This window comes from Tachypleus tridentatus, chromosome 9, assembly GCF_004210375.1.
Source record: "Tachypleus tridentatus isolate NWPU-2018 chromosome 9, ASM421037v1, whole genome shotgun sequence".
NCBI classification, from domain to species: Eukaryota; Metazoa; Arthropoda; class Merostomata; order Xiphosura; family Limulidae; genus Tachypleus; species Tachypleus tridentatus.
In genome coordinates, this window is record NC_134833.1 from 65001914 (window position 1) to 65123809 (window position 121896).

General features: G+C 31.3%; 1 protein-coding gene across 4 annotated transcripts; it reads right to left on the reverse strand.

The window, feature by feature from the left end:
• Window positions 1-19690: 19690 nt before the first annotated feature.
• LOC143225331 (muscle calcium channel subunit alpha-1-like) lies at window positions 19691-119933 on the reverse strand. 4 transcript variants are annotated; one of them, XM_076454533.1, is made up of 44 exons: window positions 119818-119933; window positions 111686-111825; window positions 111239-111345; window positions 109890-110042; window positions 108563-108762; window positions 104749-104852; window positions 103876-103991; window positions 102251-102298; window positions 94311-94401; window positions 92180-92340; window positions 88771-88996; window positions 86599-86809; window positions 84253-84373; window positions 82865-82941; window positions 80559-80725; window positions 78167-78191; window positions 77058-77130; window positions 76050-76230; window positions 73680-73809; window positions 68672-68731; window positions 67418-67524; window positions 64228-64315; window positions 59703-59810; window positions 52327-52379; window positions 51903-52049; window positions 50340-50541; window positions 47570-47728; window positions 41232-41342; window positions 40310-40393; window positions 39502-39624; window positions 39294-39359; window positions 37595-37686; window positions 36549-36705; window positions 35604-35731; window positions 34607-34703; window positions 33634-33736; window positions 32184-32285; window positions 31878-32011; window positions 26133-26243; window positions 25690-25907; window positions 24269-24571; window positions 23270-23616; window positions 22807-22901; window positions 19691-20571 (listed from the first exon to the last, which is right to left on the reverse strand). In XM_076454533.1, the coding sequence occupies exons 2-44, from the start codon at window positions 111775-111777 to the stop codon at window positions 20209-20211; spliced, it is 5841 nt and encodes a 1946-aa protein (XP_076310648.1). In that variant the 5' UTR covers window positions 111778-111825; window positions 119818-119933; the 3' UTR covers window positions 19691-20208. The 4 variants fall into 4 exon arrangements, with proteins under 4 accessions (XP_076310648.1, XP_076310647.1, XP_076310649.1 ...); XM_076454532.1 differs by having other exon boundaries at window positions 76050-76233; XM_076454534.1 differs by lacking the exon at window positions 59703-59810 and having other exon boundaries at window positions 76050-76233.
• Window positions 119934-121896: the final 1963 nt, after the last annotated feature.

Genomic DNA, 121896 nt, shown 5'->3' on the forward strand with positions numbered 1-121896 from the left:
TAGACTAATAGCTATAATTACACATTACTGTCCAACAACTCAGTTTGGCCCTGCATGACCAGATGGTTATGGCGCTCGATTCGCAATCTGAGGGTCGCGGATTCAAATCCTCGTCACATCAAACATGCTCGCCATTTCAGCCGTGGGGATGTGATAATGTGACGGTCAATCTCACCATTCTTTGGTAAAATAATAGCCCAAGAGTTGGCGTTGGGTGGTGATGACTAGCTGCCTTCCCTCTAGTTTTACACTACTAAAATAAGTGCGGCTAGTGCATATAGCCATCGTGTAGCTTTGCATGAAATTCAAACCAAAACAAACCAACTCAGTTCCCTTTGTTACAAACTTCTGTGGAGAATGTCGAGGCCAGTCTTGATTACCAATGCTCTGTATAGCTTGGAGAACTAAATCCTGGATTTTAGCACTTTAAGCTGGGAAACCTACAGCAGAACCACTGGATGACACAGTAAGTCTTACCCAAATGCTTTTTATTTGATTTAGGAAAAAACATGAGCACATAAGATGAACATAAAACTGGAAAAATAAATGTTATAAAAAGTAACAATCTCGTCATACATCTCATTATGAGGATAAGAAACTCACAGCATAACCTATCAAAATATTTGGTAGGTGCCCAGAGACATTTGTGTCAAGTCTTGCGTTTTGAAAATCAGGACCTTAACAACCAAGTTTCTCTGTGATAAAAATCGTGTTAACTGTGTATGTTTGTTCCTCCATATTTTTTTATTTTGTTCATTGAAGACACAAAATCAAAGGCATGTAAAGACAGTATCTTAGGTTTGTTTCCTCCTGCAAGTTTAAACTGTAACTTTAGAGTAAGTTTCTTCTTATGCTTTCCTAATCTACTAAATTTAGTAATATAGGATGGACCCTCACAACCTCTACAAATAAATATAGAAATTCCATCATGCCTTCAGTGGAGCTGAGCAATTAGTGGTAGTTGCCAATCAATTAATTGATGGGCTTATTAATCAGTTACTTTCAACTAACTAATTACTACCCAACACTCCCTATAATACATACAGTCACAAAAAAGAAAAATATTTTTCAACCATTATGCTCTTCTTATATTGTATTAATTTTCCTATTTTCTTTCACACTGATTTTTTTAAAAGAAATTTTTAGCATTATCTGTGATTTTATGTGTTTGACCTCTTCTGTGGGTCATCATTTTTAAATTTTCAAGAAACAATTTTTCTGCCAAAAAAAGCGCTCAGTTGCATATCGTGTTTAATTTTGGGTTCTTCATTTCAACAGACTTTGAGTTGTTGGAAAGGGTTCAAAGGAGGGTTACTATAATAATTCCCATTTAAACATGTCATATTAGGTCATATTGAGATCTGTAGATCTTTTTTTTTATAGGAAAGAAGGATTAGAGAAGGTCTGAGTGAAACATTCCAAATTATATTTGGAACACATGTGGCAATGATGCATGAACTCTTTTAATAGTTAATGGTAAATTTAGTAAGACTAGGAAACACAAATTTAACATTTGACAAAGTAAAAGTTGTCTGCAAGTTAAGAAATGTTATCTTTCCAACAGAGTTGTCAGTGTTTGGAATAACTTGTTTTCAAAGACATTACATGCAGTAGAACTGAAAGAGATTAGGAGAAGGTTTGATGAACACCTGAAGAGTAATTACTGAATATAGGATGGTGAATAATGAAATAAATAGAACAGTCACAAATGATCACTTCAAATGTTATTTTACAAATTTCTTAATTGAAGCATAGCCTATCTTTTTGAAAGTTGAAAGTTGTGTAAGTCATCATTTTATCTTTAAAATATAACATAAAGAAGTCAAATGCTTTTAGCCTATCAATACATAGGTAATCCTGTAAAATGAAGGAAGAAACCTTTTTCAGTAAGTTACTATTCCTTCTAAGGTAAGGATATAAGAGTGTTCAAAGTAATGCTTAAAATTAAATTAAATAGTGATCTATATTATTTACTTTTCATTTGTAATTAGTGTGGAAAATTCGATTAGCTCTGTTATTCTAATATTAACAACGAATTTTCTTTATGACTTGAGTGATTTAATTTTATAAAAATTTCAACTATTCATGAATTTATACCACAAGCATATTTAAAATAAATGACATGGGATTTCATTCTACAAATGATATTATTTTTCAGCAATGTTTACAATTAATTTCTTCCTTATTTTGTCATACTATGTATTTGAACACAGATTAACCAGTCACTGAGTGTGTTTTAAGCATGTGCATGATGGACTAACCTGTGCTAAATAAAACATTTAACTTCATTGTAATATTATGTGTGGTGCCATCTATAAACAAGAATGTATCAGACAATTTAAATTGTATATTGGCAGCTACATCTCAAAAAGCAAATATTTTTAAATGACAGAGAATCTTAAGGCTTCAGATTTTATGGAAAAAAAAGAACCTATCAATTAAAGTTGAGAAATGTCCAGTTTTCCATGCGTATCCATTATTTTCGTTTTTGATACTCTAGGATTCATTCAATTGTAAAGTGTTAAGTTTTTCACATTCGGTTTGATCTTTATAGGAATAACAAAATGTTGCTCACTTTCCAATCCTGGACGTACATGTAAATCGAGATGGGAATTAATTAAATACAGTAATACCAATCCACCATTGTTCTATACATTTTGGCAACTTTTTCCTTATATTAATTTCAATTTAATTATAGCTTTAACCACAGTAGAAAGCTAGGCTCTAAGTCTAACTTGGTAACTAACTTAGCGCTTACGTCACGATACGCTTATTCTTATCATCCCAATACATTTTTTTTTTTTTTTAATTTCGCACAAAGCTACTCCAGGGCTATCTGTGCTAGCCGTCCCTAATTTAGCAGTGTAAGACTAGAGGGAAGGCAGCTAGTCATCACCACCCACCGCCAACTCTTGGGCTACTCTTTTACCAACGAATAGTTGGATTGACCGTCACATTATAATGCTCTCATGGCTGAAAGGGCAAGCATATTTGGTGTCACCCTAAACTCCTGGCCATGCCGGACCTACTTAAATGTATAAATGCAAGAAAATCTGCATTTTCGTAATGAAAATCGTAATCTGAGGGTCGCGGGTTCGAATTCCCGTCGTACCAAACATGTTCGCCCTTTCAGCCATGGGGCCGTTATAATGTGACAGTCAATCCCACTATTCGTTGGTAAAAGAGTAGCCCAAGAGTTGGCAATGGGTGGTGATGACGAGCTGTCTTCCCTCTAGTCTTACACTGCTAAATTAGGGACGGTAGCGTAGATAGTTCTTGAGTAGCTTTGCGCGAAATTAAAAAAAAAAGAACTGTCAGATAATTCCATAAACGGCCGTAGGCGCAATAGCCTTCAGCATGAACAAGTAATTATACTCATCCGGAGGGCGGGTATTTCTGCTAGTATAATATAACTCGGTTTTTGAACATCTGTTTTTGTTTTCTAATGTGTATAACTGACTGTTAGACTATTTTCGTTCATAAATATTGCCGGTACGTTTATCCAGGTTTTGGTATAATTAATTATTGATGTCGCGTATAGATGTGTATAAAAAGGCCCGGCATGGCCAGGTGGCAAGGGTGCTCGACCAATCATGCTCACTCTTTCAGCCTTGGAGATATTATAAAGTGAGGGTCAATCCCACTATTCATCGGTAAACGAATAGCCAACTTCCCTCTAGTCTTACAATGCTAAATTAGGGGCGTCTAGTGCAGATTGTTCTCGTGTAACTTTCTCATAAAATTCAAAACCAAATCAAATCTATGCACAAACGTTTATTTTATTATTTAGTGTTGCTTATTTGTAGTTAAGTACAAAACTACGTAATGGGCTGTGTTCTGTCCACCACGGGTATCGAAATACGGTTTCTAGTGTTGTATGTCCGCACATATACCGCTGTGCCACTGATGGGCATGTATAAAAGAGAGAGAGAGAAAAAGATAATTTATAAAAATTTGTGAATGTAAATCATTGTAAAGAAAATAATAAAATAATACTTCAGCTACATTTAAAGTTTTTTACTCAGAACCTGGGTTCGTCAAGCCGGCTGGTATGTGATACACACAGTGGTGTTGGAAATATTATCTATGCCATCAGGTGCAGAAACAACAGTTGTTTCGGTTGAATTAGATTTGAGTTCTTGTAGTGAAAAACTTTCTCAATTTTAATAATATAAAAACACAATATTAATACTATACTCATTAATTTGTGTTGACATACATTTTGTTTGTAAGTAAATTTTTTTTTCTGCACTCACTGGCATGATTCTGTACCAGTCATTCAACGTCTACGAGAACAACTAAAGGAGAGAGAACACTTACTTTATCAAAATTACAGTGCCGTTTTGACGACTTAGTGTGAAAAATAAAAAAAATATTAAGAATTATTTGTGATGGGTGCAAACTCTCTTAAATGGTGAAAACAGTTGTAACTAACTATGTTATAATCAGTGATGTCGAGAAAACCCACTTGTAGAGAAATATATATGCAAAAACTGCTCGTTTGGGTTGAGAAAATATTTTACATAGAAGAGTGAACAATTTCGACCTTCTTCGGTCATCGTCAGGTTCACAAAGAAAGATGTAACTGACAGGAAGCTGACCACATGTTTGGAAGGGGTTGTGTAACTGAGTGTAGGAATGTAGAGGGCGGTATTAGATGTTTGAATATATAATTTTATTTATTTTATTATATTAATATAGGTATAAAGGCATTCCTTTATATTGGTTTATTTTGGGATGAAGAACATCCTGTCAGACACGAACAGATTTAAACCAATACACACACATCCAACAAAGACACACGAGACACAACTGAACAAATTACTACTAAAAATGAAAAAAGTCAACACAATTTCACAAACACTTTATTCCTACCTACGTAAAACCGACTCACGCACACCACAAATAGACGGCATCCCCAAACCTTATAAACCAGATTGTCCATTACGACCAATAATGTCCACATATGAATCGTTTAATTACAATCTTGGTAAATACATAGCATGGGCATTTTCCAAACATGTAACATCAGCCAGCTCATTCATCAAAGACTCTTTTAATTTCAAGTCTGATCTCAATCAACTTAATCATAAAGCCTTAATGGCCAGTTTCGATGTTATGTACCTCTTTACAGAAGTTCCAACCACTGAAGCCTGCAATATAGCCTTAGAACTCTATATCCGAGACCCTAACCCAACTAAAAACATTCCCAGCAACCAATTAGCAACCCTCATAGAATTCACCACGATGAAGACAAACTTCATGTTCAACAACCAAAACTATATACAAACAAATGGCCTAAACATGGGCAACCCAGTATCAACAGTTCTAGCCAATATTTTTATAACACAAGTTGAAACACAAGCAATTAACACAGCATTACATCCACCACTATACTGGTACAGATATGTAGATGACACGGTTGCGGGATTCAAATCTACAGAACACATACTTAATTTTTTCAATCACATTAACTCTATACATCCCAACATTAACTTCACATGTGAACAGGAAGAAAGCAATCAAATATCATTTCTTAACCTCAAAATTACAAGAACCGACACACAATTCAAAACAGAAATCCACCGAAAAACCACCCACACTGGATTATACATTCCTTGGGACTCAGCACATGAAACAAAAACTCAACATACTAAAAAACCAAATAAACACAGCCATAAAACTGTTCTCACCAGATAAAATTAACGATGAATTAGACAAAATAAAACAACACTTCATCAACATCAATAAGTTTCCTCCACAAACCGTAGAAAACATTATACGCACACACCTGGACGGAAAGCAAAATCAACCAACAAAAGTAAATATATCTCACGAATCAAAAAATCACGAAACCATATACTGCTGTATACCATATATTCCCGACATCAGCAGACAAATAACCAACATTTGGGAAAAACTAGTAACAAAATATGACATTCCAGTTAATACTGGAATTTATTAAAAAACCAGGCACAAAACTGAGGTCTATACTATGTAAAAACTACACTGACAAACACCACACCAACATTATTTATAAAATACAATGTGATAACTACCACGACTTCTATATTGGAGAAACAAGTAAAAAAATGGAAACCCGATTCAAAGAACATAAAAAGTCACCTTCACACGTTTTCGAACACTGCAAGTCAAATAAACACAACATAACCATAGAAAACACTCAAATACTAAATAAAGAAACAAACATAAACAAACGCAAAATTAAAGAAGCCTTACTTATATAACAACTTAAGCCCAAAATAAACCAATATAAAGGAACGCCTTTATACCTATATTAATATAATAAAATAAATAAAATTATATATTCAAACATCTAACACCGCCCTCTACATTCCGACACTCAGTTACACAACCCCTTCCAAACATGTGGCCAGCTTCCGGTCAGTTATCTTTTTCTTTGCGAACCTGACGATGACCGAAGAAGGTCGAAACGTTGTTCGCTCTTCTATGTAAAATATTTTCTCAACCCAAACGAGCCGTTTTGCATATATAAATGTGTTATATATGATATATCGTGGGTTTGGATCTGTTTATGGTAATACAATATTTATTTTGAAGATATTCTATGTTTTGAATATGTACAAATTTCAAATGACTCGTGGTGAAGAAAACAGTCAAGTTGATCTTGTTCCTTTGTTGTTAAAAAAGTTCAAATCTACAGATTCTGGATGCCATGTGAGACTTTAAAACATTTTTGTTATACTGAAGACAAAACATACTACAAGGGCATCCACTAAAGGTGGATGTCTTAATTAACACTTTTGGGATTCTGAGACGAACAACTGAAAGGGTAGGTCTACTGTGGGTGCAACGTTAAACTTGTCCAGTTGTTGTGTTTGAAGAATGTACACAGGCACACATTACCTATGCCCATTGAATGATCAGTTATGAGTGCAGGAGCTGTACTATACCTTTGTTACCATCAATCAAGTAGTAGTTTGCAAGCTGTGTTACAGCTAGCTGTTCTCAGAGATCTGGAGCAGAAGATTCAGGCTGTATCACAGCTACATGTCCCCAGGGATCTGGAGCACGATATTCAGGCTGTATCACAGCTACATGTTCCCATAGATCTGGAGCAAAAGATTCAGGCCGTGTTGCAGCTACATGTTCCCAGAGATCTGTAGCACGAGATTTAGGCTGTGCTACAACTAATTGTACCCAGAGATCTGGAGCACGAGAATAAGGCTGCGTTACAGATACATGCCCCCAGAAATCTGGAGCACGAGATTCAGGTTGTATTACAGCTATTTGTTCCCAAAGATCTCGAGAAGGAGGTTATCCAGAGTTTACATAACAAAAAGTGAGGGGCACCAAGATGTTACAGGACTTATATTAACATTCAGTAGATGTTCTTCTGGCCGCCTTTGATTAGAGACACTCAATGCTGGTGTGAACATTGTAGGTAATATCCACTGGTTAAACCCCCACCTATACTGTAATAATGACCAGTCACGTGGTTGCGAATTTCACTATAGAAAAAGGCAAATTTTTTAGAAACTAAGAAATCTAATATTTAAGCATTCTGGTATAAAACTTCAACTAATATAACCTGGGACTTGGTCTTAGCCAAAATAGCTGAGAAGAGCCACCTATAGCGGTCATCTGACACAAGAACTGTAAGTATATCAGTGTTTACTTATTTAATAAATGTCATGAATTTTGTGTTAGATTTGTGTCTATTGTCATTTTTCCATTTAATATCGACTCACTTAAGTAAGTTTTTGAAACACTTGATAATCGATAAATGAATTTTCAGTTGTGGTACATTAAATGAATATTAAGTTCACATGAATATACCATACATGTATTCACCAACACTTTGGAGAATAAAAACTAAAAACAGGTGAGGCTGCATAAATATATCAAATGTTTGGGCTAAAGATTCTTTAGCAACACTTGTTTTTAAACTAAATATATAAATAAAATAAAATACAAACATTTTCTAAACAGTTAATTTTAGTATCTTGGTTCAATACTTTCAAGTTTTGTTTGAAATATACCAAAATTTTTTTTAACATTTTCAAAAGAAAATAATAAGTTACTGAATATGATTTTATTTTTACAATTATATATATATATTATGTGACATTGTGGTTATTAAACTAGTACAGCAGTATGTCTCCGGATTTACAACGCTAAAATCAGGGGTTCGATTCCCCTCGGTGGGCTGAGCAGATAGCCTTTGTGGCTTTGCTAAAAGAAAACACACATTAAACTAGGGCTTGCATTTAATAGGAACATGGGACTAAATAATTTATAAGTAGACACTTTTGAGAAAATGAAAAAGGATATGTTTTCCTCAGTCACATGTATTAATGAACTATATGGAAAATAATATAAAATTATAATTTAAAATAATTATCTTTACTCGAAGTTACTTTGCTGAGGACAAGTGATAAATCAGATGACTACTTGTGTCTTAGTAGTCATGGCATGCAGACATACCCTGTGATTTTCACTTTCCTATTTTAATGTAGAATATTTGAGTTTTTATTATTTTTGTGGATCTGTGCAGTTTTCATGTAACCACTGACTTTGTTCCTTTATCGTCGTGGCTAAGAGCAGAAATTTCTAAACCTCGCAGAGGAACATGAAAGTAAGTTCCTGTTTAGCAAAAGTATCATTATCGGAGACCATTTATATGGCCAGATGAATATATCTCTGTCACTAGAATCTATTACCATAATATATCAGTGCATTTGTCAATAGATAAAGACGACTAGACACCCTTGTAAAGATCAGATTTCCAGCAAAAAGATGTGTCTCAAACTGAACTAAGTTGAATACTTTATAAAACTACAGTAAGCAGTTGACAACTAGTTCAACAAAAATTGTTTACAGGAATTTACAATTTAAGTGATACGTAGATTATAAACAACTGACTGTTAATTACTGATAGAAAGTGATGGCTCCAATTTCACCCCTGTACAGAAAATAGATTAAAAAATTAGAGAACAAAACCATATCAGATACTTGATGCTGCATGTGTTATTCCAAACATTTGCACTGAAAATTTTGAATACTTTGCAAAATATCCACTTTTAACGCTTCAGTGGACCATAAACAAATGAAACATTTGCAGAAATCTTGTGGCCTGACTTCCAATATTCAGGTCATAGTTTGAATTCTATGACTAAACATGCTCACCCTTTCAGCTGTGGGGGAATTATAAAGTTATGGTCAACACCACTTTTCATTAGTAAAGATTAACACAATAATTAGCGGTCGTTAGTGTTAACTAGCTGCCTTGTCTCTAATCTATCGCTTCTAAACTAGGAATTGCTAGCGCAGAGAGGGGCATATATAACGAAAACTTGTTTGCCTACGCTGACAGAATAACTAGTTCAAACTTTGGAAACGTACATAGAAGACGTTTTAATAAACCAGTAATAAAAAACAACAACACGCGTATAACATTTAAAACACGAACACTGTGAGTTGTGTTCAAGTTCTGATACCCCATCTCCCCTATAAAAATCGCGTAACAAGGATGCGTTGATACCTGGCACATCAGAAAGTACAACTGTGATATAATCAAGCCAATATGGATATTTTGTCGTCAGTAACTCAATTGTCAGATATTTTTCCTCTATTTTAGTGGGTTTACTGTCACAGTTTATTTCATTTTTTTTGCCACAGAGCTATTCTAAAACTGGTTTAACGTAAGGGTAAAGGTTTATAACGGTAAAACCCACGTTTCGATACCCGTGATATGCACACCACATATAGTTCTTTTTTTAGTTTTGCATTCAACAGCAAACGGAGTTACAATGTATCTTTATCGTGAAATTATATTCTTCAATGATTTGTCTCAGCTTAAGCTTTTCTTTTTTTCAATGTACGAAATAAAGTTCGTGTAAAAAATATATATGTAAAAAAGGCTCGTTTGGGTTGAGAAAATATTTTACGTAGAGGAATGAACAACATTTCGACTTTCTTCGGTCGTCGTCAGGTTTTTTTTCTCTACAAATGGATTTTCTCGCCATTACTGATTAAAGTTCATGTAAGTATATGAAGAAATAGTGTTATCGAGTCTACTCCTTTCCTTTTATCTTAATGAAGGACAAACAACTTCTGTGAGTAGTATAAAGCCAGAGTTCTTTTCAGAGTGCTGTGCAGTTGAATAAAGAAAACCATTGTTCAGATAAGGTTTGTTAATGGTTTATTCCAAGCATAGGTTATTTGCTGGTCAGTATACATAGAAAATAATATTAAAAGCTATAGAAATGTTTATGAAGGTCAAATAAAATGGTAAAAGTAACAAGATATTAGAAGTAATACTAAAGCAGTGAATGATGAATTTGTTTGACAGTAATACAAGTATTGTGTGATGAAATAATATATGCTTATACAAATTTTGTATTAGAACACTGTGTCATAAATAATTGTACTGTATGAGGTATACAATATACTTTTATTCTCCATAATCAGTAACTTTAAGACACCACAGTAGTTTGAGCTGAGTTTTGTTTTTACATTTTCACTGCACAAGATTTTTACTAGTAATATCATTTTCATCTTCATGTAAAAATGATCGTTTCTTCTGAACGAAAATAATATACTATTTCTCAAAAATTGTTTTCATAAGCTCCAACTGTTCTTAGATGTTCTCATTTGAAAATTAAGCTACGATAACTAACCTGTTTAATGTTCTTCAGGATGGTTGTAATAATTACAGTTACCACTTATCAGTACGTTAAGTATATTTAATAATATTAATACTGGTTTATTTTAATTACTTCATAATCGTTATATGTCCAGGCCTCATTATGAAAAATACTCTCACGTGAACTTACAGCAAATATTCTTAAACTAAATTCCACAGTCTCTCATATCAACTAGGATACGTGTAATACCACTGAGTACTGAAATTCACAGAGTTGGATTAAAACAAAAACTAATTACACTGCTAGGAAAAATTGTTTTTAGCAACAGTATTGTGGTTCATAGAATGGCTCTGGTTTTCTTTTTTAATTAAGTACAAAGTTTCAGTTTTCAAATCTAATTACAGTTCTAGACTCAGCTGGTGAAACACTTTCGATTGACATACTTGACCATGTCAAAGGCTTCGTAAATTATTTTTACCCCAATCTTGCTTAAAATAATTTCATTTCTAGGGTAGCCTGATAGAGGGTCTGATGAGTAATAAAATCAAATTGTGTATACGCACGGGGCTAATAATTCGTTTATAACAGATGATGTTTTAGGTTTAACGTTAGATTCTTGTAACACACACTTTTGTTTTGATAAGTGTGTTGTTCGTGGCAGAATAATTTTTAAGTAAAACAAAACATGTCACTTTAAACACAATATATTGAAATTAATTTATCAATATAACAACTGTCTCAAAATTATTTTCTTTTCGTTACCCCTAGTGGTTGAGTGATAAGTTTGTGGGCAATCTTATAACACAAAATTTGGGTTTAATTTCTGTAGTAGGTACTGAGAAGAAAGAGGTCAAAGAGAACCAGACCCTTCATGGTACGAACATACCCAAACAACGAGATATAGAGTAGGTACTGAACAGATAACTCATTCTTTAAATTTAAAAACAACAGAAATGTATACATATTTTCTGTTATAATAATATATAAGTAAGAATTTTAGTACCTATAAGCAACGGTTAACACAAAATTGCTGACTTGAAAATTCCCAAGTTGCTTCAGAGCTGAATTGTTTATTATCAATAATTATATTTATCCTGCAGTTTTATCACATATCATTTTTCGAAAAAGAATACTTTTACACGAGAATGTGATCGACAACCAATACTTAAAAATACAGACACTTCAACAAATAGAAAAACTAATACAGTTCCGGAAATCTGTAATCATATTAGAAAATTAAATTTAGTTAAACTCAGCATTAAGCTCTGAACAATAAGAAACACGTATTTATTAAAACAAACCATTCAAAAATTACGCCATGTTTAATGAATATTAATTTATACATGAAAACAGCAATAAACAACTAGCACATTAAGAAATTTTGTTATCCATAGTATAGGTTTAAAAGAAGACAGGCTTGTTTAAGTATATAGAGAGGTGAAATTACTTTATACTCAGTATAAATACAAAAAGTATGATCGAGCGTCAGAAAAAGGAAAAAATCTCTACATTTTAAATTTATATTCTGATGAAACATTTTATTGCATCAGAAGCTTTGTTATTAAAGTCTAAAATGCTTGTTTCAAGAGTTAAGTAATCTATTTAATGAAATAAATTTTAAAAAAAACTACCTCATTCGAATGTTGTTTAGCTTTAGATAGAAAGAATGGATCTATAATTGTTTTTGTTTTGTTTTTTATTCACAGTAGTACTTAACTAAAGAGAATCATAAAGCATGTAAGTTTCTCTCTAACTATATTTCTCATATAACAATTTCTTAATGTCACAAAATATTAGTCATTGCTGTGGTAACCTTATCAAAACATCAACGTTATTACTGAACTCATTACGATATATTCTCGTTCATAGTGTCTTGGTGCTACTTGCGTATATTCAACTTGTGGGAGCTCTGGTTAGAGCTGCGACGTCTTCACTCACTACATATAACTGAGGTTAATCTGTAACCAAAAACATCATTCTTGGGTGAAAAAAATCCTACTCCTCTGGATAAGTTCCCTCGATACATCAACCACTAGCTTGACACATTTTATATATCTATTTCACTACGTACATATGACAGCTTAATATATAATAATAGTTACAGCCAACCATTTTGTTTTTTGATGAAATGCTTCCAAAGCGTGTCTTAAGGTTGAAAAATAAGTCAGAATTAAATTAAACTGCACGTAAGGCGTAGAAACAAAAATTTCTTAAAGACCTAAAACAGCATTTCTGCCTTTTTCACAAAGAAGTGAATGAGCTACTGCGGTTAAAGGATTTGTTTTATAATTCTATTACAGCTTCTATTTTTACTTAACTTTTTAGCGGCATAATTTCATAATATTTACAAGTAAATTAGAATTTTAAGAGTACGTAATTAGTTTGAAAAAGAAACAATAAAAGTGTCTACAGACGGAGATGTTCAGCACATCGTATTTTAATAAAATAACGGTGATTATAAAAGTTAGCCCTCTGTGAGCTAACGTCCAAGAGCTATGAACAATCAAGTTTAATTGAGGTTATTATCTGGTAAACCTGTATTCAACAATTTCTGCCAGTCATTTCAAATATAAAAATAATTATAGGATTTCTTTATCCCATTAATGTTAGTTTTAAATCTTAATATAGATAATTTTTTTTATTAAAAATGAAACAGTGATGGTTAAAAATTCATCATATTGTAAGTGAACTTTAGATACGAGTTTTAAATGTAATTAGTCAAGCAATACATATTAAGTCGTGTAACAAAAATCGCGAGTGTGTAATTATCTTCTTCTTGGCTTTATTTCATTCTTGTTTCAATAATTTGAATATATTATAAATTCTGATCCTATTTCATTTTATTCCAAAATACCGAATGTTTAAGTAACATTACCAACGAAACATGGTAACATCAAAGTGAAAGGATGTAATATATATTCAAACCACAACCATGTTTTAAATATCATATCTTTTTATTTATATCTTTGAGTGGAGTTTGGGAAGTTGGTAACACTTTAGCAGCTTTAACATTGCTCCCATTATATTGTTAAATGTACAGGAGGCAATAGTGTCTCACTTTTTAATGTTATCTAGTAACCCAGGGTTATACTTTATTATACTTCCAAGTGATTATATTTCTAATATATTCATATATACATTTTTTATTAGTTTACTGGTTATAAAACACGTTTTAGTAAAAAAACAAAAGAAAATTAAATAAAGGTAAGTATGCAGCACTTTTTAAAATATATTTGTAAAATATTGTAATTAATAAATATGCCTGGGAAATAAAGACTGGCTCTTCTAACAAATACTGTTGCTTGAACACCTAGTAACCTTTTACTGCACCTACTTACAACAATCTAGTATGGTATTCATATTTAAATAGTTAAACAATCTGGTACAGTAACCCTGTTTAAATAATTAAACAATCTAGTATGGTAACCTTGTTTAAATAGCTAATCTAGTACAGTAACCTTGTTTAAACAGTTAATTTAGTACAGTAACTTTGTTTAAATAGTTAAACAAGCTATTAATGCTAATAAATTCACTTTTTACAATAACAAAAGTTCCTAAACTGTCCTGACTAACAAAACACAACAGTGTTCTGAAACATAAAGTTTTATTATAATTTTGGTAAATTTGAAATTGGTTGGAAAAGAATTGCTGGTGTACGTATATGAAGCTTATAAACTTGAGACTTGATAATGTGTAATATGTTTCTTTGTTTTTGTTTATATATACATATACACACAGACATACACATAGACAAATTTAACATTTTGAAAATTGAAATTGTTGGTCAATGTTGCAAAGCCTGTAAAATTACTCTAAAGGTTTTGGTTTTTTTTAGTTTCATTCATTGTGAAGAACTTTATTGTCAATGTGCAATATATAATAATATATTCTGAATATTTGTAAAGATTCATTTTATGTGCATAATATACCCAGTGATCAAGGGTTTAACTGTACGACACTAAATAAAACTTAGTGTTTAATCCTAGTTGAAAGGTAACATTTTTTTTTTCTAGATTTACTGATAAATTGGGATATATTTCTATTCTTTAAAAAGTGTTTGAATCGTATATATTTCAGTTAGCCTCAACAAAGTATTCAAGACTTTTTATTGTGAAAAGCTTTTAATTAGATGGTCCCTGCTCTCCACTCAAATTCAATTTAGATACAGGAAGCTTAAAATACCCCCCACCCTCATATTAATCGTGTAAAAACTTAAAGTTATCATAAAATGTACAAATTTTATCATGTGTGTGTGCAAATTGATGTGCAAAATTATCATGTACAATATCAGAGTCGTACCACAAATATACTCAAAATATGAAATCTATTAGTTTTAGGAGACTGGTAAAGTGTCATTATACAAGTAAGACAGTTTCATGAAACAAATGTGCTTCAGAGTGCAAGTACTGGATGAATTTAGTTGAATTTCTTCAAACATTTTTAGTGAGAGAATGAAGTTTACAAATGTGTAGAAAATTAATGTGTATATATGTAAAAACTGCTGCATGGCGACTGTTAAAAAATTCTAAATAAGTAAATCTAGCTACAAAAAATATGCCATTTTGAATAAAAGTGTTTTCCATGTGCGTAACAAGAGGAAAACAAACAGCTATCTTAAAATGCGTATTTCTAGGGAAAACAAATTTCTAATGACTACAATGTACTATAATAATACATTCTTTTGTAAATAAATCAGAACATGTGTTGATAAGGGAAACTAAGATAAAAGTATGATGGAAATGAATGAAATTAAGTACTTTTCGTATAATTATTTCAATACAATTTAACACTACATACACTAGCTCATTTGAGTAAGCCTGCAACCTCTCTCTACTCATATCAGTTACCAAAACCAATCCAAAGTAAAGAGTTCCCCAATGTTTTTCCGATCTGATTTTTAAGAAAATCGGGCTGGTAAGTTTATCTATAAAAATATGCAATAATTCATGTGCTTTTGTGAGAAAGAGAGCACAATGCATTCCAAACTGAGAATGTGTTAAAAGAAAAATAAACATAAGATGAGGAATTATTTGTTCTACATTCTGATGGAAATGTATCCTTTATGTAGTCCAATATGTAGATGGTTTAATTGAATAATAGTTTCAAAGCTTTGTGGATGCTACTAGAATATATACATTAGGGACTTTTGGAACACACAAATGTAGATTGTCAAAATCCAATCCTAATATCAGCAGATTTTGGAGACCTCAGGCACTGGCTCGATATTTTACTCAGGTTGCAGGCTTATGTCTGTGTAGTATCTGTCATGATATTTAACAGCTGTTACAACAAGAAAAAAAAATAGTTATATTTATGACTGTATAAACCTTTTGGCTAAAATAAATTTTTAAAAATGATGAGCTGATATATCGTATTTATAAATTAATAAGCAATAACTTAAAAAATATATGCATACTATATGTGTACATTTGTTTGCTATATTATGTACAAATTAAAATCAAAGCTTTTAAAACAATAGTAGTATAACATGTAATAGTTAAAAAAATAACAGAAAGCCCATTATTATGTGAACACTATCAAATAAACAAACTGTATATTTTATAGTTTGTTAAAACTAATCTTCTAAAGAACTTCTAGCTAAATCTTTTCAAGTATAATTATCTTTTCTCCAGATTTCCAAAGGCAACTATTTAAATATAGATATACATTTTAGATCTTGAAATCGATTTTAAGTAAACTTTGTGATGACAATAAATATTATATTTTGTAATTTATCTAATTTTGAGTTAATTATTAAATCAGTATTAAAATTTTCACACACAAGGTTTAAAATGTATACAAGTCCTCAATGAAAAACTGACAGAATACTAATCAAGTTCCTTTTCTCATGATTTTGATATTTGTTGAAGTTTCCACTAACACCTTAGTATTTTTAATTCATAAGAAATTGTGCTCATAACTTTTGAAACAAATATATCATCTTTGTAATAGAGATAACTAGCAGGATCTTTGTAACAAATCTGTACAACACAGGGAGGACTAAAGTCACATTTATCTGACCCTGAGCAGGCACTATGACCTGTTTTTATTCTCATATATGTTGAAAATCCTCCAAGTCCATGATTTCTACAACAAAATAACGTGGTACAAAACATTCTTCATGTGCAGGATTTAAAAAAGCCTTGCTTACACTGAAGATATCCCTAGCACTTGAATATATCTAGAAAGTACAAAATGCTTTTTAAGTTTCATTATGAACACATAAATGAATAAATTAAACAAAATTAACACATATACATACACTTTTCTCATAGAGAAACTTTTAAAAATTTCACAATGCTGGAACCTAATACTCTCTAAAGTTATTTAGATCAGTGATATCAAGTTTCTCAGTTGTACTCTGAGTCCTGATGAAACTGTAAGCAGAAATTTTGCCTGAAATAAAGTTTTGACATTTACCTATGTTATGGTTGTTTAGATACTGCTTTGAATCTGCAAAGCTTTGTACATCAATTAAAACTGCACATATTTTTTTGTCCCTAATACACTTTGTGATATTAGGTGATCTTGTTGCGTCGGAACACGTCACGATATTTCATGTTAAGTATTTTCACACAGGTAGCTGTAATTCTCATTTAATTAACAAAAAATAAAGATAATCCCAGAACAAACAGTGTGACCTTTACTCTTCAACTACAATAACAGTTGTGTTCTCTTGGACATAGAACGTGACTTTAATCATTGGAAATTACTTATGATTAAATTTTGAGTTAGATTGTGGCATACACAGGTAAAAATCTGTTCTTTAAAATATGAAGAAACTTAATTCTATGTGTTTAAAAAATGTGTGAGTCATAACAGGATTGATGTGCACATCAAATCTTTTTGCGTACAAATAAAAATAGTTTATACAATGTAGTGTATTTTTACATGGAAAATAGTTATTTATAGTGACATACGATACTGCACACAGTAATAAGTGACAAACAGAATAGCCACAAAGATTTACCTTATGCTGTGTTATATGTATAACAATACCTAATTGTATATATGCATGCAACAATACATTACTGTATTTGTATATATAAAGACAAAATGTGGATTTATTTGAACCATAACTTCTCTGAGCCTATTTGGACAATCTCAATCAAAATTTATGTAAACACTATGAACTATGGGAAATGTCCTAAGGAGTCAAAGTTAAACTTTACTCTATTTCTATTTTGTAAAGTCTGTTGGTTTATCACTCCTACCAAGTCAATCTCAGACAATCTTGTCAGGTTAATACTTTTTATAGTGTTGAATATTCTAAAGGGATTCAATGTCAAAGTATGAAAGTTATGGGATTGTTTTTCAAACAACCATGCTTTTATCATGGTCAGTCAGATGTAGGGTGGGATCACCTTAAAATCTTTACTTGTTGGTAGGTGGAAAGCAAACTGTAAATGTTGTTTATGAAGAAGCTTTGTTATAATTTTAAAATGTTAAGATAAAGTTTATATTCAAGTGATTACTTTGAAATACTTTCTGTTAAACTTGCATTGCTTTAATTGAGCTTAGACATTCCCCATCAATTGATGGGTGTTTCAACTTGTGTGTGTATATTTATATATTAGTACTTAAACAGCTAAGCAAACATTAACATCAAAAGGAAAGACTATGTTATAAAATGCCAAATCCAAATATGATGAATGATATTTTATTGAACAAAACAAGCCCTAACAAAAAGTTAAAAACACTGCATAAATTAAAAAGATCTCCAGGGTAAAGGTTTTGTAGATGACTGCAGAAGTGAGACTGGCAAATGGAGGTTAAGGCTGTTACACAGTGTATCCCCACCTCAATATGGGTTCTATTTTTACTTTCACTTCTGCACTTCAGGACTAATTTTATCTTATGTCCTGTATTATGGGGATCTTTTTACTTTTTGCAGTGTTTTTAATTTCGTTATTTATTTGGGCCTGTTTTATTCATTAACTAAAATAAAATACATATATATACACACATACAAAATGCAAATACACACACAACAAAAATACAGCTACAAAGAAAGTTATGATACTTAAGTATCATGAAGAACTTTATGTACATGCTATGTAGTTTAAAATTATATAATAAATACTTGTATACAAAACCTTTGCTATCAAAAGTGAAAGAAGAAATTTTTATTACACAGATAAATAACTTGGAAATGACACATGATAGAAACAAAATGCATTGCAAACTGCATGAACAGAAATGAAACCTGCACTTCGTAAAATGGAATATAAATCCGTGAATCCTAAAACTTTTAATAATTATTGCCAGATGTGACAACAAAAACTAGTCAATAAAAGCCCTGTGTTAGAAGGGTTTTTAATTCATTAATATTCAAAGGTAATCAATAAATGTCTGAAATGTGATGTATCAACTTCAAACATAAATTCTGTCTTACTACCAAAATCCAAACATTTATTAAATGCTAAAAAAAAAAAATATCCCCACTTGCTCTGGGGATTGCTATCCCTGGTAGACATTAGCATCTTTAGATAGTATCCTTTAATGATGCATGAAACATAAAACTCATGACGTTTGACATCTATTACAACAAGAAAAATAGTTATATTCATGCCAATATAAGCCTTTTGAACACCAAATCAAACCAAGAAGTAGCTAGAAGTTGGATAATTTTACAGAATTAATAAAGTTAAAAACTTCTCCCTTTCTCTTAGTATAAATAATAATTGACTTTAACTGACCAATAACATGAAAAGTATAATATGTAATAGGAGGTTTCATGTGTATTTTATCTAGCTACTACCATACTAATGACCATGTGAAAAGTAAAAATAAAGGACCATAACATGTGAAACAATAAATTCTTACTAAATGAAGTTTTTCCAACATTTTGACAAATGTTTATTGATCTACATACCTCAGGTCTGTAAAGGGGATCATACAAACAGTTTTCAGACTTGGGATTTGCTGCCTTCTGGATTATGACATGATATTTTTTCAGGACATATTACTGTCATCAGTAGTTGAACAGAAACTGACAATTATGTGGAGAAGAAATACAGGATGAAATATACTTGTACCTTTTTTTTCTGAGAGGACACTTTATTTCATCAGAGTTAGAAAAGACGCTTTGTACTGGTCACGTGGGATGACAAAATAGTGCACTCTACTTAAACTGGAGGAAGACCTGGGGATGATAGAAACTGAACTCTTCTAGAAGGTTCAAAATAATGACCTGCACTGCTGTACACCATGACAGAACAGGAAGATGATCACATCTTATAACAAAAGTTTATTCGAGTGGATGAAATATAGGAAAGACAGTTTGTACCAGTCACTGTTTGACAAAAAAGCAAAGACAATTTGAAACATTTTCAGAATTATCTCCAATGACACAGACAGCATGTGACTATGTAAACCAAACATGGGATATAGAAGGCACTCGAAACTTATCACACCACCAGCATTCTGTTGTTGGTCTTTTAAGGCCTTTTCATTGAAGCTTCTATCTTCCTAACTAGGATGTCTAATGTAATAACAACAACACTTTCTTCTCTAGGAAGCATTATTTTATGCAGTGACCTAAAAGTATTCTTTTATTATCCTGTAGCTTTCAACACTATAACTTGGTGTCTTCATCACATTCAATAAAATGGTTACTGGTTGATGTGCTATTACAAGTGTTTCTAGTTCTATAGAGGGAGTTCGTATCAACTATAACTTCATGGTTCCCCAACTCGGTATACGCTGATCTAACCTCACCATAGTCATCAATCTGTACCTTTAAATCACAGTCGTCGGACATGAAACTATCTGAGAATGGTACAAAAGGAACGCTCCTTCTTCTTTCAGCCTGCAAGATCTCATGAGCAGCATTATCCATTTCTTCATCAGTCATGTTTATAGCCTCGGCAAGTTCTTTTTGTGTGGTTCGAACAAACTCTGGGTCACAAAACTTTCCTAAACCTTGTTCATGAAGGACCTTAAATAATAAATAAAAATAGACTATCATATGGAAAATATACCACTGCTCAGTGCACTAATAACCAGCTAAAACACATTATAAAATAAATGAAACAATATCACTGTTAAATATATACAAATACCATTACATAAGAAACATCCATTTTTTGAAAGACTATAATTAATAAGCACTAACTTTAAAAACCTGTTCTGAACAGACTTAAGAGTTAATTAAAACTAAACATAAAATAATAGCATGTTTAGTTGACAGAATTTTGAAAAAGTTCCGTAACAAGAAGAAAAAAATAATTTTATAAAAATGCATTTTGAGTTGTGAACAAAGGATGTCACCACAAACAAATACAAAGAACAATACTCTTTTTTTTTTTTTTTCCATATAAACAATTCAAAACTGATTCAACTGTTATTAAGTATTAATGCCCTGGAATCACCAATGTTCCTATCAAATACAACATTTTATGTATAACTTTTTCACATTATGAATATTTGAGAACCACGTTCTCATAAAAGTATTATTTCACTGATAAACATACTACAACATTTTACTAATCTTCAGTGAGCACGTATTTCAACAACAAATTATTTCAGAAATACTTATGACCATTGTTAACTAGTAGTATTAAACATTCTAACATTGTGGTATTATGTTGCTCCTAAGTATTAAACATTTTAACATTTGTAGTATTATTAAAGTATTATGTCGCTGCTAAGTATTAAATATTCTAACATTTATTGTATTATTAAAGCATTATGATGCTGCTAAGTATTAAACATTCTAGCATTGTGGTATTATTAAAGTATTATGTTGCTGCTATAGTATCAAACATTCTAGCATTTGTAGCATTATTAAAGCATTATGATGCTGCTAAGTATTAAACATTCTAACATTGTGGTATTATTAAAGTATTATGTTGCTGCTATAGTATCAAACATTCTAGCATTTGTAGTATTATTAAAGCATTATGATGCTGCTAAGTATTAAACACTCTAACATTGTGGTATTATTAAAGTATTATGTTGCTGCTATAGTATCAAACATTCTAGCATTTGTAGTATTATTAAAGTATTATGTTACTGCTAAGTATTAAACATTCTGACATTTGTAGAATTATTAAAGCATTATGTTGCTGCTAAGTATTAAACATTCTAACATTTGTAGTATTATTAAGGTATTATGTTGCTGTTAAGTATTTCAATATCTTCAATACTACTAATAATATATTTATTGCAGCATACACTGCTGATAATGTAAGTGTAATTTTTAATAGTGACTTTGCTGGTTGTATTTCTGTTAGGCACAACTAACTATTCCTGAGAACACACTTATTAATATTTCTTTCTTTTTTTTGCTCCTTTTTAATCAGTAAAAGTTGCAGTTAGTGTCAAGGTTTTCTTCATTTTTTTTAATTCATTTTCAATAAAGATTGTTTTGATCACAATCATAGGAAGCAGCTAGTTGTCTATACAGTTATACAAGTTTTTATTTGTCATACTTAACTGAAAGAGCAGCAAAAGTAGTGTACTGACACATTTGTAAGAGTCGTGCATGAGCAGATCTAAGGTGCTGTTGAGCCGTTTATGTAATGTTCATAATTTAGTGTAGTTGTTGCCTAGTGCACTGTTTAGCATTATTCTTACAAAAAGTACTATTCATGCTGAATAATTGTATCAATTCTCTCTCACATTTACCATCTGTATTTATAATATTATTATTTCTAATACATTAAAGTTTGTTTATATTTCCATATTTCATGTAAAGCTACCTGAGAGCCATAATTAATTTAGAAGTTATATACTAAAGGGAAGACAACTAATCAACACCACTTACAGCCAATTCCTGAACTGCTCCTTTAATAATGAACTGTGGGACTGACCATCACTTATAATGTCCCTGTGGCTGAAAGGGTGAGCATGTTTGTTGATAAAAATTTGAACCCATGACCCATCGTAATAACTTACTACGTGCAAGAAAAATAAATTGCTGATATTAGACTGTTTCCCTCATGTTTGGAGTGCCTCAGTAGCCATAACTACATGAAATATTCTAAAGGTATCACTACTAGCTGTTCCTCTTAATCAGTACCTGGTTGTTCTGTCATTAATTTCATATATATAGAACTAGATTGATAGTGATGTTAAAACACTAATGATGCTACAGACATAAAACTTCAAAATTCATACTCTATATGTTTCATCACTCCTGTATTTTTACATCTAAATAGTGACAACTTACCCGACCAACAAGACTTTCTGCACTGCCAATTATTTCACCGTATAACCTCTCTGTTTCCAGAGTTTGTCTTATTGGTGATTGATGGACCTGACGGCCTGAAAAATAAAACATTTCCTTTGATGATATTTTGAAATGTGCATGAGAAAACATCCAATTATGATGCTTGCAATGAAAATCATTGAGGTTTTTAAGCACAGAGTGTTGAATGTATCAAAGATACTCACAGGGTGATGGTAATAGCATAGCTTAAAAACTTCAAGTTGTACCAGAAGAATAGGACATATTACTTAAGTACATGTAATCAGACAAAATATTTCTCTCAAGAATTTTTTCTGAATACTCCACATTATTTATAGAAAAAGTTAAGAAGATTTTCTACTTCATATAAATGCTCATTTGATAAAAAGTAACAAAGAACAGATTCATAAGAATGTTTATGTACGTTGTTGATGGAGCTGCTTACCATGGTAAGAGGCTCGATGAGTTGGTATAAAATTTGAAACTTCCCTAAGAAAACCCTTACTTCTTTTAAGGACTGATTTATGACTAATGTCTCCATCTGGTGCTATCCCAGCTACAGCTATTGCTGGAAGCTGAGCCAGTCTCAGTGAAGCAGCAATGTGACTGAGTGACCTCTGATTAATTTGGTTATTACGACCATGTTGTTGACCACAAGGTCCGTCACCATCGTGGCTGTCCTGCTTCTTTAGGCAAGGCAGACGAAAACTCCCTCCTCTAGTGATAAAGTTTCGAGGGGGAGGGGTTGGAGGTCGGGGTCCCTCCTGGTCTTCAGAATCAGCTAATGAAAGACTGAACAACCCATTAACGTTAATGTGCTGGTTTCATTTTATTATAGAAACTAAAAACACGTTATTTAACTGGGAACTGTGTATCTACAGACTGTATTTCTTTCCTGTAAATGAAAAATTATCATAGAAAAAAAACCCAAACAAACCTGGATATATTATTATAAAAATTGAAAGTATTTCCAAGTCTCAAAACCTTAAATATTAGTAACTTTCCTAAAATATAAGTAGGCTAGATGAATAAGGTACAAACACATTCACTACATGTACATATAAGTCTGAACATTTATACTGCCTATTTTTTTGCAACGTTTCTGTAAATGGGAGATTTATTTAAATTCCATGATGACATGCATTTTTATATAAAAAAACGAGAGTATGGAAGCTTAAAACACTGTCAAACAAAAAACCAAAATGCATATCTTTAGGAATCTCTGCCTGAAAAGTACTTTTGTTCATAAATTTGCATTAAGTAGATATATGCATGTATTTAGTGGAGAATTTTTAATTGTACTGTTTAAATTAGCTGCAATAATATATATACATTGGATCTGAAGAATTGATTATGTAAGTTAATCAGAAAAACACAAAACTGACCTACATACTGGATGTTAAGTTAATTTTTGACAATATGATACGAGTAACAAACAAACTACCTGTATCTATCATGCATTGTGTATAACACTGGACCTTTCTTGTAACTAAGTGTTTCTTGGTTAGAAAAGTTAGAAGATGGAGCTACACTCTCAGAACTGGAACTGATGTTAGTGACAGCATGCTGTAGGTGTACAGTCTTTAATGGTATGCTTTCAATATCTTCGCCTGCTGAGCATGTGTCGTAGGTAATTAACCCTTCAATTGGCATGACAAGCTGATGTGGTAAAGGAGACCCAGATGCACTTGGTAATGAAGAAACTACGCCATAATAACACAGTTCTACGTCATCTACAGAGAGGGAACTGGAAAGAATGATGTTAGTGTTTAAGCTAAAAGCAGTCTACGTCAATTGAAAAATACTTTTACCAGAAATCAGGTTGTTAAATATGCAACATTTACTACAAGGAATAAATATGACTGGAGAGAAATTAAAAAGCTGCTTATAAAGAAAATAGAGAAATACCCTTTACCTACTGACAAAAACATTTAAAATATTAACATCTAAGTAATGTTAAATAACACATTCTTATAAAGGTTATGTGGTACATCTGCCTCAATGAGAGATGGGTTTTAATATAAACTTTAATATACAGACATATGCTTCCTTAAAACAACTACATATGGTTGGTCAAAGAAGGTTTTTCTTACTTTAAAAGCTAATTCTTCTTCTGCATACTGTAATGTTAGATTTTATTAATGAATCATACATGTTGTTTAACAAACACACAGCTGTCATTTTACTACCCAAGTATAAAAGTGTGTTATGTAACAAACAAACAGTTGTCTCTATTACTATACAAATGTAAATATGAGTATTTAGTTAAGACACCACTTCATTTTATTAATTGGCTTTTACCAAATATAATAAAGAAAAATTATTTTAAGTATGGTGAAATATGTTTATACAGAAATTAGAGAACAAATTACTGTATATACGTACATACATACTGTCATTTGTTTAGGAGAGGCTGAATTTGCACTTTTAGAAACCTCACCAATTCTGTACAAAGACCACACTGAATACTTTACCTTAAAAAGTACAGTAAAATGACCTGTTATACATTATGTATTAGAACAGTGCATGCTGAAATAAGATTTACCCATATATGGATTTGTCTGACGTTTCTGAATATTTAATGTACTTGTAAGAAGGATTATCTCTAATTTTATGACACAGTCATAATGACAAAGATGACAAAAACAGTGTATCAAAGTTAGCATAAGATTAAATTATCAAATAATTACCAACATAAATACTGAAGCTGTTGTATCTGGAGAATTACCAAAAAGTTACTATCATAAAAATAAATAATATTATTACTTTAAAATACAGCAACTGAGACAGAAAAGGTAATGACTGTTTAGTCTAACAAGTGAAAATTAAAATGTGTAACTACCGAGAAAATAAGCTTTCACCAACCTTGACAAATCTTGTCCATAAACAGAGCTAAGGTACCTTTCTTGTGGAAGTTTAATATGGTTAATACTGTAAGGGTTAGCTACAGCATAACGGGAAAGTGCTGAATCAGTGGGAGATATTTTAGCTTGAGATCGACAAGGACCAAGATGCAGAGATCGCATTCTTTCTGGATATCTGGCACGTATGGTGGTCCACATTCCAAAAAATGGATGATTTCTCTAAAACAATTAGACAAGTATGTAGAATGAGAAAAAAAGTAATCAAAGATGAATGAAAACAACACTAATATATGATGAAACGAAATTGAACAAAAATTGTTCTTAACTATAGGTGAATAAAACAGATTATTACATCTTCTGGTAATCTGGGACGAGGTAATTATCTTAAACAATAAAATTACTGTATTCATCATGAAAAGGAAATAAATGAATTATAACACTCACCCTATGCATTGGTTCTATATCCACTCCATCATGAAATTCATCAACATCTAAGCTACCAGAAATTGCTCTCCGTATTTCAGGCCCAAGTTCATGGAGTGTTCGCAACCCAGCCTATAGGAAAATATTTAACTGTTCAATAACAAACGAGCTTGTTGCTAGAAATTGAAAGATAGATGAAGGAGGAATCACAGGTAGTTTTTTCACCAGAATCTATTTTTGTGTTTCCATTACTTGTCATATTAAATGAATTATATTGATAATAAGATGGTTTGTTGGATATTCTAATTGGTTGAGAGCATAATGTTTAGGGATAACAGGAACCTTGCTGTCCCATCCTCTATGCTAAGCTAAAAATTATTAAAAAAAATAAAGCCAGCCCTTATCATTCATATATCTATTAAGCTTTCTTTTAAACTCATTTAAATTCACTGCCTCTACAACATCTGAAACTCAGTGGTTAAGGGACTCGACTTGTAACCTGAGGGTTGCAGGTTCGAATCCCCATCACACCAAAGATGCTCACCCTTTTAGCCATGGGGGTGTTACAATGTGACAGTCAATCCAACTGGTAAAAAAGTAGCCCAAGAGTTGGTAGTGGGTGGTGACGACTAGCTGCCTTCCCTCTAGTCCTGCGCTGCTAAATTAGGGGCGGCTAGTGCAAACAGCCCTCATGTAGCTTTGCATGAATTTCAAAAACAGTCTACAACATCTTAAAGTAACCCATTCCATAGACCAACCTCTCTGTTATAAAAATAACATTGCCTAAGCTAAAGATAACGTCTATTTTGCCTAAATCTGTATTTGTATCCCATAGTTCTATAATTCTTGCTGTTAAGTATATAAAAATGTTGATGCATCAACGTTATCAATTCCTTTTTATAACCTTAAACACTTCAGTCAAATCTTCTCTAGCTTTCTTCCAGATAAGACAATCTTAAGGATCTTAATATCTCTTTGTATTATCACCCTTCCATCCCAGGTACCATTTAAGTAACCCTCCTTTGAACCCTTTCCAACAATATGATGTCTTACCTAAGGTAAGGAGCTCAAGACTGAACACAATACTCAAAATGTGGCCTAACCAGTGATCTGTACAATGAAATTATAACCTCTTTAAATTTTTATTCCATATTCCTGTAGATACAACCTAAATTCCTATTTACCCTACCACTAGCAATAGTACACTGCTTATATGGTTTTAGAGATAGATCAACCATTACACAAAGATCCTTTTTTTCTAACATTGTTAAGGTTATTCCCATCCAAATTATACTTAAAATTTAAATTATGATAACCAACACGTATTATCTTGCATTTATTGTAGTTAAAACTCATCTGCCATTTTTTTTTGCCCAATTCACTATTTGATCTAAATCCTTTTGTAAATCAGCAGCATCCTATTCATAGTTAGAAACACCCAATACCTTAATTAAACCTATGTTAATTTTTAAAATTAAGTTATTTCTGACTACTCCTCCATCTACATTTAAATGAAAAAGAGCATTTGTCTTAAGACTGAGCCCTGAGGTACCCCATTTGTGACATTAATCCAGCTTAACTGAACTCATTTTATAACAACTTTCCACTTTCTTCCATCACACCACTCTTCCATCCAATTAATTAACTTATCTCCCACATCTACAGAGATAAATTTCTTTACAAGCCTTTTATGTGGTTTTTTGTCAAACAATTTTTGAAAATCTGAGCACACCAAATCCACTCTTGCCCTTGTCTAATATGCTGTAACATTTATAAGCAAAGCATGCCAAAAGATTTTTAAGGCAAGATTTTTACTTAGTGGAACTATGTTAACTATTCAATAAAATTCTATACCTTGTTAAATAACTCTGTAAGGTGTCTTTTTCCACACTTTCCAGATCTTTCCTTACAATTAATGTAAGGCTAATAAGCCTACTGGGACAACTTCTATTAACTTTCTTAAAGACAGGAGTAACATTAGCTAATTTCTAATCTATTGATACTTGCCCACTATTCAAGGGCTTGCAACAAATTGTGGCAAGTGGCTCACATATCCAATTCTTAATCTCATTTTGAAATCCTCAACGAAATATTATCAGGCCCAAGGAGCCTTATCATTCTTTAAATTTACTAATTTTATTCGAACTAGCTCAGAATTTATACAATTTTCAACTTTGTTTCCATCTACCAACTGTTCAAGATGAGGAATATTGCTTAAGTTTTCATTAGTAAAAACTGAAGAAAAAACAGAAGTTAACCCAGCCATTACATAACCATCAGATACAAGTCTTCCTTTATCATCTCTCAAGGGTTCTATTCCTAATTAACATTTTGTTTACCCCTAACATACTTTAAAAAACCTTACTGTTAAATTTTATGTTTTCAGCCAAATTTTATAAAAATTTCCACATTTCATCACTGTCTCTAAATAACTCAGCTTTCCAATTCACAACAGATAATTCTTGTTGCATCCTTTACAAAAAATTTTTTTAGAAATTTGGAATCAAAATATCATTCCTTATGTCTTTATGCAGCAAAGCATCGAACCTAATAAAACCTTGATTACTTGTACCCAGATATTCCCCATTTTCCACTCTTTCAACCATTTAAAGATAATAGAAGTTAACAATAAATCTAGAATAGTTTTATTTCTGGTATGTTTCTTGACCAATCTGTGAAGAATTCCATCTTGAACAGTTTTCAGAAACTTTTCTCTCTCATGGTTTGACACTAGCATTTCCCAGTCAATATGTCTAATTAAAATCACCCATATTTATTACTTCATTAACAGCTGAAATCTTAATTTCACTGTAAAGTTTCTCACTAATTTTATCAGTTTCATCTGGTGGTTTGTAACAAATTTATACTAAGAGTTTTTCACTTGATATCCACTAACAGAAACCTAAATGGATTCAATCTCGTTGCTATTATCCTTAATATTTTCAACTTCAACAGGATGTAACTCACACTTTACATTTTGAGCCACTCTTCTCTCTCTCTTTACTACTCTGTTCCTATTAAATAATCTATAACTGTATTTCAAAGAAATTTCTGATGTCCAAATCACCTACAGTTAACCATGTTTCAGTTATTTTCATTATATCAAAACCCTCCATCCCTAACAGTGCCCTGAAATCATCTGTTTTATTTCTTATACTTCCAGCATTACAATACTAACAGTTAAGCCTTGGTGAAATAATAATCCGTGATGATGAGAAAACCCACTTGTAGAGAAAAGTATATATGTAAAAAAACGACTGGTACAGGTAGAAAGAGCACTACGTAGAGGAGTGAAGAAGGTCGAAATGTTGTTTGCTCCTCTACGTAGTGCTTTCTCTACTAATATCAGCCATTTTTACGTATATAATATAATTAACAGTTAAGCCTATTTTTTATAACTACTTTTATACTGATTTCCTGTGGTAAACTTTCCTCTACGTCTTAGTTTTATTTGGTTTAGTTTGTATTTACCCTCACCATTATCTAGTCCTAATTTAAAACTTCCCTTACAGTTATGTTAATAGTCCTTACAAACATGCCAGACCCTTTCCTACTTAAGTGTAAACTATCCATTCCACAAATCCAACTAGTTAACCTGCTCAACCTTACATACTAATTTCAACCTAGCATTTAGTCCTAGTGACCTACTCAAAATTTCATCTCAACAATTCCTGGCAGTATCTCTCACATAATTAATTTATGGTCTTTATCTTTAAAAATTTCTATTAACTCCTTGTACTTATTAATTAGCTCCTCTTACTTACTATTCTCTATATCATTAGCTTCTAAGTGCACAACAAAAACTGCATCATTGCCAGACCTTTCATTACATCTCTTGCTCTGTCAGCTACGTCTTCCACTTATGCCCCAGGGTAACATAATTTGATTATTTGCTTCCAGTTTATTCCACAGACTATTCTACTGACATACCTTGTCAAGAAATCATCTATAACTATAACATCTTTAAATTTATAGTCTATATCCTTCTCTATTCCTTTTAGTTTTCTTCCCTCCAATAGTTCCTCGGCTAGGTAAGTCAAGGGTTGTCTTTGCATATTTTTAAGACTAGTTGATATACTCAAGAAAGACAAATGGGGAGTGATATGGGATGTGGCAGGTCTAAATGCCAACTCCCTTATGCTAATTATGATTAGGCTCTAAGGTTGAAGTGAAGGACCCACAAGGAAATGACATGGAGGGAGAATGTTAAAATCATACATTAGTCCCCTAGGTAACCAATAATGATATGGATGTTCACTGAACCTCAGAAATATGAACATGAACAGGTATATTATAATTACAAAACCGGACAAGATAAATCAAATTCTCATATTGGATAAAACCTACAACAAGGAATTAGATAAACTTGTACAAGATCAAAATATCCATGATAAACTGAAATCAAAACCTATCTAAGAAAGTTTCTGATTTTTGAGGAATAATTCGTGAGCGTTTTTTCAAGTTAAAAAAATATATTCATAAATGAAATGCTTGCGCAAAATATTTCATGTCATTTGGTAGATAATATTTTGCTCTAATAGATGGTGTGTTTGATTTTCATATGTCTTTAATTGTTGCTTTCATTTTCAGCTCATTAAATGGAATGTCAAGTGGACAAAATCGAGCATTTTCGACACCATCTGCTGTTCGCATTTAATTTCTTGCAATTTCGTTTACAACAATGCATACTATATACCTAGGTATTACATGAAATAAAATATCATAATAAATGTTTTGGGTGTAATGTGTTCATGCATTGAAGTATTGTATAGTCATGCATGTAATGCTTGAATGAAATTATTTAAAAACGCTCACAAATTATTCCTCAACCTAATATATTATTCCTGCAAATTATCTGAATCTTTTAAAAACTTAAATGTGCGTTTTCTGATAGCAAAGTCACATCAGGCTATATGCTGTGTCCACCAAGAGGAATTAAACCTCAAATTTTAGCACTGTAAATCTGAAGATTTGCAACTGTCCCACTGAGAAACAACTTCAAATTTATTGACTCTCTAGTACTACGCATGTACTGTCCACCAAGAACACATAAGGGTAATTGCTCTCTTAGATCTATCTCTTTCAGTGTAGGATCTATATATCCACTATCCAAATGGTTACCAGAATGTCTAGCCCCTGTTCTAAGATACGTAAAATACAATGTGGAATATGCTAACTTGTCAGCAAAATACAAATTCATGATATAAATGAAGTTAAAAATGGCCAGTTTCAACACTGATGTATTATTTACTAACATATCAGTAGACAAAAGAATAGAATTTTTCAAATGAATGTTAACTGAACAGGCTTATCAGATAAAAGAAGGTCTAACTTTAGAATAAGTCAGGTTTCTCAAGATGGTTGAACAGTTTACGCAATTACTTTTTATCTTAAAGATGATAAATTACAAAAAAGGTAGCAGAAATCATCAGGTTCAAAGTTAAAAATATAAAGCTTAAGAATCCAAAGGGGCATATTCTCAAGTGTAATTCCTTAATAATTTTTAGTTGTTAAATAATTGGAAAAGTTTATTATCATGAATGAGAATGAACTTATTCAGAATTTTTAAACAAGTGGGTGATTACAGTAGTCTCCTAACTCTTACAGGTTCTTTTTTTTTTTTTCAAAACTTTCAATTATGTTAGACTTCAATTCTGCTATAAATTTTTTCTTGTACAAAAACAAAACTTAGTTAATGTTTCTACAGATTTCCTGTGATTGTAGATAAACCTTAATAATTTAGAATGCTTGTCACGTGATACCTACAGTCAAAGCTACAGCATTCATTGGATCATTTATATCTCCTGCAGCCTTTTCTTCTTTCCTCTTCTTAAACCGTCTAAAGTAGTCTTGAATCAGAAACGTCGCATAAAACTTGCCCACTGTTACATCATCATCAGCTGCATAGTAGAAAAAAAAAGGTATTTAAAAAACTAAATGCCCAGTTACTTGCTGGAAATTACAAAGCATATATTACAGATAATGAGAAATTACTTGAAACATAAAATCAAATCTCTGAAAACGCTATAATAGCTACAGGAAATTAAAAACTTATAGAAAAGATAAGCAAACCTCCAGCAGGTGGAACCACTTGATCTAGAAGTTTTGAGGATGTTCGTTTCCATATCTTCTTTATCACAGCTCGGAGCTCTTCATTGGCTTCGTCAATGTTACCTACTCGTTAAAATGTATGGGAAGTTTATATGCATAGACTTTTGAAACAGTACATTTTATAGTTTGTAATATAAGGTTAAATAACCATGGTCAAGCTGAAGTTAAAATGTATATCAAACACCCCACCCCTCACAAACAAACGTGGTATTCTCAGGAAAACTGAAGCTAACAGTATTAAGTTACAATCTGATATCAGAGATGTATCAAACACTTCACTCCTCACAAACAAACATGTGGTATTCTCAGGAAAACTGAAGCTAACAGTATTAAGTTACAGTCTGATATAAAAAATGTATCAAACACCCCACCCCTCACAAACAAACATGTGGTATTCTCAGGAAAACTGAAGCTAACAGTATTAAGTTACAGTCTGATATAAGATGTATCAAACACTCCACCCCTCACAAACAAACATGTGGTATTCTCAAGAAAACTGAAACTGACAAATATTACATTTAGAGAACTGGAACTTTTAAGCTGGTGTGTTTGAAAGTGAATATATTAAACATACACAACCAGCAAATTAAAGCCTCAAACACAGGAATAAAACAAGAAATAAAAGCTCTACTCGTTAAAAATGACTTTCTAGGTGTTTTACTGTTTAATCTATCTTGGTTATAACTTGTTGAAACTTCACTGTCTGCTAGAACAAAGTAAGAACCATCTTCAGGACAAGAGACTGTATAACCATCGATACTATACACTTTTTAATCCTTAGTTTGGTATATCTCACAATTATCTATAAAAGTGATCATTCTTATTACGTATATTCAGTTGAGATTAACTTCCAGCTCATACTAACTTGTACAAACTCCTGTACCACAGCTTCACTAAGGTACAACCTGCACTCTATAATAACATAGATATATGATCAATCAAACTTAAGTTCTATGAAATGGCTACTTTTATATGCAACCTTAGCTTAAAATGAGTATTAATACAACTTTACGACATCTTACATTATCATTACATGGATATCAAATAAATACAGAAAAAAAGTTATAAAAATATTCTACTACATACTATAAATAACATATTCTTTTCCAGGTTTGAAAAGGTAAAACCTGGTATGTTTCAACTGTAAGGTTTACATAAACACATACATTAACACTGGAAAAATACTTTCACCAAGCCAGTAGTTCTTTCTGTTTTGTTTTTTTACAATATCCCAGAACTGGCAACAAAATCAACATTTTTGTCTAAATAACAAATTAATCACAGTTTAGGTGACAAGAAGCAGAAACACGTAACAAAAGAGAATCAGGTACGCATTAATAATAAGTATTACAGCTATATGATGAAGTGTTCACTGTAACAGAAGTCAATAAGAGATCATCAAGTAACTAACCTTCTGTTTTTATATGTAATGAAGTTCTAACTAAAGCAAACAGAGTGGCATTGAACATCACAGTCCCATCAGTGTTCAATGGCATGTTCATTGATACAAGTCTCTGAAAAAAGAAACAAATCTTACTATTACAAAAGCATCCCATGACTCAGAGGTAAGTCTCAAGGTTCAAGGAGCAACTTGTAAATAGTTTTTAAAAATGTGTTTCAAAAGCCAATAAAGTTCAAGCAGGCCCCATCACTATTTGTAGGATTAAAAGAATCCACAACTTTTAGGCATTTTACAAGCTACTGAGTATGGAAGTGGGTATTTATATATTCATTCATGATATACTACAACATTTTAAAAAAAACCTTACGTAAATTCTACAAGCTTCTAAGTAAAGAAGTATGTATTTAAAGACTCATCCATGATGGACTGATATCATAACAAAATAATCTGTAAAACTTTATAAACATTTTATAAGCATATAAGTAAAAGAGTGGTTACTTAAGTATTCATCCTACACAACTTTATATGGACTTTGAAAGTTAATAAATAAAGAACTGGGCACTTAGATACTCATCCATGATAGATTTATGTGGTATTGAAATACCTCAATGACTTTATAAAGGTTTTACATGATATTAAGTATGGGAATGGATATTATTCCACAATGGACAAATGACATATTAAAACACTTTATACAACAACTTTATAAGCTACTGAATAAGGGAGTGTTAGGGTATAGAAAAACTGTACATAGCTTGGTGACATATAGAAACATTAACCTTAATACAAGGTACTTGACATGTTTTGTGGCTGTATAAAGATTCTTCAAACATCAGGCTGGGGTGATTATCTGAGTACAGATATTTGTAAATAATTTACACATTACTTTAAAAAAAATGGATATATAATAGCTGTTTCATGATATATATATAAACCTTTTCAAGACCATGAAAACATTAAATGGTATTATATAAAGACTTACCTTGCAGGCAACTCTATGAGGACAGAGCTTACCAAATCCTAAAGGAGGTGAGATTTTTCTCAACAATGTCACAACATCAAGATGCTTTATCCTTCCCCTGAAATATAATCCATAATAACATTACGTAACAATAGTGTTGCAGCATCTGGATGCTTTATCCTTCCCACAAAATATGATCTTTAATGACATCATGAAACAATAATATTACAGCATATAGATGGTTTATCCTTCCCTTGAAATATGCTCCATAATGACATTATGTAACAATAATGTTACAGCATCTAGATGGTTTATCCTTCCCTTAAAATATGATCTGTAATGATGTTACAAGTGCAGTTTACTTTCTCACAAACAAACTAAGAATACAATCCAGCTATACAAAAACAAAACAAGAAAAAAAAAAAGGTAAAATGCAGAAATAATTTCAAACATACTTTCCCACCAATAACAAAAACTCACACACTTACATACAGGTATTACTGAAGTTTAGTACAAAAAACAGGACTGGTATTAAGTGTTAAAAATAACACCATTGATTTTAATGGTGGGAGAACCTACCAAATTTAATAACTAATCCAAAACTTTATTAACAGCAACGTTTACAGTAGACAAATTCTGATTTTAATAATAACAACATTTTGACTTACAGAATCGAGTTATCACTTGATGCTATAGGTCAAAACGTTATAATTATTAAAATAACTTGTATACTGTAAAAAAAAGTTGGTGTATTGATATATCTTGAATTAATTATTCTTAACTTTATTAAGTTTGTGAAATGAAAATTAAAATATGCAGAAGGTTACTAACCAATAAACGTAATTTGAGTTTTTATTTAACAAAAAAACAGATATTAAACTGCTGTTGTTTTTTATTTCTTGAAACTGTATTCATTTTCAACTAAATTTTTTCTCAATACAGAAAAATATGAAATTCATTATAAGAGTCTCTAATTAAAACATAACAAGCTTTACTGTCAGCTATGACCTTCACTTACTTTGCATCTGGGTCATACTCAGACCATAATCGTACAAATTCATCAAGATGGTGTGGACCAAGAATTGACCAGTCTCGTGTTAAGTAGTCGAAATTGTCCATAATCACAGCTACAAACAGGTTTATAACCTAAAGCACCAAGATTAAAAAGCCTGACAATTAACAGTTAAGAAATGTTACAGGATTAAAAAATAATGATGCATTACTTTGGAAATCAAATAAGTAAATATAAACATGTAATACTTTCTATATGGTTAATACTAGCATTCTGTAAACATTAAAGCTCCAAGGGCTCATTATAAGAATATTTGTTTGCCCTTTTACTTTGTATCACGAAAATACTTTATATCAATTATTTAGCTCATAAAACACTTTGTGTTTGTTTAGCTCCTAAAATACTTCTAGCCCTTAAAGTAATTTGTTTCTATAGTCTCTAAAGTATTTCATGTTTTGTAGCTATTAAAATACTTTGTTTCTATAACTCCTAAAATATTTGTTTTATTAACCAGTAAAGCATTTCATGTTTCTCTAATTCTTAAAACACTTCATTTATTCATTTATTCATTTCACTTTACTTTCATAGCCTTAAAATACTTCATATTTCTCTGGTAATTAAAATATCTTTATATCAATTATTTAGCTCACAAAACACTTTGTGTTTGTTTAGCTACAAAATATGAACTACTTTAGAGACTAGAGAAACAAATTACTTAAAGGGCTAGGGAAAAAGGAAGTATTTTAGGAACATAATACTTTGTTCACCTAGTCCCTTAAAATATTTTATGTTTATCTAGTTCCTAAAATATTTCTATTTCTCAAACCCCTAAAATAAATTATATATTTCTGACATTAAAAAAGAAATTCAATTAAATGCAGATATACAAATTTTACTAATTAATGACTGAGATACATAACATAATTGAGATATTAAGATACATATACTAACTAAAAAAGAACATAAGGTATAGAAAGAGATGAAGTAAGGCAGTGCAAAGTCATTTCCACAGTTTTCAAAAGGAGTGTTGGATTCCTTATCACATTTTACATCTGGTTTGTTAGAGCAATCCATCATGATTTCCTGCCAAGACTCTCCTGTAGCAGATCTAAAAACATTTCACACAGGTATACTTATTAATTATTCAGGAAAAGATGCTCCTGTGAAAAACATAACAAAGAAAACCAGTACAATATCACACGATAACACTTTTTGTATGCTAGCTACGCCTTCGGAAAATGTGCATAAGCCTTTATCTTCCTAACAAACATTAAAAAGGTTTATGTTTAGTATTGATTTTCCATCAGTTTCACACATAAGAGCACCAGTGTCACTGATATTCTGTGAGTTTCAGTTAATTTACCTTGTTCAGTAATCTATGTATACACAAGTAAAACACTATTCACTAGGACTCTGATATTTTGATTAAAAAAACACATCTTTCACAATAAATAAAATATGTCATATTTAGCTAAATACATCATATACAAGTAAAATAACTCAGGCAAATATAATTTAAATGGCTGTTTTGCATCTGAATACAAAAAAATATGAAAAAACCTCAGAAGTTTTCCTTAATCAAGTTGAAAAACGATCTGAAAAGGGTGAAGTGATTAATTAAAAACTTGCTTTTAAATTACTTGAAAAATTACATTAAAAACTCTTACAGTTTGTTTTATATCACAGAAAAAGACTAAAAACAGAAGAAAATTTTAACAATTTTTAAAATTTCATGAAAAAAAAATGAAAAAAGCTTAAAATTTAAGTTACTTAAAAAACTATAAAAGAGAGAAGTAGCACAACAAACAGTTAATTTTAAGTATGAGAAAAGTATGAAATAAAAATGAAAAATTTAAATAGTTGGTTTTAAGCTAAAATGTACATGTAGGTAATATTAACTAAATTACCTGGTAAAAACCAAAAAATAGAAAATAATTAATAATGTCCTTTAATATTAATAAAAAATAAAAGAACTAAAAAACTTGTTCTTATGCTACCTGAAAAGAACTAGGACAGCCTGGGGAAATGTTTGAAAATTATTATTTCTGTGAATTGCAGTTGTTGGATCTAGAGAAATCTTTCCAAACACCTGATGATAAAAAGCAAAAAAATAGTTGAAATTGGATAAACACAATTTCATATCTTACTAAAAAATGTACAGGCTTATAGAACACATATTCCCGTTTAAACAAGATCTTAAAAAGAATAATTACACAAAATTCAGAGATCATCTGTACCTGTACATTTAAGTTACCATTACTGGAATTTGAAATAGCTAATTTTATGGTACAGGATTTAGTGAGATGTTTCAACTTGCAATTTCCATCACCAACCAAGGGAATCATACCCTGTTTTTTTATCATTGTTAGTATAAAATAACCACTGATCCATTGATAAACTAATACTATTCAAACTCTTTTTTTTTTAACTATTCAGAGCTGACAATACAAACCCTGGAGTTCTCACAACCAAGGCTCATTTTTAAGCCTAACAAAATTGTGGGTTTTATTTTAAGTTGGTATTCCAAAATACGTGATCAACACTTTCGGGATTTATTAGTATCCCTCTAACTTCTTTGTTAACACACTACTTTAACTAATATTTGTGTGCAAAAGTAAGTACTAAAAATGAAGCTCTGAGCCACTAATAACAGTTCACAACCTAAGCCTAACAGCTGTCAGATCATTTATAAAAAAACAACTTTGTAATAATTTGTAAAACTAGTAAAAAGTCTCTCATAAATGTTCCAGACCTTCCAAGAATTACCTACTGTTATACTAAAAATCAGATTGTAATGTTTTAATTTGCTCAAGAAAATGGATCAGCAAGATAAATAGTGTCTTCCACATTTAATATACAACCTTAAAGAACAAATTTAACACAGTGGAACAAAACTGTGGTGGGAGAACATACAGTAAAAGTTTTATTTCTAATACCAAACAAGATTAAGATTAATGCGTTACTGTGTTTTTGACTTCACTTTCATTAAATACCAATACACAATGATATATTTGCACCATTGCAGCTTAGTATTATAGCTGTGTTTCTATTATTACTTCATGTACAAAAGCAACTTAATTACGTCCAACTGAGTGAAGTACCATGATAAGTTCTACTAGTTTTTTTATAATTCTATCCATGTTGTCTGTGCTTGACAGTAGTACGTTTCCAGCTATGAACAAATACAACTTTTACCTAATTGTTTGCAATAGGTTAGGAGCCATGTATCTATTCATCTCATGCAGTAAAAATAGAGTTAAGAACATGCTACATATAAACTTGATGAATTTCGTCTTTCTTTGTGCAACAATACAACCTCGCTCTAAGCCTTGATGCCTTTCTTTCCTCCTTAACTAACACTTTTTCTGTTTTTCAGCAGTAGCTTCAAGTTGAATGACTAAACTGTTATGATTTTAATCTAACCAAGTACAATCTCATATTGCCTCCATTTTGATAACCTTAAGCAGATGATACAATTTATGCTTTGTTCTTTTTGCTCTCTGGCTGTACGTTGTCTAGGCGACACTTCATTACCAACTAGTAAAAAACTATACTTATGATCATCAATAGGAACTCACAGTAAACATTTTAAAAGAGCAAAATATACACTCAACTCTCTCTTAAGTTTAAAAGTCACAATATTTCATTTCCCATAGAAAAAACATTCACACAAGAACAGATAAACTGTATAGTTACCTGCATACCAATCACAGCATAAATGAAGAAAAGCATCACGATAAGGAGTGCAACGTAAGGCAGTGCCTACAAGTTTGAAACAAACAACATATTTTTAAAATTAGTAATGAGCAGTTCTACTATTAATATTTACCGATGAAATATACTGTGTTTAACAAAGATACAAAAAGCAAGGATACAAATAATAGAGATAAAAGAGCACAGATACCTGAAACGATTTTATAAAGGTCCATAAAAGAGTTCGGATACCTTCTCCTCTACTCAGTAATTTGATTAACCTCATCACTCGGAAGAGTCGGAAAAAATTAATGCTAATGATGTTGGAGCCAGGCTGTAAAAAAAAAGGTTGAGGGTCTTTTCTAATTAATAAATACTTCATACATCTAGTTAACTAAACGAATAAATTGACACATAAAATATTTAGACTTTCTGGTAACGTACAGAAAGAAGCATCAGTACTAGAGGTAATTATGCTTCCTCTGTGAAATAATTTTGGAATCATGTGAGCTGCACATGCACTTTAAAAGCAATTAGAATAAAAAATATGATTATAAAGCACACACATAATGATAGGATAAGCATTTCAATAAAATATTCTGCACAGTAGTCTCAAATATACTAGCTGTTTTATTTCAAGAACTACTATTTTTTTCTGGCACATTAAAAAACAACTGTTTATTTACATAGATCTGTCAGAAATGTTCACCAGCAAACTAAACCCCATATTCTTATCACCCTTGTCAAGCTGTCCTGATATACATGTACTAGTTTTTTTTTAATGTTTATTTACAGTATTATGTTAGCTAGAAGTGCCTAAGATAAGTTGTAACACAATGAGTGTTATGTTGTCTCATTTATTAACACGTTAATAAATGGAAAAGTTGCATAAAAACACAGGATCTTGTGTACTAGTCTCCCTCAACCTTCCATTAATTAATACTTTCAGTCAGTAATTTCCCTACAAACATCCAGTCATAAGTAACTAATCAGCAAAAGAAAAAAACAACAACACTTACATTGACTTCAGAGTAGACAATGTCTATAAAACTTCCTAAGACAATAATAAAATCAAAGACATTCCAGGCATCTCCAAAGTAATTCTGTGAAATAAGATACATGGACCTTCAGAATCACTAACTTGAAATTTAACAGCTGCAAGAACATTTACCATATTTAAAGTTGTCTTAGAGATACACTATCACTTTACTTTTCTTAAACCTAAACATAAATTTTATGTATTCAAAATCATGAATCAACTTTAATATTCTAGAATCATGATGTAATAGAACAGCAGTGAAATTATAGACTGAAATTTTGTAGTGTGTTTTGAATTTTGTACAAAGCTATATGAAGGATACCTGCACTAGTTGTTTCTAATTTAGCAGCAAAAGAGTTGAGGGAAGGCACCTACTCATCATCATCCACCATCAACTCTTGGATTACTCTTTTACTATCAGTTAATGGAATTTACCATCAAATTATAATGCCCCATGGCTGAATGGGGAAGCACGTTTGGTAGAATGGAGATTTTAACCTGCAACCCACAGATTGTGAGTCAAGAGTCCGATTTAGAATATAAATACAATTTATGTGGACTGTTGTTGACCAAACACTATTGTATCATCACCATAAAAGCACTCATATCATTTTAAATATGAAAGTTATAAGTTCAATTTAAACATTTTCATTAAAGATATTATTTTACATTCTGAAGGAAATAGATAATTTATGGTTTTGATGTGTGCAGCAATTTTGTCACAAGTGAAACAATATGTTAGTATTATTTCATACCTGAAGGTTACAAGGTAGGTTTTAACATTCACATACAATTGTCAACAGAAGAAAAAGAAACACTGAACTCATTTTGATCCTGAAGATTACAGATTTGATTTAAAATGTGATATCATTCTATAAACATAAATAAATCTCAAATCTTACTTTAAATCTGAAGGCTATAAGTTTGAGGAGGAACTCGAGGGCAAACACAGTGGTGAAAACCATATTCAGTATATCTAAGGCTGCAGTGTATGACCGAGGTTGGTTGTGGTACTGAAAATAGACATGTGATTATACAATCACAGCATGAGTAGTAATTACAAATATCATGAAATGTACATAAAAGAAAAATATTTCATTGATATAGAATAAATAATTCCAAAATTTTCTAAATGCAGAAAATAAAACTGCACTAGATTAAAGTGATAATTTTACTGTACAAGTATTATATATAAATGTATAGAGAAACATAGGTATTTATATTTCCTATTTATATAACCCTTCTATAAAAAATGACTCTGTTTGTTGTAAGTGAAAAAGTGCAAAAAATACATCTTTAAAGAATTATTTTATAAATTATTAATTTTTGTATAAACCCAGACCTTATGTAATGATAACTTGTACAAAATCAATTATAATTCAGACCTTCAACTGAGTTAAACCTACAGACCAAAACTATTTCCAGATATTTCTATCCCTAGCTATGCTAGAACTAAACTAAGAATATTATGAAAGATTCATACATTTTAGATTAATAAGGTGTTTAGATCTGTCTGTCTTGTTTTTTCTAATTTATGTGCAATAATTTCACAAAACTGAAAAGGAGTAATTTGATTAATATCACTTTCTGAAGACAGCAGAAACAATGAAAGAAGAAAAGAAAGAATGTAATCAGAAATCAAAATCAATTTATTGTAAAAGTTTTCATTTTTATCTTCAAAAACCTTCAGACCCGATCTTTTAAAACACTCTGGACAATTATTAGAGAAAACAGTCAATCAAAAATAAATCTTACAATTTAAGTTTAAAAATCATGAGACAATACATTTTGCTTAAAATATTAATCAAAAATCGATATTAAAATAAATCTGAAAAGCATAGACCAGTACAATATGTTTAAAAGTAATAACAAAATACCCAAACTAAACAAAAAGCACCATAGATCTTTCACTATAAAACTTAGTCACTGAAAGCCAGAGTTAACCATGCTTAATTTGGTGACAAAATATTTAATACATTTAGAAGAGTTGTAATCTAACAAACACTGTGAATATTATATATGTAAAGACAGCTCGTTTGGATTGAGAAAATTTTTTTCCGTAGAGAAGCGAACAACGTTTCGACCTTCTTTGGTCATCGTCAGAGATTTACCAGATTTACGGACTTATACAACAAAACATAAACCAAATGAACACTAGGAATGACAGAGACAAAAAGATCTGCCACAACAAAAACTAGAAAAACTAAGATGCAAACAACAGAAAAGACATCATGACAAACCATTGACTAACCTCATAATTAACAGATCCAACTGACAATTAAACACAGACGAGATACATCTACTTAACAAAGAACTCAACTTTGCAATAGCACCTAGGTACATTCCAACCTTAGAAATCAAAACATGTTTAGAAGATTTAGCCAGGAGACTTGTGATACTTTCCACAGAAAACAAAAACAAGGAAACAACCTACAGAAAGAAGACAACTTAAACAATTTTACTGACATCCAACAGCTAATCTTCCCAGGAAAAATTCAAAATTTATATTTTCCAGAAACACCTAAAAAAAAATCTCAAAAATTTTTTTCAAAGAATTTTCTCACAAAACCATCAACATAATTTCACAAAACAGAAAACTAAAAAACAATCTTGCAAAAAGAAACATTAATTCCATTAAAACCTAAAACAAGACAAAAACATAAAAATTCTGAAAGTAGATAAAGGAAACGTTATAGTCATAACAAACACAAGTGAATACATCCAAAAAATGAAGAACATCCTGTCAGACACGAACAGATTTAAAACAATACACACAACTCTAACAAAGACACACGAGACACAACTGAACAAATTACTACTAAAAATGAAAAAAGCCAACACAATTTCACAAACACTTTATTCCTACCTACGTAAAACTGACTCACGCACACCGCAAATATACGGCATCCCCAAACCTCATAAACCAGATTGTCCATTACGACCAATAATATCCACATATGAATCGTTTAATTACAATCTTGGTACATACATAACATGGGCATTCTCCAAATATGTAACATCAGCCAGCTCATTCATCAAAGACTCTTTTAATTTCAAGTCTGATCTCAATCAACTTAATCATAAAGCCTTAATGGCCAGTTTTGACGTTATATACCTCTTTACACAAGTTCCAACCATTGAAGCCTGCAAGATAGCCTTAGAACTCTATATCCGAGACCCTAACCCATTTATAAACATTCCCAGCAACCCTCATAGAATTCACCAAGATGAAGACAAACTTCATGTTCAACAACCACAACTATATACAAACAAATGGCCTAAGCATGGGCAACCCAGTATCACCAGTTCTAGCCAATATTTTTATGACACAAGTTGAAACACAAGCAATTAACACAGCATTACATTCACCACTATACTGGTACTGATATGTAGATGACACAGATGCGGAATTCACATCTACAAAACACACACTTATTTTTTGAATCACATCAACACTATACATCCCAACATCAACTCGACATGTGAACAAAAAGAAAGCAATCAAATATCATTTCTTGACCTCAAAATTACAAGAACCAATACACAATTTAAAACAGAAATCCACCGAAAAACCACCCACACTGGATTATACATTCCTTGGGACTCAGCACATGAAACAAAACAAAAACTCAACATACTAAGAAACCAAATAAACACAGCTATAAAACTATGCTCACCAGATAAAATTAACGATGAATTAGACAAAATAAAACAATACTTCATCAACATCAATAAGTTTCCTTCACAAACCATAGAAAACATTATATGCACACACTTAGATAAAAAGCAAAATCAACTAACAAAAGTAAATATATCCCACGAATTAAAAAATCACGAAACCATATTCTGCTGCATATCATATATTCCCAACATCAGCAGAAAAATAACCAACATTTGGCAAAAACTAGTAACAAAATATGACATTCCAGTTAATACCAAATTTATTCAAAAACCAGGCACAAAACTGAGGTTTATACTATGTAAAAACTACACTGACAAACACCACACCAACATTATTTATAAAATACAATGTGATAACTGCCACGACTTCTATATTGGAGAAACAAATAGAAAAATGGAAACCAGATTCAAAGAACATAAAAAGTCACCTTCGCACGTTTTCAAACACTGCAAGTCAAATAAACACAACATAACCATAGAAAACACTCAAATACTAAATAAACAAACAAATACAAAATTAAAGAAGCCTTACTTATACAATAACTCAAGCCCAAAATAAAACAATACAAAGGAACACCTTTATACCTATATTAAAAATAATAAAATAAATAATATAAAATTATATATTCAAATATCTAAGCACACCCTCTACATTCTGACACTTGGTTACACAACCCCTTTCAAACATGTGGTCAGCTTCCGGTCAGTTACCTCTTTCTTTCTTTGTGAACTAACGATGACCGAAGAAGGTTGAAACGTTGTTCGCCACTCTACGTAAAAATTTTTTCTCAACCCAAACAAGCCGTTTTTACATATATATTTTCTCTACAAGTGGGGTTTTCTCGACATCACTGTGAATAGTGATTTTAGAACTAAAACCTTCTTTTCTGTAAAGGGCCTTATGACCTTAATGGCTAATAAAAACAAAGAATGTAAATTATACAATGAAGATTTGGGCTTTTGTTAAAAACCAGTTACTAAACAAAATTACTTCTTTTTATTGCTCAGTCAGATTTTTTTTTGCTTTTCTCATACTTTCAATTGTACTTAATATTACCACTCTTCACTCCTAGCAGTGCTTCTCAGATAAATATATCTGTTATATTCAAGAAACTATTGTGAGTGTTCCCCCATCCCCCCAACTGGTCACTTCTTTTACATACACATCTTCTATGATCAGTGTAAACATATACTGCTCTTTAGCATGAGCTGAGAGCATTTTCACTTTGTTTTTTCTATCCATTTCGAACTGTTGAAATTAAGAAGTTATTTATATTTCTAGTTCTCCTTAGAAGACTGCTGTTTTAACTTCAATCCTTAAGTAAAAGATATATGAATTATTCAGAATATTTCCATTAGCTATATGTTTCAATATCTTATTTTTACATAATAACGACACAGAAAACTTACCACCTTTTCTTATGCAAGTGCTGCAGCAATACGTTTGGATCAATTTGAAACATCTTATATATTTTAAGATAAAATACATTCATTTGCTAATACACAAGTTTGTTACTCTAGTAATTTAATAGTTTTACTTCACAACTTGGAGTCCAATACTCTTATATTTAATAAGAGTATTATATCATTATTGTACATCATATATTTGACACAGCAATTATAACACTGATTTTATTAGAAATTAGTTCTTTAGTCTATCTACAGCCATTAAAGTTTAAACTATTAGGTAACTATTTACAAAGAGAGAATAAATATGCAAGAGCAGTTTAATATCAGTTACTATTTAAAACTTTAACATCCAAGTGTACTTTAGATTTGACAAAACCTTAAGTAACAAGCTTACCAAAATGAAAAACCTGTCAAGTACAGGCAAACATTATTTTTAATATTCAATGCTAATCATCAAAACCTGCATTAGAAAGAAACCAGCAAATAATACAATCCAACAAAGAGTAAATGAACATCAAAATTCCATCAACTTTTTACTTCAGAGTAATTGGCTCTAGCAAAATGCAGGATGTATTATTATTTAGAAACAATGACAAATTCTTCAACTCCTTGTAACATTGGAAAAACCAAGAAACTTAACGAAGTCTGTTACATCAAAATATATTATTAACCACCTCTGAATTGTGGTCAAGGCATTGGTTTCAATCTGGTATGAACTCCTTTTCTAAACCACATTGGCATGACATCTCTATCCAAAGACTTACAATTCCCTTGTTTTTTTCACCTTCTAACACATTCCAATGATTTTGGTTTTTAAGATTCCACTCACAAAACTCTCACTTATTTCAAAAACATTTTATGTGCACAACATCACCAGTGTTAGCAACCCAAAAACACTTTTAGAAGTTTCCACTTAAGTATAGTCTTAATTTTATAGCAGTGACTACAGATTCTCTTAAAAATTAACTACAAGGCCATGTTAAATATAGGAGAAAAGTTAATATCACAAACAGTGATACCAGAACCTAACCAAATGTTTAACTAAATACCAACAATCAATGCATTAATTTCTCAGTAATAATCTAAATACTAAATTATTTAGTGTATTCCCACATATATCAGATCATTCCTTAAGTAATGTCCAATTTTAGGTGCAGAAAAAGAGAAAAGATTTCAAATGCTTTTAATGTTTTTTAATCAATAACGTATGTTTGATTATTATTAACTACTTCCTGCCAACAATTCACAAGCTTCTGAATGTCACTGCTATAACATTCTTGGGGTTTGGGGGAAAAGAATGTAGAGATAGTAGTTTTGACATCTGCATGTGTTCCAAGCTCTTTCTCAACAAGATAGTTCTGCAAACTTTGGAATAGATGATAAACAGATGGGACAAGGTCTGAAAAACAAGGAGGATGTGGAAGTTTTTCCTAGTCTAACCCTTCAATCTTTGCAGATGCGATCCATTTTTCATCTCCAGTCACAAACCTGTCCAAAAAAAGTGAGTTACATTCACGAGTGTGCAGAAAAGTACAAATTTCCACTCTTGCTCTAAGGTTGGCTTCTGCCAAATCACAAGAGACCCATTTTCCAAGTCTTGACACCTTTCCAAGTTGTTGCAGATGACAGCAAATTGTTAAATGGGTTGAATTACGCTTCTGTGCTAGTTCTGAAACTGTTACAACACAATTTTCATCAAGTGCAACCAACTGCTAGTCATCATGAAACTCAACAGGACAACCTTAACGTGGCACATCACTTAAGCTGTAGTCACCTGATCTGATCTTCTGAAACCACCTTTGACATTTTCTTTCATTCAGAGACTCTGCACCATAAACACCTTGAATGTTTCTGCTGCAATAGTGCAGCAGAAACTCAAAGCATTATATGCCAAATTTGTGCTCCTCAGACACATCCATCTTTATAAGGATTTATTTGATTAATGTTCCAAAAAAGTGAAATTGGGTTAGTTTTTTTTATTTGTCTGGACATTTTTATACATGTTCTACTACATATTTTAGTCATTAAAGCCATCTAAAAATACAGCAATAATGCTACACTTTCTGTATTAAATTTTCGAACATTACTTATGGGATGACCTGATATATATATATACATGCAACTGTTCTCTTTAAAGGTTATTTCTTACCTTCATTGCTAAGACGATGGTGTTAACCATTATGCAAATAAAAATGGCATATTCAAAATACTGGGAAGTTACAAACCACCAAACCTTGTACTGGAAACGTTGTTTAGGAATGTAACGCCTGACTGGTTTAGCTTTTAGGGCAAACTCTATACAATTTCTCTGAAAAAAAAAATAGAAAAGTTGTATATGTGTTGAAAACAATACTAGTTGTATAAGCAGAAACATTAATAAATAGATGCTCTAATATTAATGAGAGGTTTATACAATACTGTTTTATAAATAAAGTGAAAGTGACATAAAACAATAAAGTACAGAAGAAGAGATGTATGAGGAAGACGAATTTGGAACCTCATGTATTAATTTCTCAGTTACTATCTAAATACTAAACTATTTAGTGCATTCCCACCTATATCTATACATATGTACAACCCTTCTCTATAAAAGTATGTTAAGAAGTTGAAGATGACCTAAGAAGGTCGAAACTTTGTTCTCTATTTTAATAACTGTTTTAATATCAATACCAGCCGTCCTGAAATACATGTAAACTTGAAACCCCATAAACTGCTACAAGAGGTATGGAACTATTGTACTAAAATATTTGAATATATGGAAACCGTTAATATTTCTGAATTAGCAATTTTGAAAATTTCCTACCAGAAAAAACACCTGCTAAATTAAAATTAGTATATACATACATACACCAGGTGATGATCAGATATCAACTGTTAACAATACATCAAGAAAAATTAACAACACTAAAAATTTACTAATTCTGAATGGTCAAGTTTTTTATTCTCAAGGACTATAACAGTTCTCAATGTTTTGGACATTAAGGTTCCTAAAGTTCACAGTCCTCTAATAGCAGTAGGTTTAAAAACTAACTTTCAGATATGGTTGTGTCTGAATACTATTTCATTACTGAATATATTTTGTGCTTTTGAGAACAGCATAAAATCAAAAGGGTATTAAGAACCTACAACATAAAGTGACCAAAGTAGCACACACCAAACCTTCTAAAGGTTCGTTGGAGAGAGAAATAAAAATTCTTACAATATTATTTGTAAATGTGGATTCCAATACATTATAAGAAAAAGAAAAGTTAGATTTCAGAAGCATAGCATACATACAAGACCATGGAAGAGCTCATAAAACTATAGAAGACAGTACATTAAATCAGAATAATAGAAAAGTAACGAACTACAAAAGATCAAAATAAAGATACATAAGATTTCTACACTGACCTAACTGACAGCTTGATCAACTGAGCACAGAAGTTGACAATATATCAGAAAGCCCCTCTTATAAGTATTCATACAGTTCATTCTAATACTAACGGGTGAGACCTCAGATAAGTGGTTAGCATACAAGCCTCATAATGAGAAGACCCAGGACTGAATTGTAATAACTACTACTACCATCACAATCCTCTTGAGGACTACTCTGATAATGACAATGGATTATCAAATATAAAACTAGTTAGTAATTAGCATCCAATAAAAAGGAAGCAACTATTTAACAGTCACACTTAGATGACCCTACAGGCCACTAATACGACAAAAGATACATTACTACACGAAGTTGTTGTTCCTTGTGAAAAGTTGTGACCAGAACTTAAAATAGAGTTTTTTCATCAACAATTACGTTTAAAAACTAATTAAGGAATTTGGTCACAGTGACCTCAGTATCTTAACATTTCTGACTAAAATATAGGTATCATTTACCTTTGTATTTATTTAATATATTCTACCATAATAGCTGCTAAAAATCCTTCAATAAAAATTACAAATGATAATTATTTAGCTTTAATTTTGAGTGACAAGCAAACTGCCAAAAGTCTCTTACCATTGTTCTGCATTACATCATCAGCTGATCATTAATCATCATTTCATTTAAAGTATCAAACAAAAACAAAGATCCAGTACAAATCTTATTTCTTTGATCACACTGATTAAACTGATCCCCAGAAATCTCATTTCCTTGATCAGAACCATGAAACAGATCCAATTCAAATCCCATTCCCTTGATCACACCCAATAAATTGATCCAGTACAAATCTCATTCCCTTGAACAGACCTGTTAAACTGATCCAGTGCAGATTCCACTCCCTTAATAAGACCCATTAAAATGATTCAGTACAAATCCCATTCCTTTGATCAGAATTATTAAACTGATCCCTAGAAATTCCATTCTTTTGATCATACCCATTAAATTGATCTAGTAGAAATTCCATTCCTTTGATCAGATGTATAAGTAAAAATATACTTTGTTAAATAATTTTAATTTTTAAAAACACATGATATCTTTGAATTATCTTACACCTTGATGACTTTAACACGTTTCAAACTAACATTGTACAGGTGGAAAACAAAGATGTTGGTATGAGAATAGAACAACACATTGTAACAAGTTATCATAACTAACCTGGTTTTTATCAAGTTCACAGTTAATAGAACAACACATTGTTACCACCACTCACCTGGTTTTTATCACAGTTAATAAAACAACACATTGTTACCATCACTTACCTGGTTTTTATCACAGTTAATAAAACAACACATTGTTACCACCACTCACCTGGTTTTTATCACAGTTAATAAAACAACACATTGTTACCATCACTTACCTGGTTTTTATCACAGTTAATAAAACAACACATTGTTACCATCACTTACCTGGTTTTTATCACAGTTAATAAAACATAACATTGTTACCATCACTTACCTGGTTTTTATCACAGTTAATAAAACATAACATTGTTACCATCACTTACCTGGTTTTTATCAAGTTCACAGTTTTTATATTCCTGCTCTCCTTCATTCTGGAAAGTAACAATGACAAAACCTACGAAGATGTTGACCATAAAAAAAGCAATGATAATGATGTAGACAATGAAAAAGACAGCAACTACTGGACGATTGTTATGAATAGGTCCCCTATCTTCAGCATTTGAGTTGATGGCTGTGTACAGTAAGCTGGAAAATATAATGGGAGTTAAACACTCAGTATGTGTGATTTAATTTTACACATGACTGTATAATATCTAGTAACAAATTTACATTTTTACCAGTTAACTTATGTTGTTTTACAGCAAGTGTGTATTTTGTGGTTAATTACAAAGCTGTCTGTGTTGTGCTCACCATAAGTACTGAAACCCGTACATCAAGTTACATTTGCTTCTCTTTGGTATAACTTTGAGGATTCAGTTGACACACAAAGAGTGACAAGACATAAAAATATAATGTTACAATTAAGTTTAAAACCAATGTTATAAAGTAAATGTTGATGTTATACAAATGGAAAATGTCCTTTATGCCCAATATGTATATACCTTTTTCCTTCAAGAATGTTGTTGATCATTAAGCACAAAGATACACAGTGGAGTATCTGTGCTGTGCCTTGCCTGTATCAAAACCTGACTTTGATGTTATAAGCTTACACGTTTACTGCTGATGCAGGAGGGAGGGAGGGAGGGTTTTCTCCAGAAAAACATTTTATATGAAATTAAGATGAAAACACTAAAAGTCAGGAAATAGCAGCTTTCTCCACAATTGTGGAGAATCTGTAAGGGACTTGGCCCTTGTATCTCACCAGGAGCAATATGATAAGGTTCTCCTTGCTTGTTTTTACCAACACCTTTGGTATGGGTAAGAGTCACAGAACATAGACTAATGTGAAGAAAAATCTCAGTTATAGTCTCAATCAAGACTCAAATTTTCCAGTTACAGACACAAAGAACTTAGAAACCGATGCATGAGTGAAAATGTCAAACTATAGCTTCGTAAAACTTACAAAAGAAATGTTACAGCTTTACAATGGGTTTTCTGCAGTGATCCCACTACTGGGATCAACCCTAAAATTTTGATATTATAAGCCCTATATCTACTGCTTAATCACCAGGGGTGGTTTATTTACTAAAGCAACTTCTGTTCTCTGTTTGTTAGTTTTAAAAGACTGTCTGTAATCTGTTCACCACAGGTAATCAAACCCTAGATTTAAACATTGTAACTCCATAAAATTATTTCTCACCTTCTGAAGGACAACTAATACTAAAATAAATTTTGAAATTATGATTCAAATACAACCCTATTCCATAGAATTAATAACTAGCCCAGGTTAAGATCTCAGAGATACAGTGGAACACTACATATCATCATATCTTAATTACAAGGGCTCAGAACTGGAACAAAACTTTATCAGGAAAAAGTTACATATGAAATTACCATTAAACTTATAAAAGATATATAACATTTGAATTATAACAAACATAGCCTTGGAAACTTACTTTCATGGTTGTTGGTACTGCTAAAAAACATAACTACATTTAAAGACTCACCCAGGCCAACCTTCGAAAGTTGACACTGTACATAAAGTGAGCATTCCTTTGGCAACGTCGTCAAAATTAAATGGATTATTTTCCCAACTTCTTTCTTGCACTATGGGTTTTGATACATCCCCATTCAAATATTCAATGAAAACTCCTCTGTAGATAAAATAAATTATGGTATATCTTTAAAAAAATTACAAAATGTCTACTATTGAACTTTAAATACTGCTTAATCAGAACTTCTAATTTTCTCCAAATCAAACTATAAAACTAGATGTTAAACAACATGTACACTGCATTACTTAGCTCAAGCCTTAGTTTCATTTATTTACCTAGGTAAAAAAATCACAATACATTTCGTGTACCTAAAAATGAAATGGGTTTAAGATATCTTATAAACTAAATGTATAATTTTTATCATCAAGACATTCACCTGCAGTCTTCCTCTGTCATCTTGGAAGGATCATTACATGAGAAAAATTTCCCCTGTAAGAATGAATACATACGCAGAGTACATTCACTGTTACTAACTCACTTAATACAACATATTCTACAAACAGAACATTTTAAAACACTACAATACAGCACAACAGGTTATCATCTAAAGCATGAGATAAATCTTTATCAGGATCTTGTAGGAAGGTCATAAGGTCATGAAAGGTTAAATTTTGAACCATAGATTTTGCAGTGACAGAAAGCTGAGGGGGTGCATCTCCAGAATCTGTAAAACTACAAGTTATATCTAAGAAACTTCACAAAGTACAAATTATTATTTATATGCAATTGTGGAATATTTATGTCAACAAAACAGAGTTAAAATAAATTTTTATTTTGTCTTTTAGTATGTTTTACAAGTGTGGTCCATAAGTGTTATGTTGCCAAAGTATTTTAATTTGCTGGAAAACTTATTAGCCAAAGACTTTTTCTGACACATGAGAATAACAATATCCTAATTAATAATTATGTATCAAATTTAAATTACACATACTTGTGTGTTGATGGCTAACCAAAATTAATAGGAACTATTGTAAATCGTGTACAATAACATGAAAATGAGATTAAAAGCCCATTAAAGTTCCTATTTTATTGCTGTTTAGACTTATTGTTCAAGTCAACAATTAGAGCTTTAGGTCATTCTCTTACTTAATTACAAAGCTTAGTTACATAGCCAGTGTAAAACTGAAACTAAATGCAATAAAAATCATGTTGATTTTGAAATAAATTATCCATTTCAAAAATGGAATTGAAGTTTCAATACACCTTTATAAACAACTGAATTTGTTACACAATTTTGTTATCTCCATTAAATCAACCATTACTCACTTGACAGGGTAGTTTGGGAAAGGAGTCTTTTGATTGCTCCAAAAGGTTGGTGTTGGGGAAAGGTTAAAATGTGAAATGTAGCTTAAGAGCTAAGGAGAGTATGATTCTAGAATTTGTAAAGTTGCAAGTTAAAACAGCTCAAGGAGAACCTGATGTCGTAGGTGTGCTTCTTGTTGTTAATATTAGAGGAGTAAAGATATCCATAGCATTAGCAAAATAAAGATACCCTTTGTGTAAGAGAAATAAGAAAATCCACAGTTTTGGGAGGTAAAGATATCCATAGTGTTAGGAGAATAAGGATAGCCATAGTGTTAGGGAAATAAAGAAGTCCATAGTGTTAGGGAAGTAAGGGTATCCACAATGTTAAGGGGTGATGTTTTTAATTTTAGTTTTAGTCTCTGTTGGTCATACAAATACAAAAAGTTCCATTTTATTTTGTTTTTTGGAAAAAACAGCAACAGGATCCAACTTAACCTAGCTACCAAACATGGATGACTCCATAAATGTGGTTTAGCTTCATTGTTAATTCTTGTCTGTAGGTACCAACCTGATTTACAAATGTACAATCCACAACCATGACAGTTGATTTTGTTTTTTTGTTTTCTGGGACATTTGGGTAAATAGACTGTTGTTGAGAGTTTCTGTTTGAGGATTTGAAAATATATTTAAGTTAAATTTGGAAGGAAACATGAATTCTTAGTTCACAAACACGCACAAAAACATCAGAATTTTTAATTTTCACATTCATTAGAAACTAGCTGCAGCAATAACATGATGTTTTCTAAATTCCTTTGGATTACCTAGACATTTTAATTGGTTTTCTGCCATGAGGCCCTTCTCATTGTCTCATGGGTAGTACAAAAATTTAAGGATATATGATGCCACATCCAGGTAAGAATTACCATGTAAAATAAAACTTAACCTATCTCTTGGATGTTGCAGTATTAAATCAAAGCATGATGTCGATAATATATCTTAATTTGGTTTGAACACTATGATAATTAAACATAATCTTCTATACAACTGACTTATGTTCCTCTTCAAGATGGGAATTCTTCTTCAAGTGGTGCATTGTCACTGACTTTGGTGCTCATGGATTCCTACCCATTATTAGATTCTACACTTTGCTTACCATGGCTCTGAGGTATGCCTTCTTGTAGTTCTTTTTTCATTAATGATCCTTGTATCCCTGCTTAATCCATATTTTTTTGTTTTCCAAGGCCATTATGTAAAAGGGAGATTCCTGTCTTAGAAATTCTAAATCTCTAATATAAATACATCTTCCTGATGAATATTTTGCATTAGAAAAGGTGTGGTTAAATACTTATCTCAGAAGTGGTCAGCTTTTGGTGTTGTTACATTACCTGCAAATGTCAATCATGTCAAAAAGTGATTCTGATATGTGCCATTCACTGGAGCTTTTTGTTGTATATCATTGTAAAATGACTTGATGCTTTGCATATTCAAAATCATTTTATTATGAGTACTCAAATGCATTGTCGGGTTGAAAGAGCATCACATAGGAAATTTTCGTCTGTGTTCTTGGAACATATAATAAAGCCACTTTCTCCATCTCAAATGTTAAAAATCTGTGCAGTTGCAAACCCCAGTAGGTGTTTTAACTCAAAAAACATTAAATAAATAACAAGTGAACGACAAATTGATTCACTAGTCTTCTACTTTCCCAGGTTCCTGAATGACTGTTGGCAATGTGTTTTCATACCTTTCAGTAATACATAATGCAAACCACTAAATTACATCTAGTAGCTAAAAATAAAAAATAGCACTTAATGGATATGTACGAAGTTCAAATTTATAAAATTTGAAAATACTTGAGAACTGGGATAGTTAAAAGTACAGAATCTAATGACATAGTCTTGAGCTCAAGTGAAAAGGCAGCTCATCTTTCTCAAGTCAATTTATTTTTAGGAAGATGGTACTTCAATACACAACAAATAAAAATGCAAAGCACACAATATGTTGTATATCTAATTACTTTGTACTTAGGTTTTATGTTTTAATGTGTGTTAGGCCATGCTAAAATTAAAGAAATGGTATTGGTAATTTCATAAACAATACATTACCTTTAATTAGCATTATAATTATGCCACTAATGCTGCTTATTTAGATAACTGCCAAAGTGGGGTTTACTTCATTAAACATAATTTTAATTTAAATAAACATAACTACACATCCAATGCCATCTAGGCTTTCATATTATTGATAAACACAATTGAATTTCCTAAAATGTTTTTACTTACAAAGGAATCAAACCTGTAATGAAATTACATTGTTGAAACTTGCACATGGAATTTGAGTCCTAGTAATAATAATAAAAAAATAAAAAATAAACTGTTTAAAACTTTAAAGATGTAAATGAATTTAATCCTGACATAATATCTTACCACCTCTTACAAAATAACTTTCCTTGACTAGTACTGCTCTCTAATGATGCAAATTTTCAATGCTTGCCAGTAGCCTTCTGCCTCTCATTTCTACATATCCATATGTAAATGATTACATTGCAGTTCTCTCCCAATATGAGCATGAAACAACCCCTGTAATTACCAGCACCCTCCACAAGTTTGCACACATATCCATATGTAAATGATTACATTGCAGTTCTCTCCCAATATGAGCATGAAACAACCCCTGTAATTACCAGCACCCTCCACAAGTTTGCACACATATCCATATGTAAATGATTACATTGCAGTTCTCTCCCAATATGAGCATGAAACAACCCCTGTAATTACCAGCACCCTCCACAAGTTTGCACTCATTAATCACTTCTTGATTGGCAGTAGTAATATACAGACATGCTTATTTTTTCTTGATGTTTTTCTTTTCTTCATACTTAAAACTTAGTTTCTTTTATTATGTTTTTCTAACTCCTTTCCTCACAGTGGTCTTCTTGCTAGTGTACTGTAGATCCCACTCTGTGGCAAGTGATCCCTGACTAAGTATACTTTTTCTTAAAAGTCCACACTGTCCATCCTATGACCATGTTCGATTTTAATTACACTGTGGCCTTTCCTACTGCAGCTCTGATGTAAAATTCCAGATGCTGCCAGGTGTTTATTGTGTGTCTCCATTCAATTGTCCAGTGGTTTTTGTTTCATAAATATGTTCATCCCAAACTGTACACTCACAGTAATAGATGAATAAAGCAGACAAAGATTGCATTTCTGATGCTCCATGACATACAAATACAGATGCTGCTGGCTGTTGGTTGATCAACTTTGTCAACATAGTATCTCTTCTCTTCAAAGTAGGATATTGCACTCATCCATCATACTATCTCTGGTAATAGAATCCTTCAGACTCTCCAATGTATTTTCTCCCTCCTTTTTTTCTTGTGGATTATGGGAGTCTTTGTCACTTACCAATTCTTAGCTGCTGGGATGATGAACCATGGTGGCCTGTCCTTCTGAGTGATGCATCATAACCCTCAGTTGAGAGCATGACAGTGGCATATAGCACTTCCCACTGCATACCTAATGTACAATTCCATACACTGCCAGGTGGTGCTTCAAGCACCATGCCATATTACTGTATATCTCATGGGTTACTTTTTCTCACCATGGCATTCCTCTCTCCTACTATCATTCAGATGCACATTCTTGGTGAACCTGGTGTTGGCTAGAGATGACCAAGTTATGATTACAATCATATGTCAACAATGTGATGTGCTTCCTACCATGTACCTTAAGCACAGCGCCAGATACCACCAGGTTTTGGTTGAAGCATTCTGGCATGTCATGGCTGTATACATACGTACATACACACACACATACATATATCTCAGGCTGCTCCGAAGCTGTGATGTTCCTATCTACAATCCTTCAGATGTGGTTCCCAGAAGGTCAGGTGTTGGTTGGAGATGATCCAGCCAAGTCCTGACATGTGTTCTGGCCAGTATTCCTCCTCCTATTGTGGACTGGAAGAGCTGCCAGGTTTTGGATCAGAGATTCATTCTACTAGGACTTTCCTTCTTCCTACCATCTGCTGGATGTCAGTTGTTGGTTGGGTTGAAAATGTGCACAAGTGGAGAAGGATTTTGGTACAGCAGCTCATCTTTCCTTCTTCTTACCACTTCAAGGTGAAGAAGCAGGTAATCCTCTGCCTATAGCAGAACTGATTTATAATTCCAGATTCTACTAGATGTTGGATGAGGTAAAAACTACCATTACAGTGTGTTACACCATTGTCACTCAACACCCAGAGGTTTCATTAACCAGTGATACATATTATGGGATTCCTTCATGTTTTTTTCTGCCTTTTATGTTTGTGAAAGTCATAAAAGAGCAAGGAATTTAACTGAATTAGATAAGGACGAGTCTCTACTGAGATGCGAGTTGTTTGGTACCACACCTCATGGTCTCTCTTGACACCTCTTAAAGAGGGATTACTTTTCATTAGCCTTCCAACAATTCTATGGGAGAGTTTAGCTTTCACAAGTTCATATGAATCATTTCGTGGAATGGTATAAAAATAATCTAAATTGAACTCTTTTTGGATACCAAGAGATAAGTGGGAAATTATTGAACAAGTTCATACAAAAACCCTTGTAGAAAGTTGAAAATATGAGGCTACTAAACTTCACACAGGGATTAACTGATAAACATAAAACTACTACTTCATATAAAAAAACCTTGTTGAACAGTTGAAAATATTTAATTAGATGAAATCATACAAGACTGAGAAATTAATGCAGAATTTCTGTAAATTATTGTACAGTTTTACATAAAACACCTCAGGAAACAGTTGAATCTGTAAAATAGCTAGAGTTCTCGTGGATAACACATTAAGTGTAGGAAAACTGGAAAGCTTCAGTCAAAATTTTTTGTAGAACTGTCAAAAATATGAAGTAACAGGTAAGCTACAATATCAGACATAATATTTTCTCTAAACTGAAAATGTATTTCTGATGAGAGACTTCTCCACTTCCAGTTATATAATGTGTAAATCTTCTGACAATTTCAAAGTGAAAAGGGCGCTGGTTACAATAAGGAATATTTTGCATTTCCTATTGGTGAATAGCTGCTGCATAAATATTAACATGTGGATATGAAGAAGTAGAAGGTTGGTGGTAAACACTGAAAAGTTAGACTGATAGAGGGCAGTATCAATTGATAAAAGCTATTTTGTTAGAGAAGGTAAGTATCTATTGGAAAATACATATTCAGTTCAGGAATATGTTAACTTTTAAAAACATAAGGGTAATTTTAGGAAATATGTACAAATTAATATTTTTTTCCCATTCTAATTTATTTGTTATTCAGCTTCATCAAGAAAGATTAAACCAAACCAATCAGTTTTCAATCTTCTTCCTTTTTTTTTTTCTTCCTAAGAACTAATAGTATTAAACTAAAAAAATATGTTCCATACATATAACCACATGGACAATAAAATGCTTTTATGGTGAATTTTTCAAAAGATCCTTATTTTCAACTGTCAAAATGTTAGTTTTGTTGTGCTCTTCACATGATGAAAATGTTAAATCATATTTTTTTATGCTCCTTAGAAAAACAACATACATGATATTACACAGAAATATGACAATAAAAAAATAGCTTACTAACAGAAACTCACCAGTACTGTATTTCTTCTCACAACAACTTATTTTAAGGTTGACATACCCAAAGATTATGGCTAATTTATATAAAATCTTCTGTACAGTAGACATGTTGAAAATCTTGTGTTACCCCAAAATACTGAGGAAAGTATTTTCAAGCGAGGATAGTTCTAAATGTACCTTACATATTTTAATGTAGTTATATAATTCCTTGTTTATAGTTGAGTGCAAGGCTATGTAATGTGCCCACCATGGATACTGAAATCTGGTTTTTAGCATTATCAGCTTTCATACTTTCTGCTGAACCACAAACAATAACTTAAGTTACCTATAAATGTAAGTCACATTTTTCTTGAAACAATGCTTATATTTCATTGTCAACCAAATGTCTGGTTAACTGCACAATAAATGTGCTTTTTTTTCATAATATTAACAGGTGTATGTGAGTATGATATTTCAAATAAAACTCATATTTTTCATACAGAACTTTAAAGACATAATTTTTTTTCTTAAACTGTGTTAAAATTATGTTTTCAAACAATGTTGTCAACCTTTGTATAAGCTGTTCTGAAGAAACACTAGAATTGTACACTCAGGTTTTAGAAGATGAGAAAAAAGGTGAAATAAAGATGTCAAATCTGTAATAGAAACACTACTGTGTCAATTTCAGTTTGAGAAGAAAAAATAAACCCACAACCTCACCATGAATGCAGAAAAAAGATCAAAACAAACAAAGGCATTAGAGAAAATAACTGTAGTCAGCAACTGAATGACAGAATAAGGAGAAAAGAAAAATATGGGTACATTTTACATGAATAAGGAGGAAAAGGCAAAACACTTAAGTGGTATTAAAGAAAGTAAGCATGCTGTAAGAGAAAGGGGGATATCACTACAGGTTAGTGGGTTACCTTGAAAAGCTGTACTCCAATCACAGCAAACATGAACTGAAGAAGATATGTCACCAACATGATGTTGCATATTGTTTTGACGGCAACAATGACGCACTTCACTACGTACTAAAGATGAAACAAGAAATATATTGTCAGAATATTTCAGCTGAAAAGAACATAGTGTGTTAAAAAAAGCCTGGCTGTTCTAGTGATCCTCAGAATACAGTACAGAAATGATGCTTCAAGATGTATATGGTCCTGGGAATACAGTAGAGAAACAATATTTTGAATTTGCACAAAAAGTACATTCTTTTATACCAAAAGTGCTAAATTGTTTTCAGCAGGCTTTCTTTAACTGTCCTGTTGACTCACTTACCCGCCAGAGTATGTGGCTTATCATATTCTGAAAACAGTGATAGCCTACCTGGAAAATTTGTACTCCAATGACTGCAAACATGAAGTTTAGAAGAAAGGTCACCAACATGAGGTTGCCTATAGTTTTTACTGCTACTATCACACACTGGACTACATGCTAAATAGTACAAACATAAAATACAACACACTATTTAATATCAGCAATCTACAAAATTAAAATAATCTACAGGAAAAATGATATCAAAACATAAGCCAAAACATAATATTCTATATATTTTGTACTTAATATACAGCCAACATTCACACCTTAATTAGGGAAATGCATTATTTAGGTATCTAAAAAAATAATGAAGTCAAAATTCTACACCAATCATTGCACCTAAACATTTTTCATTATAATCACGAGAAAACAACCGAATACAGCTACTAATTTAACTACACAAATGGATAAAGGGGCACTAGGTTTCTATGATTATAATGCAGTGCTCCATACAGACACATAGCAATCAACAATTATTAAATACCCTCCAGCACACTACCATATGAATACAGAAAGTATCTGTACTTACTCATTTATTTATTTCTTTTCCTAACTAAAATTCAAAAATTTAATTAAAGAAAAGATTATGTAGGTACTTAATATATTCTTTGACATGCTAATCCTGCTGCAGTAGACTAATTTCACTATATTCACAGCTCATCAGCACTGTTTGGAAGAGCTAAGCAAATAAGTAAAGTAGGCCTAATACAATGATAGAATGTAATAAAGACCTGTGTACTAGTAGCATATAAAGAAGATGTACAAATAAGTAAAGTAGGCCTACTACAGTGGTGTTATGTAATAAAGACCTGTATATTAGTAGCATGTAAAGAAGATACACAAATAAGTAAATTAAGCCTAATACAGTGGTGGAACGTAATAAAGACCTGTATACTAGTAACATGTAAAGAAGGTGTACAAATAAGAATATTAGGCCTAATACAGTGGTGGAATGTAATAAAGACCTGTATACTAGTAGCATGTAAAGAAGATACACAAATTTTGTAACACATTATGCCATTCCACAAAATTCTTAGCTCGAATCCTGAGGGAAGGAAAAGTGTTAACTTTTCAACAGAACATTGGTCTGTTTTCTTCAGTTATAATGTGTATATAACAAACTTGTAACAAGGACTTCTGTATAAAACTTCTAAATTATGTCACATAAAGTAAATGTGTATTAAATATGCAATATTTTAATATGTAGAATGCTATTTTTAATGTGAGGTGATGATACTGACATATTGTAAACCTACTACAAGGATTCCAAAAATATTCAACTGACCTCTACAGGACATTATAATCAGAAATATCACCTAGCTATCACTAAATAACTTTATGACTAAAAACTTTAGATGCCATTAGGGTGGAAACTGAGGTAAAAACAGCATTTGTTTAGAGTACATTTAATAAGATTCTTGGATTTAAGACATACTATGTTATTAAAACACTGGAATAACAAACCATGACAAAATTAATAAAGGGTCTGGATATGATTGTAAGATCCATAGTACACTCACTGTTCTGTAAGTTCAGATCCTGAACTTAATGTCTAGTTTGTGTGAAGGAAAGAACTCATGGACCTGTGTAGAGGAATAACCATGGGATAAAACAATGATGACATGAGTGATTAAAAAGTATAGTCTATTTACTCAGAGTTCATTTCAATGTAGATATATGTACAAAAAATAATGGTATACCACAGGTCATACCCAAATGGATTATTGGTTCAAGTCTTAAAAATAGTTATACCTTGGGACATGAAAACTAAAATATATTATACAACCACTATACACGTGTGTTTTTAAAACCATCACTGCAAGACATTTTTATTATCAAAAAATGTTTAGGACTATATGTCAGTATGCTTTTTACAATCAAGAATACAAATTATTAGCTATCCTTATGGGGGAGTCACTATTCTTTCTGTTAATTGCTTTTTGTTTTCATTTGGAAAGATGGGTCTGGGTTAAAAGCAAATTTGAAAAACTCTTCAGATATATCATCCCACCTGTGAAGAGTAGAGTGGTGAGGAGCTGGTCTTGACATGGTAATATCTGAAGAACTCATGAATGCCTTATTGAGTTATGCAAGATACGGTACTGCCTTGAGTGACAGAATTCTGGGGAGGAAGGGGATCATGCTCTTTCAGAATCATAATTCCCTATGCCATACCATAAACCATAGTCCTGCCAAAAAGTCCACATCTGAATTCAATTGTACATCACTTCCAGAAGTAGTCTGAAATGACTAATGGACAACCAAGAGCCCAGGTCTAAATTCAGTCATACATCATGTGCAGAAGTAATCTGAAATGACTGATAGTCAACCAAGAGCCCAGGTCTAAATTTAGTCATACATCATGTGCAGAAGTAATCTGAAATGACTGATAGTCAACCAAGAGCCCAGGTCTAAATTTAGTCATACATCATGTGCAGAAGTAATCTGAAATGACTGATAGTCAACCAAGAGCCCAGATCTAAATTCAGTGATACATCATGTCCAGAAGTAGTCTAAAGGTGCTGATGGTGAATCTAGACCTGAATACAAGTGAATTGCTCTGAAATGATCGTCTTTGGGCAGAAACAGAAAATACTGCAAAATCTTACTAAATCTGGAATTGGTTTAATAACACCAATGACAATGTATTGTTATTTATATGTAGCAGAAGTTAGTGGCCTGAGTCCAGCCTCTGATAAATGGTAGTTTAAAAACCAGCTCACTTAATAAAACAGTCTTCAGTCTGGGAAAGTGTGGTATATTCAATGCAATTATAGTATAAAGACAATAAGACTAAAATATTCACACAATTAAGAAATATTAATACTAATATTATAACTAATCAGTAAAACTGTACATTAATTGCATTTACAAAAAATGCTTGAAATTAAAAGCAAAATTATTAGCATATATAGCAAAAAATTTGCATATATGAAGCAAAACTACAATCAAAATATAGCATACATAATTGAAGTAGTTTGTTTGGTTATTGTTAAGTACAAAGCTACACAATGGATTATCTGTACTAATGCCATCATGGACATCAAAACCTCTTTTTTTTTAGCACTGTAAGACTGCACACTTACGGATGAGTCACCATAAGGGGTAACTGAAGTAGTCTGATATTAAGGAACATTAAAATTTTCATTTCAGAATCACTAAAGTTATCTCACAGTTACAGAAACTGATATCTGAGAGAAAAAGTCACTAAAACTAACTTAGACCACTGACACTAGAGTGCGCAAAACAAAAACAAAAAAAACATATCAGAAGAACGAGAGCCAAAACATTCTTAAGAAGTGAACTTTTTATAGACTTCAAAACCTGTATAAATCATGATATAATCATTATAATTCATAGAATGACTAGAAATAGCGAATCAAAGAATGGATTAGACCCCTACATCATTTCTGGAATTTTTCTTTTCTTCACTTAAATTATACATTTTTAGTGAAGAGAAAAAAAATCAGAATAATTACATAGAATACCTTAATTCTTGTTGCTGCTGTTCTTTTTTGTTTTGGTGCCAAGGTAAACATTGAGCTAGCTAAGCTCAGTCCACTGCAGAAAATCAAATCCTTGATCTTAGCACTGTAAGTCTGTAAGCTTACTGTTGACTCACCAGGAAATTATTTAAACTCAAGCTAACAGTTAATAAAGCAAATAAATTGAGCAGTAGATGGTAAAGTCCAATATATTCTGCAGCCAAATATCTTCTACTGTGATCTTGTCATAATTTTTAAAATGTAGAAACTAAGTATGCAAACTACAAACTTCAAGTGGTTCAATGTCAACAGAATGAAAATATGTTTTAGTTACACACATAATTAGTTAAACCAAGGTTTTTATTGGAAACTGAAATAAAAACTCCTTTTGTTTTAATTTCATCTCTCTGTCAATTTAAAAAATATATACTTAAATTTGTTTTAGAATATACAATATTTGTCAAGGGGAACCAAATAGAAAATTTAAAAGAATAGTTTTATCTGGAATGATAAAATCTTGTATAATATGGATATTTAACTAGTAATAATAATAATAATACAAACTAGGTATATGTATATGAAGTGCTAAAATAATGTTTGCTGTAAATGAAATAATTTGTGCATAACTACAAATAATACAAACCTTTAAACCTTTGGCACGATTGATAGCTCGGAGTGGCCTTAGAACTCTCAACACTCGCAGAATTTTAACCACAGAGATTGCTTCATTACTTGAAACAGAGAAATATGAAAATGAAAACGTAACTTAAACTAAAGTTAACAAAAACCAACATAAATTAGAGCACAGAAATACAATTCTTGTATCTTGGTACTTAGTGAATTGAATTAGATAAAAGAACACCCAGATACTAAATCTATCAGAAAAGATGAGGGGGTATCATCTAAGGATCACTACATGTGTGTAATTAATAAAGTCTCCTTTATCTACATGTTCTTTCATTCTTTGCTGATCAGAGAATGTCTCAGTCTTTATTGTAAAGTTCCCCGTTACACATGTTGTTGAAGGGAATACTGGAATAGCATCCTTCATTCATTTTGAGATGTTCTTTGATTTGAATAATTAAATGACATGCTCTAGAACTAATATAAACCTGTTTACAATGGGTACATGTAATGGGAATGTGTAAATGTGACAAGTGTTATGATTTAATCTTTTAACTAGAAAAACATTTTTATTGTGTAAAGTAGGTTTAAAGACAAGTTTGAGCAATATTTGTGGATATGAGGGTTTTAAAATGTTTAAAATATACATATCTTTATTTTAAAGAATCCATAAATGATAAGATGGCTTTAAGAGGTAACTTACATTAAACACTAGCACTCCAGTTTTCATAGATATTTTGGTTCTTCTTCAGATAATTCTTAATGTTATCAAGTTCTGTATGAAACTCTTTTGTAATTATTACTTTAATGGTTCTATGAACTACCATAAAAATTAAATATTTTTGAAAACAGGAGGTGTGTAATTTCTGTAGTTAAAATCTAAATCTGAAAAAAAAGTTGGTTTATGATAAGAAAGCAAGGATGTCTTTGTCTCATTGATTTCAGGTGAGGTCTAAAAATGGTGATACAGAATCACTTCCATCTTCAACAGTAAAGTAAATATTTCAGTGTCTTTCGTTTTGATACTAAAATATCTTCATAACATAACATTCATATTTCAAGAGTACAAACATATCATTCATATACTTTTTTAGATAGAATCAGTTCTAACCATTTAGACCTCATTGCTACCCAGTATATTTGGTCATAAAAACAGAAAATGTCATTCCATTGTTGAAAAATGAAGTAGTTTGAGAAAAGTACATTTAGTTAATCAATTTATCAAGTTCTCACACCAATCAACTATTTCTTTGAATAGGATGTTGGTGTATAATGATTCTTTGTCAAAACATGCACTGTAATAAAGTTCAAAGAAATTCTGATTTTTGATATACTCTAAAAATTCAATTCTAAACCTAACTGAGGATTCATCAGTGGTAAATGGTTTTATAAAATTAAGAAAACACCTACCCAGTTTATGATTATAAAAACTTAGGTTAGATACAACTGGTTGAAAGGAACAGTCACTTTTATTAATTTTAACTGGTTCAATACAAATAACATATTGTAAACCCCTTGTTTTTAGGTTTCAACAAATGTCTGTAATTTACCCTCTCTTCTCAGAGTAGGATCAGAATTCAGTTCCATCAACCTTGTATTATTTGACAGGATCTGATAGACTTTCTACTTACAAAGCTATTTTCAAAGTAACTACACTATTGTCTTTGTCTAGTTTTAATAACATCAAGTGTTTGAAAGAATATAAATGTTTCACAACAACGTATTAATGAGCATGTAAATAATGCTGAGAACCATTCAGTGATAAGAAGTCAAACTTGAACCCTCAGTGGTGATGTTAACTGTTGTAAGAATGTTTAAAAGGGAGCAAAGAAATATCCAAAAATCTAATTTAAATTTAATGTCAGTTCCAAATCAGCTTATTTATAAATAAGTTGTTACTTTTAGAGGAATTCTTAACAACCATATCCAAGCCTGTGTTGTTATTGTTTTTAATCTGTTAAACTGATTAACTTCAGAAAATTCATACTATCTACTTCCATAGTATATAAAATAAGAAGTACATAGTTGGAACTCAATAACACCTAGGATTATCTCAAGAACAACTATTCTCCTGTAATTAGCAAGATTATGAATAAATACCCAAAAAGCTTTAGTATATGACGTACCTAAGTTGTTTCTTAGTGATATTAGCATTCATGGGTTCTTGAAGTTTAAAATAATAAAAAAATATATTGAACATTTTAAAACCTTCATTTCACACATTACTCTAAAATTAATCTTTAAACCTCAATTGTACATTGAAGTTTTTGCAAGTTAAAATATTAAATTCCAATAGCAAAATGGCCATTTATTGAGTACAAGTTTATATATATGGTTTTAAATATGTTATATTAGTTCCATGGTATATTATCTTGAGTTTCATATAATTCAAGAAGAAAATTTTAAAAACAACTTAAGATAAAGATTTGAATATGTTCTGGTGATGAGGGAATGAAAGAACATTATTGAAAAAAAAAAACTTTATTAATTAGACATTTGTAATTAAGCCCAAATTATACCTCTTCTTACAATAAATAAGCATGAATGTTTAATAAGGTAACAAAAAATAATTAAAGTGAGAACATCAACTAGAACAAAAATAAGAACTCAAAGATTACAGGTGACACTATAAGTAGGTTTTTACTTTATCGTTAATACATAACACCATAAATATGGAGTTTTTACTTGAACAGTGATCTTATATTTACAAAGGAATTTCAAGAATATGCAACAATAATGCTAGTAATTTCTTGTTGCAAATCATTCAGCCAGACAAGCTGTTTTAAAAAAACTAAATTGAATATGAGGTCCATTCAGGGTTACTGATAAGGGGAGGAAAGCCCCAAAACCATTGCAACTCAGTGATAAGAGGTAAATTAAATAATAGATTAGGCTTCACATTTAATTTTTAAAAAAAGTTTCTAAATGTAAGTTATCTTGTAAAACTAACAGTAACTTAAATAAATTTATCAAGTTCTCTTGTTAGCTCTGTAATCATATGGAAATGCGCTATTGGAAGTTATTTCAGTAACTTTAGGAATTATTTTAAGTTTGTTGTGTTTTATTCTAACTTCAAGCTTGAAAAATGAATTTTCATTCTCACTACGTAGATGAATTTTGCTAAAATTTGATATTTTTGTACAATAACTTTTTAAAATTACTTGTTTCCACCAAAGAATAAGGAGAGCATAAACATAAATTATACTTACTCCAAAGCAAATGAGACCAAAGACACACAGACTACAAGGACATCTAACATGTTGAAGGCGCTGCGACAGTAGGAGGCCTTATGAAGAATAAGCCCATATGCTACTGCCTAGTGCAAATAAAGAATTAATAAATGTCTTGGTTTTATTTCCTCTTTTTTTATAAATAACACAAAAACATGTAGTAAAGATTCCAAGTTACTTAGCAGATGCAAAAGCATCAACGATGTTCATATATTACAGTTAAAAGTTAAATCATTGCAATGCCTTTGCAAGGCACTTAGAGCCAGTGTCTTCAAACCTTGGTTTCAAGTGATACGAGAAGATGAGATTGGTGACCCATTCTACCTGGATGGGATGCAAGTCCATTGCAGATTAACCCACAGTCGACAACTAGGTACCCATCACACAGTTGGGTTAACTGGAACATGTGGGGTAGTGTCTTGCTCTAGGACAAAACAGCATGACTCAAACCAAATTCAAACTTGCATCCATCTGACTATGAATCCAAACCACAAAGCTACTGAGTTACATTGCCCTTATATTACAACTGATAATGTTAGTTAGCTCCATCAAAGCATCTTACTTGATTTTAATGTTTAAAAGAAAACTGCTTTGTCATTTACTGTGGTAAATTACATGATAGATGATTCACAATCAATGGATTTATCACTTCTTCCACAATTTCTAAGAATGAAATACAAAATGAGCTACAAGAATGAACACCGCACATCTGTTTCACAGCTCAAATTATTAACTACTCTGAGAACGACATACATCATTTCTTTTTCTTCTTCCCCAGACACTGATGATTGCAACTATCCACCTCTCTCTGTCCCTGGTGTTATTCATGGTTCCTAACCATTCTTGCACTGTTCTATTATTTACAACCATGAGGTATATTGTTATTTACTAGTCATTGCAGTGAAAACAATGATCTGTATTAACCTTTATAAACTAACACTTTCAACAATGAAATATATTTTATTTCACTGTAACAATGCTTTTGTAGCTTAGTGGAAAAAAAGAGAAAAATACAGTAAATACGTAATACAAAATACTTGTGACAAATAATAGTTTATTTTCTGAAAGGTTAGATACTTTGTATTTAAAAAGAGTAGGTATGAACCAAAGTAATACCAAAGAAATTTACATCATTTCAATTATAATTTGAGTTACGTTCATCATTCACAACTTATGAAAAAAATTAAATGTTTAAATTTCTGTTCTATAAAAGTAACTGAGATCTCTGCCTACCTTTAATGTAATTTCAATAGTGAAGACACTGGTAAAGAAGTAATCAAAGTAGTTCAGAATCTGTCCACACAGAAAGAAACAAAGAATACTGAACATCTAAATCATTGTCATTAAAATTAAATAAGATTCCATAGATTAATAACATCTTAAGCAGATTATAGGAACATTATTACAGTAACATTTTGTATTGATCCTACTTCATATCATAATGTTAAAAATCTGGGATGTACAACTTTCAAATAAATGGCTATCTGCACTCCTGCGTCAGCAAGTATTTGAACCCTGGGTATTTACATTGGAAGTCCTAAAACTAGTTGCTGACCTACAGGAGAACATTCATCTACAGAAAATATATATACACTGCTGGCCAAAATCTTAAGGTCAATGAACATAAAGAAAAAATATGCATTTTGCGTTGTTAGACTCAACCACTTATTTGAGTAGAGCTTCAAAGAAGAAAATAAGAAAAAGGGAAAATAAAAATAAAAAACTTTGTAAGCATTTAATAAGGAAAATGTGAACACTATGAAATTAGCCTAAATACTAGCTGGTCAAAAGTTTAAGACCATACTGAAACGAAGCATTAATGGGTAAACACATAACGAAATTTAGTTATTTGTGTTCACGCATTAGCGTTGTCAACATCTCCCACTGACATCTCCTGTGTTGCATTGGGTAAAAGGCTAAAATGTTGACAGAGTTTGAACATGACAAAATTGTCGAGCTGCAAAAGGAAGGTCTCTCTCAAAGTGCCATTGCTGGTGAGATTGAACGTAGTAAAATTGCTGTTCCAAATTTCTCAAAAGACCCTGAGGGATACGGAATGAGAATTTCAAGTGGTCGGCCCAAGAAAATTTTGCTGGCATTGAGCAAGAGGATTCAACAGATTGTCTGGCAAGACACCAGCCAATCGTCGAACCAGATTAAGACATTTACGGATGCAGAATGCAGCTCAAAACAATAAGACAGCATCTATAAGAGAAAGGCTATAAAAACCGTAAACGTCTTCAAAGGCCATACTTTCTTTCATACCACGAAACAGCTCGGTTAAACTTTGTCGAAAAGCACCAAACATGAGATGTAGAAAAATGGAAGAAGGTTTTGTTCTCTGATGAGAAAAAATTTAATCTGGATGGTCCAGATGGCTTCCAACGTTACTGACACGATAATGATATCCCACCAGAGACATTTTCTACACGACACAGTGGAGGATGTTCCATCATGATCTGGGGTGCTTTGTCCTTCCATGGAACAATGAAGCTTCAGGTTATACAAGCTCATCAAACAGCAGCTGGCTACATTGGAGTGTTGGAGAGAGCATCCTTATTTACTGAAGGCCCTCGCTTGTATGGAAATGGATCTTTCAGCAGGACAATGCTGCAATCTGCAACACCTGCAAGACAAAGGACATTTTCATGGCGAATAACGTGATTCTTTTGGACCATCCAGCATGTTTGCCCAAACTGAACCCCACTGAAAATGTTTGGGAGTGGATGGCAAGGGAAGTCTATAGAAACGGACGTCAATTCCAAACAGTGCATGATCTTCATGACACCATCTTCACCACTTGGAATAACATTCCAGCCAGCCTTCTGCAAACACTTATATCGATCATGCCAAAGCAGATGTTTGAAGTTATTTGCAATGATGGCCATGCAACTCACTACTGAGACCTCTTGTTGGGCATTTCCTACCCTATTTAAGACTTCTTTTTGGTATGGCCTTAAACTTTTGACCTGCTAGTATTTAGGCTAATTTCATAGTGTTCACATTTTCCCTATTAAATGCTAAAAAATTGTTATTTTCATTTTTCCCTTTTCTTATTTTAATCTTTTGAAGCTCTACTCAAATAAGTGGTTGAGTCTAACAACACAAAATGCATATGTTTTCTTTATGTTCATTGGCCTTAAGATTTTGGCCAACAGTGTATACACAGTTAATGTCAACATTCTGTCAGTTGTTTTCACACCTACTTGTGGTCTTCCTCAGTAGATGATTAAATGTAGTCATGATAATGACACACAGTGTTTTGTTGGTTATAGTAACATGAGTGTCTCAGTACACATGACACATATAACCTTGTGACTGTTACTATGGATTTATTATATGTCCAACCTAGGTTGTTATTTTGTAAGGATATCGCCTGGTAAGTCAGTTTGTGATAGCAGTTCAGCATGACCTGGTATCTGGGGCACTTTACTCATGATTGGAAGATGGAAGATTTTTAAAACACCATCCTCTACACTCGTGTTTTTCCAACAGGCAGTTAGTGTCCATTCCAGTTTACTCATTGTGAATACTCTTCCTTAACAAAGTAAATCAAATAATATTATCTGGAATATCAGGAGCTAACACATACACTAGCATTCGGAAGAATTATGAGTGGGTGATTTAAGAAATTCACAATAAGTCAAGACAGAATATTTTTATTTTCACAATTTGTCCGCAAAGAAGAAAGGTCCATCTTTCAAAAGTGCTTGGGTTTTAAGGTTTTTATCATTTTGTTTCCCCTATAAATGTCCAGTTTGTCATATAAACAATGAATATCTTTATCTGTTTATACTACTTGGGTATAAACTTTATACAAGAATTTCAGAGATAAAATTCTGTATGGGAAACTAGTCTTGCATAATAATAGTATGCTAATGTTATTCACTTATATTTTGAAATGGATGAAGAATCTTTGTTTACCAGGACTTTCAGCATAGTGATGGGTATGTTGCTGTCACCTATATGAATGTATGGTTTTTGTAGAGCATATTAAGAAAGGAACACATGCTACAGTTACCCAAATTTTAAACAATGACACATAACCTTTACACACTATAAGTCTACAGCAAGTTGGAATATTACACTCTAACCTTTGTATGCTCTGCATTATTACAACAGTTTGTGTTGTTAAAATATGGGCTAACCATCTCTCTCAGTTGATAAAGAACTCATGTAGCATCAAGAGAGAAACAACATTTAATCCTGCTAATACAAAATGGGTTCACTACATAACATTTAGCAGTAAAAATAACCAGTATCCCTCTTAGCTGCATGGACATATAACAACCAATTAAGTGCCATGCACATCCTCAGTAATGGTTAGGAGTCGGAATGCATTGACGGCTTTAACCCTTGCATTCGACAGATCTAACGCCTAAATAAACAACTGGTAGCATTGCAAAGTGGTCTAATGATCCAACAGGGTCAATGGTAAAAAAATATCCAACGTTCCCAAAAAAAACTGTTAGAGCACATCCACACATTGCCTTGATGCTGGTGCACATGATAAAATTCATTCTTCACATGGACTAAAAAAAAATTAGAGTGAAGATTGACAGATCTTATATAATGACAATATGTTAGGTTTCTGTTTGAAACACTTTATAAGAAACAACAGTTGGTCTTTAATGACAGAATTTAATGGTCACTGATTAAGTTAACAACTGTGACATACTTTCAGTGTTTATACAGAACAAAGGTACAAAGTACATTTAAAAGTATCTTTCTGGATTTAGCTGTAAGATTAATGAAGTAAATTTTTGCCCTCAAATGTAAAAAAAAAAACAAATTTTCTTTGTTTGTTTCATGGAGATATACAATAAAAACAAAATCTCAGAACAGTTATGTAGATCTCAAAAACATTTAATTTCATCCTGTAAAATAAAATTTAAAATTAGTGTTTAACAATTTTGAATTATAATCCTATGCACAAGGGTGGGGCCAAATACCATGACATTTTGTTAAATGGTGTGCATAGGGTTATAACTCTGACATCAAAATGTTCATTTTATCTAACATTGTTGATTTAGAAACAGTTCACAATAAGAAGAGTACACAACAGACACATTATACAAGGACACTGAAAACAATTGTGGATAAACAACTTGGACAAAAATAGTTTTATTCTTCAAGTGAACATCACCTTCTGTCACATCTTGTCAGAGTCTGAGTCTGATTGACTTCATCACTTAACAGACATATATGGAGTAGAAATACCTTTGTAGCTCATCTGAATTTAGGATTATACCAGACTTGTATATTTTAGTAAACCCTTACCACATTTCATGTATACACACACAGCAAATTCAGAATTATAGTCAACATTCCTTCTCTTATACTGGAACAGTGCCTTGGCCCAACTCTGTGCACATTCAATTAATATGACCAACAGAAATTTTCAAGTTATACATATGACTGTTTTTAGTTAACATATAAATTTCTTTTTTCTATTAAGTATGCAAAGTTATTTTATATCTATATGTTGCAATATTATTATGGTATTAAAATAAAAGATAATACTAAAAATCCATATTATACCAAATACCTGAGATGGTTAATTATTTTAAATCAAAATTTATTCAAAGTATTTAGCGATCATTTTAAAAACCTGCAGTTTCTCTTTATTGTTCATGTTTACTGATGACAAGACTTTCTACCAGTAAAGATATCAAGTTAATGCTACTAATTGTTATAAAAATATCTATAAGCCTACAAACATGATGCAAATAAATGGTTTTATGTAAACAATTGTTTTTCAATGTAATTTTTTTTCAAAGTTTGATAATAAAATTATTTTTACTGTCTTAAGTGAAGCAAGCTGCCATTACTATGTAAGAAACGCATATTTATAATCATCCAACTTTTACTGGTTTCTTAAATACTGAAGGTTTACCCTTATTTTTGTGTTACATGTAGCTAGACAGTATAAAGTTGTTATTTCTTGATTAGTTTTTGCTGAAATAAATCATTGGTAAGACATACATTTCTCACCTGTCATTTGTAATTTCATATTAGGTAATGGGAAATTGTAAAAATCATAGCAAAAAGGAAAGTAACAAAGGACCTGTAAACAGTTCCCTTGACAATTTGATAAAAGTTTCAGAGTTGTGTGAAAATCTGTTATGTAACTTATCTAGTTTCTATAAGGGTATTCCACAGCTGTGTGAAAACCTGTTACATAATTTACTTGGTTCTATCAGTGTCCTACAGCTGTGTGAAAACTTGTTATGTAACTTACTTGGTTTCTATCAGAGTAGGCATGGAGAGGATCCTCAGCAGCTAACATTGCACTGCTAATCATGATACACAATAGGATGACGTTACCAAAGTAAGTATGGTTGACGAGATGATGACAGTAAACACGAAACCTGTAAGTACCACATCAATGATTACATGTTGTTCTGCTCCTGACAAAAATATCTAAGACTGTGTTTAAAGGTTTGCTCAAAGAATACAATGGTAGTTATGAAAGTTTGTCACCAGGTGCTCATACAGTGTCAAATTTTTCTCTCATTAACAAAAAATCACTTAAATAATAATCACAAATAATAATCACAAAATTCATGAGGTTCCAAAATCATGTAGGTCCAAGAAATCTTGATAAAAATGAAATAGAAACCCTGTAACCCTAGAAAAATTTGTCTTTTGATTTATATAATGCCCATTACTTAAACAAGAACTGTTGTATTAAAAAACGTACCATGTACCTCACCAAAATGCTACACATCACAGCCCCTTCCATGTATTGGAGCAGGTGACTATGGTGAAGAACATGTGTTGAAGGGGGAGGGGGTACCTTTAGAAGCTGCAGTGTTTTGACGAAATATACTGACTGACTAATGTTTAAGATGTAAGAGAAATATCACCTTAAAGAAAGGATGCTTAACACAGCCACAGTGTCTCAAAATTAACTTTTCATTGTTTATTTTCTAACTGAAGTGTTACTATTACTCTGGGCCCACTATGGCCAAGTGGTTAAGGTATTCGACTCATAATCCAAAGGTTGCAGGTTCAAATCTCCGTCACACCAAACATGCTCACTCTTTCAGCTTTGAGGGCATTATAATGTGATGGTCAATCCCACTATTCATTGGTAAAAAGTAGCCCAATAGTTGGTAGTGGATAATGATGACTAGCTGCCTTCCCTCTAGTCTTACACTGCAAAATTAGGGATGGCTAGCACAGATAGACCTTGTGTAGCTTTGCACAAAATTCTAAACAAACCAAAACCAAACTATTACTTTGAGCTATTTTATTTTTATTACTTTTTAAATCAATTAATATTTAATTAATTTAATCAGCTGTGTCGTTAACAAAATCATTTTATGAATAACAACATTCTTTTGTAAGTTTTTTGTCATAGTTGAAGGTCTATTATTATTATTTAATTGAACTATTAGTGTGTTAGTGTTACTCTGTTGTATTTATTTATTATTATGTTTATTCTGTATTTTTAGTTAAACAACAACGTTAAGTTAAAAATACTACGACTGTTAACATACTTGAAATAGTTAAATGACTTGTTTTGCTTAGTTCAGTTTTAGTATGGTGGTGCTCTTGTAATGCAAGTATACTGTATGTAGCTGTATGACTGTTGCACCTAGCATCAAAGGCATGTACATAAAAACAACGTGCTTCTCTTTTTATCTAAAATATAAACATATGATAAATGTTCTACATACTGCCTGTAAATGTTTTATTATACTTTGATGTATTACCTGTAAAATAAAAGGATTTTCAGTCTAATATAAACTAGTAGTTATGTAAGTTAAACAAATTAGTACAAACAGAGGTTTGAACCTTTATTCACCCTTTAACATAGCTCTAAAAGTAACAAATGTTAAAATTGAATAGAAATAACTGTTCTTTTAACTTGATTTGGCACATAACCTTAACACTAGCTTCACACACAGCAACGTTTCAGAATCATGTGTACTCCATCATCAGCAAATGTATGAGAATAATTAGTAGGGAAACTTTCAGTATAGTCAAAATATAATAAAATTGTGTTAGGAAATTAAAATATTCTTTTTAAAAAAGTTTCTCAGATAAAGAAAACTATGACATTCTATCTTATGGTTGTAATGAGTACAAACTTTTTATAAAATAAAGTTTACATATTATGATGAAAAACCCAACCCTTAACAGAAACACCAACATTCTCTCCTCCATTTATTCAGTCTTTTTTTTGGCGAATATCTTAATGTTATAACACAGTTTTATGATATTTTGATGTCAGTTAACTGTACTGAAGATTTCTCCTGTTGATTATTTTAATAAATTTACTGATGATGGAATATCTTTAATTGTTGATGTTATGTAATTGCAGCTGTTGTCATGGCTCTTGTCTTTATTGTTATCCTGACATCTTATGAAGTAGGTATATTGTTTGGATAAAAATAGAAGAAGTGTAAGCTGTTAGCTTAACAAAAAATGCACAAACACACTCAACTTATAGACCCAAGTAATCAAGTGAACACTTAGTAGTATGTCTAGAGAAATATAAAAATAAACTACAGTAGGTATTTAAGAATTTATATAAAAAATGAAATTCATTAATCATTTTTAATAACATTGCTTTTACTCAGTTTAAACTAGAAATACTCACCTGTTTGTATGAGAAAAAATAAAAAATGATGAATACTTGGGGATGGGATGAACCTTTTTTGGGATATTGATTTCTGAAAGGCGACGTGGACGGGCAGTGGAAACAGTTGTAGTTTCCTCTTCTTCTCCTATATCATCCTGTTCATCTTCACCATCAGCACATTCATCGTCGTCTTCATGCTCTTCTTAAAAAATTATAAGTAGACATCAGCATATGCAACTTAAGTAAACTTTTAAACAAACAGTTTGAAAAACGGACAGAAGGTTTATAATAAATATATATTTATCTGAAATAAATTAGCTACAGTAATAACTGATATAGGTTTCAAATTTATGTGTAGAGCTCAATCACCACATATTTTCCAGTTAAAAAGAAATAACATTAAAACCAATTCTGTTAATGTTACATTATAAGCTGGATGTTAGGAGATTAATATTTTCAATCTGAAGCAATACAACAACTTAGGCAAAGATCATTTGTATTTGAAGATAAGTTTGTACATACATATATATGAACAGGTATCCAATAAGCAGACAGATTATGATGTGGATAAAAAGATTCCACGAATGTTACTAAATTGTTACTTAGGTCAATACAAAGTGATGAAAAAGTTAAAAAATTACTAGACTATTTGATCACAAGCATAATAAAAACATTTATAAAGGATTATTAATAATGAACTATATTTTCAAATAATATCTGTGCCAAATTTTAGTAGAAAAAATATTATAAGTTAGAAGTGTATTAAAGCACATGAAGTTAACCTACAACCATATAAAAGATTGCTAATATTCTTGGGTGTGGTCAAATACATCAATCGAAAGGACATGGCCTCCCGAGAACACAACTGTAATTAGATCTCAAATTTGTCAAGAAATGACAGAACTATAAGCTAAAAGTTTATATTACAAAAATAATTTCAGAGCCATTTAATAAGCTGTTATGTCACATCTAGAAACATAGACACTACATTTAAAATAAAATTCAATTAAAGAAATATAAAATTACCATAATCATTTGTTGTCCCTTCATCAGTTTCTCCTTCATTTCTGCAGTGGTCTACTTTAATTTGAATATGAGCCTTTAAAAAAATTAACATTCTACTTAATGTAAGTAATTTTATTTGGAAAATAAAACAATCCTATACAAACACACCCACATAAACTAGTGTAATTAACAGAAATTAAATTGTCTAAAATAAAATACAATAAAAACTGACATAAAAAATCTTTATGATATTCATGCATAAAAGGGAGAGAGTTAAAAATATATACTTACTAGAGGATGTTTAACGTGTTAGAAAAAAAAATACATTTTAAATTATGCAAATAAATGAAAATTAAATGAACAACCATTAATTAAAAGATAAATTCTACTTTTGTCTTCAAATTTGTTTGTTTTTTGAGTTTTGCACAAAGTTACATGAGGGCCATCCCTAATTTAGCAGTGTAAGACTAGAGGGAAGCCAGCCAGTCATCACCACCCACTGCCAACTTTTACCAACAAATAGTAGGCTTGACTGCCACATTATAACACACACACACACACACAACTGAAAGAGCGAGCATGTTTGGTGTGATGGGAATTCAAACCTGCAACCCTCAAATTGTAAGTCAAATGCCCTAACCACCTGTCCATGCCAGGCCATCTTTAAACATGTAAGCTTTTGAGTTTCTATGCAGAAAATAATTTGATTTATTTTAAATTAGAAAGAAAGCATAATAATTTAAAAGTCTTTAGGTACATACATTTTGGAGTATATTTAGTTGATGTGCAACTATTTATAAGGTAATTCTCTCAAACTCTCTTTGTTAATCTAAAGATGACCTAGGAAGGTTAAAACTTTGTTCTCTCTTTATCAATAAAAGTGTTAATAACCATACCATCCATTCTGAGATACATTTCTATTCCACGTGGGTTTCTCATCATCAAAAAGGTAATTCTTTAAGGTCTACTTTTTTGTTTTTAATAATAGCTCCACACCATATTTTATTTTCTACTCCCAAAAAACATGTATTGTGAATACTTGTATTTGTTAAGCTTGAAACAAAGTGAAATTATTTTTAAGGGCAATATTTATGCATTGCTTTATATAATACCATTTCAGTAACACTTACACTTGTTTTACTTTTATCCTTGGAACTAGAATAAAAGAAAAACAAAATAGTCAGACAAAAACCTGATTTTAATGTAAACCAATAAAAATAAAATTGGAAAAAAACATTTGAATTTAATTTTTACTAGAAAAGCTAATTAAATATAAAATACAGGAAACAAGACATAACATGGAAAACGTTTTGACTAATTATAAATCTTACTTCAAATAAAAATTGTTTATTTTATATGAGATAGATAATATAGGTTTTGACACTGGATTAATAAATCCTTTAACAAATATTTTTGTCACGTAAGACAATAGGAATGATCCAGATAAAAAAATTTTGACAAAGAAATCTCTCTTTAGTAATAAATAAGAAAGCTTTACATATGCTTCTAAGTTCAAAACAAAAAATAAAGAGCAATTTAATGAAAATTATTATTAAATAATCATCATAACTATGCACTATATGTTTACAAAAAAACATGTTAATAATCAGATCTTTTTAGGTTTAAAAACTTCTGATAATAATAAGTTTAGATGTTACCCTATTACAAAATTTCCATTAGAACAAAGAGGCCAAAAGTAAGAAATGTTAAATAGTTTGAAAGCAAAACAACTTTTTCTTCACTCTTCAAAGTGATGGAAAAAAATGACAATATTTTCACCATTTTGAAGGGCATTTCTGGCAGTGGTTTTATGAGCAAAAATAATTAATAGCTATTTCAGATGATTTTTTATCGATATATGTAAAGGCTTCAAGTTTTGGCATAGCCAAAAAAGATGCAACATAAACGCAGTGAGGATTTCTATGGAGAAAAAGCTTAACAGTTGAGATAAAAGTTTTGAATTATTTAATAAGGTGCATGTTCATGATGACATTTTTGTACTGAAAAAATCTGTGAAGATGTGTGTGAGATAAAATATCTTACATTTTGAAACCAAATTCAATAAAGAAGTTGGAAATTATGTTCCTTTTAATGCTGTTACTAAACTTGTTGCTACTGGTGTTATAAGTGCTCATAGACAGTTTAAAAATGTTTCTATCAAGATTGCATAGATTTTTAACAAGAAGACTGTTTTTCCAATTTTTACTTTAAGTCAAATGAAATAAATTCCCTTAACCCTTTCCTGAAAAGTTCATTGGAAATTGCTGATGACTGCAATCTTCAAGTCTTGCCATAAATATTTTATTGGATTCAAGTCAGGACTTTGACTGGACCACTTCAGAACATTCACTTTCTTCTTTTTAAACTGCTCCAGTGTGGCTTTGGCCTTGTGCTTTGGGGCACTGTTCTTCTGAAATGTGAATTTTCGACCCAGTTTTAGATTCTTGATTGACTTAGCAGGTTTTTCTCTAAAATTAACCTGCACTTTGTATCATCCTTCTTCCCCTCAATCCTGACAAATTTCCCAGTCCTGGCTGATGAGAAGCATCACCATAATATGATGCCACCACCATGCTTGATAGTTGTGATGGTGTTGAGTTGGTGATGTGCTGTATTGGGCTTGTGAGAGATGTAATGCTTTGAACTAAGACCAAAGAGCTCAGTTTTTGTCTCATCTGACAACAAAACCTTCTGCTATATGACTGAAGTATCCTTTATATCCTTTATTGCAAACTCCATATGAGATTTAAGATGGTTATTTTTCACTTCTCTATTGTCATTTGCCCAGCTTTGTGTAGGGACTGGAATACTGTCAATGTATAAACACTGACTCCTATCTCAGACACAGAACTTTGTAAATCTTTCAAAGTCACTGTTGGCTTCACACCTACTTAGTTTGGAAGTAGCCTAATCTGGGTAGTATGAAGTTGCATGAAGCACATTCCACTTCTTAATGGTGGACTTCATTGTACTCAAAGTGATAATTAGTGACTTTAACATTTTGTTGTAACCTTCTCCTGATCTGTTCTTCTCTATTTCTTTATCTCTGAATTGTTTGGAAAGCCCCTTGGTCTTTGTGGTTGGTATGTAATATCAGTATGAGAGTTGTGGCTTGAACAGATGCATTTTCTTTCAAGTAATCTTAAACCACTTTTATTACACACAGAAACCATTACATTAATCTTTCACACTAATTTGTTCCACCTGATCTAGTTAGGGTCATCATAGCAAAGGGGTTGAATACTTATGTAATTAAAAGTATTGTAATTTTCTTTGAAAACTAACTTATTTACATAATTTCAGCATTTTCAGCTTTGTCAATTTGAAGTGGTTTGTATAGATTCTAAATATGAAATCTCATTTGAATATTTCATGCTTACAAGCTCAAAAGGGAACAAAATGTGGATACTTTGCATGGAGTGAATACTTTGTTAGGCAATGTGACTGTCAAAAACTACCGTAACTGTTATTCTAAATTATTCAGTGTCAATTCGATAATGGGTGATCTGTATAAAAACGTACACCCTTAAACCTGATGCATGGTTTATCAAGGAAGTGTCCATTTTATTGGCCCCAGCTTGGCCACTTTCTTGATTAGTTTGTTTCTTCTTTCTTTGTTTCCTGTTCTCTTTTTCCTCACTGTTCTGTCCAGAATCTTGTGCCTCTGTTACAACCTCTTCTTCTTCCTCCTAAATAAATCATTGGTGTCAAAAACTGTTTTACATCTCGAACAATATTACAATATGAATCAAACTTTCTGGTAAAATAAATTTTAAACAATACTTCTGTATGTCCTAGTTCTCCCTGTAGACAAATCCCAATACATAATCAGTACTCTATAACTTAAAGAATCTAGTTACAACACACAGATTTGTGCCTGTAAATAATTTTTAAAGGCAAACAGCCTCAAATCATTGATATTGGCTCTAAATCTTTAGTTTGCTGATCTCAAAAATGTTATTTATATATTTAGGTGTAGATAACCAATTATAAAAGTTAAATCCTTATTGTGCCTTTGCAGGACATGTGCTTTTGAACCCTGGTCACAAGTAGATGAGACTGGTAATCCATTCCCTGGGATAGTATATCAGTCCATCACAGGATAGTCCTCAGTGAACAGCTAGTATCAATCACACAGCTGGATAGACTAAAGTAATAGGTCTAAAGCATCTTGCTCAAGCAAACAATGGCATAATGCAGACAAATTACGTACTCACTGACTTCCAGTTATGTCTCAACAGTATGAAGCTACTGAGTTATGCAATCCCACATCTAAGTAACCACCTATGTAATGACCTACATTTTGATACATCATAATGCATCTTTAATTGTGAGATACTCTTCGTTTTAGGGTTGCACTTAATCTGGACTAAAAGTTCTATGATTGAGCAAAAAACTAGTAATGTCAATTTAAAAGGAGCGAAATATTATTAATACACTTTCTTCACTACAAGTTGGATTCTGCAAATAAGGAAAACAATAGTGATCATTATTACAAGACTTCTTGTGATGTTTAAACACCATAGGTTTACATTGTTGAGGCACATGAAGTATAAAAACTATTCCACTTTTGGTAAAAGCTTAATGTTTTGAACATCTGTTCTATTTTTAATCTATTGAGTTTAGAAACGTTTTTGCTAAATACCATGAAACAGACAACAAATGAGAGAGTATGCTTATACATTAGATATAAAAATTTAGTTGAGTAATTTTTATTAAGTTTTTCAACAGAAAAATAATAATTTTATTTTTAATTTTCTGTATCCTAAGGTGAAAAGTAATTTGGACATTAGCTTCTGTATTTGTGAAGTTTTTGAATACAAGAACTATATTTTAGTTTGTCATGGTTAAATCTCATGGAATGCAGTATATCTCAGCAGCATTGAGTTTCTAACTCCTAGTTGGATGGTCAAAAGTTCAAGGTTGGTTTGCATCATGCCGATGTTTCCATGAACAAGACACTTTACCTCAGTTGTTTCATTCTCCTTTCCCAGTATGAAAGGTACCAGTTGACGGCTGAGAATTAACCTGCATCTCATCCATTAAGCTGGAGTTCAGTCCCAGGTCCCATACGTCTAGTATGGGTGGTATTTATCCAGATCATAATGGATTGACAATCACATTATAACATTCCCACAGCTGAAAGAGCGAGCATGTTTGGTGTAACAGGAATTTGAACTTGAGACCCTTGGATTACGAGTTGAGTGCCTTAACCACATAGCCATGCCGAGCCCTTTTACATTTGAATTTTATATAAATGTAACAAAAGTATAAATACAGATAGTACTTTAATCTGCTGTGGTTATTATAGTAAGGACACGTTTATAAGAATATGTAATTACAAATAGTTTATGTAGCCTTGCTTTCATGCAAGCAAATACAATGATAAAAATGCCTTGCAAGTACTGAAAGTTTAACACACACAAAATAAGCATTCTCATTCACCACCGAATACCTTACGTGCTGAACACATTGATGAAAACTTCTGCAAACAACAAAGAACACTAAACCACTAGAATATCTGATAATACAACATATTATGTCATGCTGATTTGTAAAACAGTCATGCATTTCAAGATTACACATACAAGATAATAAATAGTGACAAAAAACATTTCCACAAGTCTTTGGAGTCAATCACTGAAAAATATCAGAGATTTAAAATTACACTCACCCATGGGTCATCCTTTGATATGATCATACAAGAAAAAAAATAAGAAATTAGTAAATTATGATTACAATAATAAAAACATATTCGCTCTGTGGTATGTTCATGTAAATTTGATGTTATAATGTCTAAAAATAAAGGAGACACATGTACAACTTACTTTTTCAATAGCTGTCAAGCTTTCTGCATCAGCCAGGTTATCCACAGCAATAGCCAAAAATACATTCAACAAAATATCTGGGAGAACTGTTAAGATGTTTTCACTTATTTGATTTTACACCAGCTATCCTATAAAATACACTTTTAGCTTTTAATTCCTATGTTGTTTCTAAATTACACTTTCTTGGTTTATTCAAAGTGCTGCTTGAAACATCATATTCGTCACAGTATTTGTTTTCTAGATTATTGCCTCAAATTTCAACCTATGATAAACATGAAGTTTATACACTGAATACTACATTAAATTTAGAATTCCAATACACTAGTAGAAAAACACCTACTAGAAACTGTAAAAGAATAGACATCACTCATAATTTCTGAAAGATTTAAATTAAACAAATTGCTTCTGAAAAATTTAAATTTCAAAGTTATTTCTAACAGTTGTTTATTTGTTTTTCAATTTTGTCCACTAGAGGGAAGGCAGCTAGTAATCACCATCCACCATCAACTCTTGAGTTACTCTTTTACCAACAAATAGTGGGATTGACCACAAATTTATAATACGTTCACAGCTGAAAGGGTGAGCATGTTTGGTATGATGGGGATTTGAATCTGTGATCCTCAGATTACGAGTTGAGCTCCCTTACCACCTGGCCATACCAGGCCCATTTCTAACAGAATTAGAAATGTTGAAATTAAAACAAACCAAACAATTCTACCAATTTTGCTTCAGCACCAGAAATTATTGGCAAGTTTAAAAGGTAAAATTTGAAGGAAATGTAACCAAAAATATAGTTACGTTTATATAGCCACAATTAACTTAAATAGCCAAAAGTGAAAAACTGGTAGTTTTACTACCTTATTTGATAATCAAAATAAAATAATTTATATTCAATTGTACCTACCTGACAATGTAAAAAAAACCTAGTAAAACATACTTTTTAACACTAAAATTAAAAAGTTTTAAGAGCAAAGTACTTGATTTATCCATAATCAAACTTTAATTTTAAAGATATTAATTATTCCCCTGATTACCCTGTAAATCGTGAAAAGAAAAAAGTGTTAGCAGGAGTCCTAAATTTTTCTCTATCTAAATTTGCTTTTACTTTTTGAACTGTATATTTTGTCAAATGGCTTTAACCTTTCTTATATTTATGGGTAATGCAAATTATTTTTTTAACTTCCAATAAAAATCAGCATTAGATGTATTAAAGATATGAATGAAGAAAAGTAATAAAAAATAAATCACTATAACCCACTTTGGTTTTGTCGCTACTTTTCAAACTCTTCAGAAAAAATAGTTCTTTCTTTCTTTAAACACATCAACATCAATAACAACAACAAACAGTTTCAATTTTAATCGTAACTTAATAATGTTACGATGGATACAGTTTCCACAAATGAATAGTATGATAAAATAAATGGAGGCCAACACTCCAGGAGACCCCACACCTCCATAGGCATTGATCCCATCATACATCACAAGATTCCAGTCTTCACCCGTCAGGATCTAAAATCAGCAAGAAAAATGTTTTGGCAAATCTTTTATTTTGATCCATATTTAATAAAGTACTTACTGAAATTTCTAACCTAATCAAAAATGTGAGTATGTAAAATATTTCTCAGCAAGTTGTGAATAAAATTAACAAGAGTAATCCAATGCCGTCAATAAGACAAACTATTCAAACTATCAGTTATCACATTCTACATGTAAGGTGTCTCAATGGTCATAAGTGGTATCAGGACTGAAACAAACAAAAAAAACAACACCCAAACATGATCATACATAATGATAAAAAAAACGTATGTACATTCAGTGCTTCATTCTTTAACTAATCTACTGACTGTATTTATATTAATATTTTTCCAACTGTCCCCTTTTCTTTTAAGATAGTAAGAATATGTATACTCGCTACCAGTTGGTTTTTGTGTTAACAACAGAAGTCAGTTTTCTCATCAGTGTAAAAATAAAATGTTATTGTCTATGACAGAGCAGGAAAGAAAGCAAATCTATAATTTCTTGAAAGAATAAACAACACATAATTAATGTGATCAGTTCAGTGTATCTATTGACAGGTGAAAACTAAATTTGCTAAAATATGATTATATCAGGAAGTGTAACCTGTCCTTTCAAGTATAACATCCCTACAGGTCTTCTGAGGTGAAGCTTGGATCTTCCAATTACTAAATCACGTAAGGAACAGAACAACAATATTAAGATTGAATTGGAGAGTCGATTGTAGTTAATGACAAAGAAATTTGATAAGTAGGAGTGTCTCTGTTTATACATCAAAAGGTTGGAGAAAAAACAATTATCTTATTCCTCAGGTAAAACTAGCAAAGCATCAGGAGTGTCTGTTTATACATCTACTATGTTTGCTTCCCTGCAATGCCAAGTGAAAGTAGTCTAACACTGAATGTTGTATCCAACATTAGCATTACCTACAATACCATTACCACATGTCATATTTTGTGTTATTCCAATCAGCCATGCACAACACTCTGCTTACAAATAATCAAATGTATACTTGTGAAAGATATCAACATACGTACTGATTCCTCACTAAGACTTATAACAAGCTACTGCATACAGTTTGATATAGTCAGTGCATCCCAGAATAGATTGTTAGCTACCCATGCATTTACTCTGATGTTACCTCAATCACAAACTACTGAAAATAGTACCTGCTTTACTGAAGACAAAAAACTCTATAACTCCCAGAGTCAAGTTATGAACTGCTAAGAATTCAGTGGTCCAAGGAACCTTGGTATACCTACAAGTGATCATGAGCCGATTATTACGTCTTTGAAAGTTATGATACAGACAAATGTTTCACTCTGGTGGTCTTTAAGGCAGACTTCCAGGCCCTTAATACAGTCACTTCTGAATCTAGTGGTTTTAATATTAAAGTTATCATGGAGGATAAAACTCCATTATGGTAACTACAAAAGCAGTATACACTCCTATAAACTTCTGACCCCAAAGCTATAATAACAAGTACAGCACAGAAGTAGATTTTACAAAAGAGACTGGACAAAAAAAAATAAATTTTTAATGTGGATCAATAATTTGTATTTATGTTTATTGAAAGATGTTACACTTGACACCAGATGTGATTGTTGTCATATCTTCAAACACTCAAGGGGGTCAAATGGGGACCCATTAGAATACACATGCTTTTTTCATTTAGATTTCACTGAGAAACGTTTAATTTGCTCAAATTTTATGTTTGTAGAGGGGAGCACTAGACTAATATTTATGTGAAATAAAAGAACACTGAAAAAATACATTTTTCTGAATTTGCATCAAAAAATTATGTATTTAAACAATATATACATACATACAAAAATTCGTTATATAAATATTTTGATAACATGGCCAAAGCAAAGTCGTACTTAGTAAAAAATTTTCAAGAGTACTTTGAGGCTTTAGATTCAGCTTGTTTTAAATCTAACATGAAAATGATCTTTTTAAGAAATACCTTTAAACCCTTAAAGCTTTTCTAAAATAGTTACTGAAATACCATGCTCACAACTTTTAGATTTAACATCTTTTATATAAGCAAAATGGTTTTATCAAAACATGATTCAATTGATAAAGTGTTTATCCATGTTAGCCAGGCAAAACATATATAAAATACCAGATGGATTAAATATAGAGCTAGGAATGTTTTTAGAAACAAGTCTTCTACAAAACAAAATAGAATCACAATAAAAATTAAAATACATACACACCTGAAATACCGTGAGCAATGATTGCCAAAAGGAGTCAAAGTTACTTCGAGGCTTTTCTTGTGTACTGTCAAAATTGAACTTTCCACCAAACACCTGCATACCCAACAATGCAAAAATAACAATGAAGAGAAAGAGAAGGAGAAGTAAACTTGCAATAGAGCGGATTGAGTTGATTAGTGAAGCTACTAAGTTCCGTAGAGATGCCCAATACCTAAATATAAAGCAATGAAACACTTATATGAGTAAAGAAAAAACAATTATCAAAATAAATGTAAAGAATACACTTTTTCCCCTTAAAAAATAAAGAAAACAGAAGTCTATTCATGAACCTAGGTGGATAACCAGTGAAATTTGATAATGGATTAGTTGTTGGACTCTTTAATCAATTACATTCAACTTATCAATTATTTTCACACATGACTTGGAAAGTTAGAATATTCAAAAATATTAATAATTGGAAACACTACTTTCAATTAGTTGGTTATTTTCATAATTTAATCACAATTTCAATTAATCAATCCTTTGATATGACACTGATTTATATAATTGATACTCGAGTAACTTATTAATTAATTAAATTACCCCAGTCTATTTGTTATGTATATAGTATTTGCAATTACATATAATGTATTAAATAATTTACTTGTATCTTTAAATGTAATCATTCCAGTTTCAATACAGTTTTTAAACTGTAAAAAACCATAAATATATATTCTGATGTACATGTTGAGGTCCCATTGTGATGCAGTTTCTCTACTCAGATATTTTTTTATACCAAACAACAACTATTCTCATTAGCATCATTTAAAAAAATGATCTTATATGAAAAAAGAAATCACTTTTGGAATGTCTAAATTAACCATTATGATAGTTAAAATATATCTAATTATAGTTAAGCCTTACAATTAATTAATAAACAATTATAGTAATAATTTTAACTGTGGTTTTGCTTCAGATATTTTTGATTGACAGTTTTAGTGCCACACTAGACTTGTATATTCTAATTGTGAAGTTGTATTTTTAAAAAATCTTCATGACACACTGACTGCTTAAGCTTTGTACATGAAAAATATGAATATCCCATCCACAAAATGTTTATCTTGTTTATTTACACTAATATGCATATTAGCCAATTCTATAATAATGCTTTAAAACCCATGTTTTATCTGTTTTCAGTGAGAATTCCAAAGTGGTCTCAGAATGTTTTATTGGAGAGTATCTTTTAAATGATTTTCTTGATGACTTCAGATAATACTTTTAAAATTTTTTTTTCAGTCACTTTTTTAAAATTTACATACATATATATGTAATAATTTAATACACTTCTGTTCCTGGTTAGTCATCTATAAACATAAAAGATTAAAGCTTGATAACCTTGTTTTGGTTTTCAACAATGGTCAGTTTGTTTAGTTTTAGCTGTTTGGATTATGATTGATAGGTGGAACATCCCCAACACTTTTTGGGCACTATTACCACAAGCTTTAATCCTTTATGACTATCGATGACCAAACAGGAATGGAAACATATTAAATTATTATAAATTTTTTACTGTTTAATAGTGCTATACGAATTGCCTATTAGCAATAATTGTAATTAACAATTATTAAGATATTTGTCTACTTATATACACAAACACACACACATGTATATATATATATATATATATATATATATGTGTTAATGTTTTCTCTTTCCATGTTTCTTATGTAAAGTCTACTACACTAGTGTTTTCTTATAGCAAAGCCACATTGGGCTATCTGCTGAGCTCACCAAGGGGAATCAAACCCCTGATTTTCTACTAAACTAAAAAAAATCAACAATTTCTAACTCCTGTAGTGAACATCATATAGTGAACAAATAACTGTGAAAAAGTCATACACAAGCTATGGTAACATATTTCAGCTTTTATGATAATTAAAATACAAAGTCATAAACACATGATCCTCAACTACAGATCTAAACTTTCATACTAATGGAAAGAAAGAGACAGGAACACATGATCTTCAACTACAGATCTGACTTGGTGAACAAATGTCAAATAATCAACAACATATATATATGCTAGTGCTTTTAAATAATGCCCTGATATATATTATATCCAAAATTTTGCTAAAGAAAACAAAGTAACTAATATGCTGATGTAGGTTCTTTAATTACCTGTATGACACTTACTTGGTAACTTTGAAGATTCGTAGTAAACGAACACATCTGAGAACTGATACCCCTAGTTGAGGCATCACTTCGGTATAGGTTAACACAGCTTCAATGATGGAACTAATCACCACAAAACAGTCAAAACGATTGAAAAGAGAAACAAAGTATCCTTGGAAGCCTAGACTGTACATCTTCAGCAACATTTCAAGGGTGAATAGGATGACAAAAAACATGTTGGCAACTTCTGTAAACATTTGTAATTAAGATAATGCCATATTAAATGCAACATTATCAATGTTAAATTAAATCACTTATTTTTCTCTTAAATTAGCAACACTACTAATATATTAATTTTTTCTATTATTTTTGGGATAATTATAAATCTTGCTTGTGAAAAAAAACAACAAAAGTGTCACAAAGTATTGAAGTTGACTAACATGAGAATACAAACTTTAACCTCAAAATTTTTAAAATATATTATAATGTTCAAAACTGTGATAATTTCAATATTATAAGTATACAGACTGGCATATAATGTTTCACAAAGGTAAACTATAAATATTTATAGTTTTGGTATAATATTTATATTATAACAAAATCTGAAGTGATGAAACAGCTAATAAAGAATTCTCTGATTTTGTGGACATTTATATAGAACCACGTCAGATTTTGTTTAAAAACTTTAAAATTCAGTAGGTTAACTAAATATTCTTTTACAAATCAGATCACCCTTTTATATTCACATTACACACTTTACAAAAGAAGAGATTTAAGAAAAAAGATGAATTAAAAACTTTATAGTGCATCCACAAACAGTTGATCTCATATTTTGTGTGTGTGTTTGTTTTTTGTTTTCTTTGGGGGGCAGAGCTACTATCTATTCTTTGCTGCGTTTATATTTTGTCTTTGGGATTACAAAAGTGTATAAATGTTTTGATAAAGATTTAATGTAAAAATTAAATTATATTTGAAAAGGTATGAGTAACATTATTTTACAAAAAACACTGAGTTACTTTGAACTTCACATATTGATAGTTTATACAGTTGAAATGAACTATATGATACAGTTCATAAACATTACAAAATCAAAGTGTAGGACAAGAATTATTTAATCATTTCTGGTTTAGAACGTTTCAAAAATTCCAGAATGTGTTTAGTCTACATAAATAAGATTATTTATAAAGTTAAAGGCTAATGGACATGACTGAAAAAAACCCCCAAAAAACACTCACAAAGTTGTTCAAAATTAATGTTCCATAAGTTGAAACAAATAATTATAGCTGTGTTACACAGGTGAACAAATCTGTAAACTATGTGTCATTCCCAAAATAAATCATCTGAAAACATGTATCCAGTACCAATACATTTTTTTAGTATCTGAATCAAATATATGTATGATTCAACTGCTTTCATTGAATCATCTACAGGGGGCACATTAGGGTTAACAGGTGCTGTATCCTTACACAGTTAGATGTACACCTTCCTTCTTGAATAACTCAACAAGAAGGTATTTTAAAGCCAAATAATTTGAGGGGCACATCTTATACAAAACATTGAAATCCCATTGGTTAATACACCCCAATCACCATAATGATTAGAATGCCAAGTAAGGACAATGAAAATTTTTCTTTATTATCCTGTTTCAGTGTTTAAAAACAAGGTACCTTTACATTCAAATTAGATAGATTTTCCTCATAAATACTAAAAGCATTTCTTTGTCAAGTTTCCTCTCATGCCATTCAGAAATATGTCTTTATGTTCTAAATATAGACCATGCACCAATTTGCCCAAAATGTATGTAAATTATTGTGCACATGTAAGGAGAATGTAAGTAAGCTCTACTTTCTTCCCATGAGCCATATTTTTATTATTCACAGCTGTGTTAACTTCTTTGAATATGAATTCTGTAGTTTGTTTGTTTTCAATTTTGCACAAAGCTATACGAGGGATATCTGTGCTAGCTGTCCCTAATTTAGCAGTGTGGGGCTAGAGGGAATGCAGCTAGTCATCACCACCAACAGCCAACTCTTGGGCTACTCTTTTACCAATAAATAGCTGGATTGACTGTCACATCATAACTCCCCCATGGCTGAAAGGGCAAGCATGTTTTATGTGACAGAGATTAAAACCTGTGACTCTCAGATTACGAGTTGAGTGAATTAACCACCTCGCCATGCTGAGCCAAATTCTGAAGTTGACACAAGTTATTTGTTGACACAAGCAATTCCACCAATCTCAGAAATTTTACAATTCCTTTGGAAACTTTTACTTGGGACAGTCCACCTCTAAAGTATAGGAAGACCCTCTGGTAAACCAGTGGTTCTTATGGTATTTTTCCTGTTGCATTCTTCATTTAAATTGAGGTGTTCTAATTTAAACTGTAAAATTCAAATCAAGTAGTTCTGCTTCCGAAATGTGCATTTCCACCCAGTTGTGACATCATAACTGCAGACAAAGAAATCTGGGTAAGTTGACTCCTGCTCTGCATTGTGTCAAGGATATTGAGAACCTAAAATCACATGACTGTTTGCAGCATGAAAGCAACTCAATTAGGAAAAGCCTTTTTGTAGTTCACATGTTTGACTTTCATTCTATTTCTAAAAATGAAAGTTTTCTAATCTTTTACCAATAATAACAGCAGCTGGTAACAGATGCTCTGATAAGGATAATAATTAATCATTAACAAAATCCATGACCATGTAATTTATATGTAAGAATACTTTTGAACAACTCATAGTTATATATGAAAGAAAGATAATGATAGATACACAGCTACAGATAGCTTTGTAAATTACATAAATGTGTAAAGTTCCTACAAAATCAACCAACAAAACGTGTATTTTGTTCCTTAGTATATTTATTCATATTCTAATAGTTGGGGGTGTATTTTGTTCCTGAGTATATTTATTCATATTCTAATACTTGGATGTGTATTTTGTTCCTGAGTATATTTATTCATATTCTAATAGTTGGATGTGTATTTTCTTTCTGAGCATATTTATTTGTATTATAATTGTTGGATGTGTATTTTGTTCTTGAGTATATTTATTCATATTCTAATAGTTGGATGTGTATTTTGTTTCTGAGTATATTTATTTGTATTATAATTGTTGGATGTGTATTTTGTTCCTGAGTATATTTATTTATAATAAATAAATATTGTGATATTTGCAATGCAAATTTAAAAATAAATCTATGTAATTACAATTAGCTTTAAAAAATATTCAGATATGTAATGTAAATAAAAGAAATCTAAAAACGTCTTAAATAAGCTATAAAACATTAGAACATTTCCAAAGAAGAAACGTTTTTGTTCATTCAATTTCTATGAGATTTGTACTGAATGATCAATATTGTATGTAATCATGTCTCATTGTTAGAAAAGAACTGTTTCTGCTGAGACTGAATATACTTGTACATAGCATACCTTGGAAGTGGTCTAGCCAGCTTGGCTGTCTGTAATGTTCAGATGCCAAGGTGAAAGTATTTAGAAATACTAGAACAATCACAATCCAGTAGAAAGCCTGTGACTTTACAACTTTACGGCTCACCCTTCTTAACCTTCTGTTCTGTTTGCTAAACTGTTTCCTATATGAAGTCAAACAGCAAAAAAAAAATATTTTGTAATTGCTGAAAAGTTATTGGAACCTTAACTTTATGCCAGTCGTCACTGATAACACTTGCATGTTAGAACATACATAAAAACAGTAAAATGCACGAGTAACTTGCATGGTAGGTTATATTATTCTTCAACTACGACAGACATACATGTACATATTCTGAAACATTAGTAGCACTGTAAGTATATAATTTGGTAACTCTTGACAACCACAGTAATATTACATCAGACAACATTTTTTACTCAACTGTTTTCTGTTATTATTTACTATGTGACCTAATGGCTAGACAGAAGCTAATTACAATAGACGTTATGCATCTGATAAGATGAGAATGGCAAATTATTAAATAATATAATTAACAGAGTATAAGACCAAATTAAATTAATAAAAGAAAGTAATTAAATATCGTTTAATTATCAGACTAACTTTTATTTCTCGAACACAGTGCCGACTCAAATTCAAAAATTAAAAGATGAGAAAATAAAAAGTCATGCACATTTTAATTTCTTACATTTTTATTCCTTCTTCTGTACTTTACAAAATTTTGAATATATTTTTTTTAATTCAAAATACAGAGTACAAAAGTAGTGAAAAAAGTATAGTGAAAAAATACATAAAAAACAACAAAGATATCTAAAAAATGGAAATTTATTAACTTTTTACATAACAAAATTCCTCCTTTGTTTTGTCCTTATTAAATTATTTGGTTGTTTCATTTTCAATAAAATTATTGCTAGATAGTTTAATCTCTCATTAAATGTTTTATCAGATTTAGTCTTTTTAAAACGATCATTTTCTACTTGCCATACTAATGGGTAAAGTAAATAAAGCTTTTAGAACAATAAACGTATCTGGAAAATTTTCTCCGATTTAGCGTTCACATACATAAAGTAAAACCTTACATGGAGTTTAATTTTCTGTTATTCTGTGTGATGCTAAGTTATGCACACAAACATTAACCCTAAATTTCCCTTTTTGCTTTGCTTCTTAATATGATTTATAAACGTTTGTAACTTTTGCAGCCCTAAAATTTTGATATTCATTCTTTGGTTCATCTGAACCCACCTTGATTCCTAGTTGTACATTATATAATTAAAAATTCTTGTTTTACTGAACTGTTACTTACATTTGATGAAATAGTTATCAAATTATATAAGAATAAAATGAAATACATAAAGCACAAACGTGAGATACATTACATACGAGAACAGCCAACCATGAAAGTTAATCTTTTCAGGGGTAAAATATTCCATCTTTTGTAGACAACAGAATCTAATCTCATCAGTACATACTTTAGTTTAATAAATGTTCTAGCCTATTTAAAAATAGTGCAAAAAATGACACAAGTTGAAACAGATTTAGCCTGACTATTAAACACCTAAATATCAAAATCTCTTCAATTAATACCAAGGTAATTGCAATAGCTCAAGATGCTGAGCCAGTTGTCATTCAAGGTTCATTATGTAAGATAATAAATGGTTACTTTACCAGAACTTTGCACATGCTAGCTTTAGCTATGTATATCAAAACCTTTAACAGGCAATTACAAAATTTAACACAGTTAAAAACCCAGTTATTTTCTTTCCATCAACATGCTTTTGACTGTACAACATGGTAAACAATTTGAGCAGTTTGTTTGTACCTATTTTTAATTTCACAAAAAGCTATTTGAGGGCTCTATCTTTTATTTTCCCTAATTTTGAAGTGATCGACTAAAGAGAAGACTTCTAGTCAACAATACTTACCATCAACTGAAAGTGCATGCATACTTTTGAATGGGATTCAAACCCGTAATCCTCATCTCCAATTTCCAGACAATGCCAGGTCTCCACGTTAAAGCATACTCACAAAGCATTTACTGAACACTTCACATTAAATCATCATTAGAATATTAATATGTATTTCAATTGCCTTAAGAACACATTACACAAACCTTACCTCTTGATGGACCACCTAGATGGAGGTTTCAGATTTTCTGTGCTATTTGTTTCTCCTATTTTATCACAAGACTCTGTTTCCAGTTCTTTACCTGTAAAAACAATACAAAATTTCAACCAAGAAACAATATATTAAAAAGCCAAACCTTATCCACATGATGATGGTTGTGTCATATATATATTTCTGTGAATAGTTTGCAGAAGCAAATTTTGTACGCATCTAGAAACTGTGGTAAGAAAACTATGATATTACAACCACTAGTAATAAAAAACAAGTATAACTAGGTGTAAAAAGATGCCAGTACCTCATACTACAAGCAACATAACTTTCATGAGTGTTAAGTATGCACAGGAATAACAGATGTTTTAGTAAGTTTTGTTTGATACATAATTCAAATTATGAATAATAATACAATGGAAACAACAAACATTTAATTCTCAAATGTTTTGATGTTCTGTCTTCAGTACCAGAGGTGAACTACATACATTCTAAAACATTCAAATATTAAATGATTGTTAGCATCACACAGGTATCAAATGTTTGTTGTTTTTGTTATCAAACTATTATTTATGATAGTAGAATGAATCTGTTGCTAGTGTTCTAATTTAAATTATTTCAGAAGTGAAGTAAGAAACAAACATCATTATAACTGAAAGGTATTCCTATGTGATGGACAAAAGTTATGTAATTTCATATGGAATGTTGGATGAACATATTAAACAAACCATAAATAAAAACCATTGAAAATAAAGGGTTTTCTTTTAAGTTTTTAATATCACTAAGTTTTCTCACTATCACTTTGGAAGGAAACATAACAGAAAATAAATAGTATGAAAAACATGTAGTGGCAGTGAACTTCAGTAACTTTAAAGTGGTCATTTTCATCTATTTTTTTAAAAGCAGTTTGACTTCACAAGAACCTCTCCATAAGAGCTAATTTGTCTAATAATAATGAAACTATAAGGAAAAAAAAAGTTTAACCTTTAATAATTTTGAAAGTAAAATATTTTAAAATAAAACTTACGACTGGACAACTAACCAAGCATATACATCATACTGTGAAAAATGACTAAAAATTTTATGCTTAGTATATATGAAAAGGCCCTTGACCGATAGCATTTAGTAAAATGTTATCATACCTGTGACATTTGGTTTAGTTTTGTAGTGGTAAAGTACAAATTTACACAATGGGCTGTCTGTGCTCCACTCACCACCAAAGGTGATTTTTATTGTTATAAGCCTGCAGACTGGTCAGTGACCTACAAGGGTACTACCTGTTACAGTTCAAGCTATTAATATAATAAAAGGATGAACAGTTTTAAAGTTATTTCTTAGCATCTCTGTGATGAAATAAATTTAACGTTACAACATGTACACTATTATTAGAGTAATGCTGAAGAGTGATTGAGCATAAAGTATCAGCATACCATTATTTTCTTAGCACTTGTGCATAATGTTAAAATAACAAGTAAACAATACACAGTGCTAAAACCTAAAGAAATATTTGTAACACATTGAGTGAGTCTACATGTTTACCTGATGATTTATTTATTTATTATTCTAACAGAGAAAAGGTAGTGAAGTAAACTTTACAGAACATTCTGGATAGAACATATCGTGTTCTGAAAACATTGCATAAGGTCCCTAGATTCATGCAATGAGACACAGAAGGTCTCTTCCAACAGTTCATAAACCTTGAGGCCCTAAAGAAAGATTAAGTATACCAGCTGAGGTATAAGTTTCCTTCCATATATGAACATTTCCATCTAACATTTTACAATCTACACCAACATATAATATTATCTCTCTTTCCTAGGATAATTATTCACTGGCCACTAATATAATCACAACAATGTGAAAAGAAAACCCATTATGATTAACCCTAGTAGATCACTGTCCATGGTAATGACATGACCATCTCTCAGGAAATAATGAATGGTCAACACAGATCATGTAAGAAATACTTTTAAGATGATTTGTGTAAACCTTCTCAACATGTCAGGTATACAGTTTAGATAGATTAATTTCAAAGTCTACCATATCTGGAGTCTTCACTCTCTAGATATATGTTGTGTAACAGGTAAAATGGATTAATTTCAAAACTTACCATGTATGGAGTCTTCACTCTCTATATTTGTGTTGTGTATATGGTTTAAATAGACTAATCTCAAACATTACCATATCTGGAGTCTTCACTCTCTAGATATATGTTGTGTAACAGGTAAAATGGATTAATTTCAAAACTTACCATGTACAGAGTCTTCACTCTCTATATTTGTGTTGTGTATATGGTTTAAATAGACTAATCTCAAACATTACCATATCTGGAGTCATCACTCTATAGATGTATGTAGTGTATTAGGTTTAAGTATATTAATTTAGAAGGTTACTATGTATGGATTCTTGTCTTTCTAGATATAGGTTCTGCTTATGGTTGGAACAAATTAACTTCAAACTTTACCATGTCTCGAGTCTTCACTCTCCAGTTATATGTTGTGTATATGGTTTAAATAGATTTATTTCAAAGTTTACCATGTATATAGTCTTCACTCTATATATGAGATGTGTATATGGCTTAAATAGATTACTTTCAAAGTTTACAATGTCTGGAAACTTCACTTTCTATATATAGTGCATATGATTTATAGAAATTAATTTCAAAGTTTGCCATATCTGGCTTCACTTATTAAATATATGTTGTGTATATGATTTAAATAGATTACTTTCAAAGATTATCAAAACTGGAATCTTCACTCACTAGATATATGTTGTGTATCTCGTTTAAACACATTAATTTCAAGTTCACTATGTCTGGACTCTTCACTCTTTGATTATTTGTTGTGTATATGGTTTAAACATATTAATTGGAAAGATTACCATCTCTGAAGTCTTCACTCTCTAGATATAGGTTGTGTATCTCGTTTAAAGAGATTAATTTCAGTGTTAACCATATCCTGAGTCCTTACTCTCCAGATATATATTGAGTATCTGCTTCAAATGAATTAATTTCAAAGCTTATCATGTCTGGAGCCTTCACTCTCTGGATATATGTTGCATTTATGGTTTAAATAGATTAAATTGAAAGTTTACAATGTCTGGAGTCTTCACTCCTTACATATATGTTGTGCTTATGGTTTAAATAGATTAATTTCAAAGATTACCACAACTGGAGTCGTCGCTCTCTAGATATATGTTGTGCAACTCGTTTAAACATATTAATTTCATGTTTACCATGTCTTGAGTGTTCACATTCTGATTATATGTTGTGTATATGACTTAACTAAACTATTTCTCAAGATTACCATCTCTGGAATCTTCACTCTCTACATATTTGTGGTGTATATGGTTTAAGTAGATTAATTTGACACTTTACCATGTCTGGAGTCATCACTCTTTAGATACATATTGTGTATCTGGTTTAAAGTGATTAATTTCAGTGTTTATCATGTCTGGAGTCTTCACTCTTTAGATACATGTTGTGCCATGGTTGCAACAAATTAATTTCAAACTCTACTATGTCTGGAGACTTCACTCTCTACATATGTGTTTGTATAAGGTTTAAATAGATTAATTTCAAAGACTACCATCTCAGCAGTCTTCACTCTCTATACATTGGTTGTGTATACAGTTAAAATAGATTAATTTCAAAATTTATTTCGTCTGGTGTCTTCACTCTCTAGAAATATGTTGTATAAGTGGTTTAAAGAGATTAATTTCAAAGACTGCCATGTCTGGAATCTTCACTTTCTAGATATGATGTGTCGTGTACATGGTTTAAATGGATTTATTTTAAATTTACCATGTCTGGAGTCTTCACTCAATTATATGTTTTGTGTATATGATTTATAGAAATTAATTTGAAAGATCACCATGTCTGGAGTCATCACTCTTTAGATATGTGTTGTGTATCTGGTTCAAATTGAATAATTTCTGTGTTTACCATGACCAGAATCTTCACTGTCTAGATATATGTTGTGTATATGGTAAAAGTAGATTATTTCCAATGCTTACCATCTCTGGAGTCTTTACTCTCTAGATATATGTTGAATATCTTGTTTAAAGAGATTAATTTCAAAATTCAAAATGTCTGGAGTCTTTACTCTCTAGATATATGTTGTGTATATGGTTTAAATATATTAATTTCAAAGTTAAATATGTCTGCAACCTTCACTCTCCAGATGTATCTTGTGTATAGGGTTTAAAATGGTTAATTTCAAAATTTAACATGTTTGGAGTCTTCACTCTCTAGATGTATATTGTGTACCTCGTTTAAACAGATTAGTTTCAAACATTCTATTGTCTGGAGTCACCACTCTCTTCTTATATGTTGTGTGTTAATTTCAAAGTTTACCATGTCTGCAGTCTTCACTATTTGATTATATGCTGCGTATATGGTTAAAATAGATTTGTTTCAAAGTTTACGATGTCTGGAGACTTCAATCTCAACATATGTGTTGTGTATATTGTTTATAGAAATATTACCATGTTTGGAGTCTTCACTCTCTGTATATATTTTGTGAATACGTTTTAGTTAGAATCATTTTAAAGATTACAATGTTTGGAGTCTTCACTTCCTAGATATACGTTGCATATAGGGTTTATGAAAATTAATTTGAAAGATTACCATGTCTGGGGTGTTCACTCTCGAGATACATGATGAGTACACGATTTAAAAATATTAATTTCGAAATTTACTGTGTATAGAGTTTTCACTCTCTAGATATATGTTGTGTATATGGTTCAAATAAACTAATTTCAAAGTATACCATGTCTCAAATCTTCTCTTTAGATATATGTTGTGTATAAGATTTAAACATATTAATTTCAAAATTAACTATGTCTGGAGTCTTCACTCTTTGGTTATATAGTTTAAATAGATTTATTTCAAAGTTTTACACGTATAGAATGTTCATCTTTATATATTGGTTGTGTATATGGTTTGAATAGATTAATTTCAAAGTTTACAATGTTTGGAGTCTTCACTCTCTACATATGTGTTGGGTATATGTTTTAATTAGATTTATTTCAATGATTACCATCTTAACAGTCTTCAGTCTCTAGATATATGTTATGTATCTGATTTAAATAGATTAATATCAAAGTTTACCGTGTCTCGAGTCTTCACTCTCGAGGTTTGTGTTGTGTATACGATTTAAATAGACTAATTTCAAAGATTACCATATCTGGAGTATCCGCTCCATAGATATATGTTATGTGTACGGTTTAAATAGATTATTTTCAAAGTTTACCATGTACAGATTATTCAATCTCAAGATATGTGTTGTCTGTAGAAGTTAAGTAGATTAATTTCAAAGTTTACCATGTCTGAAATCTTCACTCTCTATGTTGTGTATACGGATTAAAACAAGTAATTTCAAAATTCACCATCTCTAGAGTCTTCACTCTTTGGTTATATGTTGTGCATATGGTTTGAATAGATTAATTTCAAATGTTATCATGTCTGGAGTCTTCACTCTCTAGATATGTGTTGTGTATAAGTTTACCATGTACAGATTATTCAATCTCAAGATATGTGTTGTCTGTAGAAGTTAAGTAGATTAATTTCAAAGTTTACCATGTCTGAAATCTTCACTCTCTATGTTGTGTATACGGATTAAAACAAGTAATTTCAAAATTCACCATCTCTAGAGTCTTCACTCTTTGGTTATATGTTGTGCATATGGTTTGAATAGATTAATTTCAAATGTTATCATGTCTGGAGTCTTCACTCTCTAGATATGTGTTGTGTATAAGATTGAAATAAATTGATTTCATGTCTGTACATGAAAATACGTTTACGTACTCTGTTTATCATGTCACAATGATATGTCTATCTGGCTTAATAGATTAATTTGAAAGTTTACTTAGATTGTATTGGGTATATAGTTTAAATAGACTAATTTCAGAGTGTACCATGTCTCCAGTTTTCACTCTGTAGATATATGCTGTGTATGCGGTTTAAATAGATTAATTTTAATTTTACAATGTATAGAGTATTCACTCTTTATACATTGGTTGTGTATATGTTTTAATTAGATTAATTTCAAAGATAACCATGTCTGGAGTCTTCACTCTCTGGGTATTTCTTGATCATATGGTTTAAATATGCTCAATTTCAATGTTTACCATCTATGGATTATAAAATATACAAAATATGTTATGTATCTGGTTCAAATAGATTAATTTCAAAATTTATCACGTCTGGAGTCTTCACTCTCCAGATATATCTTGTGTGAAGGGTTGAAATATATTAATTTCAAAGTTTACTACGTCTGGAGTCTTTACCCTGTAGGTATATATTAAGTATATGGTTTAAATAGATTAATTTCAAAGTTTGCCATGTATGGTTTATTCACTCTCTACATATGTGTTGATTATATGGTTTAAACAGATTAATTTCAAAGATGATAATGACTGGAGTATTCACTCTCTAGATGTGTGTTGTGAATGTAGTTGAAATAGTTTAATTTCAAAGCTCACCATGTCTTGAGTCTTCACTCTCTAGATACATGTTGTGTATATGTTTTATATAGATTAATTTCAAAGTTTACCATGTCTGAAATATGCAATATCTAGATATATGTTGTGTATGTGGATTAAAAAGAGTAATTTTAAAATTTACCATCTCTGGAGTCTTCACTCTCTGGTTATATGTTGCATATGTGGTTTAAATAGATTAATTTCAAACTTTACCTTGTCTGGAGTCTTCACTCTGTGGTTGTATGTTGTGTCTTTGGTTTAAATAGATTTATTTCAAAGTTTACCATGTATAGAGTCTTCACTCTCTATATATGGGTTATGTAAATGGTTTTAAAATATTAATTTCAAAGTTTACCATGTTATTCACTCTCTAAATATATGTTGTGTACACGGTTTAAAAAGATTAATTTCAAAATTTACTATGTATGGAATTCTCACTCTCTAGAATCTAGATATATATTTCGTATACAGTTTAAATAAATTAATTTCAAAGTTTATCATGTCTGGAGTGTTCACTCTGTAGATATATGTTGTGTATATGGTACAAAAAGATTAATTTCAAAGCTTACCATGTGTCAAGTCTTCTCTCTAAAGATATATGTTGTGCATATAGTCTAAACATATTAATTTCAAATGTTACCATGTCTGGAGTCTTCACTCTTTGGTTATATGGTTTAAATAGATTTATTTCAAAGTTTACGATATCTGGTGTCTCCACTCTGTAGATATATGTTGTGTATCTGGTTTAAATAGATTGATTTCAAAGTTTACCATGTCTCGAGTCTTCACTCTCAAGATTTGTGTTGTGTATATGGTTTTAAGAGACAAATTTCAAGGATAACCAAATCTGGAGTCTCCACTCTATAAATATATGTTGTGTGTATAGTTTAAGTAGATTAATTTCAAAGTTTACCATGTCTGGGAGTCTTCACTCTCTAGGTATATGTTGAGCATATACCTTCAATAGAGTAATTTCAAAGTAAACCATGTATGGATTATTCAGTTTCAAGATATGTGTTATGAAAATGGTTTAACTGGATTAATTTAAAAGTTTACCATGTCTCAAATCTTCACTCTCTAAATATATGTTGTGTATATAATTTAAAAATATTAATTTCAAAATTTACCATGTATGGAATTTTCTCTCTAGATAGATGTTGTGTATACGGTTCAAATAAATTAATTTCAAAGTTTACCATGTCTGGAGTCTTCACTCTCTCGATATATCTTGTGTATCTGGTTGAAATAGATTAATTTCAAAGATTATAATCAGTGATATATGTGTATATGATTTAAATATATCAAATTCAAAGTTTACCATGTCTGGAGCCTTCACTCTCAAGATATATGTTGTGTATACAGTTTATATAGACTAACTTCAAAGTTTACCTTACCTGGAGTTTTGACTCTCTAGATGTATCTTGTGTATACAGTTTAAAGAGATTAATTTCAAAGTTTACCATGTCTAGAGTCTTCACTTGTTTCTTTTTCATCTGGCTCAATATCCTCTGTTTAAAGAAACAGTAAGTAAATAACTGCTCTTCTCCTTATTGGTTTAAAATTAAGACAAGAATATTTTTTAAAAAAATTATGGTTCATTTTAGCAGAATCTGTAAATACATGTAAGCAAGACAGTTATACACATATCAGTACTGTACTTTGTAACATTAACTTATACTATAACTTCATCATATTGTAACATACATTATATAGATACTAGTGTAAACATAAATAATGCATTTCTACTTTAATTAACAACAGTGAACTCTCTAGTACCTATATGCATGCTTAACCTCATCTATGAGAAATAAATCTGGGGTCAAGTTAAACACTATGTACAGAGGAACAAAGTGGTAAATCATACATGGTGTGAAACATAAATTACAGAGAAACAATGTGGTAGATCATACATGGTGTAAAACACAATGTACAGAGGAACAATATGGTAGATCGTACGTGGTGTAAAGCACAGAGTACAGGGGAACAAGGTGGTAAATCATACATGGTGTGAAACAAATTACAGAGGAACAATGTGGTAGATCATACATGGTGTAAAACACAATGTACAGAGGAACAATGTGGTAGATCATACATGGTGTAAAACATAGATTACAGAGGAACAATGTGGTAGATCATACATGGTTTAAAACACAGTGTACAGAGGAACAATATGGTAGATCATATGTGGTGTAAAGCACAGAGTACAGGGGAACAAAGTGGTAAATCATACATGGTGTGAAACATAAATTACAGAGGAACAATGTGGTAGATCATACATGGTGTAAAACACAATGTACAGAGGAACAATATGGTAGATCATACATATTATAATACAAGTCACAAGTAACAATATGCACACACATATGGAGGAGGCTCAAGGGAATTCAACTGAACCCCTTATTTCTGTAAGGTAAAGAAATCACACATATATAGTTATAGTGCAGCTGTCTGTGATATTTAATGTTTTGTGCTCAGTCTACACATTTCTGATGAATCATTAGGGTGTTTGGGTTTGAATCAGTCATGTGCACCCAGAATTTGATTGCATTAATTTGTTTTTCATGTTAATTGTGCTTACCACAATATGTTTTGTCTTTCAATCTCAGAAATGAGGTTCCCCCACCCTCTTTCAAACATTTTCCATATGAGCCTGATATGGTACATACTATGGATGAAATATATCAATCCATTTTTGGAGAATAAGTCTGTAAGACTTTTAGACAATATCCAGTGTGGAATTCAACTTTTTTTAAATATGGTTTCTAATAACTATTAAACATATTCCACATATAAAATTTAAATAAAAAAAGTTCCCATAAAACAAAATATATAGTTAATTAGAGGTGTTACCAGCTTGTGTTATTTAGTCTAAATATACAGTTAATTAAAGGTGTTACCAGCTTGGATTATCCAGTTTAAATATACAGTTAATTAAAGGTGTTACCAGCTTGTGTTAACCAGTCTAAATATACAGTTAATTAGAGGTGTTACCAGCTTGCGTTATCCAGTCTAAATATATAGTTAATTAGATATGTTACCAGCTTGCATTATCCAGTTTAAATATACAGTTAATTAGAGGTGTTACCAGCTTGCGTTATCCAGTCTAAATAGCCCCTAAGATCTTCTTCAATCTGTTGTTTTTCTCGAAGTTTATGGAAATCACCTCTAGCTTTTGCTTTTTCTCTTTCTTTGGAAAATTCCCTAAAACGTAAAATAAATAAATCTTAATTGAAAAAGAGTATTAGAGTATGGTTTGAGCAACTATCATTCATATCAGATTATAGAAATGTTTTTTTATTACTAACCTTTTACACTTGGTCTGTAGTGTTTCTACAAATGTGAATAATTTTACTTTGTTTTTTTGTAAAATACATTAATTAATATTGAACGCAACCTTATACAAGTTGAATGTCCTCTAAGTTTACACTAAGTTAAAAACCCATTAACATGGTCAATAACCACTACATGATAATTCCATACCTGATGATCACAAATACAATTATTTTTTTTCTTAATGAAATATTTCAAAACGTCATCTACGTTGAATAAATAGTTTAACCAAAGTTATGTAATACGATGGTTGTAATTTATTCATTTAAAAAAGGGATACAGGAAACATGAAACAGTAAAATAATAAATATTAGCTAAAAACATCAATTTCTTGTATCTTATAAATCATATTTACTTAAGGCTGATGTACTGTCCCAATACATGACTTCATGCTCTTCCTGAAGAGGACAGTAACAGTGTATAAAATAATTCAGGTGTAAACCAGTCTACTACAAATTATGTAAACATAAAAGAGGTTCATGTTTAAATTTTCCTTATTTATTTATTTGTGGTTTTATGCCAGTTTCCAAGAATAATGTTTCAATAAGATAGTGCCAATAATTTATTTTTTATATTTTTACATACACTTAATACAGTGGTTTGATCTAAGTAACTGCATTACACTCACCCACTAAGCACACCTAACACTAGGTTGAGGACAAAAAAAGATCCTATGATGATTAAACTGATAAAATAAATCCATGGCCACTCGTTTCCCATGGAATCGTTGATCTGAAAGTTGACAATATGAAAACAGCTGTATCAAAACAGTTTTCACAAAAAGTGCACAAGTTCTATTTATTTTCAAATAACTACGTTTGTAAAAGTTAAATTACAAATATTTTCTTTTATATTAAGTCCCCTTTAAATAAAACTGGAGTCTTGTTTCATATGAAAATCATAGTTATAATTATTTCTTGTGATAAGAGAGTTCAGAGAAGAACAGAAAACAGAAAATATGTTATTTATACAAATAACTTAAAATATAATTAGGAGTATAAACTTTCAATAAGTATATCTATGTTTAAACATAAGCTAATTATTTCTTAAAAGTTACAGTTTTTGCAATAAGATATATTTTTAAAACAGGTGCAACGTTTCGATCATCACTGGTACAATCGTTCTTGTGTACTTAAGAATGCTTGCACGAGTGATCAAAATGTTGTGCCTGTTTTACAAATATATCTTATTTACTGTAAAAGCTATAACATGTTAAAAATATATAATTATATTATCAGCAAATAAACTCAGAACAAAACTATTAAAAACTAGATACAGCTGAAATACAAAATAAAAAAAACTAATGCAAGAGAAAACTGTCTGCTCCTTCAAGGTAAAAGCCACCCACACATTAAAATTATCAATTATTACAGCAACCAACATATACTTTTCTTCCACTTATATCAATAAAGACTTTAAGTTAACAATATATAATATGTCAATGTTATTCCAGAATTATGGTTCTGTTTCTTAATAGAGAAGTGAATCTGTCAAAGAAAAAAAGAACTGGTATTCAAAAGTTATGTTTACTATTATGACCTTATTTCTCTGCCTTTCACAATACTCCTTAGAAGTTGTTTGACCAAGTGAATCAACTGACAAGTCACCACAAGTTCCTCTTGATCGAGAAAAAACATTAATAGTTCTTTAATATAATTTACAACTTGTAAGTTTTCCTTATTGGATAGACTATTCAGTTTTAATTTTCTGAAGGCTTACTAAATTCTAGATTTCAGTATTAAAATGGAAATCATAAACTGTAGTTAATTTCACATCACAAGACTTAATATACATTCACAAAAGATGTTTCAGTAAATCTGTCAAACACCATTAACTGTTGTTGTTTTTCATGTTATGTTGCTGTTAGTTTTTTTTTTTTTTAGTGGAAAGCTGTATAAACATACAATAGGCTATCTGTGTTCTTTTTCACGACAAGGAATCAGACTCCTGAATTTAGGGTTGTAAATCTGTAAACCTATCACTGGGGCACTGTTAAATTGTAATTAACAAATACTAAAATCATGTTCAATTTTTGTTTTTATCCTACATATATGTACTCATTCTCACAGAGATGACTGACCACCAAATGACCAATAATGTATCTTCAAGTGGCACTCAAGATAACAAACTCCCTTATTACAAAATTTGTTTCAATGTTAAGATGTATTTTACTCACAGTTTTTTACTTCAACTATGGACAAGCAGAAAATGCTGACTGCAAAAGAAGAAGAAATCAAATAACAAAAAACAATAATTCAAATATTCAACACTGGAGCTGATAAATACGTGAAAGAAAGAAGTCATTTCAAATGGGTCCATCTACAAATAGACTTGTCATCACAATATAGAACAAGAGATGTCAACGGAACACATGCCAGGAATACTAATTATGGTTATTTTATTGCAAATCTGTAAAATGGGCTACCTGAACTTTGTCCACAACAGAAAATTAAACCCTAGACTTCAGTACTGTACGTCTGTAAACTTACAACTTACTCAACAGTGAAAAATGATTGAGAAAAGTGGAATCTGACAGCCATAAAAATAAACATTTCTTTTGATTTAAAAAAAATATATACTTAGTAAATAAAACATACTTTGCATTTACAAGAATTTTTAATTAGAATTCATACTTATTGCAACCAAAGTGAGAAAATGTTTTGCTACATGAAGAAATTATGTTAATATCTGTTTATTCATTTCAACTGAAAACAGACTCAAAATAATTCACCTAAAACAATATAGAATTAAAATATTCAAATTGCTAGAAAATATCTTCCAGAAATACTGTGATGGTGTTTGTGCATAACAGAATTCTCGTAACTGGCAGTGCATGTGAACAACAGATTTGGGTTCCACACAACATGAAATAACCTGCATGTTTTAATGAACGGTCACAATTTCAGTATTGTCTGTTGACAAAATCTTGAATCTCCCCTTTTATAAAATCTGGTGAGATGGAATAAAACTTGAGTTTTTATACAAGTCTATACTTTAATGCATATTTTTAGCTTTAAAATATCTAAAACCATTTCTAGAGATTCTACAGTGAAATAATATGTATCAAAAAAACAAAGAAAAACTATAATTTCAGTTTTAGCCCAGTCTATACATCATTGCATGCTGTTAGCTTTGATTTTTATATATATACACACACCGTTTCTTAGAGATCATGCAGTAAAATGTGAAAAAAAAAATTCATGAGGTTATACCTTGATGTCAAAAGCCAGTCAAAAAGTCAATAAAGCAGAGTTAAATGAAGTAGCCTGATCTACGAGGCAAATGAAAGATGTTAATAATATTCAACAGCAAGTAGAAAACTAAAGTATTGGTCAGCTACTGATATATATATATATATATATATATATGTGGTCAGCTATCGAAATACGTGTATATAAGGTGGTAAGCTACATATATATGTTTATATCAGGTGCTCAGTTACTGTCACATATGTGTATAAGGCATTCAGCTATTGATATAAAAAATAGAGAAAAAAACACATATACAGTGGTCAATGAATTACTGAACCATTTTGTTAATTGAATAAAATATGAATTGTGTACATAAACAATACTGATTTATGTTATAATGGGGTTAACATCTTAGACCTGTCCATGGCCAGTTAGCACACCTGCACTTTGGTACTGTCTGTGGCTCAGAGGATAACCAGCTGATAAATGAGCTCTGTTCACATATGTGCTAGCATCTCCAAGGTAAGCGATGCAACTACATGGCAAATACAGGGGTGGAGTTCCAAGGGTAGAAACCACACTCTTTTCAATTAAAAATGCCCTCAATAAGCAGCATCTATATTTCTGTATTTTCTATACACATGTGCTCTTTCATGGGCTGAACCCTGTGCTTCAAAAAATTCTATATCTGTGCTTGAATTGTGTTGGTTATTTGAACATTCAACATTGCTATACCTAGTATCTTCCTTTTACACACAACATCCTTCACATATAAAACAATGGAAAAACTTCAGTCATCACTCTCCAACAAGCCAAAAACCACACCAGCTTATGAGGTCTAGTACCTATTAAGAAGGTAGTTCAGACACCTTGTATATACCCACCATCAGCATACAGCTAAGTTAAGGGTTAGGAGTCACCTGAAAGTGAATGAATTATTTGTTATGTGGCATGAAAAAAGGACACAACCGGTGACTGTTTTATAAAATAACTACAGATATATTTTTTGTCCACATTCTTCTTAAATTTCTTCTTTTCAGATCAAACCGTAATGGACAAATTTAAGAAAAATATGGAAAACAACACCTGTAGCTAACTACATCTTTTCTATGACAACTAAATAAGTAAATATGGTATATATAGATAGAACACTAAGGAAATGCTTACTTATGAAAAAAGCATGACTATATAAATTAATGTATTAAATTTTGCTACAAAGAGACATTAAAGAATTCAAAAGAAACAACATACATCATATAGAACACTTGTCCAACCCTCATTGGTCACACATTGAAATACTGTTAGCATGGCAAGACCAAAATTATCAAAGTTTGTTATCCCAGAGTTGGGTCCATCCCAGTATTCTCTACATGTTAAATTTTTCAAAACATCACAATGATAGCCAACTGACCCATCTGAACAGGGGTGTGGGTTTTGAAATGCAATATTTCCTGCAATGAAAGGAAAACTGTCTAATGAATTGAACATTTTTGTCATTGTACCAGAAATTCTAGAAACTACAGAAAAAAGATAATTAGTTTCAAAAATGTATAACAGAATAAATAAGAATAACATGCAGGTAGACCAACACTGTAGCATTTGAATTGATTTAAATGTTAAGTTTGTTTGAAGTAAAATAAATTTGATTTACTAAAATTTAATTTCTTTTTTCCAGGTTTAATCAATGTGATATGTTTTGTATGATTATAATATCAAACTATTACAAACTATGAGCCACAGTTTTTGACTAATGGTTTGTACCTTAAAATATAATTTAAAATGTTTTAACCTAAACTACAGCAGTCTTTGGGGAATACTTTTCAGTTAAGTTCTTAATAAATCATTCAAAAGCAAATACTAAATTCAATTATCTTCATATTTAAATCAAATAAAAAGTCATAAATCTTTTCTAATACTTCAGGAAGGGTATATTAACTCTTGTATGTGTACCAAACATAATGATATTTTACTGACTAAATACCTTTTATTAAATAAACCACCAAAATAATAAAAGTATTATAGAAAACAACGTAAATTCTACATAATGTTTTAAAGAATTTGTTGTTAAGAAAAACTGAAGATGATAAAAATTCTCAAGTTACTTGAAAAGCACTGTATGGTAGAGTAAGTTATTATTAATGTAATCAGCACAGACCACTTAACCAGAAATTTTAGATTACAATTAAACAAATGTTTAAATAACTTTAAAACTGATTTAAGCCACTCTTCAGATTTATATATATGAAATAACATATGTAATGCATACAAGCTTATTTAATAAATCACATTTATGAGCTTTTTACACTGTTTCATGCAATAAAAACCATGATTAAATAAAGTGCATGAAAATTAAGTAAGTACTACATGAATAGCATTAAAACAAACAAAGTTTATAATTGTAATTCTTACTAAAGCCTGAATTAATTTTAATATCACATGTGCTGCATGCATAGTGTAAATTATAAATGATATTTTGCATATGTTTAGATTTCTCATATTCCATTTACAAATCTCAGAAACAAAAACAGAAAGAGTTAAATGCAGTTTCTGGAACTATTATGTTTGAGTCAGTTTCTACCTGTTGCTAAATCAAAGCAAGTTTTATGCATCTTTCCTGAGAAGAGTTCAAGGCCTATGATGGCATAGATGATGATCACAAAAATCACAAGGAGGGCAATATGTAATAAAGGCACCATGGCTCGCAGAATAGAGTTCAACACAACCTGCAAACCTACAAAGAAGCATTTATTAATCATAAGACATCAGTATTAGGCCTACTATATTTTTTAATACAACACTTTTTATTTAGTTTCCATAGGTTTTTTTTAAAAAAGAGTGTACAACAGTATTCCAACCACACTATATCTGCCATATCTACTGAAGATGATGTGTCTTGTTTGATACGGAGCTCTTCTGGTCAGCCAGGACACTACAAACACACTAGTGTTTGTAACACTATATATAAATAAGCCACCTCTTAGGACAAAAATTATTACATTGTGAATACCATCATATGAGCATTTATTATGTAGAATATAAAACTCCAAGTTATAAAATAAATTTAATACAATAAGAAGAGAATTACAGAATATTTAAGAGAACACAGCAGCCTGTTATTCCTAAGTACTATTTTTCTTCCATAAATAAATTTAAACACAATTTTATAAAGACAAAACAGCAAAGTATAAGATGCACTTCATAACATTTTCCATAACATTAAAGGATTAGAAAGAATCTTTTGATATTTTGTTTACACACAAAGTAACATTTACTTATCACAAAAATACCAAGCATAACTGTTTGTTAACTTTTACAACCAGATTTATTCCAAGAGTTTTAAAATATTCAATGTATAAAAAGAACACTAGCTATTATAGAGTTGTATTACAGCCTTTTTATAAATGTATTGTCAGTATAGAGAAAAAGATTTTAAACTACTTCTGTTCAGTTTTCAGGAGTTTTTTCTCAATGAAATCAAAAGTTTTAGCAGTAAAATTAGAGGCAATAGAACCTTTACTCGCCAGATAATAACAAAAACTTTTATTTCAGCCAACATTTCTCCATTGCAGCTTCTTCAGGACTAGCAGTATGAGAACTGATGTTCCACAACAGACAAAATAATCAATCTTTTAATAATTTAGGATATGTTAAATACAGAAAAAGAAATTAAAGCTTGGCAAAATGGAGCATTTTATGTATATTTGAAATATATATTGATAAAATCTAGTATATAGTGTTTTAAATACTTATTGACTCAAAAATATGCTATTTGATTTATAAAGATGAATGATAAATTATCCTGAATAAATGCTAATTTGAAAGAATTTCTGAATGTTGTTTACTAGTTCAAGGATGAAAGAAGAACACCAGTTAAGTTATTTAGAGTGTTACAAAATTAACAGTGAATAAAGAACCTTGAGTACTTACTAGGGACTCCAGACACTAATCTAAGTGGCCGTAAAACTCGGAATGCTCTTAAGGCTTTCACATCAAATCCCTCTTTCATGAGGGTTGATAATGCTGTGCTAATCATGCTACAGTTGAGAGAAAAGTAAACTAGTTCTGTGTATCAAGTGTATAGGAATATAACTTTTTATTTTAAATAATTTTAATGTCATAAAAAAGCACCATCAAACACAAAAATCATCTCTGTATATCACTCAGTTTTTAAATTAACTTATACATCATATTATTCCACAAACTTGGACCCCTGATGTCTGAATAAAAACATTATTATCAAATGTGAAATTTTAAAGTGTAGTATATTTTATTACAATAAACAAAAAAATACGTTGTAGAAAACCTTAAAAGCTGTAATAACCATTGACTTCACTTAGCTAAAGAAGATATAGCCATTAACACTGTTGTACTCACCCTATAACAACAATAACAAAATCTAGTACATTCCATGCATTACGAAGGTAGGCACCAGGATGAAACAAAAAACCATAAGCTATAATCTTCATGATGCACTCAATGGTGAAGATCACAAGAAAAAGGTATTCTACTTTTTCCTAGAAAATAACCAAAAAATTTATAATTCAGACAGTAAATTTTTAAACCACTTAGATAAATGTATCTGGAAGTAAAAAAAAAAAAATCATGGTTATACTAGAACGGATGATGTACCTAAGAAAAAATAACAAAGCATTTTTGTACACAACAAACAACCATTATATTAAAAAAATTTGCTGTGGGAAAAACACAGTTACAGTCACATGAAGTCTGGAAAACGAATTGGTGACAATGAATAAAAATCAAATCTATTAACAAGTTATTGTTTCTTTAACTTTTATATCTTATTATGATCAAATATATAGCTGTTCTAAAACAGCACCTCAACTTCACAGTTTTTATATGTTCAAAAGATACATTCTTAAGCAAACAAAAATGTCCTTTCAAAGAAAAAAGTTTATAAAACATTTCAGTTTCAAATATTTTATCTCATTTCAATCTGTTTGACAAATGAGTGATCATTTTCAAATTAAAATCAATGACATGTCTCTACTTTAACACATCTGCATAAATTTAAGCTTAATTTTTAAAAAATAAATGTTCATACAAAATAACCACATGCATAATAAACTACAGCAAAATTTATGCTGATTTAGCCATTTTCTGAAACTGAATTCACTAATACACTGTCATGTTCCAATAAGTGATTAAATTACAGGTTTCCCTAGTTTATAACTAAGGAACCAATGTGAACTGTTTTGTACAACAGTTATGGATGAATATAATTCTTGAAAACGAGTAAAATAAATGATAATCTACCAAAAAATATGTCTGATCTATAGAGTAAGAAACAGGGTGGTGCTTAATACAGTAATAAAGTTGTCTGTCTGTCTGTTTTGAATTTCTCACAAAGCTACTCGAGGGCTATCTGTGCTAGCCGTCCCTAATTTTGCAGTGTAAGACTAGAGGGAAAGCAGCTAGTCATCACCACCCACCGCCAACTCTTGGGCTATTCTTCTACCAACGAATAGTGGGATTGATCGTAACATTGTAACGCCCCCACGGCTGAAAGGGCGAGCATGTTTGGTGCGACCAGGATTCGAATCCGCGACCCTCGGATTACGAGTCGAACGTCTTAACACACTTGGCCATGCTGGGCCAATAAAGTTGTATAATTGTCACTAATTGTATAAATCGGCTTATCTAAATGTGAAAACTTCTAGATAAGCTTAAAATACCTAAGGCTGTATTAAATCACAAAAAACACCTGCATATATATAACATTATATATTATACAGCGCATAATGATTCACGTATTTCTTTAAAGAAAAGTATGTGAAAATTACAATACCATTTTGTTACCTTTTTACTGATAGAAAAAGATTCATATTAACAATTAGGTGTATATATATATAAACAAAAAAATTCAAAATTCAGGCATGCATGTTTGTTAATTTTAATACCAGTTGCAACCAGTCATAGTGAGCAAGCTACATGGCTTGGGCTTCCTTAACAAATAATATCAAAAATAAAGACAGATTTTATATAAAGTTTATATACAATATTATAATAATTAATATGAATAATTTATTATAAACTCTATCTTACATTTCACGCTCCCAGTTTATTAAATTAAAAACTCCAAAGTCTACTTAAATATATCACTACGGCCTATACTACAGGCCTAAGTTAATTTGTAAAACGCTAGAAGCCAATTGGTAAGCACACAGTCTACAGGTAGCTCTACCTAGTGATTTATGATTTATTTATATATATAATAAACAGCACTGCAAACACCGGTCTCCAAAACATAATAACAAAGTCAATTTTAAAGTAGTGTTTCACTGAAATATAATATTGAAAAAATGAACTTTTGAACACTAGTTTCAGGTCTACAGAAACGAGATGGTGGGCATTTACACTGTTCAGATTGTGGCTGTTGTATACAAAAATATTTTTATATATGCAAATAAGGTGATATATATCACCTAATAGAGTTATTTTAACATGTTTGACATTCTAATAATAAGGAAATTCTTGTACGTTATGATTCTATTTGAATATTCTAAATTTATATAGCATTATGTCTGAAAAAAGGGGAACTTACTGCTGAAGAAAAGTATAAAAAATAGTATTTATTACATGCCAATTTCACAGATTTGAGTAAACGAAATAATTTTAAATAGAAAAACATATTCATACAGTAACATGGGAGGTAATAAAATATCTAAGTAATACAGATTTATAAGTTGTTGAAATACAGAAGTCATGGGTTAAGAAACCTATATGTTGGCGTAAAGTTGAATTATATAAGAGAAGAATTCAGACTACTTGTAAAGTGTGTAATTCTTTTTTAATAAGATTAATTTAATTTCATCCAGGAGTATCTTTAGCATCGCAGCAAATGTATTTGTTGATATCTATGTACATGCTACAGCCATGCTTTATTTCCTTTGGTTTCCCGATGAGACAACAGTAAGTTTAAAGAATAAATCGCTAAAATTCAGAGTTAGATTCCCCATGGTGGACACGGCAGGTAGCCCAGTGTGGCTTTGCCCTAAACAAATATACAAAATTTCCGTGGATCCACTAAATAAAATGCTACACCAAACTTTTCTTTCTCAAACGAAACTGTTTGTTAACCAAAAAATTACACAATAGGCTATCTGTGCTGTCCTACCACGAGTACTGAAAAACGGATTTTTAGCATTGTTACGCCACTGGGGGACTAAAAAAAAAGGTGATAGAAAATTCTTTTGGCCAAAATGAATAGGCTTATGTAGGAAATAATAATAAATATAAACATATTTAAAATGCATTGAAAAATAATAGTAACAAAAAAAAAGAACAGGAAAAGTGCAAAAATACATTGATCATTCAGGTTGACTTGTTATTTAATATTCACGCTACTAACACCATTTTATCTCATTATTCTCACTGTTTCTCGGCCTATAACTTCCGTATATAAAGTAAAATCTTGTATTGTAAAGATATTTTATATGTCATAAAAATGTGTTTCTGACCTCAGAACTGTGAATTTGGTTTAATGATAGACGATGAGAAAAGTTTGGCATTTAGTTTATGTTTTTAATACTTTCTTTCACTAGTATATTCCTTTTTTTTCAGAACTAATATTGTAAACAGTCAACATATTCAAATATAATCATTATTTGCATGAAATACCCTTATAGCAAGTGGTCAAGATGCTAATTGGTTTTCATAATAATATCATTTTACTATGCAAAATTTGATCCCTTTTTATGCATTTCAATGAGACACTACTTGAATACTGACTTCTTATAATACAGATACAGCCTTTTAACTATTGTTTTTCTACTTTTTCTATTGTTTTTTAACGAACTAAATGTTACTGCTTTAACAAAACATTTTACTAATCACGTTTGAAATGAATGGAAAGAAAAAAACATTTTAATGATTCAGACATTTGCTCATTAGTGAACTATCAACTGTTTTATTGTTGGGTCACGTACCTGTCACATCGTTCACGTGTTTCTTTTCTTTCTTTTTCAGATAACTTAATGACGAAAATTTCATCATAATCTTATTCTTATTGTAAAACAAAGTTGCTGGTGAATCTGGATAGGATTTTGGAACAATGAAGATTTCAACAAAAGCATTTTTAGTTTTGTCTTCTTCTTGGTATGTGAAAATACGTTATTCATGGAAAATTCTACTTTTCAATTTTTTCTTAAACTACACTAGTAATTAAGTACTATGTCATAACCGTATTTTTCATTATTAGTTTGAATTTCATCTTTATCAGTGCAACACATTATTTGTGAACTATTTTAAGCAAAAGCTAACCAGGTGAATGTTTAAACTGGATAAAGTTTTTAGTACACACACGCCATACAGTATAATAAAATAAATACGTGTACGTGCCTGAAGAGGGCGCGTCCTAGATAAGTATATACTTTCACCTTAAAATCAAAACATTTGTAGAATAATAAAAGAATATAAACCGATTGCCTTTCTTCTCTTAATTAATATATTTGATAAAGATACCAGTAAAACTCTCTTTGTTAACCTGAAGATAACCTAAGAAGGTCGAAACGTTGTTCTCTGCTTTATTAGTGAAAGTGTTAATACCCATTTCAGTCCCGAGATACAAATATATCAGTGAACGTTTTGTTTACAGTAAAGCACAAATCTACGCGATGGATAATCTGTGCATTTTTAGCATTATAAGCCTTCTGACCTACCGCTGTGTCCTTATAGCGTACAATAAAAGCAAGAAAGCCGATGAACCGTACAAGATATTTTGTTACGAGAAAAATAAGCTATTCACTGATTTGATGCTGGTAGTGGGTAAAATAGTGCAGAAATAAATAAAAAGTCATGAAACTTTTGGAGGAAAATAAAGAATGACTTTTAAGTCTGTCCTTATAATGAATAATAAAATTGTTTATCCTGCATAGATAGTTCACTTTTAAAAACTCCTGGAAAAAACGTATGTTAAAAATTTGTCGACTCTCAAGTAAATTCGGGCAGCTACTTCTGAAGACCCGAATATGAAAATTTCAAAAAAGCTAAACCAAAGTTTGGTTTGTTTGGAATTTTGCGGAAAGCTATACGAGGGCTATTTGCTCTAGGCGTCCCTAATTCAGCAGTGTAAGACTAGCCAACACTTGAGCTGCTCTTTTATCAATCAGTAGTGGGGTTGACTATCACATTATAACGCCCCCACGGCTGAAAGGGCAAGCAAGTTTGGTGCGACGGGGATTTGAACCCGCGACCATCAGATTACAAGTCGAGTACCTTAACCACCTGGCCATGCCGGGCTCCCTAAGCCAGCCTATTTATTTCGATTGATTTTTATATATCCTTGCCAATTTCATGTAGGTCCATAGACTCAGACCCGAGAGGCCCCAATACATTTTATTTGATTTTGAAGTAATAGCCCAAGTTTGAAGGCTTCCGGAACCTAAATATAGACTATGGTATTAAATAGCTCTTTCTACTTTCAAGTACATCGATTTAGACAAAACTGAGAACCTCCATAATCCCATGAACCCCCATATTTGTGGTTCCACTCGAGACTTTCTACATTTAATTAAATCGGTAAAAAACTGGCCAAAATTGAAAACGTTCATAATCTCTTGAGCCCCTTATTCTTGGAGTTCCCTCGAGAGTTTTTGGAAAAGTTTTCTCTTTATTTGTTTGAAATTAAGCAAAAATCTATGCAGTAGCCTGTGCTCTTCTCAACGCGGGTATCGACACCCGGTTTCTAGCGGTGTGTGTCCGTAGGCATACCGCTGTGCCACTGGGGACTTACGAAAAGTTTCTCCTTTTCATTATTTTATTTTAGGGGTTTAGAACCTACATGCACAATTTCAAGTCCATTTGTTTAACAAGTTTAAGTACAAAATCCAAGCAAACACAATGCATACATACACACGCATGTGCGAATTACTTCACAGATATTTTAAACTTTATTATTAAGATCTCATTTATTAGCTTTAAAATTAATTTCTAAAAAAAGGGTGGGGGTGCAATGTCAAAACATAACCTATACTGATGTAGCCTTGAGGAACTAAACCGTTTAAAATATTTTATAATCACAACAAATCAGTTGCCCCAGTCGTTTAAAGGTTTTCACCAAATATGCCGATAAAGGTAATCAAAACTTGTGTTGTTTGCTTCTTTTTTTATATTTTAGATATTTTATAACTCAGAAACTTGAAATGAGGAAAGCAATCTTAGTATTTGAATATTATAGCTTTCTAATGTGATGTTTTTATTTTTCATACCTAAAACCTAGAATAGCCTGAATATTATTTACGTATACTGTATATGATGTTTAATGTTTTTCATTCTTATTATAAGTTTTTATAAAAAACAGTTTAACACCCAGACTGAGTTTCATCACGACGATTTCACTTTACGATGATTATGTATAAACTCCAGCGAAAACAAACGATTGCGATATGTTAAGCCTATAACAGCTTGGTTGGCTAGCACACGAAGTTGGTGAGCAAAAACATGTTACTCAGTCTGGGTGTTAAACTTTTTTATAAAAACTTATCTGGTAAAAAAAGAAGGAATCCAATCTTCTTATATATAAGTAAAAAAAGAAATACCACTAATACAGACTTATCGTCATATAAGTGAAACAGCAGTTTCAATGGTTTAAAAGTATATTAAGTACAATAAGTTTTTCATGACTTTTTATTATAATACCACTAAAAAACAACAACTACAACTTCAGTCTTTTATAATCAGCTTTCAAAATAATTGAAAAAATATTCATTAACCCCAAATATTCTCGCTTCCAAGTAATAGACAGTTTATTAGGATTTTTAACAATCGAGATTATACTAAAATTTCCTAAGCCATAAAGTCAATCTATTTGTCAATCGTCGAGAGAAATTAAGAAAAGCAACTCGAAAGAAATTATAAAGAACGTTTGTCGTAGACGTCGTTTGCCTTAGAAACATATTTATGTCTCTCCCTTACAGATATCACATTAATAGATAATATATTACAGAAACTACACGTCTTTATGATCTTGGTACAGTATCAAACGCTTTTTGGTGCAGTATAGAGTTGCTCGTAGCTTATAAATGGTCAGAATGCATCACAAATAACCTTTAGTGACCAAGTCACAAAGTTCACACAATCTATCATATTCCTTTCATATTGCCTTTTTTATGTTAAAATTAGTGTTACTACCCTTTGTCATTTGGTGATATCAGAACAGCCTGGTTACGACATTTGCTGAGGCTGGTCTTTTTATCGGCTTAATGGAGCAAGTCTGTTGTTAAGTACGAAAACGAAATGATATGGAGTAAAAAAAAAGTCTCGGACTAGATTAGCTGTGATTAACCAGAAACTCTGGGAGGGCGCTTTAAATCGTATCCAGAGGGAGAACTTTTACGACATCTCCCACTATTAGAATGAACCTTCGAACAAGAAAGTGAAAACTTTATCTTCTTCTGGGTTGAGAAAATATTTTACGTAGAGGAGCGAACAACGTGAACCTGACGATGATCGAAGGAGGTCTAAACGTTGTTCGCTCCTCTACGTAAAAAATATTTTCTCAACCCAAACGAGCCGTTTTTACATATATATTTTTCTCTACAAGTGGGTTTTCTCGACATCACTGATTTATCTTCTTCTATAACACAAGAGAAACAATGAATATTTCCGTTCTTTTTTTCTTTTTCTTTAGTAAGTGAAACGTGCTGGAAATGATAACGAAGAAAATAGAAAGTAATTCAACTTGTTGCTAAGTTCAACTATTAGAGTTAGGATGTAAAAAAACACAAAAACTACGGATAATTTCTTTCTTTAGGGGTTTAGTACAAGTTAATAAGGTTGCAAAAATATATATTATACATTCGAGGTTAAAACGTCTTATTGTCTATAACGATTAATAGCCAGTAAAATGATTTAGAAATTCTAGCATTGAAAACTGGATCATTCTTAGGTACAGCTCTAATTATATTAGGGCACTTCTTGCAGAAAGTGAAATAATTTTTTTAACTTTAATAACTGTAAATATGTATGTATTTTATTGTATTCTTATTTTCAATTTTAACAATAATCATTAAAAATATTAATTTTGATTCCTAGCTCTGTTTTAAAAGAGCAAAAGATTAGATCAAAGTTTCTGTCCGATTTTATATTAATTGTGTTCTATCGGCTTTGTGCCTCTTCTTCCAATGATTTTAATGTATAAATTGTATTACTTTTTGTGTCTGTTGCTGTGATTTGAAAGATCAAATACTATATATTTTAGGAAATAAGAGTACAAAAAATTGGTTTAAATAATTAATAAATTTAAGGTATTAACTATGAGGTTTCTAATTTGAATCTTTATCTTTAATATATCTTATAAATAGCTATAATTATATCGAATGTAAATGGAACTGTTATTCTAAGTTGAATATTTATTGTGATATATTTACATGTATCTACATGTATATTGAATACAAATAAAATTATTATTCCAATTCGAGTCTTTATAATAACATATCTTTTTAATGACCACATGTATATTGTACATTGTTATAACAATATGTACTTACCAGATAATGGTTTATTTTGTTGGAGTCGCTGTTAGGATATGGAGTGTAGACAGCTAACGCAACACAGTTGGCGAAGATGGTCAACAGGATAAGGTATTCGAACGGTGTAAACACAGTTAAGAAATTCTATACCAAAGTGGAACTTCAAGTAACTGCATAAATATTTGAACCAAACTACACATCAATCAATTGCTGTTTACTAAATAGAATATATATTTCTGAAATGTTAAATTAACTTTGAACATACAGCTAACAACTTTTTTTTTCCAATTAACATAAGATACCTTCTCATGTCCGTGAAGCCTAAGCGGTTAGAAATAACAAAATTATTTACGTTGCCTGAACTTTCAACTGAATTTTTATTTTTTGCTAATAGTTATCTTTTAGATGTATTTATAAAAACATATATTCATTACAAAAATTCAGTATATTATAACAAAATGATTACATAAACGTTTTTAGCATATTAGGATTAATAACAACAATACAAAGAAACAACCTGTTTTCAAAAATTGGTTAAAGGGCACTCAACTCGCAATTTGGGAGTCAAGGACTGAAAATCTTGTTACCAAATATGCTCGCATTTTTAGCCGTGGTGGCGTTATAATGTGACGACCGTTTCAATTATTCGTTGGTAAAAGAGTTGGCGGTGGATGATGTTGACTAAATTAGGAACGGCTAGTCAGGTAGCCCCAGGCAAAACTGAACATAAAACAAACCGAAACAACAATAGCCGCAGAAAATGGACTTCAGGCTTGCCATGGGAAGGTAGTTAGTGCGCTAACTCGAACCTGTGTGTCGCGCGTTCAAATCTCCTAACCATCAAACATCTTCGCCCTTACAGCCGTTACGATGCGACTATCAATTCCACCGTTCGTTAGTATAAAAGTAGTCCAAGAGTTAATGGTGGGTGGTGATGAGTAACTGCCTTCCCTCTGATATTTCACTCCTAATTTAGGGATAACCCTTGTGTAGCTTTGCGAGAAATTCTAAATAAACAGTCATGAACTTCATAACATTGGAGGTTTTCAAATAATACATTTTTCCAATCAGTATTAATTTTAAAATAATAATACCTGATTGTTTCATCATTGGCGACGATGACCAGTTGCTTTCCCTCTAGCATTACACTGCAAAGTTAGGGATGGCTAGCGCAGACAGCGCTTGTGTAGCTATGCACGAAATTCAAAACACAAGTCCCCCGCTAGTACAGCGGTAAGTCTACGGATTTATAACGCTAAAATCAGGGGTTCGATTCCCCTAAGTGGGCTCAGCAAATTTTTTGAGCAAAAAGCTCAAAACATAAACACTGCCAACTATTGGGCTACTCTTTCATCAAGAGATAGTGAGATTGACCTTCACATTATAATGCACCCACAGCTAAAAGGACAAGCATGTTTGGTGTGACGGAATTCAAACCCACGACTCACAAATTATGAGTCGAGCTCCTTAACCACATGGCCATGCCAGGCCAAATTGAGTGTGAGTGGTACTGACTAGTTGTCTTTGCTTTAGTCTATCAGTTCAAAGTTAAAGACAGCTAAGTAAAAGCCCCATAACCAATTCTTGAAGTAATTAACCGAATAGCTTCTTCTTCCGATAGAACTGAGTTCAGTTTTCCGGGGTACGACATGGCCAGGTGGTTAAGGCACTCGAATCGTAATCCAAGGGTCGCGGGTTTGAATCCCCGTCGCACCAAACATGCTCGCCCTTTCAGCCATGTGGACGTTATAATGTGACGGTCAATCTCACTATTCGTTGGTAAAAGAGTAGCCCAAGAGTTGGCGGTGGGTGTTGATGACTAGCTGCCTTCCCTCTAGTCTTACCCTGCTAAATTAGGGACGGCTAGCGCAGATAGCCCTCGTGTAGCTTTATGCGAAATTCAAAAACAAACAAACAATCTACAGCGTATTTCTAATCTTCTCTATTTACCAGAAGTGCCTAACTCCGAAAGTGTTTTCCTACATAAAACCAGTGAATATCAGCAGGAGGCAAAAAAAGGGTCATAAAAATATAACGGTTATATTGTGTCAGTTTTATCACTCCATCAGAGAAGACACAGACGAAAATATAAAATAT

Coding starts and splice junctions, on each gene's coding strand:
- LOC143225331 (XM_076454532.1), bottom strand. CDS start 111,777: ATGAAGATTATAGCTTATGGTTTTTTGTTTCATCCTGGTGCCTACCTT. Junction 92,341..94,310: donor TCTAGGTGGTCCATCAAGAG/GTAAGGTTTGTG, acceptor GACTTCATATAG/GAAACAGTTTAGCAAACAGA. Junction 73,810..76,049: donor ATTTTTTCTCATACAAACAG/GTGAGTATTTCT, acceptor TGGTACTTACAG/GTTTCGTGTTTACTGTCATC.